At 42.1% G+C, this 142,623-nt stretch overlaps 8 protein-coding genes across 16 annotated transcripts in view; 2 read left to right on the top strand and 6 right to left on the bottom strand.

Moving 5' to 3' along the window:
• Window positions 1–28,050, bottom strand: part of zgc:110158 (uncharacterized protein LOC553590 homolog) — a 44,285-nt gene extending 16,235 nt beyond the window's left edge. For both annotated transcript variants that reach the window (XM_061696038.1, XM_061696039.1), the window contains exons 1-5: window positions 27,752–28,050; window positions 17,755–17,827; window positions 14,970–15,031; window positions 10,276–10,360; window positions 466–555 (exon numbers count right to left, since the gene is read on the bottom strand). In XM_061696038.1, the coding sequence (XP_061552022.1) occupies window positions 466–555; window positions 10,276–10,360; window positions 14,970–15,031; window positions 17,755–17,827; window positions 27,752–27,807 (366 nt within the window). In that variant the 5' untranslated portion in view covers window positions 27,808–28,050. The remainder of the gene's footprint in view (window positions 1–465; window positions 556–10,275; window positions 10,361–14,969; window positions 15,032–17,754; window positions 17,828–27,751) is intronic.
• An 11,307-nt stretch (window positions 28,051–39,357) lies between these two features.
• Window positions 39,358–59,865, bottom strand: keap1a (kelch-like ECH-associated protein 1a). Its single transcript, XM_061695900.1, has 12 exons — window positions 59,626–59,865; window positions 53,042–53,536; window positions 52,150–52,349; window positions 51,192–51,348; window positions 50,153–50,245; window positions 49,014–49,160; window positions 48,749–48,855; window positions 47,691–47,820; window positions 47,390–47,586; window positions 46,461–46,666; window positions 44,759–44,935; window positions 39,358–43,483 (listed from the first exon to the last, which is right to left on the bottom strand). Exons 2-12 carry the CDS (start codon window positions 53,252–53,254, stop codon window positions 43,305–43,307), a joined length of 1,806 nt encoding a protein of 601 aa, XP_061551884.1. The 5' UTR covers window positions 53,255–53,536; window positions 59,626–59,865; the 3' UTR covers window positions 39,358–43,304.
• Window positions 59,866–65,525: 5,660 nt separating this feature from the next.
• Window positions 65,526–80,122, top strand: crlf1a (cytokine receptor-like factor 1a). 3 transcript variants are annotated; one of them, XM_061696129.1, is made up of 10 exons: window positions 65,526–65,811; window positions 65,919–65,972; window positions 68,301–68,579; window positions 70,634–70,763; window positions 71,416–71,585; window positions 76,504–76,661; window positions 77,121–77,195; window positions 77,861–77,954; window positions 78,076–78,260; window positions 78,346–80,122. In XM_061696129.1, the coding sequence occupies exons 1-10, from the start codon at window positions 65,739–65,741 to the stop codon at window positions 78,367–78,369; spliced, it is 1,242 nt and encodes a 413-aa protein (XP_061552113.1). In that variant the 5' UTR covers window positions 65,526–65,738; the 3' UTR covers window positions 78,370–80,122. The 3 variants fall into 3 exon arrangements, with proteins under 3 accessions (XP_061552113.1, XP_061552114.1, XP_061552115.1); XM_061696130.1 differs by having other exon boundaries at window positions 78,076–78,264; XM_061696131.1 differs by lacking the exon at window positions 65,919–65,972 and having other exon boundaries at window positions 65,527–65,811.
• Window positions 80,123–80,160: 38 nt separating this feature from the next.
• odf3l2a (outer dense fiber of sperm tails 3-like 2a) lies at window positions 80,161–82,683 on the top strand (the record flags this gene model as incomplete). Its single annotated transcript, XM_061696907.1, has 5 exons — window positions 80,161–80,342; window positions 81,664–81,767; window positions 81,971–82,093; window positions 82,160–82,236; window positions 82,300–82,683. Coding segments are annotated over 5 exons (870 nt in total), but the record flags the coding sequence as incomplete, so codon positions are not given.
• A 518-nt stretch (window positions 82,684–83,201) lies between these two features.
• ebi3 (Epstein-Barr virus induced 3) lies at window positions 83,202–88,366 on the bottom strand. Its single transcript, XM_061697242.1, has 6 exons — window positions 87,713–88,366; window positions 86,546–86,660; window positions 86,341–86,425; window positions 85,655–85,775; window positions 84,533–84,696; window positions 83,202–83,579 (listed from the first exon to the last, which is right to left on the bottom strand). The coding sequence occupies exons 1-6, from the start codon at window positions 87,798–87,800 to the stop codon at window positions 83,421–83,423; spliced, it is 732 nt and encodes a 243-aa protein (XP_061553226.1). The 5' UTR covers window positions 87,801–88,366; the 3' UTR covers window positions 83,202–83,420.
• A 76-nt stretch (window positions 88,367–88,442) lies between these two features.
• LOC133413195 (rab GTPase-activating protein 1-like) lies at window positions 88,443–93,429 on the bottom strand. Its single transcript, XM_061697240.1, has 8 exons — window positions 93,138–93,429; window positions 92,228–92,317; window positions 92,035–92,145; window positions 91,676–91,780; window positions 91,297–91,380; window positions 91,154–91,225; window positions 90,331–90,615; window positions 88,443–89,218 (listed from the first exon to the last, which is right to left on the bottom strand). Exons 1-8 carry the CDS (start codon window positions 93,246–93,248, stop codon window positions 89,027–89,029), a joined length of 1,050 nt encoding a protein of 349 aa, XP_061553224.1. The 5' UTR covers window positions 93,249–93,429; the 3' UTR covers window positions 88,443–89,026.
• Window positions 93,430–94,529: 1,100 nt separating this feature from the next.
• Window positions 94,530–102,525, bottom strand: LOC133412894 (protein FAM163A-like). Of its 2 annotated transcripts, XM_061696639.1 has the most exons (4): window positions 102,432–102,525; window positions 101,808–102,142; window positions 96,581–96,695; window positions 94,530–96,360 (listed from the first exon to the last, which is right to left on the bottom strand). In XM_061696639.1, exons 3-4 carry the CDS (start codon window positions 96,671–96,673, stop codon window positions 96,037–96,039), a joined length of 417 nt encoding a protein of 138 aa, XP_061552623.1. In that variant the 5' UTR covers window positions 96,674–96,695; window positions 101,808–102,142; window positions 102,432–102,525; the 3' UTR covers window positions 94,530–96,036. The 2 variants fall into 2 exon arrangements, with proteins under 2 accessions (XP_061552623.1, XP_061552624.1); XM_061696640.1 differs by lacking the exons at window positions 101,808–102,142; window positions 102,432–102,525 and having other exon boundaries at window positions 96,581–96,961.
• A 1,000-nt stretch (window positions 102,526–103,525) lies between these two features.
• Window positions 103,526–130,961, bottom strand: LOC133412504 (nardilysin-like). 5 transcript variants are annotated; one of them, XM_061695788.1, is made up of 31 exons: window positions 130,279–130,961; window positions 128,423–128,657; window positions 127,699–127,780; window positions 126,079–126,232; window positions 124,952–125,025; window positions 124,790–124,885; window positions 124,599–124,721; window positions 122,687–122,744; window positions 122,125–122,198; window positions 121,905–121,974; window positions 121,346–121,423; window positions 118,737–118,857; window positions 118,347–118,405; window positions 117,076–117,130; window positions 116,906–117,010; window positions 113,109–113,232; window positions 112,740–112,826; window positions 110,207–110,326; window positions 110,032–110,083; window positions 109,809–109,959; window positions 108,624–108,751; window positions 108,383–108,545; window positions 108,219–108,250; window positions 107,949–108,087; window positions 107,633–107,680; window positions 107,269–107,321; window positions 107,060–107,143; window positions 105,982–106,072; window positions 105,746–105,862; window positions 104,785–104,874; window positions 103,526–103,827 (listed from the first exon to the last, which is right to left on the bottom strand). In XM_061695788.1, the coding sequence occupies exons 1-31, from the start codon at window positions 130,443–130,445 to the stop codon at window positions 103,624–103,626; spliced, it is 3,234 nt and encodes a 1,077-aa protein (XP_061551772.1). In that variant the 5' UTR covers window positions 130,446–130,961; the 3' UTR covers window positions 103,526–103,623. The 5 variants fall into 5 exon arrangements, 4 of the variants coding, with proteins under 4 accessions (XP_061551772.1, XP_061551771.1, XP_061551773.1 ...); XM_061695787.1 differs by having other exon boundaries at window positions 124,790–125,025; XM_061695789.1 differs by lacking the exons at window positions 127,699–127,780; window positions 130,279–130,961 and having other exon boundaries at window positions 124,790–125,025; window positions 128,423–128,513.
• Window positions 130,962–142,623: the final 11,662 nt, after the last annotated feature.

Here is a 142,623-nt window from a genome sequence, read left to right as displayed (position 1 = left end):
ATATATATATATAATAAAAAAGTAACATCATGAGAAACAGGTTTTTACTATTTTATGGGAAGAAAGTCACAATGTTCCAAGAATATTTGTAATAGTACGACAAAATTGTATTCTTAAGACAAAAATTCTGCAATGCTATGAGAATAGCCTTATTACGGGTACAATGTTTTAATATTTTGAGAATACTCAATGGTTTCAAAACAATTTAAGAATCACATAGATTGAAAATATATATATATATATTTTTTTAAAAGAACAGTCATATTATTACAACTTTACTGAAAACTGACAACTTTTCTCTTGCAACACTACAACTTGATTCTTTCTCATCAGTGTAGCTCTAAATGTCCCATTAATTAAGAAAGTCACATTCAAGGTATGAGTGAGGCTACAAAGAGGCGGGACTTGACAAAGAGATGATTGATCGAAAGATTTGATTGATAGATTGCTTGTGGGTTTTCATACCTGGAAAAAGCCCGGAGGCATGGGACCGCCTGGCATGGTGTCGTTGGGGGGCATGTTGCCCATCACCGGGCTGGGCGCTGCTGCCGCGCTCTGGAAAAACAAACAAAAACAAAGCCAAACCATTCATTGTGACTTTTTACATCAGGAACGTCAAGGGTGCAATGGCTGCCAATTTGCTGCGGGTGGCAGCGTCTCCCTCCTTGGCCCAGCTTCCTCTCAACATATTAAGTGTAATGGTTAATTCAAAGTGTCTCGTATTACCGCCTTTAAAGCCTAACCTGAAGATGGCAGAATATAAGGTTATCATCTCTTGAACACATTAGGACAAAAGTGTTCAAGGAGAAATCTCGAGGTTTAATAATAATTAAAAATTTTTTTTTTTTAATTATCTACCTGGCACGTGTCCCTTCGCTTGCAATATTTACAGTCACTTATAACCATGGCTTAGTTGGAGTTTATTGCTCAGGACGATTTGTTTGGGAAGAAAATGTAATTTTTTGTTTTGTTTTGTTTAGTTACCAACTTAACGACATTTCTAAATCCTCTAGCGGGAAAGGAGAAAAAAAAAAAAAAAAAAAAAAAAAAAAAAGAGGCAGCGACTTTAATTCCTGCTAAGGAACAGACAACATGAGAGGAATAATTTTTGCATTGTTTTGTGTATGACGAGAGAGAAGCCTGGTGCAAGGCAATCGCAGAGTCCACCATGCTAAAAATTTCCAAAGACATGGTGCCCATTTACACCTTGCCCCAGCAGTGATTTATCCTCATGGTGGAAACCTTTGACCAGAGGTGGGCGCTTCCAAACTGCCAATATTTTGTATGTTTTTTTTTTTTAAAGTATCATGTTTACATACATACATGTTATGACAAAAAGTTTTTTTTTTCATTATCTATCTATAAATAAACAAATATTTATATCTTTTACTTCAGGTCAATGTTTACGCCAGTGCAAAAATGAGTGAGGAGATTCTGACTGGTGTGCTCGGTGGCAAACTTTGCTGCGAAAGTCACCCCAATGGGACTTTCAACAAAAGGAAGGTAATTTGCATAAAGTGCAGCGCTGAACTCTCCTTTGGTCGAAGCACAACAAGCCTAAAATACCACCTCAAAGCAAAATGTGGTATTGTGTGTGGTATATTTGGCGCCTGTGTCAAGTCAAGTTTATTTGTATAGCCCTTATTAATCACAAAAGGGTCTCAGAGGGCTTCACAGGCCCACAGTTGGAAATGATTCACAACAGCCCCTAATCTAAACCTTCCCATCAAGTAAAAAAAAAACTCAAAACTCCGTTAGGGAAAAAAGAAACCTGTGATTAATCAAAATTCAAAAGTGTGATGAAATCAGACAAAACATTTTTTTATCAATTGTCAGCCGTAGTTCAGATATCCGTTGCTTAAAGGGTACCAACACCGCCACATTCAGTAGATTCTAATTGGTAGCCCGTGTGCCTATGGAGTTTCCGATTGTATGTTAGCATTAAGGTAGCGGAGGCTATGTGGTTGCTTTTAAATACACACCGTGTAATTCTCTTTGTTGCAAATATACACTTATCTCATCTTATCTTTTATCTTTAGTTCGACAGCTAAAAGTGGCAATAAACAGCTCGGAGCCTCTTTTGTTTTGTTTTTTGAAGAATAATTACTATTTGCCTGCCAAACCGCTGCTTGTTGTGGAGTTGAGTCACCTGCCACCATACAACGCTCGTATCTCAACTTGTCGGATCACTTGTATCTCAAGGCACTACTGTATCGCACAGCTCTACTTTCCAAACTCCGACCCCGAGTCAACTAATTCAGTTGGAGTCTATTCATTATGCATTGGTTTATTTTGGCTCATTGAACCAGGCGGGCTGAGCAAATGTGCCAACTGGGATTTAAACAAATCAAACAATTACACGCATTACATTAGTTACACAGTAATATGATCTCGGTTGCAGCTGGCACCGTCCAATGCAAACACATCGGACACGCATGCAATATGCAGTGTTTAAGGGAGTCACCAATCTATCCACTTTCTACTGTACTGCCCTTTTCCTGTTCAGGCAGGGTCACGGGGAGCCGAAGCCAATCCCAGGTGACCCCGGGCAAAGGATTAACTAGACCCCGGACTGGTCAGTAGTCAAGCATAGGGCACAGATAGAAATAGGAAACAATCAACACACTCATGCAGTGGGGAACTGAAGCCAAGCTGCCTGCACCGAAATCAGAAGAGTGAACCTCTAAACCATCAGTGATCATTTTATAATCTAATATATCGCAGAAATCTGCAGTATATAGCTATTACTTTTTTGTTTGTTTGTTTTTTAAACAATTAATCTGTGTACTTTAACGTCCTTGCATGTGTGAAAGGAAAGCCGCAGATACACTTTTCAATTTATTGAACATTGGGAGAACAGAAAAACACAACAAGCAACACACTCACAAAGGAGCTGCTGTTAGCTAACAACTCACGCTCCGGACACTCGCACGCACTCTCCAATGTCACATGCCACCCTACCAGGTCACACAGACACTGAAATATATACACTATTTTCTCTACATTTTATGCTTGCAATTTGTGTGTGTGTGTTTGTGTGTTCAAAGATGGTTTTAAGAAGTTGCAATGTGTTTAAAGTGTGTGGGAGCGGAACAAATGTATTAAAACAAAAAACATTCATACAATCTCTTATTTGGTGTATTTTTAACCTATATCATAGGGCTGGGCGATGAATCGAAATGTAATTGTGATTTCCATTTTGGCTTCTCACAATCATAAAAACATAATCGAAGAAAAACGTCTGGACACATTACAAAGCGCACAGGCAAATAAATGGCACTTACAATTGCTGTCTGGCTCTTTTACAGGATCTCTGTGTAAAACAGCCTTGCCTGACACTTGATTTTTGACAAACACATTTAAAAGCACAAAAAAAGTGTCACGGTCAAAACTTTTTGCTCATCACATTAGCACAACAAACTCGTTTTCCATTTCCTTTTGTCGGGCAAACAATACAGACCCAAATAAAGTGGAAATCTCGGGGTGGGGTGGAAGGGTAGGCGGGGAGCCAAATGATTCAGCCCCGGAGTTAAATATGATATAACCGTATTCTTGTCCGCACACATATACACTCATGTTGGAAGCGCTTACATAAGCTTGCCGGAACAAACACGCACAAACACACACACGGAGACACACAAAGAGTTGCATCACAAGCTTATAAAGTGCTGCCTTTCAGTAGTGCGGCAGACGGATGGAGGGTTTTGTGTGTGTGTGTGTCGGGGGGTGGGGTGGTTAAGACCCTGGGGAAGGGACAGTGGGCCGGTCAGTGACTTACTAACACACACGCTTCACATCCACGACAACAGACGCACTTCCAATTATTTGCCAGCACTCCAATATACATCCACAAGGAAGAAAAGAGAGGAACGAATAAGAAAATCACGCACACACCAAAACACACCTCCCCCATCTTTATGCTAATTCTCCGAGCAGGCCACAGAGTCCCTGGGGAGGCAGCAGGGTCGACTGCCTCTTTCCCTCCACCCTCATCCCTCCATTCTTTTGCCCCCCCCCACCCACCCCAGTCCAGCACATATTCTTCCAAGTGTGTGTGCCCCTAAAACCCGACTATTCCGTCCCTATCGCATAACCCCCCACTGAGTAAGGGGCGTCAGAAGCTTGCAGAAGCTGTTGCCATGGAGACAGGTCCTATCTGCACTCTGTCCCCCTGGCATCCCCCGCTCCAGGAAGGAGAAAGAACAAGAAGATGCAGAAGAGAGAGAGAGAGAGAGTTCAGATAAACACGCAAGGAGGCTGGAGAAGAGGAGGAATAGGAGTAGGAATACATTTGTCCACCATCAATCTTGTTGCACGTTACTGATACAGACTATTAATAACATCTATTAGTTCTTGTTCCAAAGTGGATTTAGCGAGAGTCTTTATTAAAACCATCTAGCCCCACAGCACTTTGGTAGCGACACCCACATTGTTGCCTATATCTACTGTTGCATTGCAAACATACGAAGAGAAGGGGGGGGGGGGGGGGGGAAACAACAACGTGCAGAGAGGAGGTTAGCTCCTTGAATGGGCTCCATCTGACAAGAAAGTACATGTGATCAAGTTCTGTCGTCAAAAAGGTCGGGGGGGAAAAAAATTATAATAAAAAAAATAAATAAATAAATAAAATGATACAACTGTCCAGGGGCCCTGAGCATTTGGGGGTGAGGGGGTTGTCCGGCACAGGGTAACCCTACCCACCCACCCCCTGTTGACAATACATTAATATAAATATCAAATCGTCCCGTGTGTTGGACGTGTGCCTTCAAGGGGCGTGGCCTAGTGTGTGACATCCGGAGGTGGAGTCTGGTTGGCCAGTTAGTCTGCGTGTCTGTGCATGACTTTGTGAGTGTGCCTACTGCAGCTCTTTGCAAGTGTTCTCATTTTGTATCTTTGTGTTTGACTCTAAAGTGCAATTCAATAAACGGCTGAAAGCGCATCGGCGACTGTGGCCCTCCTTGCCCACACGTGCTGGCATTAGAGTACTTACGTTTCACTTCACTCGAGCGGCGGTGTATCAGAAGTTGCTTGTACCTCAAATTTTGGCTTGCAACACAAAGCAAAATAAATAAATAAATAAATATATTTTGAAAAATCTGCAAGTGACACAAAAAAAACTCTTAAGTTAAGGTACCACTGTATTTCCAGTTGGGGAATTGTTTTTCAAATTTGAACAACTTGGAAGTCAACCAGCACCTGTATCATAAATCACAAAATACAATACCAATAAGCAGATATAATTTACTAAATATTTGTAGTAGCAAGGAATTGCCAGACTGAAAGAGAATGTGCATAGGGCAACGTTGACTTGAAACCAGAAAGCAGCTTTTTAAACAAAAAATTTCATTGAAGCACATGAAAAATTCAGTAAAAACCCAAGGGACACACAAAAGAGGGGAAAAAAAAAAAAAAAACCTGGAAATATTTACACTACTGTGAGTGTAAACTATATTTTAATGGCCTGCTTCCGTAGAGCTACGCTGGCATGTTATTGAGTATATTTCATATCTGCATCAGCATCCACTGGCTAAATGGGCAAATCAAAGAGTGTTTCACATTGTATGATGATTCCTGTCAGCCTCTTAAAAATTGTAAAGCCATATCAGCACTGGTCCACTTGATTGGGCTACACGAGCAATAGATTAACAGCCAAACAGCTCAATTAATTTGCACTGGACCCAACTCTTTACGCTATATTTCTCTCTAGTTAACACTTGCTAATGAGAAGGAAAAAAAATATTTAAATGATTAGGCCTAAATGATGTGCACATTATTATATTACATGATCAAATAGACTTTGCTCTCACACTGTCACACTCTCACAAAGTCACACTGAGCTATGGGGCTTTGTGATGACTTTAATGAAAAGTACAGTGAAACCGTCCTGATGCTGGTACAAGTCCAAGCTTGAGCAAAAAAATAAATAAAAATACACACACACACACACACTATACTTCCAAAATTCAAAGTCTGCATGAGAGTGTCTGTAAAACAAAATAAAATCTTAAAAAACTAAACTATATATTATCAAACGTGAGGGATAAAACTTCGAGCAAGGCTTGATAATAACACTCCTCTTTGTGGTGTGTTGAATTTGAAAGACATTTTTAATTTTACTTTCCATGGACTTTAACCCTCACTAAAAACTCATACGTGAATGTGACTTAAGCAGTTCACAGTCATCTTACTTGGAGGTAGTCTTGCCTGCAGGGCTATAAGGAGGTGATTTTTTATTTTTTTTTTTTTTTTTTCCCCCTTTTGCTGTGCGGGAAGCAGGTTTTGATCATCTGGCCCCTGGCAAACAACTGCAGACACATGACATAAAGCATACAACCTTTTAAGTCGACCGTAAACATTGCGAGCAGGGCTTTAAGCATCTGCGGGCGGGCGACCCAGAGTATTTCCAGGGCATCTTCAAAACTTTTTACACGGCAATGTCTTCTGCGGCTCCCCTGTAAAGACGCCATGTTGGCTTGGGCTGGATTCACACTTCATGGTTTTTGCACTCCAGTGGCACACTTTAGATATGCGTCACGATGGCGTAATGAGAAAGAAAACACACAGAAACGGAATCAGCCCAATTCCAAATGTGGATAAAAATCCGATACGTATCAGACACAGTATGTGTTGATGCGAGTGCAGCATAAACATACAGATCGGATATACTTCATCAATCCCATCTTGAAAAACACCAATCAGTGGCGCATACACACCCACACCAGTGTCTTCCAAAACAACTGGAATAATACCAGGGTTGTTCCTGCATATAAAATTAGGAGGCTCCCACCTACGCACACTGTTTTTGCTTTTTCCACAGCAAGAAGGAAAATACCTTCTTTTTAGTCTATTTATATTTGAATTTTTATTAGCACCATCTATGTTTCATGTTGCACCATCAGACCGAGAAAAAAATCCTAGATGTGAATGTAAGTTTCACGGACAATGGCAATAAACTGATTCTGATTCTGATTTCTGGCAGTTGGGGGATCTAAAATCGGACATTGTGGAAACCGTTCAGACGTCGGATTTCAAAATAGTGACTTTCTAAAAGCGATAATTAAAAACTTCAGATTTCAAAACGATTTGTGAAGACAAATATCCAAAGGTCAGATCTCGAAACGTCAAAATTCACATCACTTGATTTCTAAGTCATATTGGAAAAAGTCCAATTTCCAAAAGTTGGATATCTAAAAGATTTCGAAACATCAGATTTGAACAAGTTATAATTCATGTGCTGATGAGATTAAGTCATTTGTCTGAAAGTAGTAAGCCTCATGAAATGGAGTTGACCTTTTAAGGCGAGGGTTCAGGACAGGTCATGGAGGCAAAAACGAGCGTATTCAGTTGAGAAGAAGTAACGTTATATCAACGCAAGGCTGAAGTCGCGGTGATTTCAGATGCATCTGCACAAGCTGGTTGTTTCGTGTATTCCGTGAACGTCATTTCGGATATGTGTCACTTGAAAGTAGACAGTCAAAAAATATATATGTAAAATAAAAATGTCATGTACGCGTTGAATTAAAAGTGCACACTTGGAAATGTAGTTTAAATCCAACCGCGGGAAGCTAACGACACAACATACAGCACAGCATGGACACAGGCTGGAGTATTTTCCTTCCCAAGTGCAGGACCTACTGGATGGATCAATTGTGCTCAACACATTATTGACCTGTGCCTGATACCATTCACAGGGATAAAAACGGACACAAACATGAGCTGGAAGGAGGACGTATAAATATGTGATAGTGTGTGTGCAGGCGGGCGTTTGTGTGTCCCCGCCTGGAGAGGCTACTAATCTACATTCTGCTTCACACTGATATGTACCTCATCACCGTCTCCTTGACCCCCTGTCCTTATTGCACGTGCGCACACGCACACACGCAGAGAGAAAGAGAGCGAGAGAGAGAGAGAGAGAGAGAGAGAGGGGAAGGGTGATAGCTAGCTAGCTATGTAGGTAGATGGAAGAGGGTATTGTGGTATAGAGAAAAAGGGAAGCAAAAAGAGCTGACTGCAGTGATCCAGCTAATTTAGCAGCCCAGTCAAAACACGGCCATTGCGCTCAACAGGGTGCGGGGGACGCTACGGCGGACAGACAGAAAGCCCAGCTGCTCCTCAAAACTGGCACGAGGTTTGGGTGCTGAAAGCAGATGGGCGCGCACACACACGCACACACACACACACACACACACGTACAGTAGACACACACGATGACGGAGCGAATACACGCCGTAGACACAACATACACTCAGCTAGCACTCCGCAGAGGCCAAGAAAAAGACTGGGATAAGAAGCGTGCGGCTAAATAAAAAAAAAAAAAAAAAAAAAAAATCTTTTTATATATATTTGCTACTGTGTGGAGGAGGTGGAATGCAGAAGCAGACATTTCTTCACTTTGTCGGCTCACTTTTTCACAAAGAAAACTTGAAGCCACTCTTGGATATTACAAATTCATTTCTTGTTGACAATTTTGACAAGCAATTGCTGTCTTTCCCATTCGTCCCATTAAGTTACCGGATGCGTCGTCCAATTTAGACAAACAAATGCCGATTTTTACCAATCAGCAAGGACTGGTAATGCAATTATTAGTGATGCGCCGAAATGAAATAGGGTAGAAGGTTAACAGCTGAGCCCATTTTAAACCTAGAAGTCTATTTTTCAAACTCAGTTGCAAACCAAAACAGCAGCGCTGAATCATGCAAACAGTCTCTCGGCTGAGCTAAAGTCTTTCCAAGGGGAGCCTATCCAAGTGTGAACGCCGCCTACGACCTTTTGAATTCAAATGAATGAAGAGTCAAGGACTCACTGGAAGTCGTGTGGAATCAAAAGGATTAGATGCATCGCAAAGAGCAGACCTCCACCAGGACCGACGCATCTGTTGTTTAACAGACCTACCCCCACACAAACTGTAATTACCACAAACAGGAAAAAAACAACGAGTATCAATAAACTACTGTTGAAGATAGTAGAGATAAAAGAACCCGAAAGGCCTTCATCTCATCATCTGGATAACGCCTCATAAACACCAAACACCCCCCTAAAACCTTGCCCTAACTCTTGTATAGATAAGACAAAGAAACAAAAATATTTCCTTTTCTTGCTGAGTGGTCCACCAGCAGAAAGGACCTGCGCTGGAAGAGGTGCCTCAGGGGTCCGGAGCCAAAATTAAACCAGGCCTGTCTCCTTGGCTTCGTCACTTTTAGATGAAGACAGTGAGCGACCATGTCAGACAGTCACGCACGTACACGGGTTAACTGGCACCGGGGGTATGAGCCCCCCCGCCCTATACAGGCTGCGTGCCAAAGATGCCCTGAGTCATTAAATTATACATGCACACACACGCACAATACCACACAACAACACAGTATCTCACAGAAACAAACGCACACAATAACATATCCCAGATGCACAGAAACGATCACTCACAATTATACAGACACACATGCACACACATAATAGCACACACAAAACAAATACTTTCACCAACACACAATTACATATAGTAACCGCACGCACAAAATCACACAACCACACCTATCCGCACACGCACACAAATCCCTGGTTTAGCGTCAACCCAGTGCCGGGATTACTGGATTAGAACTCTATTCCATTATCTCCCCACACTATAACGCAAAGATGCCGGCACGCACGCACGCATGCGCGCGCACACGCACACACACACACACACACACACACACACTTGACCAGAGGGTATCCATCATAACACGTGACGTTTACACAGCAGACGATACGGTTACAGTGGCTTTTTCACGCTTCCAAATCATAACAAGACGTCGTCTCGGGGCACTTTTTGTACACAACGCTGCACCTCTGCGGGTTCTTGTATTTCTGCCACACTCTCACTGGTTAGTTCATATCGCGACTTACAGTATGTCAAGTCGCTGCTTCTGCATTGTTTCTACCATGTTTGTAGTGTGTGGCATCACTTGGATGCTAGAGAGGTTCATCACTGAGGTTCTTGAGTGATAATATACAGCACATGGGAAGCTCTTTAAAGTGGAGTTTCTCCAAGGTAAAAAAAAAAAAAAAGTTCAACATCATCTAATTTAAACCTTGAACCTTGGGGTATTTTGATGAAAGCATGCCACAGTCAGTATAACGACACCTGGGAATGGTTTTAAACTGTCAAAAGAAATGCATAAGATGGCTCCTTTAACTGTTAGTCCGTTTTGGAAAGACACTGGACCGAGCATAGGTCAAGGCGAGAACATGGTGCAGAAAAAAGTTGAAATTGCAGACTGAGAGCATGTTACTTACATAGTCATGGAAGGCCTTGGCCTCACTGGAGTGCTCGCACGTCTCCCGTCGGTCTGGAGCGGCACAATACAAGTCCCAGAATACGCTGTAAAGCAAGGAGAGGGGAATGTTTAAGTCCCTGTTAAGTGATAACAAATAGCTCTTCTAAATTTGACACCAACCCTCCCAAATTCGAATGATTAAAAAAAAGACAAGTATATAAACCGAGGCTTCAAAATCCTGAAAAAATAAAGCCACTGTCAACGCTCCAGAATGCTGTGCGTGGGCATGTCGAAAGCAAAGTGCAGAGTTTTTGTCGCTGAAATGCACTGGCATGGTCAGTGAATGGGGCGCTCGATCATTGCAAACAGCCTCCCAAAGTATCCACACTCTCTCGCATTCTTGCCCGGTTCCTCTAACTGGCCATCCATTTCTTCCACTTCCATAATAATTTTACTTTACAAAAACATACAATAATGAAATCATTGAATAGAAATAAAAATAATTCAACAGTTTTTGTCACGCTGCATCAAATGAATGCTACTCCTGTTGGTGTATCCTCCTTGGCCACCTGGGGGCAGTTTAAGAAAGACAGATGGATATATTGTTCATTGAGACATCTCTTAACCCCCGTACAGTGAACCCTTGTACAGTGAGGGTTCACTGTACAAGCAAATGGCTAGCAGCTATTCATAAACAGACACACTCGCTATCAATGCAGTGCTGTTAAAACAGCCTCTTCCGCACTTGAGAGCCAATGCAAGGGGTGACACTATGCCCCCGCAATCATCCTCTCACGCACTGTAAATACACTTGCGTACATGAACACCTTGCTGACAACTGCGCCACATACGTGAACTTGTGCCAGAGTGACAAGACAGGGAACTTAATGCGCAAATGGCCTGCGACATGCACAAAAAGCACGTCGATACAAACTTCGAGGAGAGTCTATTTGGGAAGCTAAACGTGGGAAATTGCCCACGTTACAAACCCAGTGGGACACAATCCGGCTAAATGTCTAAGAGGTCCTAATTGAATCAGTCTGCGTATCGACTGGGGATGAGAGCACTAGAAACCGGGTGGAACACCGACACGATTAAACACAGAGCCGATCAGACGCACCGTCACCCACCCACCATGCTAATTGCAGACGGCTGATGACCAAACTGCGTGAACTGATGGATGTTTTGATCCGAAAAAGTCAACTAATTATCCAACTTAGCCCTTTTCTGCCACAAGGTCAGAGTGCACGGAGGGTGCCACGCTGTCATGCATATCAATGCTCAAGGATGCAAATAAACAGCTTCGGTCACAGGAGCTAAACAGGTAGCAAGACCAAAAACACGGCTGCAAGAACGGGCCCTAATATCCCTTTTTTATGGCGAATACTTGGAATATTCATCAAACTTTAACGGCGTGCCCCGACCACATTAGATGGAGTAGACACAAAAATAAATAAATAAATAAATGAAAAAATCCAATTTAGCATCACCCATTTGTCTAGGATACCCAATTGTGATTAGGGGTAATTAAGGCAAAATCCCTAGTAGGAGTTTGTCAAAGTAAGAACACTGGAATTCGCCCAACGTGACCACTTCAGACCAAAATGGTTGACTTTCTGCTCAATTTCTGTTATTGTGTCAATCGTGAAACTGGTGTGCTGGGCTGATATATATATATATATTTTTTTAACTTTCCAAAGATCCTGAGAATGATTACGCTTAGGCGCCATGCTTTTCTCACATTACATGGCGTGTTCAAAGAAGCTAAGCAATTTAGCGTCAGCCATGTGTCTGTATCGGATACCTGCTGCCGATTGGGTCTCACTTGTGTGAATCCCCTCACATAAGTTGGAGCCCTGGACTTTGTTTGCTTCAAACCAAAAAGGCAGACTTCCGGTTAAAATCTTTAGTATGGGTCCTTGAGATTTTTTCATGCAGCCCGTGATGAAAGACATGTACACCCAATTTTGTATGGCTCTGTCAAACTGGTGTCCGAGGCTAATTTGATCTAACTTTAAGTTATGACTACTATTTTAACTCAACTGAACCTGTATGAATATGAGGTAGCAGATGCTATTCAATTTCACCATTAATTTTCAGTTGGAAATTGTTGGGTGTTTTGGCAGGAACTAAAAGTCAGAAATACAACTTGTGGCGTAATGCTGACGGGTAGTTTGATAAGTTATCTGTGGGGGTATGTTCAGTGCTGTGGGCTGTAGTAAGAGTCCGGAAAGTCTCAGAAATAATTGAAAAGGTAAAAAAAAATAAGAAAAATAATCAAGATTGTTGACTGATCCACAAGCACGCCCATCACAAGGAAAGTTTAATAAAAAATAAAAATAAATAAAAAAAAGTCTTTGCACAAAAGCACTAATAAACAGTAAGACATGCCTTTATTACATGTCAGATGGATTGCTGTAATGCACTTCATTTTGATTTTGGAGTCGGCCAGTACTCCCTTAAACATCTCCAGCTGGCTCAAAATGCTGTTGCTCGCCTCCTAACTGGAGGACGTAAGAGGGACCACATACCTCCAGTCTTGGCCTCCCTCCACTGGCTGCCTGTGCATTTTAGAGTTAACTTGGGTTAACTTGTGGGAAAAATAAATAGGATGTCACGGTCTATCTATAAAACAATCCTAAAATCTGGATTGTTTGGTTTTATAGATAGACCGTGACATCCCATTTATTTTCCCCACAAGTTAACCCAGGGTCTAACCTTTCTGAATTATTATTCTGTCCATCCTCTTACTAGCTATTAAAAACACGTCCTTGGATTTTCATATTGCTGATGGTGCTCTGCCAGCCCCAGCATTCATTCTTATGACTCAGCAGAATCACCCCCGAGGTGAAAAGTTATAGTACCTTAATCCCCCCGCCCCAAACACAATTTTAAGGCTATGCACAGTCTATAATTTTACATAACAAATTTACCAAGGAACTGTCCTTGACTAACACAGCCAATTAACACTAAATCCATTTTTTTTTTTTTTTTTGCAATTATTGTACTATTTACCTCTGTATGCATGCACACAAACACACACGCGTAGAGAGAGTAGGGATTTCATTTTTATATAAATATTAATTTTCATTAATTATCATTTTATGTACCAACCTATGGGGTAAATAAAAAGCGAAATATATATACACAATTATTCAATATACTTTTTGCTAGTTGAACATACAGCGGGACACACTCACCCATTTAATACATTTATTTAAATGAATTATTTTTATTCTAAAGGGGGAAAATGCTTGTAATATATAAACAAGAAAAATTGTGTAAAACATTTCCCCACCATTTTTCCAATACTTACGAACACTAAGTCATAAATATATTTTTTTTATCCCAAAAAATGATAAATATTTTCTGTACATAACAGAATGGTTAAAAGTTCTGACTGGTTCCTATAGCATTGGTTGGGCAAAAAGATCGTTAAACCGAAATGTGCCTTAAACTGTCAATAAAGGGAATTTTAGCATTCATCTCCAATTGCATTGACTCAACAGTCCGAGCTAATATATGCGCGTGTAAAACAGCTTCACTTTTAATTGAGCGAGCTAATTTATTGCGGTCCTCGGGGTCCGGTTCAGACTCTCGCTCTGGGCTGCGTCCAAGTCTCGGCGGTGTCGTCGCGCAAGTCGGCATAGGTGTGCTCAGATCAGGCTCATCTTAATTCCATTCGGAACAATCATCTTAAGGTCAAGAGTTTAGTAATATCTACAGTGGTGGCTGTAAGCAGTGACCGGTCTTTTCTATCCCCTTAGCATGTGACCCATATGCTTTAAATAACATATAGTAGAGAAAATACATCTGATGAGTCGGGAAACATGCTTATGACGTCTATTGCCCCTAACTAAAATAAACAAAACGGCAGATTTTTTTGTTTTAAAAACAAAAACCCCGCGGTCATACCTTAGCCGCAGTCAGGGGCAGACATGACAGTGGCGAGGGGTTGGGGGCGCGCGGGGGGGGGGGGGGGGGGTGGGGGGCAGAAACAGCGGCCGGCTGGCACAAAAGGAGACTGGAATGCAACGGGATAATCTGCTAAGAATCCTTCTGCTGCGTGAACAAAAGGAGAAAAGTGTGTGTGGGGGGGCCACACAAAAGGGTGAGGAGGGGGAAGGGGAGGCCATCCATTCTCCCAACCATCTGGATCCATTGTTTCAGGAACCGGGAGGTAAAAGAAAGATGCAATACTGGAGGAGGGGAGAGGACGGAGAGCGAAGCTGGGTGGGTGGGGGTTTGATATGGGAGGGTGGAGGGGGGTCACACCCTCAGTGAGACTCTGCGGCACCCCCCCCGGCGACCAACAGCGTTGATTTTACATCATAAATCACAAGGGAACGTGCGCTGTTTTAGTCCAACGAGCATGGCTGAAGTGTACTTCTGTCACTATTTAAAACAACTAAATAAGACTGCTGAGCACGTTCACATCTGCAGAGTATACGTAGCACAATGCAGTATCCTGAATTAACAGCTCCGGAACCAACTGAATCTGGATTTAACGGACAAAATCTGCCGAAATGGAAGTGTCTGGCTGGAACTCAAAACGTCCGTGTGCAGCAAGTAAAGTCTAATGGTTGCACAATTGGCTGCTTTTGTTAACTGGCACGCTATAGAATAGCGATGGCGTTAGCGAAAGCTAATGGATATCCAAATAAATGAAATAGAGTGAAAGCGCTACAGTTGAGTGAAAATCGTGATACTCACCACCACCACGAATGGAGAAATCCAGGGGGCTCCCCTAATGTGATGTTCTTCTCCCATCGAATCTATGAAAGGAAGAAGAAAGACTCACAGTTCATAACGAGAGGGTTACGTCTCATAGGTCAGAAGTGAAGGACCAATTGGGTAAGACAGACCCCCAAAGTGGCACCGTTCTGTTCGGCTTAAATTTGGTGATAGCTACGCAATTAGCAAGAAGTTGAGAAACATCCAAGCCAATGGCATGGAAACAGGAGTTCAGAACAATCTAATCAAGCTTCTCCAATCCCGTTTCATTGATCGAGCCACAACACACAATGCGACCGTTCTCTATGGACCAGTCAATGGTCCATCACTAACTTACATTAACACAGTAACACAGCAGAATCAGTAAATACTGTTATGAGAAACACGTACAAAATACAAAATGGTAATATGGCAGTAATTGAGCATGCGACTGTGTGACGCCATTTTTTTTTTACACCACTGCGCAAACTTTAGTTCAATGCGCTGGCAGCGTAACCTCAAAACCTCATATGTCGGTGATAGTGATGCACCGAATTTTCTGCCACTGAAAATTCTCCGCTGAAATGTGCATTTTCAGTTTTTGTCCGAAAGACTTTTGTTGCCGAAACAAAACGGCCGAAAGAGTTGTGATAAGGCAAGCAAAAACCGCAGCCAATGCGCAATTCTCTGGATGAAGCTCAGAGGGGCCACCAACGAGGTGGCACGCTCGGTGGGCATCTCAGTCTCAGTTTAGCGGCTACAATGGTCAAAATATGTCATAATTAGGGTTGGGCGTTAATGAAACGATGAAGATACATATCTCAAAATAACATTTCCTTGATAAGCATTTGAGACGTCGTCAAAAGACTTCAATAGATTGCATTCGTCCATGTTTTCTCAGACAATATTAATAATGAGAGTTGCTTCACGTTGAACAAATCATGTAAACACGTTTGAAAATAAAGGGATTCAAGAGGATGATTAAATTAATGAGGGTCCATTAATTACTAACTTCCTGGGTGTAAATCGGTATTGGCAAACTTGTAAACTTTTGCATGGTCAGATTATAAATGTTTATAAATATATAAATTTTATTTGTCTGACATAGCTGTATAATGTTCCATGTCATGTTCAACTTTTGACAAAAATAAATATTTAAATCAAAAGGTGAAGAGTAACAGGGAACATTTTTCAGATTAAAAAAAAAAGTTATTTGTTTTATATTGTAAGATATATCTATATCAACTGATATGAAAAAAATATATATAGTGATACGGCTGGGCGATATGGGAAAAAAATCCTATCTGTGCATTGTTGGAATGGCTGTGCTGAACAAAATAATATTTTGTAATTGATGTATTCCTTCAAGCTTTAATATTAATTTATGCAATGCCTTGCTTTTATGCAGTCAGTACACACAGTCCTTGCCATAAATGTAAGTTTACTAAATATTGGCCAAATAATTTATTTTACTAGTCAGTCCCTTCATAAACCAAGGGTGCCCTGTATTCGTAACAAAACATGTTTTTGGGTGAAGTATTGTAAAATGTATTTGCAGGGTTATTCAGTCAGTCAAAATGCATGCTCTGTAGGGTTTAAGTCAGTTTACGACAGAGTTCCGTTCCAACGGTTGTGAGTGGCGTAACCCCAATTCCGAGACACTCACAAGCCAAGGACCTCCCTGTACACCAGTGGTTTATTTCTCCAGAGAATTTCAATTCAATTCACTTTCAAGATTTGTGCAATGGCTGATTGATTTTTCCATCTTCTCTCAGCTTCAAAATTGCTTGTTTTTCACCCATAGACAGCTCTCGTGTTTCAAAGTAGTATAAATGTAGTTCTCAGGCAAAACCCAAATGGCAAGACGATATATTTGGTACTGTGCAGTGGGAAAGGGGCAAAAGGTTACTTTTACTCCCTACTTCCACTGCTGGTACCACAAAAAAAAAATGCTGCCAAAACATGGTAAGGTGTGGATTGATTTCTGAATACTTTTTCATTCAGAGAACAAAACTTCGGAACTCTCTCGCTTTGTAATTTTCCCGTCTCTAGCCATCTGACTCCCAGAAGTTACTCAGGCTTTGTTTCGCCGAGCTAAATTGCTAACACGAATCGAGAGGCCCGCATCAGGTGTTGCAGAGTTGAGATCGCACACGGGGTACACAACAGCAAAGCACGCCGTGTAACTTTATCGTGTGTCCTCATAAAAAATGTACGCCACACCTCGCCCGCCACCGCTCATGCAATTGTCATGAGGACATCAGTGACAACATCCAATATCTGAGAGGACCGCCAGGATGTTTTACATTCAATTCCGTTTTATATTAGGGACGTGCCTTGGATTAAATTTAGGTGTTAGCACGTCTGCCTCCCATTCGAGTGTTCCTGGGTTCAAATCTCAGCTTGCGTGGGTTTTCTACTGGCACTCCAGCTTCCTCCCACATTCTATAAACATGCAGGTTAGGTGCACTGAACACACTCAATCATTGTGAGTGCATGTTTGTCAATTTGCGGCGACCAGTCCAGGGTGTACCCCACCTCTTGCCCAAAGTCAGTGGTTAGCCTCTGCTCACCCATTACGGGAATGAGGACACACACTATTGAAAATAGATGGAAGAATGGATTGTTTCGGGGAATTACGCTGGGATGACTTGACAAGATTTTGTAGTGTGTCTCAATGCTCCTCCCTCCTCCTGGTCATCATGGTAACAAAAACTGCATTGGCCCCACAGTATAATGAATAATGTCTCCTTTAAGGTCTACGGTCTAAGTCGACAAGCCTTACCTCAGACAGGAAGGTCTGTGCTGACTTCTGTGCTCCCACGTGTAGTAGGTACTCGTACACATACAACGCCAACCTGAAATGCAAAAAGTGAAAGAAACATGGTTAATGACAAAATGATTTCATCCGCAGCAGTTTACAACCAAGAGATAAGATGCGATGGCGGTCTTAAAAAGCGAGAAGAGTTCCACAGAACGCTTGTCAACACTGAACAAAGCGTAACACTTGCACAAAGAAACAGTCTGACTTGTCTGCGATTGAAATTTAGCACCGGGTGATTGTGACTCTTTAATGGATAAACATTCAAACGAAAACAATTACTGGCTTTTACTGGCTCTTGTAGTGCACGTCGTGACGGGTTTGTCAAATCAAGACAAACCGTTTTTACAGTTCATTGCTTTAGGTTAAATGTCTTTTCTTCAGTAGTTCAAAAGGTACTAAAACTTAAAAGCTGCTGGTAGTAAGTTATGTTGCCATTTTAAAGTTAAAAGTAGTTTTTTAGCATGAAGCTTTCGATTTTTTTTTTTTTTTTTGCTCGCAAGTGTCATGGAAATTTGGGCAAATTGTTCTGGAAGTGAATTTCTCTTGGACTCCTCATTTTCTGTTTACTGTTTCTGCGAAGAATTTTCATTTTGGTGCATCACAAATATAAACAATGTTTATTGGGATTGTTTTTAGTTTTTGACACATGGATCCCCCATCCCTGCATCCAACTGACCCAGGAGCATCATTGCTGTTCCTGAGAAACAACCGTAACCACATGGCTAATCAGCTAATAGTCAACTGATGCTAGCAGTGAACACAATAATGGAGGTCACTAACTACAGTCAGCGAAGTAAACGTGGCATTTACACTTTAAAAAAGCGGGTGAACACTTAGCCCAGTCGATTAACAGACACCGGAATCGTGCTGAGGAGTGAGGGAAAAACCCCTATTGACCCGACATTGTGCTCCCTGACTCCCTCGCTTAGTCATGTTTAATAGGCCGTTAATGGACCATCAATCGAGCGGCGGCGTGGATATGACTGTGCGCCCAGGGTAGAAAGACCTCTAGATGGGACAACCCCGTCCTAATGAGAGGGAGGTAAGCAACCCGTTGTCAGTCATCGGTCGGTCGATGAAACGCGATCTTGAGATAATCTGTATGCTGTGCGTTGTTTTTATGTTGTTTGATCCTATTGAAGTTTACAACCCAGGATTTGTAAGATGCTGCTAAGCTTACTAGCCCCTTTCGTCCGGCCTGGGAAAGCTGACTTTTTCCCCCCCCTTTTGGAGTTCAGTGTTGCTGCTCTGTCCAAAAAGGGAATGTGGCTGCAAAGTCAACGCGTCAATAGACGGCCTTTGGAGATACACTAACACCACCCTCTCTCCCACTAAGTAATAAAGTGGTGCCTTCACTTCAGAGTTTAATTTGTTCCAAGACCATACAACTCAAAACACTCATCTCAAATCATCTTCGCGCATTGAAATGATTTTAAATCAGATGCCTTTCATTCATTCCAGTCCAACCACAAAGAAAACAAATAAATAAAAATCAAAAAAATCTAACATAATGTAACTTTTTTTTTTTATTATTATTATTTTTTTTTTTTTAAATGCAAGTATCATAGTATTTGTAGGAAATGCTAGTTTGTAACAGTCTTCAATTCTCCCTTCAAGCAAGCACTTGTCCTGCTTTTAAAAATAATTTTCCACTATCTGCTGCCTGTTGTGAAGTTCACTGACACCATTTAAGACGTGTAATCCAAACATTTCGTTTGCAACTAAAGACAAAAAAAAAAACCCCAAAAAACAGCAGAACAACCACTTGAATATTGAAAAGCACAAATCGAGTCACTCGGTAGTCAAGGTACCACTGTAGTAAATGTTGCACCCCCAAGAAATATATATTTTTTAATTGCCTACGGTATATTTATATCAATTGTTTAAACCATAAATACACCACAAACTATGATTTCAAAACGGTCTAATAAAATTAAATAAATATAATAAAATATTTGATTGAGAAAATAATGTACATGAAGTGTGCCTATATGTGCACACGTGGCCTTAATTTCCACTAACAACACAGCTAAAGTTCCTTCCTAACATAGAAAGATCATCTCGCAGTCTTAATGCATCATTTCATCATTTGCTTGAACCAAAAACTGTAATAACTTCGGAGGAGTGAGTTTATCAGCAAATAGCTGGGGATAGGTTCCAGGGGTGGGGGGGGACGAAAATGTGTTGATTCGTGAACACTGTGGTGAACCGCTAATATGTGGCGGGATTACTGCAGTATCTGTGAAGGGACAGCGCCTGCACGTAAGGGGATTCGATGACGCCAGGTCTGGGGTGTGAAGTTTAACACCTGACGCTCACTTCTAACGCTCTGTTGCAGTGAAATTGTCACTTTTTCAAAACGGTTTGAAAAATGTTTGCCCAAAATTTCATCAGAGAGCCCTTTCCTTACCAGAACCAGACTATCAGATTATGTTGTCAGCCCCTTTTACACCGCTTAAAGAAAGCCGTCATTTCCCCATTTCGGTGCCGTTTGTACAGAGGAGCTTTGGGAAATGTTGGAGACAAAGTAGACGGTAATTTTCCGGCATCAAAGTTAGTATCAGCTTAAACAAAGGCAGGGTGCCCAGGACAGGTATCCAAAGTTGAAAACCAGGTACCTGTTTCTTCCACCCAGTTGTGTTAAAAGCAACTGTCGCTGCCCTAAAAATATTTTGTACATCACACCATACTTGATGCCAGTTAATTATCTGATTAAGAGGATGCTACGTGTCTGTGTGAAAATGCTTAGGGCCCAGGCGAAAAAAATGATGCCCTTTAACATCTCGGATGCAGTAATTTCTTTGGGAACTTTGTGTAAAAGTGCCTTGTGAACCAATGTGTCTGAGAAGTTAAATACGGTTTAACTGAATTATTGGAATCTACACAAAAAAAATAAAAAAATAACAAAAATAAAAAAAAAAGGTGAATTGAGTTTCGGCGAACTTTCGCGAAGACCCCAGATCAAACTCAAATTGTCTTGAATGCTCGCTCAAAGTGTTGTGAAGCCAATGCGAGCATGAGGCAGGTCATGGAAATCGGGGGGGAGGCTCGTTTGAAACAGCAGCAACCGTTTTGGTATGCAGGGTTTGCCAAACAGACCAGTTTCACGCCAGCACCTTAGCATAAAGAACTAACGTGAGCCGTCGATCAAGTCTGTCACCTACCTACTTTGTCTGGGAAACAATTTGACGATTATTTATAAATTAGCCTTTGTTAACAATATTTCTGGTGTACTCCATCTCGTTGGTATCGGATATATGGTGTTTAGTTTAGGCCTGCCAAAAACTGCGCAATGCAGTCGAACCTGATTGGGGGGAAAAAGGAAAAAAAAAAAAAAAAGACAGTTGTAGACTCACATTGAGCAATTGGATATATGGACGTCCTGAACAGCAAGCCTGCATAGGTGTTTAATGCTGCACATACAGTATATTATATTTTATCCCATTTATTAAACCACAAAATGATAGAGTAATAGTTAAGGAACAAACAAGCAGGTTTCTACAGAAAGAGGATGTGGGTGAGAATAAAAGCGAGAATGTGGATCTTTTAAAAAGAGGCTCTTTGGCTCATTCCCATTCATTTCAATGTACCCGTCACGGTACGTATTGGCCACAAGATTCGCTTTTTTATCCACAGGTACTTTATAAATTATAAATATTTTAAGTATTGTTGTAAAACAGAATATATGTATACTTCATAATGTATTTATGCGGCCGTTCTGCGCCTCGTTCGCTTAAAACCCCGGAATGTATTTTTAGTGTGTGCCTCGACTAACCACATGGCTGCGAAAAGGGAAGCGCTAGTTTACAAAAGCACAGTCAGTGCGGCCAATTTAATGATTTGTTCGCCATATCTAGTGACTTTTCCTCTCGCGACTGGTCTTCAAAAAAAGGGACTAGTGAGTTTAATTCCTACTAAGAAACAGACGGGGTGAGTGTAATCATTTTGACATTGTTTTGCGCTTGACAAGGATGAAAGGCAATCACGGAACCAATCGAGCAACATTTATATGCTGCAAAAAGCAGTGATTTAGCCACATTATGAAAACTATTATATATATATATATATATTTTTTTTTTTTTTAACTTTTGACCCAAGGTATGCGCTTCCAAACTGCAACTATCAAAGCGCCAAGGTCACCTTGCTTCACAGCTACACACAAAAAAGAGCGACTCTTCAATCCATGCAGTTTGACAGCTCATTTTATGATGTTAAATTGTTGAACATTTAAAATGTCTTTTTTAAGGATGGTGTTTATATGTATGTTTTGACCAAAGATACATTTTTCCAAGAGGAAGACCTTGAAAGTATTTCCACATCTAAGAAGAAGAAGAAAAAAGTATTTATATCAATTCTATGGAAGTTGATAAAGCAATGCTTGGGCAAAAAAATTGCTGGAGAAAAACTTTGTAAGTTTATTTGGTAGAAGAAATTAAACAAATCCCTGAATGATCCTATAAACAAAGGAGAAAATAATGAAAATGATTTCTCGGCCAGCCCTACTTAAAACCACGTAACAAATAAAAGTTGGCTGTAAACGGGATCAGCCTGAGGTTACGGCGCAAGCAACCGCACACAGAAAAAACAAGTTGTATTGTCTTCAGTTCACCACAACAGACAAGACGCGACGCGTGAGCAGTGATGATTAATGTAAAGGTTGAGCTCGTCCCACTTTGATGACAATCACCGCCAATGAGTCATCCACTCTGGCCTCCAGCGCTGATCATAATTTACGCTGAAATGCTATTTTGGCAGGCTGTTTCTCATGGACGGATGAATTAAAAGTCCTCCTGTTCAAGAAACACTAAAGTGCCTGCCTGTCTGCGTTAAAGGCGACCTAACATGTTTTTCCCACCATGACGCAAGCCTCCCATGTTAGACGGGTTCTCCAGGATGTCTCAGAAGCTTGCCAAAAAGTAGTACAGTTGAGTTTTGCTTTAGGAGCCTTTACAACTTCATAATCATATTCAGTGAACCATCGCAATAGCTACAGTAAATAGTGGAAGAGTAAAAACTTGCAAAAAGAAGCTGGCCTAAAAATGTTTACAACCGCCTGTACTCATAAATATACCCCAAACTATGACCCCAAAAGAATTAGATATAATTACATAACCCTTTAAGATAACCAACTTATGGATGATTCAATTTTGAAAATAACTTCCTGGAAGTGCAACAAAACCGGCGTGTACGTCGCCACTTTGCAAACCATAAAAATAGCAATCGTCAAGCAATAACGAGACGTCCGTCATTTGGTAACTTAAGCGTTTTATTAGGGTTTGAACCGATTAGTCAAGTTTAACGATTAAAGCTTGAAGTTGCCCAATTGCTAACTACGTGTTTTTTGCATCTCATCCTTCAATCGGACATTTACCGGTCTGCTACCACTGCTGGACGATAATGCTCTGTGGAGCAGCAAAATATCCGGCCAACAAGGCGACACAGGCTTCATACGTCCGGACTAGTCCAAGGGCATAAAAACGAGCTGGTGCTGGATGTGAACGGCGGTTAACCTCGCTAGCATCTGCTACTCGGATCACCGCTCATCTTAAAAGATTCATAACATCGGTACCTCGGGACTGGCGACGAGGAAAGAGGGCGGGTAAAAAGAAAAATGGCTTGATCGATTAAAGTGGATAAAACTCAAAAGATCTGGGGTAAAAAGCAATATTGTGTTGATTTCATCGGTACGTGGTGGCCTGAACGGTGCCTTACTCGCCCACGGCCATCGGGCCACCCTTAATGAACGGAGCGTGTACTTTAGTAGTTCAACCCCTACTTTTTAGTAGCCACTGAGCAAAGGAGAAACATACATATGCAGCGAAGACTCTCTGTACTCTCCGTTACAACCCAGGCTAAACTTAGCTCCTCCCCAACCTTCAAATATGTTTGAACAATTGAGATTCTTAACTTTAACATACTTTCAGGGCATCAATTACAACTTTCCAATTAGCCATGGCTGGCGTCGTGTGGCATCGTAGCTTTACAGAAAGAGCCTAAAAATATGCAGATATTCCAAGAAATAGGTGAAATTTCCCCCCAAAATATTTTTTTCCACAGAAAAAAAAATGTGAACGGGTTAATTTGTGAACAGCAATCGAATAGGTGGTGGCGTTCACTATACAGTGCCAAACTGAACCCAACTGATCTTGCGTCAACAACACAAACAACAGTGGTGCCTTGAGATACAAGAGACCCGACTGTGAGATAAGAGTCGTCATTCGACTGGTTTTTCTGCTTTGACTTGAGATATGAGCTCTGTATGGTGGCAGTGAACTTAATTCAACTCACTTCACAATAAGCAGCACTTTGGCAAATAGTAAACAATTCTTAAAAAAAGAAGTTTCGAGCAGTTGTAGCATACTGCTCCCAGTTGAAGTTCACTGTTAAACTAACCATCAAACTCGGAGAATTACACAGTTTATTTAAAACAAGCACATAGTTTAGCCTTTTGTCCGCTAGCTTAATGGTAAGGCTAAAACACAAACGGTGTAGCAACACATTTAAAGATTCAATAAAGCAGTACTCAGTTATATATTCTTTATCCTCTGCAAGGAGCTGAGCCGTCTACTGTAATGGACGTAATGTAATCCATGTACAGTATATTTGTTTGTCTATCTTATACTGCCTCCAGGTGGCCAAGGCAGGCAGCAGAACAATGGCCATTCAACGGATGCCATGTGTGACAAAAACTGTTTAATTCTATTTCATTATGTCATTACTGTATTTTTTTCTGAATAACAATATTACCAATAGCTATTGTTCTCATTTTTTTTTTTTTATATTTTTTTTGTCGGCTACTTGGGGAGGCTGGAACAGATTAATGGCATTTCCATGGATTTCATGTGGGAAAGAAGATTTGACATATGAGTGCTTGAGTTGCGAGCGTGGTCACAAAATTAATTAAAACTTGTATCTTAAGGCACCACTGTTGGTGATTTTAACACAAATAAGCATACAGCAGTAGACAAATTTGGAAGTTATAAAAAAAGAAAAATTATAATAATAAAACAAATAAATTAAAGGCTACAACTGCTGTACTGTTGACAAGCTCTCACACTCACTCACACAGTCTCTCACACACATACTTGACCACACGGCCGCAGGAATCCAACCACTTTCCTTAGAGCTCCTAGCAATTTGTAGGTCACAAAGCTCCCAGTGACCGCTGGTGTAGAGTGTAAGACGCTGTCACTCGCAGGTCACTACTGTTTTGGGACACACACACACACACACACACACACACAAAGAGCCCAGGAAGTGCTTACCTGTGCACTTTGCTGCATTTACAACCACACACAAACGCCTCCCCTCATCACTCCTGGGAGGATTTAAACTACAGCAAAGCTACTATTTATAAAAAAAACAAAAAAAACCAAAAAAAAAACGCTTCATTCATGTTTACGTGGCGGATGAGAGTCCTTCCATGAAATGTTTGTGTACCGCGTGCATGTGTGTTTGCGTCTACCTGCCCTGTTGCATTATTCAAGTTTAATGGAAGCTCGAGGAGAGGAAAGAAGTTAAGAAGTTCGGGGTGAAGGAAATAGAAACTTATCATACGGGGTGAAGGTGGCGAGTTTAAACTGTAACATAGGAAATCAGAGGGGCATGTTTACAAACAGTCACTGGTGGGAACACAGAAATACATTGAACGCATCAGTCGGCACGAGATGAGACCAATGAAAGGAGACAACATCGCAGTGCAAAAAGACACCTTTTTATCCAATAAGAGACAGCGGGCAGCAAGAAAACGAGCCACCACGGCAAAGCAGAGACTGTTGAGTGTCATACTGCAGGAACAGGGCAAGCTAACGTGAGTGTGTGGGTTTGTTTTTGTTTTTTCGAGACACATTTTTCCTCCAACAAGAGATTGCAGAAGGCAAGAAGTCTGTCGGAGACTGCGGAGAATAATTATGCAGCAACAAGGCAAGCTAAACGTTAGCTTGTAGGTTTATTTTTCTCATTTCGGGACACATTTTTATCCAACAGGCAGCTACGGGCAACAAGAACAACAGTCCGCCGTGGCAAAGGATAGACTGCGGCGAATAATACCGCAGCAACAAGTCAAGCTAACATCTGTGCATGGTCTTATTTTTTTTAAACATATTTTTATCCAAGAGGACACTGAGGGCAGCGAGAAAACAAGTTGCCGTTGCCAAGCGGAGACTGTGGGGCATAATACTGCAGCAAATAGGCACTGGTTTGTAGCAGCTTTGCACACGTGGGACCCCGGCTTACCAGGTACTAGAAATAGTACTTGCTTCTACCAATGGAAATGGGTCAATAGCGATTAGAGTTACGTCGAGCAGGAGGTACCATGTTTTTACAATCAGAACCTGGTAAAACGGGAAACCTTTTTTTTTTTTTTTTTTTTCCACAGTCCCATCTGTTTGTGATGTTTGGCACGCAGTGAGTGGCGATGGAGACCGCTAAGTTAGTTTCTGGTTAGCTCCCGTAAAGGTGCAAAATCTCTCCTTGACTGCCACACGGCGGGCGAGGAAGCGTCTTGACAATAGCGACCTCCTTCTTTAAACATGGGTGAGGCCGCCCCGCCGCCGTATCTCGCTCCGCTCGGCTGAGAGAAGATGCTCGGGTCTGTGTCAATAATTCAACACGGGGAGAAGAAGCGGGAGAGGCGAAAGAGGGCCGGGAAACAGGAGGCGGGCGATGGAAGCGGACTTCGATAGCGTGCCAATACGGTAGTACCCCCCAAACGCTTTAGAACCTGGTCAAATCTGGAAAAAATATATTTAAATTCCATCCAAATTTTGAATGTGGAACAGTCATATCGTAGCGTAAAGAGAGTTGTGCTATTCTAGTTTGCACTTGCCGCACAGCTGAGAGACCATGCTGAGTTAGTTACAGTCTTGTGCGTGCCAAGTTTGAGCACTTACTGCATGGCTGTGAGACCATGCTGAGTTAGTTATGGTCTTGGGCATACCACCTTAAATTTCAGCATGATTATATAAAAAAAAAAAAAAAAAAAAAAAAAAAAAAAAAAAAATCGTCTCAAAGCGAGGATGAAGTTTTAGCACTTGCTGCACTGCTTTCACATTAGTGATTGGTTTACGGCGCAACTTGTTTTTGGACCTCTGACAGACACTAATGTTACTAAAACAGTTTACACAGTTAATAACATTCTTATGGTTGCACCCGGTAATCTATAACGAAGCATCTCAAATATGACAGGAAACTAGCTTTGCTCAGAAAGTCCAGATTGTGGAGCCAAGCCAAACTGGTTTAGTATGCATGTGTCGGTGATTTAAAGATCACTACGGTTCAACTTTTTAAACCCAAATCTGTTTCCCTGCACACGTTAGAAGCCAGCCCCGTTGAACAAACGGCTCCTGACAAAGAAACCGCCAGACGCTATCCCTCGTACCCACGCGAACCCGCCTGTCCCCCCGCCGATGTCTCTCTTAAACGCTCCGGCTCCGTTCGGCACCACCAAAACCGGCACTTCCACGCCAGTTTTGACGGGGAACGACGAAGTTTTAGGGTGGCGCACAAACGAAAGGGATGGGTGGGGGGGGGGGGGGGGGGGGGGGGGACTGGCTGCTGCTGCGGCATCCGACCAGCGGGCACCCGTGCTCGGCTACGGTGTGGCCACGCGAGCCGGTGAGCGTCTGGAGCAAACAAAAGCCAGCAAACAGCTGTATGTCTATTTTTACTGAGGGGTGGGTGGTGGGGCACACACAAAGCCTCGCAGCCGGGGTTGCTTCCAAGGCATTGTTCACCCCCCACTCACCACCGCCGCCGCCTTGGTTAGCACGTACCCACATGCCAAGCGTGGGTCAACTTAAAGAAGACAAACCGGCTGTAGCGGGTTAGCCGAACCATGCTAAAATGGCTCATGAATAGCCACACTTTAAAAAGTCAATGACAGTAGTTAGCAAGTTGAGCCAATGCTAGGCTACCCCCCACCACCACACACACACACAAGTAGTGATAATTGACTTACTTTTCTCTGGCTTGGCTGTCGGAGGGGACCACGGCTCCCTTACCCTTGCCGTACATCTTGGAAGCTGCTCGGCTTACACTTTTACGATTTTTATCCCACTCCTCGACACCTGTCAAAGAAAGCGAGCAGGAAAAGCTACTATCTCCATAGCTACCCGGTTCGTGTTGTCTCTCCCTCTCTCTCCACCTCTCTCTCTCTCTCTGGTTTTCCTTCTTTTTTTTCACATCCCCAACATTGCCCACAAATCAGGCAGGGTTTCAGTCCAGGCAGGGTGGGCGACTTGAAACCGTCCGCCGGTGGTGGAGTTTGCTGCTTTTTTTTTTTTTTTTTTTTTTTTTCAATCGCTCTTCCAAGATTAGGCTCACGCCCCCCCCTGTTGTAGGAAGGTGGGGGGCTTCTTAAAGGCGCAGCGTCTCATTTGCTCTTGTTTTTTTCCCTCCCCCACCCCTCTGCTCAAGTTCAAGTTGCCAAATTGCTCAAGTTTTCTCCATGACAGTGTGTTGTTGTAGTTTACACCACACACACAGTTGTTCAACTCTTCAATTCAATTTTTCCAGTTCAATTCACGGTGGGCGACTGGTGAGAGCGTCTGCCTCACAGTTCTGAGGACCGGGGTTCAAATCCCGGCCCCGCCTGTGTGGAATTTGTATGTTTTCCCTGTGCCTGCGTGGGTTTTCTCCGGGCACTCCGGTTTCCTCCCACATCCCAAAAACATGCATGGTAGGTTAATTGAAGACTCTAAATTGCCCATAGGTGTGAATGTGTGTGCGAATGGTTGTTTGTTTTTGTGTGCCCCGCGATTGGCTGGCGACCAGTTCAGGGTGTACTCCGCCTCCTGCCCGAAGATAGCTGGGATAGGCTCCAGCACCCCCGCGACCCTTGCGAGGAGAAGCGGCTCCGAGAATGGATGGATGGAATTTTATTTATATGATGCCAAATCAGAACAGAAATTGTCCCTTTACACATGGAGTAAGTCTAAAACAACACTCCTCACTTACTAAAAGACCGACTGAACCCCATATGAGCAAGTACTAGGCGAAAAACTGATTCAAACAGTTGGGTTAGAGTACAGGGTCACCATCGTGGTGCTCGTGGGCCCCCTAAGGCCCACATGAGTAGCCCGCGAGCCTGTTGTAAAAATTGCTCACCGGTGATGGGACATTGTCATTTTGTGATCATTTGAAAATGTAAACACTGGTAGATATGTTGTAGAAATCAAGTGGTACTTATTGATATGTTTCTGTTTCTGAATTATTGGGAGAAATCATTAGCATGATCGGTGTCACGAACATGCAGTACTCCTACTGTCTAGCAGTTCAACTCGTAACTGCGCTAAGGTGGAGAACGACCAACAAATCAGGAGGGTGACGGTGCAGAGGGTGATGGTACGTGAAACATGGAAAGACGTGCAGCTGTGAGACCATGCAAAGTTAGTTATGGTCTTGCCAAACAAGCTGAAGCTTTAGGACTTGCTGCACAGCTGTGAGTACGCCCAGTTAGCTATGATCGTTTGCATACCAACTTCAGCTTTCGCATTTTTTTTCTTTTTTCTATGGCTGTGAGACCATGTTGTGTGCAAACCTGCTGCACGGCCGTGAGACCACGCTCAGTTAGTTACACTCTTGTGCAGATCACCTTCAGTCTTAGCAGTAGATCGATCCAAACAAAGTACAGGCACGCGTTTATTCAGAGTTTTTGTGATCTCATACTACAAAAACACCGAGCAGTCTTGTATAACGCTCACATTTTTCCCCCAGGTATGCTGCTGCCATGTGGAAGTCGCATGTGTGTCCTGCCTCTTTAAGACTGTGCTGAGGCTGCGCTGCCTAGTGCGTGTGTGCGTGCGCGGGAGCGCTTTATTTTCGTTCACGTGTGACCGCGAGCATCTTTTGACAAGTCGGTGCAACAAGACCCGACGATGAAAATAGTTCTCTCTTGTTCTCCGTCTGTGAGAGCGCGCTGAGTGAGTTACGGTCTTGCGCATCCAAAATGAAGCTTCCGCACTCGCTGCACGGCTGTGAGACCATGCTGATTTTGCTATGGTCTTGCACGTACCACCTCACATGCGCTTACAACCTTCAACGTTAGCGCTTGTTCTCTGTCTGTGAGACCGCGCTGAGTGAGTTACGGTCTTGCGTGTAGCAAATGAAGCTTCTGCACTTGCCGCACGGCTGTGAGACCGTGCTGAGTGAGTTATTGTTTTGAAGCTTTAACACTTGCCGCGCGACTATAAAGACCATGTCGAGGGAGCTACGGTGAGGTACAGACCGTTTGTTTTAAGCTTTGGCGCTTGCCGTACAGCTGTGAGACCGTGCTGAGGCTCAGTCACGACACTTAGTCGCTTGCACAACAACGTAAAAGCAGCCACTGACTATCAGTATCTCCTCCTCGCAAGCAGCTGTATTGATCCCAGCTCGTGGCTTTGGAGCTTCACTTGCGCTTCCTCGGTGTTATCAAACACGCAGAAGCCGATAAGCTTGTCGGTCGCCATCAGTCCTCTTCTGTCCGTCCGACTTTTCCAATTAGCCGCGCAGCGGGTCGAGAAGCGATTCCCTAGTCGAACAAATGTCCTTGTCTGATGCAGTTGTTTGCACGTTTATTACCAACTTACCATCGTGTATAAATGCTTTGAATAGCTAACCTTTCACCCAGTTCTTCTCGGGGAGCTAAATCAGTCCCATTTTGCTGAAGGAGCTTTTTCGCATGTTGCCGAGACCAGGAACGGTGCTGGCTTGAACGGCGCCCTGTGGGACGCCCCAAGGTGGCGTCCACCCCGGGACTATCGTCGGCATCCATTGCAGCCTGGTCATCCCGGAAGGGGGATTTCTCCATCTGTGGTCCCTTGTCAAATTTTCTTGCACCCCAAAAAAAAATAATAATATTGTTACATTTTGTTTTCTTGCTTGGTTGGAGGATTGAGACGAGGGGATGTCGTCCATCTTTGTGAATTGTGGCCCCGTGAAGCCCTTTGAGACTCTTTAAGGGCTATACAAATAAACTTGAGTATTATTTCACAAGGGCCCTCAAAGACACCGTACAACGCGAAGATAACAGTTAAACAATATATATAATAATAGTCATGGTAATCATAATAATAATAATAATATGGTAATAATTTAGAAAATGTATAAAAGGAGCAAAGCTAATAATAATGAAGAAGAAGAAGAAGAAGAAATTGTCCCCAGGAAATAAAATTAGTATGATGACAAAACAAAGCTTCATTTCTCTTCAGCAATTTAAAAAAGTAACCATAATACAGTAAAATAAATGTAAATAAATAATAAACTGAGCAACATTTAATTTCCCTACAGGGATTCCAATGACGATAACTCACTCGCATGTGCACGTCGGATCGACTGCGGAAGCTATTCCATGAATGTGCTTATTTTGTAACAATATGGTTGTGAGCATGCATAGTGACGCCGCTCATCCCAATTCTTGCTCTCTTCCTCCTCCTCCCTCGCCTCTCCCTCCGGTACCATCTCTCCATCTTCTTCCTTCTCCTCCACATCATCTTCCTCTCCTCTGACCCACTTTCCCCCCTCGCCTTCAACTGTATCCCCCGCTCTTCCTCCTCTGATATTTCACCCCCCGTGCACATACTTCTTGTCTTTTTGCACCATTCTTACTTTCTTATCTTACTCAACTTCACCCCCCCCCCCTCCCTCTGTCTCCCCATCCTCTGCCATTTTCATCTTGCTCTCCTCCTCTCCCTCAGCCACTCAGGACAGACATTCATCAGCACGGCCGCGACGATAGATGCTGCTCGCCGCGGCTCCAGCAGCCAGTTAAGCCTCAGATGATGCCTTATGCATACAGATATCACTTGGCGACAAAGCTTGTGTGCGTGTGTGCTGGAAAATATACCCACGCATGGCCCAAAAGTGGTACTATTTGGAGTTCAACCAGAAATCTCCGGGAAATATGTACTTCAAAAGCGCATCAAAACTATTCCCTGCAAATCCTGCAAGTCTTCGGTTCAACTCCACAAGTGCGCGTGTGTGTGTTGCCATAGAAGGGTACCAGCTGCGGCGCGGCACGGCCCTGAGACCGTGCCGAGTCCACGACGGTCGTGCGTTCACTTCCTTAATCTTTAGCGCTTGCTGCCTATCTACGAGACACGCTATGTGTAAATGTCGATGAAAATCACACGCGTGTACGCTTTTGCATGCAGATTTTTTTCCCGCACGTTTATTCCAAGGGGAGTTAGGTTAATTGGGGCAGCCAAAGGGGTGGGCGTGTCTCACCCCCTTTTATGATGGCCTTATTTACACGGCAAAGCTGTAATTACCCTAACGAAGCAAAGGGGCGCTCTCTCTCACACACACACTAACAGGTTGGAGCGCAATCACGCCAAAACTGTATTTTTCATCACTCATGGATGCCTCTCATCAGGCTTTCATCCATTCATGTCTAAATGAACGTCTCTTCCTTTTTGCCTGCCAATCAGCCGTCTTGTTGGAATGTCTCCATTAGAGCTCAGTGGCTTCTCAAAAGAGTTCTCGACAATCGCCAGGCTCCCTCTATGCTTTAATTTAAAAAAAAAAAAAAAAAACCTTACCTTCGAGAGTTACATCCAAATACAACCCCAATTCCAATGAAGCTGGAACGCTGTGTTAAACAGAAATAAAAAAACAGAATACAATGATTTGCAAATCATGTTCAACCTATATTTAATTGAATAAACAACAATGACAAGATATTTCATGTTCAAACTGATAAACTTGATTGTTTTTAGCAAATAATCATTCACTTAGAATTTGATGGCTGCAACCCGTTCCAAAAAAGCTGGGACAGGGTCATGTTTACCGCTGTGTTACATCACCTTTTCTTTTAACAACATTCAATAAACGTTTGGGAAGTGAGGACACTAATTGTTGAAGCTTTGGAGGTGGAATCCTTCCCCAGTCTCGCTCGACGTACAGCTTCAACTGTTCAACAGTCCGGGGTCTCTTTAACACGACGTCCTAAGGCGGCAACACCGGTGGCCGACTGGTTAGAGCGTCAGCCTCACAGTTCTGAGGAACCGGGTTCAATCCCCGGTCCCGGCTGTGTGGAGTTTGCATGTTCTCCCCGTGCCTGCGTGGGTTTTCTCCGGGCCCTCCGGTTTCCTCCCACATCCCAAAAACAACAGCTCTAAATTGCTCGTAGGTGTGACTGTGAGTGCGAATGGTTGTTTGTTTGTTTGTATGTGCCCTGCGATGGGCTGGCAAACCAATTGTTTTCTTTATGGCAAGTATGAGCGGATATATGTAAACGAACACGGCTATTGTCATCTTTGGTGGTTCTGCCTTCTTCACGGTCTCCTGCTGCCGTGGGGTTCTGCCATTTATCCGAGCCGGAAGGAAGTGCATTCACCCGTTTCGCCGGAACGCGTTAGTTGGCTGCGCATATACTGAACTGTGAACTGTTGAGTTCACCGCCACCAAACAGGGCTCAAGTTTGCGCTCACAAGTCAGAGCCCCCCAAAAAAAACAACAACAACAAAAAAACTATGCCCTTTATTTCAAGAAAAATGTCAAACCATCCTGGTTAGTAAATCACACCCCCTACCCCATTGCCCCAAAATCCAGCAAATCCCTCCCACCTCTCCACAACTGGGCTCTGAGCGCTTTACCTGCAGTAAATAATACACTGCCTTCCAGTGATATAGTGCATGCACCCGGCTTAAAGGAGGATCCGTGGCAGATTTACACTATCATCAATACCAGTCATCATTTGGACTGCATTTACTCGTAGCTCACGGTTCATATTGTTAGGGAGGAGTTAGCTGACGTTTTCTGGCTAAGAAACAATTCCCGTTGTCAGAGAGTAGCACGGTCCTCTGAATCGGAACGAGAGAAGTTGGTTGTCGTGTGTTGGCATCGCTTCTGCCTCGAGAGAAAATGGATTTCGGCACTGATACAAGTCATCTTGGCTAGAAACAAACAAACAAACATTAAAAAAAAAAAAAAAAAAAAAAATGGAAGGATTTAAATAAGTAGAATAAAATATAAACTACACATGAATGAATCAAATCTGATAAATGAAAAAAAAACAATGAGGAATAAAAAAAATAGAATGAACATAAAAAAATAAAAAGTAGAATGAATATGAATAAAACAATAGAATAATTAAGTTGAAAATAAACAACTGGATTAACTAAACAAAAGAACTATGAAATACATAATGTAAATGAATAAGCGAAATACAAATGAATAAGTTGAACAAACTAAATACAAAAAAAATTACAAAATTCAAATGAAAAAAAAAAGCCTTTTGACTTTTGTCCGAAGTTTTACAGGGCTAAGCTCCAGCTCCCTGTGGCACTGAAGAGGAAACGTGGGGAAAAAGGAAAAAATTGGATGGATGGAAAATAAACGGTTACATAAAACGAAGACGAAGATGTATTGAATCCTGCATTGATCCGCCGGCTCGGTCAGCCATTCAAACACGATATGAAAATGGAGTCGGTTTCAAATGTTCGGACCACACGCACGTTTTGGTGCAGACTCTTGACAGGTTTGCTGTTGCTGAAGCAGTCCCGACAAAGACTCTTTGATTTGCGCGCTTGCGACACAAACGTCTGTCCACTCCCACGTCAAATTGGATCCAGACCTTCCGTCGTCTCCGCGTTTGAAAAAAAAGGGGTACAAGACCTTGTTGAGCCTCACACCGAGTGAGTTTCATGAGTTTGGCTACGTTCGCACTGCAGGACATGACGCCCAATTGGGATGTTTTTGTTGTTGTTTTTTGGGGGGTCAAATCCGATCTTTTTATCTAGTTGTTCACATTACAAAAACAAATGCAACTTCTGACTGGTTCTCCTCATCAGCTCTAAAAAGGTTTTTCAGAATTGTGTAATTGTACTGTTCACACTGACATGGGGGAAAAAAATGACATACATGACACATTGGGCAAACAAATCGGAATGAACCTGCAGTGCGAACGTAGCCTTTAAATCGGTTTGTCAGTTCTAGAGTTTGTGAGTGAGTGAGTTTTAAATTTGAGTGGGTGGGTTTGTGAGAGACTGGATTTGCGAGATTTGTAATTTGTGAGAACATTTGAATAAGGTTGTGAGTGAGTTGGTACAAAACACGTGAATTCATGATTTAAAAAAAAAAAAAAAAAAAAAACACGCAACCACATACACGAAAGAACGCAGACAAAAACACACACTCACGCAAATATGAAAACATAGCCCCCCCCCCCCACACACACATACTGTGGTGGACCTCCCATAGGAGTTGTTAACTTGCTGACAGAGGCACACACTGTGTGTGTGTGTGTGTGTGTGTAGTTGGGGGTTAGCATGTTTTTGTGTGCCGACTCCACACATGATCTCCATTAAGAGGCTGCATGGCGGGAGAACACCCACACATTTTTGTTCACACACACGCGTTTTTATGTTCACAAAAACACACAGACATGAACATGCAGGTATATATACATACACACACACACACACACAAATACAGGGGAAAAAACATGGGAATATTATATATCATTTTTAAGGAAGGCATATGAAAAACAAGACGAGCTTTTGCAGCTCTTTTTCAAATGTAACGAAAATTGTAACCATGGAAATTCCCACAAGCAACCCTAATAACATTCTCTCCAAAGCATTACAATTCCATCCATTTTGGAATTAAATGACGTAATGTCGTTACACTTAATTAGTTGCTCCCAACACTGCCGCCAAGCCATATAAATAGAGTACATCAAGCATGAAATATCGTGTTTTCCAATTTATCATTTCTAATGTGCCCGTGGATGAAAAAGCAACGCTTGTGGCCGAAATGTCAGCTCGCCAAACATGCCGAGCTGGGCCCGTTCAAATTAATGGGAGCCGGCAAAACTCTTTTGAAATATCCACACACGAGCAACCCGCTTCTTCCTTAACTATTAATCTATCTTCTTACGCTTTCATATACAATATCTTGTATGTCCAACATCAGAAGTTCGTTGTTCAGGGCCTCCATATACCCATATCGCTCAATGTGCGGGGGGGTTAGTGGGCAACTCTCATTTTGACGCGAACGAGTTCGAACGCGTTGCGCAGTGCGCGGTAGGCCTTGAGAACCAAAACCAGAAAGTTTTTGGCCTAGTGGAGGCGTACCGGTGATTCAAACCCAGAATTTCTGAACTGCAAGGCAGACACGTTCGCCACGATTTCACCGTGCTGCCCCAGACCGCAAATTTTGTATTTTAACCATCTAAAAATTATTTGAAACTCTTTTTTTAAAAAGACATTTTAATAGAGTAACTGTGAATTTGTGGATACGACGTTGCCGGTTCCCCCCCCAATTGTAAATGTACTATTTCCTTATTCTGGCGGAGGGAGGGCGAACCTCTGACTTCAACAGCTGCTTCATGACCCAAAAAACTGTCAGTCTTTCCCTGGAATAAATTGTGGAATGTACCATTCTCGGGTACACACAGGGAGGAGCCCGAGGGCGCGTGCTCTCCTTGTTTCCTGCTTTGGCGTACACCGACGCTCAACCGACTCGCTCCCACGAATACATATCGACATTTTAACTAGAGTTGTGTCAAACACGAGTGGGATTAACGCGTGGGAAGGGCGTGGAGAACCAACATTTAACGGGCGGCCACCCCTCGCCATTTCGAGTGGGCCAATAGTAGAATCAATTCGCGAAAAGGGGAGCTTGAAACGGTCCAGCTCGCCGCTTTTTTTGTTTTTTTCCCCCTCTTGCTGGAAGAGGAGGAGCAGAGGCGAACACAAGGCACAGAGAGCGGCCGGCCGTAGTGCACGCCGGCCGGGCGGCTTCTCCTCCCGGGCGGCCTCTCCTCCCGGTCCGGTCTCGGGAGTCACAAGCAGTGTTGCGGAATAAGTCATTTTAATTACAACATGTATGTAATTGTAATCCATTACATTGCTGGGATTACAGTTGCTTTTGGAAATTTGAATTACGTTTGAAAAATAGCCGTAAAAACTCAAGATGTTCTATTTGTTTTAACATCACTTCCTCCTTCTAAAACTGATGGTTGTGATTTGCTCTCTCTGGTCATGTGGCATTCTGCGGTAGTCTCCAACATGACATATTTTTCCAATTCTGACCTCGATGCGCCACCTTGTGGTGCAATCTATCAGTTTGACAGATTTTTTATTTTTTTTAAAGGTTGGACTCAAGTTAAACTTTTGAAGACATAAAAGAACAGTAGTCCTCATTTACTTATGTGTAGAAATGTTCTCGCTCTAAATTGAGCATGTACACAAAAATCACCGTCAGATTCATGACACGTGCGTACCGGCCAATTTTCTTTGCACCAACGTGCGTATGTTAGTGGATCAGAATTCATTTTATATCAGTGGCTCGTGCCCAGGACCATTTTTTCTTTTGATTATTCACACATTCGCAAAACAATTAATTGCCCAAAACCTTTTTCATGTTGTCATTTGCTGAGGTTTGGGTGTAACATTTGGAGGGTAAATAAATCAATTGTGAAATAATGTCGCAACATAAAATGTATTTGCAGCACTTCACTTAGTTCCTAATATCGTTTTAGTATTTTTGAAATGAATTTATTCCATTTTGGAATAAGGCTGCAACATACAAATATTTTCACAGCATTTTATTTTGCTCCGCGCTTTTTTAAATTGTACGGTTTTTTTTTAATACATTTGCAAACATTTGCCAAAAACCTTTTTCATGTTGCCGTTATGGGGTGTTGTGTGTAGAATTTTGAGGGAGAAAATGAATTTATACCATTTTGGAATCAGGCTGTAACACAAAATGCATTCACAACACTTTAGTGAGTTCCACATTTCATTTAATATCTTTAATAAATGTGCAAATATCTCCCCAAAACCGTTTTTAATATCGTCATTGTGATGCACTGTAGGCCTACGTACAATTTTGAGGGAAAACAATGAATTCCTTCAAATTTGGAATAGCATGCCTGTATGATTGTAACAAAATAAAATGTGTGGGATTGAAGTGCTGTGAATATTTTTGTCCACACGTCATTTATTATTTTCAATACATTTGCAAACATTTCACAAATACTTTTGCATGTTGTCATTATAATGTGTTGTGTGTCGAATGTAGCGAGAAACATATTTTGGACCGAGGCTGTAACAAGTGCACCAGGAAAGTATTCACAGTATTCCCTTTTACTTTTAATATTGAATAAATGTGTAAAGATGCACCCAGAACTTTTTCAAGTGCTCATTGTGGGATGTTTTGTGAAGAATTGAAAGGGGACATTTTTATTTGATCCATTTAGGAATAAAGCTGTAACAGAAAAAAAAATGCGGGAGGAAAAAAAAATAAAGACGTGTTATGATTACTTTACGGATGTACTGAAAAGTCATTCACACAATTCGTCACAGGAACTCTTGCGTAATGACAGCTGAGAAGTAGTTACAGTAGTGCGTCATTGTTCATACAGGCTATTTTGGTGGGGGGTGGAACAGATTAAGGGCATTTTTATTCATTTCAATTATTCATTTCAATGGGGAAAGATGATTTGCGGTACGATGAGTGTTTTAGGTTACAAACGTGGTCATGGAACAAACTGAACTTGTATCTCAAGCCACCGATGCAGTTGTACAGAGAAGACGGCAAGACGCAGTCGCCACTTCTAAAAGGAACCAAACAGCCGTCATTGGATTTGTGAAAGGTATTTTCTCACAGGTATTTATAAAATGTAGGAGATTGAATTAACAAAACACAATGGCTAGCCCGCTATCCATTTCAACGTCAAAATTAATCCGAGCAACGAAAAAGTCAATTCATTAGTTACTCAATCATATCGCAATCCCTCGGTCACGTTAACTACGTCGGAATTTCCATCACGTCGATTTTTGAATGCATTTTCCTGTCGAAAAGTAAATTTCGGACCGACATTCTGTCCCCCTTCCAAGCAATTTACCTCATGTAACATTCTTTTCGACTGACACGACACATTTCATTGCTCTGCCTTGTTTTCTGGTCGTGCCAGATGTTTTTGCCACCCGGAAGTATGCGTGCCGTGATGGGGAAAAGGTCTACAAATGATAGGAACAAGGCTCTAAAGAGGTGGAAGGGAAGGGTGGGGGGCGGCTTTAACTGTACGTCTGTGCGTGTGACCTTGGCGAGTGATGACCTCATCAACATGGCCGCCTTGCAAAGCTAATCTGTTACATTGTGAAGGATGCCAACCGCCACGGAGCCGTCCCGTGAAGGTGACATTGCTGCGGTGGTGCGGAAACACAACCGCAGCCCCCCCCCCACACACACACACAAAAATAAAGCCCACCCTCACCCTACAAGGCTCACATAAACACATCGATACTGGAAAACACTTTCAATGATTTTAATACATACGATTTACTTTTTGAATACACTTTTCCTGAGAGGAAAAGTGTTTATATATATATATATATACATACATACACTACTGCATCTAACAATGACTTCATTTTTTTCGATTAATCATTTTAAAATTTCTATCCTTTTATTCAAATTTCAGACAAGACAGTGCAGAAACATATCGATTACGATTCAGTTACCGCTTTGGTCCGTAAAATGTCGGAAAACAGGCAAACATTTGCATTCATGTTTTTCGAAGTTAATGAAGATGTTTGCAAATGTCTTGTTTTGATAAAAAAAAAAAAAAAAAAAAAAAGATAATCAATGCTTTGTTATGACGTTACTATGAAAATATTTACTGCTTTATTGTCCATCCATTTCCTTTACCGCTTATCCTCACGAGGGTCGCGGGGGGTGCTGGAGCCAATCCCAGCTATCTTCAGGCGGGAGGCGGGGTACACCCTGAACCGGTCGCCAGCCAATCGCAGGGCACATAGAAACAAACAACCATTCGCATTCATCTTCACACCTACGGGCAATTTAGAGTGTTCAATCAACCTACCGCCATGTTTTTGGGATGTGGGAAGAAACCGGAGTGCCCGGAGAAACTTGTAAACTTCACACAGGCGGGGCCGGGATTTGAACCCCGGTCCCCAGAACTGTGAGGCGGCTGTGCTGACCAGTCGCCCACCGTGCCGGCTGCTTTATTGTCATAATAAATATAATTTTTAAAATGTATTCTTGAGATACTGAAATTCAGAGGATTTGGATAATTTTAAGTGAAACAAGGTTTTTAAACGATTAATGAATCACCAACACTCGCTACTGAATAATGTGTCAATTAGCTGTCGATACATCGTTGCATCTCAGTTACTTTTTCTTTTTTTTAACATTAAGAAGGGAACCAGTGTTGCCAAAAAAGAAAAGTGTGATGATAACCAGACACAGAGTGGTTCCTCGAGATACGAGTGACCCGACTTGAGGGTATTTTTCGAGCGAGGAGGTAGCGTTTTTTGTTTGTTTTGCTTTGACTTGCAAACGCTCGAGATACAAGCGCTGTGTGGCGGCACTGAACTCAACTCACTCCACAAACATAAAACAAAGGGAATTACAGGTTGCGCATTTAAGACAGAAAATCTCCGCTGAGCTTAATGCAAACAAACAATCCAAAACGCCATAGACGTGCGAGCAAACAGCATACATGCAGCAATGTTATAATGCTTTAAGCAACGGATATTTGAGCACAAACGGTGCATCAGCAGCTTACAGTCACTTATAGTAGTGGTGGAACTCTTCTTTGTTTGTGTCTGCTTGACTGTATTACACTGCCCACTGGTGGATAAGCCGTACACACCAGAAGGAGCTGCAATGAATTAATCATGATACTCAAATTGTTAATTTTTTTTTACATTCCATTTAATTATGTTATTACAATAGGCTTTTATCAAGTACAATATATAGTACTTTTTTTATTTTTAAAAATGCAATTTTTGTTTTGTGCCAGCATGGTCACGGAAGAATGTAAACTTGTATCGCAAGGCATCACTGTACTTGCTTTTTCTTTGGTTATTTAATTTTAAGATGGGTACAAGTGAAATCAGAGGAAAAGGTGAAAGTGTGACGATAACCATACAACATTATCAATTTCTTTTTATTAGATATTTTTTTAAAACAGAAAAACAGGATAAATAAAAATAATAATAATAATAAGACTTGTGCCTCAGCTGTTCCGTCGTCATTATCCACTAAAGTTGTATGACGAAAAACTGCCGATTTCTGGGCCTCTTGCACCATCTAGTGGTTGTTTGGGTGCAGTCACAACACTGGCTGAGTTAATTATGGGAAACCTTTTTGTGTTTATTTTCGCAAGAAAAACAATGTAGGAGGACAGTGAAATATTAAGTGAACACACTCATTTAAAGAGAGCAATGACGACATATAATTCAATAGTATAATTAATGGATAGCTCAGGGCCCAACCTAATGTGGAGAATATGAGAATGTGAGAATATATATTTAAAAAAAAAAATAATCATCATCATTTTGTGGAGATAATACTTGGGAGTTGCTTTACATTTGAGCCTTTGCTAGCTTTTTCATTTTAGTTGTCAAATTATTTTAAAAGTGCAACTTCCCCATTTAAAAAAGATGGATTCATCCACCAAAGATTTCATCTGTTTTTTTGTTCACTCAATACTAAAGCAACCTTTATCTTTTTGTTTTTCCTCTTTTCATTTTGGCATTCAGTAGTTTAGTTTGACAGGTCATCAAAAGGTTGCATTCCTTCATCAGTGGCTAATGTGCATTAAGTGGAGTAGCATTTGAATGATTCAGAATTAAATATTTGGGGAAAATATGATATAGTAAATAACTGTAGGTAGCAAGAGAAACATAATACACATTTGTGGTTCATCCAAGCACCAGCCTTGGATGAACTTAGGTTTCACATTTCTTCATAATAAATAAAAAGCAGTCGCTGTTGTTATAACATTAAATTCTTAACGTATATTCATGTTCTCATTGCCCTTTAATATGTAGTATTTTACAGAAAATGTGATTCATTTAGATTCATTCATCAATCATGGAATTCTTTCAGGCTCATCTTTATCATATACTATTTTAAGTGCAACTGACTTTGAACATTTAGAAATGCACTGCAAGCAATGCGGACACTCAAGAGTGAATTCAATGCAAATCAAGCTCGTTGCGTGCTCCACACAAAAAAACAGCTTAACGAGTCTCTCGGTCTAAAAGAAAGAGAGCCTTAACCGTTTGGGCTCGTGTGGATGATTCAGTTGTGGACAAAGCGTTCCACTGCAAACGTACCTTTACGAAGCCTCTTTGTCCTATTCTGTACTTGCTAGCGACATTTGCTTACATCAGAGTTGTGATCATCGGTAGCTGGGTGTGTCGCTGTAACGCTCCGGGCAAGAACGCCGATTTCAAACTATTTCCCACGGATCCTCTTGACTCATTTCATTAATTGTTTACATGAATTTCAGTTTACCGATTTTCCTTTCCGTAAAGTTGAAACATACTAATTTCAAATGAAAAGTTAATAGGAATGGTTTAATATAATTACTGTATATTGAATGTGAATCCTTACCCGATTTTTATTTATTTTTTTCGGGGGGACCCCGAGAGGCCACGGCGCCCTAAGCATTTGCTAATCTCGCCCTATGGGCGAGCCGGCCCCGGTATAGATTACAGTGGTGTCTTGAGATACGAGTGCAGAGACTTGCGACACGGTCCGTCGCTTGACCAACTTGTTTGTCTTGAGATACAAACTAAATACGAACCCCCGCCGCCAGCACACTTCACAACATCCACTATCAATTCATATTGTCTTACTGGCAGTAGAAGGACAATACCAATTGGTGGCAGTAATGCGCCCATGGGCTGGTTTGCAAAGTGCCAATTGACCCCACAGAAGACGAACAACGCGAAGGACAATCCATTCGGTACAGCTGTTTTTGGTGTATTGGCTTGTGATTTTCCGTGTTTGTGGGTTATGTGGAGAGCCAATGTTATTACTGTGTTTTTATACAGTACAATAACGTTGAGTACAATGTTTCTTTGAGAGGACTGGAACAGAGTAATTGCATTTCCATTCATATCTTAGCCTTTCGTCCGCTAGATTAATGCTAATGCTAACACATGATGGGAAACGTATAACCCTTTAAGTACTGATATTTAAACACAAACGATGCAGCAACACATTTACACATTCACCATCACGGAACACAGTCATATATTCTTTATCCTCTACGAGGAGCTGAGACATCTAGACTGTACAGATATACAATATTTCCGTCTGACCATCTTTTACTGCCCCTTGGTGGCCAAGGCACAATGGTCATTCAATTGATGCAAAGTGTGACTATAACTATAACTATAATTATTGTATTTAATTGTGTCATTAATGTATGTTTTATATGCTACAATGTTATGGAGTGCTGTTTTTGTTCTCAAAAAAATGTTTGTTCTTTTTTCTGGGGGGGGAGGTAGGATGAAATGGATTAATAGCATTTTCATTAATTTCAATGGAGAAAAATATTTTGCGATGAGTGTGGTCATGGAACAAATTAAACTCGCATCTCAAGGCATATCTGGAGTTGTTGTAGCACATTGTTAGTCGTGAGTTCACGGTTAGAAAAAAAAAAAAAAAAAAAGAATTAAAAAAAAGTGTCCACCTGCAATAATCCACATTACGTTTGTCTGAGGCGTCCATTTACAAAAGTGTCCGTCAGTGGTCGTCCGTCAGCCGCCGTCGTCGTCATCGTCCTCCTCTGGAGGCAGGTTGGCTGGACACGGTTCCATGGTGACGGCCACACCCATGCCGCTACGCCCCAGCAACATGTCGCTTTTGTACGTCCACTCATTCCTCTCCGGGCAGTAGCATTCCACAGTGGACACGAAATCATGCTGGTTGAAGCCTCCTGGACGCCGACAACAAATGCACAGATGGAGAAAAGCACAACGTTCCTTCTGGATTCTGGACAGATCAAGGTTTAAGGTGTGGGTTTATGTTTAGCGGGGTCTAACAGAATTTCTTTTCCAGACAATCTAGTCAGAAAACAACTTGTTCCATTCATGCATGGTTGTTAAATTCTGGCGGGCCAAGCACAGTGTTAGGGGGCACTGGCCCCCCCTTACCCTCACCTGGAACCACCACTGGGATGTGGAGGCGGAATTTCAACTTAGATGTGCAACAGTCTCACTAAAGACGCGCCAGTTCTAAAAAAAGGCTGGCTTTCACAATCAAACGCACACAACGGTAGCATTGAACATCTCTGGAGTAAACAAGATTGTGTCTGCTGTAATGTCTGTCTTTGCGGATCTGATCAATGACGTGGATCGCCGAATTCTGACATTACAGCCGATCACAAAATTTGCATATAATACTCAATATCGTCCGATTTGATCAAGCCAAACAGATCATTAAGTCTTGTTGTAACACGTGCAGAATGTGGCTTGGCATTGTCTTGCTGAAATAAGAAGGGACGTCCCTGAAAAAGACGTTGCTTGGATGGCAGCATATGTTGCTCCAAAATCTGGATATACCTTTCAGGATTAATGGTGCCTTCACAGATGTGCATGTTACCCATGCCATGGGCACTAACACACCATCATACCATCCCGGATGCTGGCTTTAAATTTTTTGCACTGATAATAATGATCCTTTTTCTCTTCAGCTCGGACACGACATCCGTGGTTTCCCAAAACAATTTGAATCGAGACCACACTTTGCGTCAGTCGATCTCAGATGAGCTTGGGCCCAGAGACGTTTCTGGGTGTTGTTGATACATTGCATTTGCTGTGCATGGTAGAGTTTTAACTTGCATTTGTAGATGTAGCGATGAACTGTGTTAACTTACAATGTCTTATTCACTTGAATATAGGTTGAACAAGATTTGCAAATCATTGCAAACATCCCAACTTCATCAGAATTTGGGTTTGTACATGCATATATATAAGAATATATAATTGCTGAGTATAAGTTTACTTACACTGATGAATTGGTTTTAGAGTGTTAATTTTCTGTATGCGGCAGCCCTTGCAACAAAAAGTGTGGACACCCCTGGTTTAGACTAATATTATAGGCAATTCTAAACATTTCAAAGGGGGTGTTTACCATTCGCAATTTACCGCAATTCGTGGTGGCCTGTGAATAGCGAGGGTTCACTGTAGTCATTGTGTGTGTGTAAGCTGACCTAGCACAAAAATGCACCCCTGGTGCACAGCCACGCCGTGCGTGCTCCGGCAGCACTGCATGGACGTCCGGGCCTCCCACGTGTTCCGGGCTATGTTGTAGCGCTCCACCGTGGCCAGCTGGTTGAATCCGTCGTAGCCACCGATGGCGTACAGGTGAGCGTTGACGCACACGAGGCCTGCCCACACATAATCATCGTTAACCATTTCATTGCGTGTGAAAAGACAATCATAACAGTGGTTTAGCTTGTCATAATTAAATGCAAATGTATTCTACGCTTCTCAAAAGTTAAATACAACTGAACCGTGCTTGCCAAGTAAAAATTTTACTGTACTAGAGTTAAAAAAAAAAAAAAAAAAATTGTAATTTGTGTTTCACTTTGTGATTCTTTCTTGTACCAATAGAGAGAGTCCACATACCACTAGTGGTAATCGTACCACACCTTGAGAACCAGTGTCATAGGACAAGTCTGAAGACGACATCAACTATGGGAGAGTAAGCTACATCCATACAACAGGGCAACTCATGACACTGGTGTGGAAACAGGAGTTCAGAACATGCAGACAACAATATTTGGAGAGTTCAAACGCAAAAGATGCCAAGCGCAATGCACATTTTGATGCAGTTACAGTCATCTCCGTTTAAGTCATCTCAAACTTGTCACGTACATCCTTAAACATGGCTGCGCCTGTTAGCTTGCTGCTAAAATAGCTTGGATTGTGCTTGAAAATGAGTGTCAAACAAGCTAAATGCATGAAACAGTCCAAGAGAGATGATGTCATAAAACTCCTCAGTGAAGTTGGTACATAAAACCTAACATTTCAGTGTAGGTTTCTAGTTATGTGAAAATTTTGGACTAAGTCTGTTTTTTGAACTTATTTTCTTGGAGTTGTCTGGTGTTGTGATGAAATGACATAGACCTCTTTGAAAGACTTTTTTCAACAAGTTAAATGTAAAATTAAATTAATTTCATTCAATTCACAAAAAAAATGGAGAAGACTAGTTTTGCATTTGAATTAATTTGAATAGAAAAAAAAATCCTTTGGAGGCGGTTTTACACTGCATACGACACTGGTGTGGAAAGCAGATGAAAATATCAGATTCAAATTTCTTTGTTTCAGGATTTTAACCCATTCGCTGCCATTGACGGCTTTAGAAGACAAAGATCCATGTTAACTGGGAAGGTTGGCATTGAATGAGTTAATAAAGAAATATAGGACTGTTGTATAAAAACAACTCATAAGAACGTAAAGAAAAACGTTGTACAATGTAGAATTACTGTACATACTATATATTGTTGGGACCCTCTCTGTTATACATGGAAACAAAATTTGTGCTCAGGCCAAAGCCAAGTCTCATAAACAAATATTGCTTTGGTGCCATCTTGTGGTGTCTTTGGGCCAAGCAACCATGTTGATATGAGGGTAGCAGCTTCATTTAGTCAGGCCATAGACTCGTAAATAGCAGGGGAAAACATACCATTTTTCTTTTTGCCTGACACTTCACACATTGAAACTACGGTGGTAGTGAAGAATTCTGTTTTCTCAGTGGCTCTGCTTTGGTCAAAGTGACATATAAGGGTTTATTTAGTAGTGGTGCCACTGGCGATCGCTTGAGCTTTTGCCACCCAGAGGTACGTGAGACATCATGCTCCAAAGGTCCATTTAGAAAATGTACTCAAAACCTCCCTCTTTGGGGCTCACCCAGTCCGCTGCGTGCAGTGCTCATGGGCGCCAGCGGGTGCCAGGTGTTGGTGTCCGGCTGGTATTTCTCGGCCGTGTTGGATCGGCTCTGCCCGACCAGACCGCCCACTACGTACAGCGCCCCCCCACAGGCCGCCACCCCGGCCCCCAGGCGGGCTACCGGCATGGGGCACACGAAGGACCAACGATTGGTCTCGGGGTCCCACCTGCAAAATCAAAGAAATGCTTCATTACTTTCCATTTGGGCAATATGAAATGGATTACATTAAAATGATGTCAAACAAACAAAATAATCCCTCCGTCATAGGGCCATAATCCATTTGTTATTACAAGCAAATATCTCGCCGAGTCCTCCTTGGAGGGACACACGCTTAACGTCTTGTTTTCGACTAAAGTGGACTTTGCTCACGCGCATTTCATCCGGATCCATGATAATCCCAGCGCCTTTAGAAAATGAGCGGTGGTGACGGTCTGGAGGAGAGGGAACCAATCCCGTCTGATGTCGAGTTTAAAGGCGGGAGAATTATATACATGCAGACTCACATTCACACCTATGGGCAATTTTAGAGTTCAATTAAATACCACTCTATAATATGATACTTTATAAACACATACTGTAACGGCATAAATGTACGAGACAAGAAATACGTGAACGGCCCCAGCGATGTGAAAGACTCATTGGCAGTTACAGTGTAGAAAACAAAAAAGCAGTTATTAGGTTGAGGGGCCACTTACTTTTTCCACACAGGGCCAGGTAAATAAAATCATTAAAAAAAATAGATTTTTGGTTTACTTGGGTTATCTTTGTCTGATATTTGTATGATGATCAAACAATAGTGGGGAAACTGGAAAAAAGGAGAAGGGAGCAAACACTCGATGGCACTGTACATACAGGTACTCAATTTTCCGTACATCCATACGTCACTCACCGCTCCACAGTGTTGTGCAGCGTGGAGTCCTGCGAGCCCCCCACGGCGTAGATGCAGCCGTCCACCACGCCCACCCCCACCCGGTTGCGGGGCGCGTTGAGGGGTGCGCGCTGGCTCCACTGGTTGGTCATAGGGTTGTAGCAGCATAACGCGCTGGAGTCGGTGATGCACTCCAGCGACAGGTTCCTGCCGCCCACCTGTAAGGCCCAAAACAGACATCACGACGAAGACCCCGTCTTAAAATAAATAAATAAATAAACGCCGGGGGCGGGTGAGTGTGTTCGAGCGGCTGCGGGCATACGGTGTAGAGCAGGCCGAAGAGCGTGCAAGCCCCAAGGCCGCTGCTGGGAGCCGGCATGTCGGCCAGTTTGAGCCACACTTTCCGGACGGGGTCGTAAGCCTCCATGGTGGCCAGGGAATGCTGCCTGTATCTGGAAAAAAACAACAAGAAGCCTATTGATCTTGAAGACAAGAACAAAGGATGTGTAATTTCTGTTTTTTTGTTGTTTTTTTTAGGACAAAAAAATTTGGAGATTAATGTTTCCAAGCAGTTTTTAAAACACCTAACTGACAGATGTTTTTTTTTTTTTCTCCATGCTTTTATCTCAAGTAGACTTGACTATTGTAAAGGTCTTCTGACTGGACTCCCTAAAAAGAGCATTAAACAGCCACAGCTCATTCAGAATGCTGCCGCTCGGGTTCTGACCAGAACAAAGAGGTCAAAGCATATTACTCCAATTCTAAATGCTTTACACTGGCTTGCAGTTAGCTTTAGAATAAATCACTAAACTCGGGTCAAATAGTGGAGCACAGAGTCCAAAGCAAACGTGGTAAAGCAGCATTTAGCTATTATGCTGCACACAAATGGAATACGTTGCTAACAGAAGTGACGTCAGCCCCAAGCGTGCATGATTTTAAGTGCAGGTTAAAAACGATAATTTTTTCCCATGCTTTTTAGAGCATTTCCACTTTTAAATTATATTTCTTGCACTGTATGCCGTTTTAATTGTATTTTTCCCCTCTATGTTTTAAATGTTTATAAGCTGTTTGTTTTCTTTGTTTTTAAATGCTTTTAAATCATGTAAAGCACATCGAGTTACCTTGTGTATGAAATGCGCTAAATAAATAAATTTGCTTTGCTTCACAAAAACAGCCTTTTTTTGTTGTTGTTTGTAGATTAAAAAATTAATGTTAAAAAAAATAGACTAAACTTTGTAGATTAATGCTCCCAACCAGGTTTTACATCACCTTACTGAAAAGTATAAACACAATTCAGGGGGAGTTAAACCAAAGAGACAAAAATATGTTGCTACATGCTTTTAAACAGCGACACAGAACTAATGTAGCATAGATAAATACCCGCCGGCCACATAGATGAGTTGTGTTCCACGTATGGGTGCTGGAGGAACCTTCCTCAGCGCCATATCCTGGAAGATTTTCGACAGGAAGTCCTTACAAGCGTTGGCCTGCAGGACAGAAGAAAAAAAACAGAAGCAAAGTGTGTGGGAAATGTTCAAAGAGCATGTGACTGGGAGCATGTCCCTTGTTTTTATTTTGAGCATGACAGAGTCTCCCACGTGACTGCGTTTAGCTAGGAAAGGCCAAACTTCGGCTAAGGAAGTACCTTGCTGAGGATGGGGCAGGACAGAAGCTGATTTTTGAGGAACTTGGGCGGAAGGGCGTAAATGTGGACCGCGTTCAGGAGGGCATGAAGGTACTGGGCTCGATTCTCCATGTCCCAGCGCACCCAGTCTGTACATGCCTTGTAAACCTGCAAAGGAAATGAATGCTTTGTAATGTTATCGAAATGTTTCATAATGCCGAATTTACATTAGAACCGTGGGTCTGACTGAGGTTTTTAGCAGAATCCAACATAAGTACATTTGATTCCAGCAGGCCATTCAACCTTCATTTTGTTCATATTTCAAATTCAACTTGTCAATTAATTACATTCAGGAGCTGAAACTTCACTATTATAACCTATTGGTACAGACAATGTTTTAAGTTAAACGTGGTTACTTTCTATAAAGTGTAAAAATACGCTATACGAGTAACTGTTGTTTATAGTAAAACTTACAATCATGAAATGTTAAGAGTTGTCTATTACAATGATTAAAATTAATTATCTGTATAATTGGTTAATTAAAAAAATGTTTATATGTTGAATTAATTGTTATATTTTCTATCAGTGCACTTATGTTTTGTTTGACAGATTTGTATAGTTGTTTTACTTTTTTCCACAATTGTTAATATACATTAAATAAGGAATTCATATTTTTATTTTAAATAATTGGGTTACATATTTTGAAGTAATTAGTTGATATTTCACATTGTTAACATATTTTTTGTAATTGTTCATATATTTTAAATACGTTAATTGGATTGTATATTTTGTCTAAAATTGTTTAAATAACTGTTTAATATAGTTTGAATAATTGGTGTATATATATTTTGCTAATTGGCTCATTTGATACTTTATTTTTGTTTTGTCATGTATAAACTGATACATATATTTATAATTATTTCAATGAATTAATTGATATTTAGAATTGTTATTTCAATGAATTAATTAGTATGAGTGATAAGTGCACACTACAGTAGTACCTTAGTAAAAGTGTACATACATACACACACGCACACAAAGATACGCCATCTCACGCAGGCTTTAAATATATTACGTACCTTGGAACTTCAGGTCCAATTCTGAGTCACTCCAATAGCAAAGTATTGACTTAAGTAGAGCGTTAATGAGCAAAAACACACCTCAGACTCGCACAGCACCTTGATGCTGTCCTGACTGATGAGTTCCAGCAGCTGGCAGTGAGAAAGACTGAAGAATTCGTCTTCTTTCGTCACCTGGGCATCACCACCGCCACAAGACATGTAGGGGGAAATGAAGGGCTGGGCAATGAATTGGCTTTATCGATTATTTCCGACTTTATTGCTCAGGACGATTATTTAGAAATGTTTTTCCACTGCTTCTGATTTTTTTTTTTTTTTTTTTTTAGCGACTTCCGTGGTTTAAAGCACATCCCCCGCTGATGTACACTGCTTACACTAACAACATGGCTGTCAACAGTGATGAACTACTTTACAAACGCAGAGTCACTGTTGCCAACTTAGCGACTTTAATTCTCCCTCAGGAACAGACATTTTCACATTGTTTTACATATGAAAAGAAGGAGCCCGGTGGAAGACAATCACGCAGTCGGTGTGCAACACATACTGACAGCGCATACTTTATGACAATACTCACCGGCATATATTCTTTACGCGCTGCAAAAAACAAACAATATCCTGCATCTTAGTTATGACAGTCGCCTTTGTTTTTTATCATACAATCTGCGTGTATTACACTGAATGTATGCATTCAACTGCCCCTTGATGCCCAAACCACGCACACCAGAAGGAGCAGTACAATATCTATTGAAATAAAGCAAAACATTTTGCAAAAACTATTTAGTTCTATCTGATTATGTTATTACTACACGTTTAATGCAGTACAATACTATTGATTGTGATGTTAGTGATTTTCATCTAACATACATTGACATTAAAAAACATAGTTGGTGTGCTTGAAACCAATTAATTACACTTCCGTTCATTTCAACGGGAAAAGTAGATTTAAGACACGAGCGATTTTAATTACGAACTTGGCCCCAAAAGGAATTAGAACCGTACCGCTATACAACTTAACTCAGCTACATGCGTGATCGCGGAACCAATTAAAACCCTAAAGTCAAAGTAGGGATGTATTTGACATGTTGATGGTGCAGCAGAAAGCGTGGTGTGTATGGGTCACCTCACTGAAGTGCGTGTTGATGTACTCGCGGCCACACTGGTACAGGTCGGCGCATCCGAGCTCCTCGGCGAAGCGAGTGATGCCGATGACGTTGGACGACTCCAGGTGCTTGGTGAGGAAGTCGCAGCACGCCTTGGCCACGTCCTCCATCTGAAACCTGACACAAGGCATGCAGGAATAGTTGACTACATTAAACCAACTGCCGTGAAGAAATTCCCTAAAGCACGCCACTTTGAATGCATCAGTCGGACAATGGTGGGGAGTGAGCGTTTCTTGTATTTACGTGTCAAATACTATCCAAGAGGAGACTGCGGATAGAGAGAAAAAGCGCTGCCGCTACGTGAATACTGTTGCAAACATTAGCATGTTTTTATTTTTATATTTCTTGCCACAGAAGCATCAGAAGATCACGTGGCGATGTCAATTCTGCTTGGGCAATGGGAGACCAGCATTTTTTAAAATAATATTTACAACACATTTTCTTTACATACTCAAACAAATATAATTCAGAAAGCTATGTTCGCGAGGACATCTTTGAACAAAATGGAATTTCTAAAAACTTAGCAATTTTTTTATTTTTTTAAATTTTTTAATAACGTCACAAAATCAAAAATTAACTTGTACTATATTCTTCAATAATCATTTAACGTTGAAGAAAAGTCACAAAAGTAAAACAAACAAACAAAAAAAATCTTATAATGTTCCCTTCGACAATCACTTAATGCTGAAATGTTATTTCCTGAAAACTATATTAGCAAAGATTCACAAAAAATATTTTAGGTTTTTTCTTTTATTAATTTTTGAATAATAAAAAAAAAAAAAAAAGAAAGAAAATTGCGCTTCGACAACAGTCGAACACTGTACTGTTGAACTATATTGGGGAAAAAAAATTTAATTTCCGAAAATTATCCTCGCAATATATATATATATATTTTTTTTAATGAGATTTTTGTTTTACCTCATGGCAGCCAAGAGTACGTGCAGCACACACTTCTCGCCCACGATGATGTGCGACGTGTAAGCGAAGTCAATGAGCCTCCCCAGCACTTGGGGGCAGACATCGCGCAGGGTGACCTCGGAGGCCTGGCACTCCTTGAAACTGCTGGTGAACATGGCCCGGAAGTAGGGGCTGCACGAGGCCAGCACCATCTTGTGCACCTGACACAGGGGAAAAAGATAACAACATTTTTTAAATAATGTCCCAGAAAAAGGTCTTAATATATTCTGAGAAAAAATACTGAATTTCCGAGAACTACACTATAAGCAACAATATGTCACAAATACGAAATTAGGAAAAAAAAAAAATAGATCTTAAATGCGGCTCAATGATCTAGAATACTGAACTTCAAAAAGACAAACGTTAGCAATGACATTTTTGAAATGTTTCACTAAAGTTAAAAAATTGCAATGTACCTTTGAGAAGACAAAAAAAGTCTGCATGTGAACGCGGTTAATGTAGAACTCGAAATGTTGACTTTTCGAAAACTATGCTCGCATCTGAATTTCCAAAAACTATAATGCTAGCAGTCGAATTTCCAAAACTATAATGTTGAGTGGTTAAATTTCCTAAAACAAAAATGTTAAAAATTTAAACTATTATAGTAGCACTTGAATTAATGAGAACTAGAACGTTTACCAGTTGAATATCCAGAAAGTAAATGTTAGCAGTTAAATTTTCCAAACCTATGTTAGCAGTGGAATTTCCCAAAACTATAATGCTGCAATATTTTTGTGAATAAAGCTCAACAATTTAGGGTTGAAATGTTGACTTTCTGAAACCTACGTTAGCATTTCAATTTCTGAAAACTCCCCTAGTGTCCCATTGGGCTTGCTGTAGTCCCCTTGCTCACCTTAAAGTCTATGGTCCTGTCCTTGTTGGTGACGCGGAGCACCAGATCGCACAGCATCTCCTGCCTCCTGAACTCATCCATGATCTTCAGCGCCTTGGAGGCGTGACTCTCCACCATGTAGTCCAGGTAGCCCGAGCCGTGCATGGAGGGCACGGCGATGGCCGAGAAGTTCGAGCCTCGCGTGGGCGGCTTCTTCCTCAACGAGCAATGCATTGCGGGACTTCAGTTCACTGAATTTATCCCATAAGTCTTTGCTGATGTCCGAAAGCTGCCTCCATTGTTCCCCGTCGACACAAGTTAAAATCCATTGATGCCAGGCTGACGGTGATTTCCTCTTCTCGCTCCAACATGGCTGACAGAAGGAAACCCCAGACCGACCGGTCAAACTACAGATAGTCCAGAATCTGACCCAATCAGACGCGCCCGGCGTTGGTTGTTAGTGACCACTCAGGAGACGTTTTCCCAATTTGGAATCCTCTTTTTGCCGTGGTAATCCTGCAGTCAGAGTCAAGTCAGTATTCATGCGACGTGAACATGATACAGTGCCATGAAAAGGTATTTGCCCCCTTCTCAAATTCTTATATTTTTACATAGTTTCCCCACTTTTATGTTTAACATCATCAAAGAAATGTAAATATCAGACAAATATAAGCCGAGTGCATTGCTGATTTCTTCATTTAGTAATTTTACAAAAAAATATATATATTTTTGGGGGAGAAAAAGAAAAAAATGTCATTCCCCCCAAAAAGCTGTATTCCACCACCCCCCCCCCCCCCCCCAAATAAAATGTAAAAATCTTTTTATGAGAACATTTTGACTTTTGAGAATAAAGGAGTATTTTAAAATGGCTTCTTCGTCAACGGGATATGCCCTGCGGAATTGCGTTTATTGATGACGACGGTGAAAGCGACGCAGCGGGTTTGGCATTGGAGGCAAACTAGCCGCCTCCAAGGACGCCGATGCTGGCAGATTAATGCGAAAAGCCATTTCAAACCCCTCTCCCCCCAGTCACTCACTTTTCTCCCCCCCTTCCCTCTGGGAAATGCCACAGCACATTTAAGTCTAGATTAGAACCACGAGGCTTAAAAATAACTTCGACCACCAAGCTGGTTTCTCGAAGCAAAGTTGTATTATTCAAGGGGAAATTTTTTTTACATTTTTGTAGGAAGAACAACGTTGCATTTATTTGAGTCTAAGTGATATCTATTCGAGAAAGAGTTGTTGTTTTTCTTTTTTTAAATGAGAAATACTGGTACGTTTTATTTTTTTCCTGGAAAAAATCACTATAGTTATTTGAACATTTAAGTCAATTTTTTTTCAGGGAATAAAGTCTTATTAGCTTAAAAACTAAAGTTGTATTTGGCAGTAAAAAATTTTTAACCTTGTTAAATTGCATTTTGGGAGAACTCAAGTTGTGTTTTTGGAGAAATTACTTCTTTGGTTATCATTTTCTTGTTGATTTTTGTAATTTCCTCAACGGTATTTCAAACTTCCATCACATCCTCGAAACAAGACGTAAAAGCCATCCCGAGTGGCAGAACATCCAACTCTGACTCAAACCTGTTAGACCAACTGTTTGAAGGTTAAAAACAATAATGTCACTTTGACAAAGCCGACACAAAGGTCCGCATACTTAAAGCACACGGAATCCATTCAATTGTTGTCGCTAATTAAAATAGTTTGACAGCTACATGAAGCAAAAGAAAACCTGTAAATGAGTTAATACAATGTACAGGTATGTGGTTTAACTTAGCATTATTAAGCAGGAATAAAAACAAATCACCACTGACATATTATTAATATTCACTGACTCATATTTTGAAATCTTGGTGTTGTTTTTAGGTTTAATTTATTGATTGATTGATATGATCTGTTTTGTTGGTGATCCTATTTCTTTCCAAGAATAAAAGTACAAATAATTTGGTCAAGATTGAAGTTGACATTTTGAAAGTCTGGTCCAGGCTGTCGCGCCAAGGAGAAAATCTACCTTCCCCATGCGTCGCTTACTACACCTCCAAAGCAAATCAATGGAGCTTTTTAGCTGCCGGTCACGTGCTTTTATCGGGGGAGAAGAAGGAAAAAAAAAAAAAAAAAAAAAAAAAAACTTTCCACGTGTTCAACTCTTCCAACTCGTGATTCGAACTGCCAGCTTCTACAAAAAGCTTTGCAGTGCACGCGTTGCACAATCAAATCTGTTCAGCCAGCAGTTCGGTCGGCCTCTGTAACGCGCCGTCATATGTCATATGACCTCCAGAGATTGGGCGGGAAATTGCGGCCAGACTTCTCCACACTGACAAAGAGGGGGAAAACATTGTACAGGAATTCAGTAGTAAAACCGCAGTAGTCAACTAAGTGAGAGTTTCGCATCAATGAACAGTCTTTTATTTCATAAAGTCACAGCGTTACTCTATAAAGTCAAAATTATTTTTCGAGAGTAAAGCGGTATTTTTTCTTTTCAGAATATAATTATGTTTTTCAGAAAATATGCTCAAATATTTTCAGGACATACTTTCATAGTCTTATATTAAACTGTATTGTAACAAGTAGTATTCCCAAAATACGACTAAATTTATGTGTTTTTTTGACGAGTTGCACTTTTACCATATGAATTTTTTTTTTTTTTTTTAAATAAAGTTAGATTTGTGCGAGAATAAAGCTCTATTATTGAGAAATAACATCTTTGAAAAATCAAAAGTCATAATAAAATTGAGATTAAGATACTCTTATGAGAATAGTCTTTTTTACTAGCATAAAATCATGTGTACGAAAGTCATTCGCCCCCCCTCCCCCCCAAGAATAAAGTTCTACTTTTTTGACAACAACACTATTTTTCCCATAATATAGCATTATTTTTCAAAGAATATAGTCATACTATTATAACTTTATTTATTATTTTTGTAATTACACTTAAATATTTTCTTAGGATAAAGTTTTGGTTTTACTATATGAAGTCAGACTCTTAGCAGAATACAGTCATTCTTTTTAGAATAAAGTTGTATTTTGACTAAAGTAAAAAAAATATATATATATATACTACTTATTTCACAATACAATAGTAAAAGATTAAAGTTCCATTTCTTTTGTAATACTCATTTTGAAACAATTTAAAAACCCTACTAGAACAGCTGAACTTTATTTGGGGTTAATCAGAGGCAATTTAAATGGTGGGAGATGTTCTGATTCTCGTTTACCATGCCGTCGAATGTGAGGTATAAGTGGGTGTGCACACTTCTGCAACCAAATCATCTCAGATGTTCATTTTTATTTCCTCTCTCAAAAAGAACCACCCCCCCCAAAAAAATTTGTTCTACAGGTCAAAGGTCACATAAGGTTGAAAATTCTTTTGATATAACATAAACCTGGCATTTGAATGGGAGGTTGGAAGACTTTTTGTAGCCACTGTCGCAATAATGAAGAGCATGTCAAAAATTATGATCAAGCGTTTGTACCAATTTCGGTTTCGGAATGAGAGTGTTTGGCTAAATAAGACTCAAGAGGTCGAGCTGGCAGTTAAGATAAAGGTTGTACTACTACTGTTTGACAAGGGGGTTAACCATTGAGAGACTTTTTTTGTTTGAACTTTGTCCATTAAGAAAAAAAAAAAAAAAAAAAGAAGCAGCAGCTAAGCCAGGATGAGCATTTTCGTTTTTGCAGTGTTACGTAACAAGCTTTTCTGCCGTGTCATTGCTGCGCTGCAATTAAAAGACAGACAAAAAAATACATGGAAAGCAATGAGACTCGTGTTCAACTACAAAGTCGCCAACATAAGGCACTCAAAGGTCCATTGTTGGTAAAATGTACAGTCTTGGATTTGTTTGAGAGAGAAAAAATAATAAAAAAGAAATTCCCATTTTCGAAAAGAAATTGCCGATATTCAGAGGAAAAAGTCAATCTTGAAAATTAAGAAATAAATGATAGAGAAGAGTCATATTAAAGACCCTGTAGAGGGTAAAAAAAAATGTTTAAAAAAGTACCGTATTTTCACGACCATAAGGTGCATTGTATTAAAAGGCGCAGTCTCAGTTACGGGGTCTATTTCTGTATTTAACACATACATAAGGCGCACCGTATTATTGGGGGCAGGCATGGCAAAACATACGCTAGCTTAAAACAAGCGCTAGCATGCGTGCGCGCTAAAACAATGTTTTTGAAAAGGAAGCGGGAGCAAAACTGAGTTCGGTTGTACTTTATTGAAGTATTTAACAATGTACTCACATTCTTTTTTGACCAATCCTCATCCACAAATCCATCACAGTCCTCACGTTCTGTATCCAAAATGAACAGCTGGGCAAGTTCTCAATCAAACACGCCAGGTTCGAGTCAGTCTCGTTGCCGTGCGGCTCCTCAGAAATGACAGCCGGCTTTCACGAAAGCTCGAACATCAGTGCAAGCAGACACGTGAGCCCAAGCATCCACAATCCATTCACAAATTGGGGCGTAACTCGCCCGGCGCTGCCTCCGAGTCTTAGTAAAGCTGTGTTCGCCATCTTGTCATCCATCGCTCCCACGCCGCACGCACCTTCACTTTGAACGCCCTGTTTACACTGATGTCCAGCGGTTGGAGTTCATTCATCCATTGCTCGAGTTGGTCTTCCAACTCAGGCCACCTCGCCTTGTTTTTCTTTTTTTTTTCCCCCCACGGAAACTCGGCTTCATCTTCTTGACTTGGCGAAGCTCGTTTTCCCGCTTCCTCCACTTGCGAACCATGGATTCATTCGTTGATCTTGAATTCTCGATTCCCATCTTCCTCCGCGTAACTGAGAGCTTGCAGTTTAAACTGTGCTTCGTAATGCATGCTGTCCTCCGCCACGTCTGCTTTTCCTCTGTATAAGCAGCGTGTCGGCAGGAAATGCTCCGTCGCTCAGTCAAGCGGAGCGCTCGTCACAACAACAACATTTAGAGATTTGTGCAGACATAAGGTACGCCGCATTATAAGGCGCCCTGTCCATTTTGGAGAAAATCTAAGACTTTTAAGTGCGCCTGATGGTCGCGAAAATACGGTAAATTTGACACACCGCAGAGTATTGTTAACAAGCCTGCCAAATTTGAATGAATAAGAAAAGAAAATTGTCAAGTATATTCAATTCAAATCTATTTTATTCATACGGCGCCAAAGTTGTCTCAGGGCACATCAGACATGGAGCAGGTCACTCATTAAATCAGGGAAATGAATTTACAGGGTCTTTGAAGGGCTAACACAAATAAACTTGACCACCACCTTGTACTCCAGGGGCACAATTACGTTATGTGCAAGTTTTTATATTCAGATGCTCTATCGCTGAAATTTTTTTTTTTTTTTAAATAAATAAATAAAAGTGACGTGACCGACGACATGTTTACATGGCATTCAAGAATAAATATTTCTAAATTGTCAAAATTTACTCTCAATTATTGGTGTATTTCCACTTCGTACTGAACCGGTAACGGTGCATTTAGATCAATATCGATTCAAATCGAACTGCAACCCAAAGAATCGAAATGGAATCGAATACGGCTGACATTTTTTCTTTTATAAAAATTATTAGTCTGCCCATCACAAACACGAGAAGAGACCACCCACTGTTATCAAATGCTTTAATGCCGACTCTTATATAACCACATTTGAATAGCTATCGGTTAATATAAAAAGAAAAGGGAAAAAAAAGAAGAGGCCAAAAAAAAAAGAAAAGAAAAATATATATATCGGTTAAGCACTGTAGCTGAGATAAACCGCTGGTTGTATTACCTGTTGATTTATTTTCATGCGTTGGGGGCGGACTATTTGTTGTGAAGATAAGAACACTGAGGACACCTATTGGCAGAGGCGAGGTGTAAAAATTTGTTTTATGGCATTATTAATAGTTATTATCAGGAGTCATTCAACAAAAAGGCGTGCGGGAAAAAAAAAAAAAAAAAGTTTCATTTTATGGGAATAAAGATTGTACCTTTAATCTCGCAGGGGGAGGAATTGACTTGAATCCAAGTAAGTGTGGCATTAGTCATCGTTATAAGGGGTTATTAAAACCCTTATAAATGACAAATACTGTTTGTTGCACAGATAAGGATAATCGATTATACTCGATCTGGCCCAAACAAGGTGTAAAAATGTGTTCTATGGCATTATTAATAGTTTTTAATCAAGATATTTAAAGGTTTATTAAACCAAAACGTTATACATGATGTGTGTGTGATTTATTTCTTCTGTACAGGACATTTGCGGACAGGATTTGTCCCAGGAGGTGTAAAAATGTTTTCTGACCTCATTAATAGTTGTTATCAGGAGTTAATAAACGAAAAACCTTTTTTTTTTTTTTTTTTTTTTTTGCACAAACTAGAATATTGAGGACACTACATGCCCAATAATGACTTTTATGGTATTACTACTTAAAAGTCCATTCGTGTCAGCTGCACCCGTGTGACGTCACTGATCCGACACTTTTTGGAGGGGAAACGACCAAGAAACAACAAAACTAAGCTAAGCTAACCAGTCGTGAAGTGTCACACACGCACATGTTAACGACATACCAACGTAAACGTGCTAAAAAAAAAATAAATAAAAAGTGTGTCCCCGGCCCCTCTCCCCAAAAAAAGCGAAAATAACTCACCTCGATCAACCTCCCCTCGAACATCTGCTCGCCTCTTTACCCGACGACGAAAAAGTCCTCAAAAAGACTCGCTAGTGTAAATATCTTTTCGGCTGTTCCCGTTGTGTGTGTTACAAAAATAGAAAAAGGATTTAAAACGCGTTTCGCATGAGTGCGGAGGTGCTCCACCGAAGAGGAAGAAGAGGGCCGAGACAGGAGGAGTTGTGACAGTCAGTAAGGCGGGGAGGGATTCCAGCGCCATGACTGTGCAAATATCACCAAGACGCGCGCGCGCGCGCGCAACTCGGCGTACGCACGCAACGCGCGCGCACGCAACGCGCGCGCACGCCCACAGTAAATTCCCAAGGAACATTCCTCAAAGTGAAAGTAAGCATCTGTTTCGTAAGTGTCCAATTGCTGGAAAGTTAAAAAAACATAAAATAAAAAAAAATGTTAATCCTGATTTTACGAGAAAAAAAAAAAATATTATTTTTTTTCCAAGGAGATTTTGTTTGTTGGTTTTCTGGAGTAAAGTTGCATTATTATTATTATTATTTATTTGTTTTATTTTTTTTAATTAATTTTTTTTAACCAAGAAAATAAATCTGAACCTAATGACACTTTTTTAAATACTAAAATCAGAATCTTATGAAAATAGATGTTAACGTTATAGCACAATTAAGTCTTTTAAAAAAAATACAATATATACAATGTGGTTGTTAACAATTGTGTTTTTTCTTTGCGTCTGTCAAAGGCAATTAATTTATTAGGCTAACGATTTGCGTTTTTTTTTTTTTTCTTTTTTTACACTAAAGATGTAATGCCATAAGAATAAAGTTGCATTAAAAATAGTCTAGTTGAAATCTAATGAGATTTGTATGCTTTGGAGACTAAATTTCTATTTTTTTTAGGGGGAGAATAATGTTAAATCAGATTTTTTTTTGCTCACAACTGTTAATACTTTTAGGGGTAAAAATGTTTTTTTTTTTGCCATCAAAAAATGTCACATAAGGAAAAAACGGAAAATCTTAGACTAAGTGGATTTATACATTCATTAAATGAATTTTTTTCCCCATTTTAAAAAATTTAACCGCAAAAGTGTGTTTCCTCCCACTTTTCCATCAGCTTTGATTGATTTGATGCCATGACTAATTGTCTCATCTTACCTGGAATTGTTCAACAGTTGAATACCTCAGAACGTGTCTCACATGCAGTGATTCATTCTATTCGTACTGAAATGTGAAGGCAGTAAAACAACACACGTGTGTCATTTACCAAAAGGAAACCATTTGAAGAGGGGGGAAAAAAAGAATGAAAGAAATCGAAAAGTTCACCTGCATAAGGTGCACCGAGTACGCGATTGATGACTGAAGAGTGGGTTGTGCTGCCCTCTCTTGTTGAAATGCTGTCATTACATTGGCATTATTTTTTCCATTTTTTGTTTTTTTTTTCTCTTTTCGTTTGTAAAGTTACAATCAAGTTCCAGACAACTTTGCTCCTATGATCATTGGGACACACAAACTCCTCCAACGTGGTATGGTGACGGCTCAGGGAGGGTGGGTCTCATTTCTTTCTTAAAATCAATTTGTAATAGTGCGAAAATTTAGACATTTCTTTTGGGAATGTAAGTGTGATATCATGCCCAAAAAATAAAATAAAATAAAATAAAATAAAAAGTGGTGAGCTTGAAGCCTCGGTCCTGTGTGTGCTTGACGACGCTAATGGCCGACAGTCCACATGGGAGGAAACAGGAGAAAGAAAGAGGGAGAGTGAGTGAAAACGTTGATGTACATCTGTCATGCATTATTGCGGCGAATGCCAGCGTTTGCTATCCTGGGCTTTACAAAGTATGTGTGAGCGAGGGGGCTCCTGAAATCACTCATTCCTCCTCTTCCGCTTCTCTGCTTCTGTCAGATCCACACACACACACACACACGCAATCGTGGCTATTGCTTGTGGCAATGTAACAAGGCACCAATGTTCTCTTCAAACAAACTCTTCCCACCAATCAGGCTGAGATCAGCAGAGGCCTTGCGGCCAGCTGCCAGGAAGCCAAACCATCCCTCGCTTGATTGCCCCCCACCCTTCGGACCCCCACGAATCTGTCTGTTTGTCTGTCTGTCTTTTCTTACTTTCTTCGTGCTGCCGCTGCAGGCTCCTTGAGTCTCTTGATGAAACAAAGGCAGCATTCATCATAAACACTACGCAAGACATGAAACTGCTCGGCGGCGTCCAGGAGGCCCAGCGGCCTGTAAACACGCAATCGTCGTCAATACAGCGCACCGTCAAAACGTCCTAAATATTACAACAGTGAGCTCGTATTCTTTCAAACTAAGTTCTTCATTAACTTGCATGGAAAAGTTGAGTTGCATCAATATGAGATCAAAGTTGCAAGAGAGTAGAGTTGTAATATCTCGAGAGACAAAATAGGTTATAAAGTTCAGAAAATGAGGGCATAATGTTTTATTTTTGGGGGGAATAAAGTTGTAACTACATTGAATAAGGTTTTGTGTTTTTTTTTTTTCATGAAGTTGCAAGCCGGAAAGGACCCACCCGCCGGCGACCGCGACAGAATGAATGGAAGAACATTGAGCAGATTCCAACACAGTGTGCGCTAGTTTAGCCGGCCAGCTAGCAAACTAGAAAGGACGCAGCTGGGCCCAGCCAGCGAGGATTTGGATTTACGCCATCGAAAAAGGTGTTCTGCCTTCCGTAACGATACGGCGATGGATCCTGGTTACAGGAAGTCATTTGTAAAAAAAAATCTCTGTTAAGAAAGACTATATTAGTGCTGTACTGAGGAGCACAGACCGTTTTTATGTACAGCACTGTAGATCTGTCTGTCGTATACTGCCCCCAGGTGGCCAAGGTGGGCACAACAGAAGGAGCCACACAATGCCTATTGAATTGATGCAAACAGCGATAAAAACTGTTACATTTTTTTTGTTTCGATTAAATTGTCATTGTTTTTTTTTTTTTTATTATATAAAGAACAATATTATAAAGTGCAATTTTCTTGTATCTCAATGCACCACTACAGTCAGATAACAAAAAAAAAAGTGGTACTGTATGCATGTATGATGTATTCTTTGCACACACGCGTACCTCGTGCGATGAACGCTCAAGACGCGTGGCGAACGTTCACACCATCGCCCGGAGATGTCGGCAAATCTCGCGAGACTCGGCGAGCATTTCAAGCGACATATTGTGATCGAAGGACTTTTTGTTTGCATATAAAAAGTTGAAAAAAATGTTAATTAAAATTAAACAACCAAGTCAATCTTTAGTGAAGCCACTGAGAACTAACGACAGTACGCTCGTTCCATTTTTTTTTTTTTTTTGCCATTTTGTAGGAGAGTGATTTTAAAGTTTTATGGCTGCAATAAAATCTGGGGTTTTTATATCCTGTGGATTTATATGGCAATGATTACTTCTGGATACTTTTTACAGGAATTGTGGTTTTCCTCTGATTTTGGTATTTTACCAAATGTAATGTGTGTAATACTGTATATATATATATAATAAAAAAAAAAAAAAAAACTCAAAATCATAACATAGTGATTGCACATTTATCCGTGACTGAGGTGCTGTTATCTTGATTTCCATTGGTTGGATCCCGGTCAGCATCATCCAAGTTGCATGAAAAAGCATACAAACAAACGAAAGCAAATCAATTTGACAAAAAAACAGACGGTATGTCTCCAAATTATTATTATTTTGTCCTTTTTAAAAATCTAAAATCTGAAAAAAAAAGATTTGAAAAATATCAAAATTAAAATAAAGTTGGTCATAGTTTGATGGATAACAGAAATATATGACATGAAATTAAAATATTTGTGTTCTAATTGTTCTTCCAGCCCAAACAAAAGCATGAATCTCCAATTTGTTATGGTTACAAATATTTTAAGAGTCAAACACTTTGTCACCTGAAAAATAATAATAATTTTTTGGGGGGACAAACTCTCCCAAATATAAAAAAAGTAGTGTTAATTAGATTGTAATATTATGAGAAAAAGTTGTAAAGTTCACAAAATGAGGTCATGTTTTATTTTTGGAGAGTAAAGTTGTAATATCATGGATGAGCTTATTCCTCGGTTAAGTTTATTATCATTTTTTGAAACTAAATTGATCATTTTTCGTGAAGGGTTGATATTTTCGCATAAGCTGTCAAATGCTGATGACGTCTGTCTCCAAAACCTCCGCCGAATCGAGCTTTTGCTGATTCCCATTTCCGGCGGAGCCCTCCCGACAGACTTTGCTAGAACGCCTGCTCTGGGAGTTCGGTGTTTTCATCAGCGGCGGTAACAGCGGAACTTCCGCTCTTTTGGTTTGTTAAGAACAGATCCCGTTTCGAGAAACTTGCCGCGGATCGCGTTGTGTAACGTCCACGTCGGAGCAACTGGCACGGGCAAGGGAATGTTGAACACTGCAAAGCCGAAACTGTCAAACGGCGATGGCCTCACGTCTGTCTGAGTGATACCTGAAACCAAATACCAAACACCCTGTATTTTCATTAGACTACAAATACAGGAATCCATTCACGGCCTTCGACTTTTTTTTTTTTTTTGTGTCCAGTTTTGGCCATCGTAAAATAACCGGTGTCTTGTTCAATTTAATTTAGAAACCGAGAGACATTCCGGACATTTCCTCCCAAAACTGATTAAGAAGAACATTGCAATTCCATTGTGGACCGGCCAGGTCACATTCTGCTCTTCCCGGGCTTCCAGTCAAGATGCGTTTCCAGGGAACAAAAAAATAAAAATAAAAATGTTGTGGGAGGGCCTCTTTCGGGCACAGCTCGGGAGAAACTTTTGGGAATTTGTTGGAACGGGACTTCCCCCTCACAGTCAGATGAAGAAACAATCCTTCGAGACTTGTTTTGCGGGAACACCTGAGCGGGGCACACCAACGTGTGACTAATGTTTGACTAACAAGTTAACGCTGGCTTGTGTCTTGTGAGTCACGTGGCGTTCCGGGTACAGCGAGGGGCCTCCAATGCAGCGAGACCTTTGGCTGACCCGCCTTCCAGAAGGGACTCTCTTGTTCGTTCCCGCTTCGGTCCTCTTGTCGCCGTCCAGGAAGTGCGGAAGGAATTTCATGATGAACGCACTGTGTCATTACTATCCCGTCAGTGCCCGTCTGCGGTTTTGGCGTGTTTTTCTAAATCTTTTGACCGGTTGCGTGACTATTCAAAAGTTTTAGAACATGCCTATTTTCGTTTTGTTTGTTTAGTTCAGTTTAAATCGCACTAATCTTAGCTTGTACGATTGGACTTGAAATATTTGACTTTTGTTTATAAAAAAATAAATAAATAAATAAATAATTTAAAAAAAATGACAACAAAATAATTGGTGTGTTCTCAAACTTTTGACTGGCAGCGCTGCAGTTCCAACGTTTTAGAAGCCGTTTTGTTTCTTTAAAATTTAAAGTCATGTAGTTCAAGTGCAATGAATAGCCACACAGTTATTACAGTTGTCAGCTATATTCAACTTGGGGATACTACATAAAAAAATAAAAATACAAAAAATAAACAAGAATCATGTCTATTTTTTTTTAGAATAAATGCATAATTTCACATTATTCAGAATAAAATTCAAGGACTTATTGTTTTATATAAACACACATATATTTCTGCTACATACTTTTCACTGTTCACAGTATTCATGATGAGGTGCGAAAAATCTCATAATTGCACGTAGGAGTCCCTAATATTATGACTGACTGACACAGGTTCCTGGCAAAGTGACTGAGGGTTTTTTTTTTTTTTTTTTTTTTCTCCCCCTTTTCGGTGGAACTTGAGTGTGTTTCGGGTGGGAATGTTTGAGGTGAAAGTGGTGATGATGACGAGGAGGAGGAGGAGGAGGAGGAGGAGGAGGAGGGGGGAAAGGAGACAAGACGAGGAGGAGGAGGGGCTTCAAAGTATGAACTTGTGTATGATTTAAGCTGCAGGAGGAGGAAGAAGTCACAAGTCAAGAAGACGTCGAGCGGACGAGGTACAGAGTGACTCGGACGCCCTTGGGAAATTTTTTTATTTTATTTTTTTTTAAAGTGCACTCTCTGTGCGCAAAGCGAAGGCCACCATCAGGGAAAAAAAAAAAAAAAAAAGACAAAGAAAAGGAGGCACGAAAGAGGTCATGGAAACGTGCTCGCGGATTCTCCTGCTGCTCCTGCTGCTGCACTCCGCTGCCGTCTTGTCCTTGTCCACACGTAAGTCAAGTCACACATGCGCAAACGTTTTTTTTTTTGTTTTTTTTAAACTACGAAATGTCTTTAAAAAAGTGCCGTTTTGTTTTGTTTTTTTTTGTCACTGCAAGGTAATGCTGACCTTCATGTGTCAAAAGAAAACGTCTTCAAAGCAGATTCAGAAGGTTTGGCACCCCTTGTATCTTTTTGGGACCTTTAAATACATTCAAGTCTTCCTGAAATAATCCCATGAGAGACCGAGTACAGAGGCTTCTCACAATGCTGACTCCCCTAAATCGAAATCCCATACACCGATTTGGGGTGCAGAGGGGCTCGTTGTTGGGGGTGGGTGGCACCCCCAAAATATTGTCCTAGTTTTTCCCTCATTAGGCACCGTGATCTCGATCAATTATTATTTTTTCCCCCCTTCAAACTTCACGTCATCTTCCGCGGATTTTGAAAAAACAATAAAATAAAAATAACAAGCCTATTTTGACAATGTGCAGTAGAAAGTCCAGATATCTGTTTTGAAATGTCAGGAATAAAAGTACATAAATAATCAGTAGTGTATACACAAGTGGATTTTTCTACTGTAAAATATGTGCCTTGGCCTGTAGTGAGAAACAATGAAGTACTGTATAAATACTAGGTTACTGGACTCAAGTGGATTTTCAAGTATCACTGTACTGAATACATGATTATTTCATCCCCCCCCCCCCCCCCCCATGAGTTGATTTTTACTCCGTGCATTTGAAAACAGATATCTGTACTCCCTGCACCTTACTTTGTCAAAATAGCTTCGTGACCTTTTTCGACCTCCCCGGATGACATGATGTGACGCACATTTCACAGTCGGCACTTTTGTACTTCAAGTATTTAAACTCTCAGCGTATTTTTATGAGTATTATTATTATTTTTTTTTACACAAGCATTTGTATGTTTACTTTGGTACATTGTGTGGGCACTGTTGCCCACTTTCTGGCCTCGACTAGATAGAGATTGGGAAACACTACACGAGATCCCTAAAAGCACAATAAGTAAGTTTAAAAAGTCTACACACCCCTGTTCACATGCCATGTTATTTTTGACAAAACATGAGACCAAGAGAATTCATTTTAAAACTTTTTCCAACATTAATGTGGCCTGTAACTTGTACAGCTCAATTCAATAAAATAAAATAAAAATCCTTTGGCGAGAGGAAAAAAATAAACTGAGATAATGTGGGTGCACAAGTGTGCACACCCTCTTTGAGTGGGAATGTGGCTGTGTTCTAGAAAGTTAAAAAAAAGTCAGGAAAAGCCTACTAAAACATCAGAACTTTATTTTAAGTTATACAGAGGTACTGTAAATGACCACACGTGTGTGCCGACTTCAGTTATCATGAGTTAAATTTGTGAGTGCTTATTTCTGAACACAGCCACACCCCCAGTTACAAGAGGGTGTGCCCACTTGTGCAAACATAATTTTCTCGGTTGCTTATTTTTATTTCCTCTCTCCAAAGGATTCCTTCCCCCCTCCAATTGAGTTTTACAGGTTATAGGTCACATTGATAGTGGAACAAGTTTTCTTGGCATCACTTATTTTATATTACAAAAACCTGACATTTGAATAGGGGTGTGTAGACTTTTTATAGTCACTGTAACTGCACACAGGCCTCATGAATTGGATCCAATAAGGACACCCAGCAAATACTGCCCGTGTGAAATGAATAAGCAGAGCTACCGTACGGCTGACTTTCAACAAGTCTGCAGCCCATAATTCCTTTAACACATGGAGGTGGGGGGGGGGGGGGGGGGGGGGGGGGGGGGGGGGTCAAAACAGTGACACCATTAGCTCAAATCTCGGAGAATGTTCACGACACTAACGTAACTAAATCAACGTGTGTGTTTCTTGGCTTAAGTGGCTGGATGAGATTTTTTGTTCTGTTTTGTTTTGTTTTTATGGGCAGCAGCACGAAGGCTTTGAAGGCCGCTAAGCAAAGACGACGGGAACACAATAGGCCCCCCGTCATCAAACGCTTCCTGTTGTTTATGACAAGGGCTAATTGCTCGTTACTGTCAAATGCACGGCCCGTGATGAATGATTGTAACCTTTTCGGCGCTCGACTAAGGGGGAAGCTTTTTTTTTCATAATTTTTTTGTTAGATGAGATCAACTGAAGCGCAATTATCTTTTGGCGTGGCTCGGGTTCTCTGCAAATTTTCAATTTTTTATGTGTCCTGTCGACCTTGACTTCAAGAGAAAAATCGGAGTCGGAAAAAGTGTCCTTTTCCAACCAGTTCTGACGTCTGAATTGTTCCAAAAACAAAACAGTTTGGGTGCAGTGGAATACATTTCCGTCCATATTTGTTTCGTTGTTATGTGTATAAACAGTAGTAGTGTGTGTGTTTTATATGAAAAAAAAAACATTTAAAAGAAACTGTGCAATGAAACAGCAGCTAATGATGCTAACCGTTAGCATGTCAATTGCAGCGCTGTTCCAGTCACTAACCTCCCGCGATTTTATCCCGGCAGATGTGGCATTGGTCTACCCCCAGGATCCCGTCCTCCGTGTGGGCTCCGACCTGACGGCCAGCTGCTGGGCGCACCCGGACGGCGGCGTCCACGCCGGCTCGCTGTACTGGACGCTTAACGGCCAGAGGCTGCCGGCCTCCACGTACCGAACGCTGAGCCCCACCAACCTCAGCGTGACGCTCAGCGGTCTTAACGCCTCGCGACAGACGTCCGGCGACAATCTGGTGTGCCACAACCACAAGGGACACATCCTGGCCGGCTCCTGCATCTACGTCGGAAGTACGTTTCTCCGCAGGCTTTGAAGAAAAAAACAGTACAAGGACGCAGGCTGCACGGTGATACAGTGGTTAGCATGTCTGCCTCACAGTTCTGAAGTTCGGGATTTAAATCTCGGCGCGAGCCTTCCTGTGTGGAGTTTGCATGTTCTCCACGTGCTTGGGTACCTCCTCCCACATTCCGACAAGATGCATGTTAGCTTCATCGGATACTCTGAATTGTCCATAGGTGTGAGTGTGAATACTTGAATGTCTGTATGTGCACTGAGATTGATTGGCAACCAATCCAGAGCTCCTCTTGCCCAAAGCTAGCTGGGACAGGCTCCAGCTCACCCGCAACCCTAGTATGGGTGAGCGGGGCATAAAATGGCTGGATGGACTGTTGGGGGGTGCACGGGGGCTGTGACGTACTCCCTTAAAATCTTGTCTTTAACAGGTAAAATGCATTCTCTGTTGGGTTTAGGTCTGGAGATTGAGTTGGCCTTTCTAAAATGTTCCAATCTGATTCTCACTTCTGAGGTTCCGGGGGTTGAATCCAAATTCATCCAAATTCCCACCCTCCATTCCAAAAACATACACGTTACGTTCACCGAAGACTTTAAATTGTCCATAGCTGTGAACGTGAGTTGTTAGTGCTTGTTTATCTTTATGGGTCCTGGAATTGACTGGCAACCAGTCCAGGGTGCACCCCACCACCCCACCTCTCACCCAAAGCTCGCTGGGATTGGCTCCAGCTCACCCGTGACCCTAATGAGGATAAGCGCTGCAGAAAACGGATGGATGGAAGTTGAGGACGCGAGCGAGAGGAGTGTAAAGGAAGTGGGAATACGAGGGAGAAAGAGGGAGGAATAAGTGGGTACTTGTTTTCTTTTTTAAGTGTCCCCCACACACTCATGGCCGTAATTTAAGTTTTAGTAAGAGGGCCTCGGCCAGCGTGCGTGTCGCTTTGAGTGCCTGTGTGGTCCATTACTCGCGCGATCACTCACGGGGCATCACGCTGACACTTTATACACACGCACGCACGCACGCACGGTGGTCATACGTGCAGTAAACACTTTTTACGGCGCTCCTGTCAATACGAGGGAAAACCAAGCCTTAAATTCCTCCTCCGCTCAAAAATGTGCTTTTGCCTCCTCCGTTGGCTCTTTGACCGCCATTGTGCAAAGTGATGTTAAACTGCTTTGACACCCAGAAGCCCCCCCCCCCCCGCCCCCTCCCAATTCATTTAAATTGACTGTATGAATTATTTCCAGTGGCTCTGTCTTTGTTTCTATTGTGGAAGGTGGCGGCTATGATAAATAACTGCGGAGATCGCGTTAAACATGACAGGTACGTCGTGTGTGATTTGTATTGATTCTGTGGATTATTTCTATTTGTTTGGTTGCTTTCTATTGCTCAAGATGGAGCTTCTGATGAATAACTGGCAAGAGGAGCGACTGCATGTAATACATGACGCCTACATTGCGCATAACCAAGTGCACTGTGGACTTTTTTTTTATTGACTGGATTATTTCTATTGTGCAAGGAGGGCAGCTATCATTAATAATTGCAGATTGTTTTTATTTATGCATACATGTATTTATCTAACCTTTATTTATTCAGTCGCCACTAGCCCGCTAGCTTCACCCTAACAAGCTAGCTAAATTATCATCGGTGTTATGGTAATTATAAACCTATAAGCAACTGCTGTTCTCTCTGTGGGAGCAATAAATATTACTCTGTCTCTTACGCTTTTTTTTTTTTTTTGCCGTCCTTATCTCCCCCAAAAAACGCATTCGAAGTAATGCCGAAAATGATGCGACACTCCCGCACGCGGCATGGCTGGAATCCTCTGCGTGCGGCGACCGTGTTCGGAACCTTGTGTTCTCAGAGATGTGGTGGGGGGGAATGTTGGCAGGGCTTTAGAATCAGATTACGCCCGCGTGCGCACACACACAGGCATGCTCACCAAATACAGTAAAAAAAAAAAAAAAAAAAACCTCCCACCAAAGTAATAGCGTCCACGGGACCTCACTTACCTCTTATTTTTCTTTCCTCTCCTTGCATGTGTTCCCACAGTGCCTCCGGAGAAGCCTCTCAATTTGACGTGCTGGTCGCGGAACACCAAAGACCTGACGTGCAGCTGGGCACCGGGAGGGAAGGGGGAGACCAGCATTAGCACCCAGTACTTGCTCAAGTACAAGCTTAGGTGTGTGCACCATGTCTGTCTGTATATCTATCTATGTCGAGGCCAAAAGCTTCCTGCCGGTGCCATAAGAATAAAGAAAAACTTTGAACCAAAAGACTTTCCGATGGCAAGTCAACCGCATTTAAAAGCCTCAAACAAAGCGCTAAATCACAGGTGTCAAACTCAAGGCCCGGGGGCCAGATCCGGCCCGCCACATCATTTTATGTGGCCCGCGAAAGCACATCATGTGTGTCAACTTCCACGATTCTTGCTCAAATCTGTTCCAAATTTTTGTATAATATTCATATGTAATAAATAGTAATGAACTATCGTAAGCATGTTTTGCCTCCAAACCCCTTTTACAGTTACAATAGTTGAACAAACCATTATCCTTGACTTCTGATTTCAAAACTAGTTATCCGTCAATTTGTTGTCTATGTGTAATCATTTCATGACGCGATTAAACATTGATATGGTTTTACAATCATAATGGTCGTCCGAGGAAAACCGTATCTACAATGTGGCCCGCGACAAAAATGAGTTTGACGGCCCTGCTCTAAAGTTAATGTGTGGCACGGCGGGCCGGGGTACATTTCTCGATTTGCGGCGAGTGTAAATAAGGCCCTCGTAAAAAGCCGTTCGACTCATATTGCTGTTGCCGCGTGCCCTGCAGGTGGTACGGCAAGGAGAAGGAGTGCGACGACTACATTCACGCTCAGGCGTACTCGTGCAGCATCACCCGCGACCTGCACCTCTTCACCCCTTACGAGATCTGGGTGGAGGCGTCCAACCAGCTGGGCCGCGCCGCTTCCGACGTCATCGCGCTGGACATTCTAGACGTGGGTGAGTGCAAACGCAAAGACGACCTCCGTGTTTGGGGCGTTGGCCGTGCCCAAGGCTGGAAATGGTGGACAATGGCTTCAATGATCCAAAAGCATGTGAACCTACCCCCACATGCCCTAAAAACAAATGTTTGATGCTGCAAACATTTGACACCTTGCGTGAAAATATCATTTAAAAAAAAAAAAAAAAAGACTTTTACGAAAGCTTTTATACACAGGGGATATTAAAACATTTCAACTCTTCAAATGGCAGGTTTTGGGATGTATGAAAATGAGACCAGGATACATCATTTCAAAACATTTTCCACCATTAACGTGACCCACAATATAAGCTGTAAAATTGATTAAAAATAAGAATAATAATAATAATTTCAAGAGGGAAGTAGAAATACTAAAGTGTGCGCACCTAACACAGCCTGTGGCTGCGTTCAAAATTAACCAATCACATTTAAAGTGCCTCTGATTCACCCCAAATGGAGCTCAGTTGTGTTTTAAAACCTTTTTTTTTTAAGTTATAGGTTGCATTAATGGTGGAATAATTTCTCTCAGTGTAATTGTTGTTGTTTTTTTTTTACATCACAAAAACCTTGCATTTGATCAGGGAATTACAAACCAATAGCCAAGCATTATTATTATTATTATTATTATTATTTATTTTATTTTTTTTGAAGAAAAATCCAATTTGAAAAAGTGAAAAGCACAAAAGGAGGCACTGTCAAAAGGTTGTGGTCAAATAATTTCAATTGGACCAGCATTATTCACCGGGAAATTGGGTAATTTGGTGAAATGTGCCATTTTGCAATCGTAGAATGACGTGTAGCATCTGGAACCGCAGAAAGATTCCCCGGGTTTTCCAGCATGTTGTATGCATTATACGATTAAAACGATCCACGTTTTATTTGTCTTGTGTCGCATGTGTGGTTTACAATGGTGCGGTTGAGCGTCAGCTAATCTACGCTAACGTGCTTTCAAACCCATTTTCTTGCTCAACTCACCGAATGTAAGACGATCTGGTGATACATTTGTTACCAAATTGAAGTTTATGATAAATAACCAGATGGAACTTTAACCATGGAGGACATAAGCAGTTCATTTTCACGTTGAGTTTAAGCTAATCCACGCTAGCGTGTGGCTAACCCGTTTGGGACCACGTTTGTTGTTGAATTGACTGAAAGTAAGCTAATATAAGGATACATTTTTATACCATATTGAAGTTTATTTTTAAATAACCAGATAACCAGGGAGGATTTAAGTGGTTAGCTTTGTGTTGCTCAGTAGCTAATCTACGCTAGCAAGCGGCAAACTCGATTGAGACCCAGCAGTTGGAGAACATTATTAAACGTATTCAGAATCTTATTTTGTGCATTTTATCGATAAGACCAGGAAGAAGTAGGTCGTTAATTTAGCTTACATTAGCGTAAGCATTGGAAAAAAAACGTTTGTTGCTAGAAAATAGTCATATTCTAACCTAATGCGTTTCTTCCACCCTTTTTGTACGATTTTCTACTAAATTTGCAAAAGGAGCCTGTTGACCAAAGAGGACAATTTGTGGAAAAAGTTCGGCTCTTTGAAAGTGCAGCCCGCACGGGGAGTTTCACTTAGCAAAATGAAACTTAGGGGCCATGTCCATCATGAGCAGGCCCACAAAAAAAGTCTCAAGAAGCCACGCCTGGAAAGACGTCCGCCATTTTGGTTTGAAGTGGTGATTTTTGGCTCAAGTGGCTCACTTGCACCCAACTGGATTGAAAACAAATTAAATAAAATCCAGCCCCCCCCCCAAAAATCAGTTTAACGTAGCAACATGAAACTAGATGCGTCGAGGAAGAATAACAGTGGACTACATTCCTCTTTTTAATCCGGGATTCTTGAAGTGCTTAAACTCTTTCAGGCTTTCATCGGGGGCCTCGAAAGCGGATAGGAAGCGAGCGATGTTTCCTTTTAAAGCATTGTCCCGCACACTGCCGGCTGGCTCGATTTAGCGAATTCTTCAAGAAAACCACTATCTCGGGTTGAAAACAAGCGTCCATCATTCCGTAATCCCTTTGCACATACCTGTTTACACCTCACCCTGAGGCGAGGGTGGCGTCCCGGCGAGCGCACAGAAAACGGGCAACGCTTACCCCCCCCCCCCCCTGACGCATTTGGATGTTTGTGTGTTTTGTTTCCTTCGGGTTGCCCCAGACGCTGCTTTGGCTTCCTGTCAAAACACGCACAATTGCATCGCAGCCGTGAGTCACGCGTGTCCACGGGCGAGGCGGGAACACCTTGTCGCAGATCCACGCGTTCCACAGTTTTCCAAATGGAACGCAATAAATCTGATTTGAATAAATCTGTGCTACAGCATCCCTGGATATTATTGATTTAATAAAAAGTGGTAAAAGTAATTCACTAGTTCATTAATTTAGTCCAACTAACCATTTCATTTAACGGCACTTTTTATTGCCTGATTTCAAAATATCACTTCATTACGGAATTGACAGTTTGTCCAACCCCTAAAAGATCATTTAAGTAATAAAATCTGTGCTACTGCTTTCCTGGACATTATTTATTTGAATTCATGTTAAAAATAATGAATTTATTAAAATGAATTTAAATGTAATTAATTAAAATTTATTTCGGCATTTAAATGCAGAGAATTTCCCGGAGCTATTTTATTCCCCAACATCGTACAGTGTGTGCATACAGGAACATTTGAGTTTTTGTCATCGCGCATAGACGCAGCATGGCGGGGAAGTTTGGCGAATCGACATGAAACAAAAAACGCTATTAGTGCAGGATAGGGACCGAGCCGTGCCGCGTATAGCGAAAATCTGCGAATAATTGACGCCCCCTAAGAGGCATTTGTGACTAGCAGCCACCAGGTGGCGGCTAAGCACTTAAAAAGGAGTCCGGTATTGTTTTATTTACGGCGGTCTTTAAAACAGACAAAGAATAATCAGCAAAGCATCAACCCGAAGAACCGATACGCTAGCCACCGTGTTGTGTAGCTCAATTATTCAAGATAAAACAGACACTTTCGCATGAGGCTCGTCGGTAGGGTTAGCTAGCGTACGGGCCGAAGTAACACGCTAGCACAAACTGATGTGACATCACACACCGGCAAACAAATATGCGCACTAGCACTTAACACAAACAAGTGAATATTGGAGGGTAGGTTTCCAAAAAATAAATAATCAACAAATAGTCCAAAACCCTGAACAAGCACTATGCCGTAACTTTCTACTCGCACAAAGTCAAATACAGGAGGCGGCAATTGTCTACATTGGGTTTGTTTTCGGGCATTTCACTTTATTTGAGTTCCCACTTGCATAATATGTTTTGCTTTCCTTAACGCAAGCCATTCCTACTCAAATATTTTGTGTCAACTTCCATTAAGACGTTTTCATTGCCCCCCACTCATCTGGAGCTCGTAGTGTTTGTTTAACGGTTAGAGCTGACAAGACCAGCAACGAGGACAACATTGACGCGATTACATGAAAAATACCAAATAACGGTTTCTGGCCACTTTTGCTTGACAAAAAAAAACAAAACCAAAACCATTAAAGTGTGGAAAACAGTGTTTTGCATATAGAGACATCAGGCCCAGCACTCGGAATTGACTTGATTTCTCCGGCCGCCAACATAAACGTTGCAGCGAGAGAGAAGCTATTATCGTTCTGGTTTGATCGGGACCATCTGTGCCCCGACAGCAGAACATCAGCACCTTCTTGTAGGGAAGACGTCAATGTGTTAATTACCGTAATACACACGCACAAACAACCGCGTCGGCTACATTCTTTCGTAATGACTTTTATTCGGAAACGCGTTTGAGGTTCGGCGATGGAAACAGTGGCTCAAATTTCGAGATTGGAAAAATTTGTCGTAGCGAACATTGCGATGTTCTTGTCTGTTTGTTTTGAATGGCTAATAAGACCACAAGCGGACGCTTATTATTTTCTTTGGCGGTGACCAAAACGATGCGAAAAAGACGTGTGAATATTAAATAGAAGGTCCAAGCAGATGCTATGCTCTGTGTTTGACTTTAAAAAAAAAAAATATCATATGCCATTATTTTCTTTATTTTCTTAATGCAAAGTCTTCCATTTGAATTACAGTAAATTAGAAATTTTGACCCTCACCCCCCAAAAAAGAAGCCATTTTACAAGAAAATAATTTACAATTTCAGAAAACAAAAATCCAAATTTCTACCAAAAAACAAAAAACAAAATCCAGTTTGATGAGAATAAAATAACTTTGAATGTGCAACTTTCAGAGAATCTTTCTTTGGTGCAATTGTCTGTCATTAATTGTGCAATTTCCGGAGAACATTTTTGCAAACTTTTGGGAGAGGAAAAATAAAAAAATAAATTTTAATGTCGGGGGGGAAAAACAAAGAAATAAAACAATTGTGCACTAAGACCGTAGTAATTTTACGAGGACACTTTTTTTCCACAACTAGCAAAACATTGTTTTCTGTGAATAATTGTGCAATGTTTATAATTTTCCAGAGAAAGAAATCACAATTTTAATGAGAAATAAAAATCATAATTTTATAAGACAATAAATTTAAGACAAAGGTAACTTTTTTCAAAACTAACTAGCAAGTTTGAGAAAAAAATGTGCAATTTATGAATAAAAATTGCAAATTTCTGAGTTTATTTTTTGCAGTTTTCTGAGAATAATTGTGCAATTGTATGAGAAAATATTTGCCCCCTCCCAAAAAAAAATACAAAAATAAAAACACAGAGGAAGAACAATATGAGAAATGATTAAATCTTCACAAGCATAAAGTGGTCTTAAGAGTATTTGTTTTGATCATTGTACTATTTGTAAGACGTTACAAATGGTTTTGGACATTTTCAATGGAGTTCATTCGGCTAATTGTGAGCGTTTCACCCGAAAATGTTGACGTCCTCGTTCTGGTGGTCTTCCTCCCTCAGTGACCACGGACCCTCCGTCGGGGGTGACGGTGAGTCGCGTAGGGCAGCTGGAGGACCAGCTGAGCGTCCGCTGGGAGGCCCCGCCGGGGCTCAAGGACTTCCTGTTCCAGGCCAAGTACCAGATCCGCTACAGGCTGGAGGACAGCCAAGACTGGAAGGTAAAGAAAGCGCAGGGGCGGAAAGTGGCCATTATCGTGCCGGATGCCAAATCGCCGCAACACTAACATTCTTAGACTCGTGTGCTCAAAGGTCTCAAGAGGTCATGCCCAAATTGATCCATTGCTACCAAATGTCATATCTAGGAATTATTCAATAGGCCTGGCAACATGTGTGTCAGAATATGTTTGCACGCCCTTGAGCACGTGTGTGTGTGTGTGTGTGCGTGTGTGTGTATTGGTGGCTAATGGACAGCAGATCGCTTTGAAAAGTTTCCATAAACACGCTGATCATTGCGGTGTTCGAACATATTTGGGGTGGGAAGCCCGATTGAAGCTTTCCGCGTTTGATTTGCCTTCAGTGCCGGTTATTAATAAGAGTGTTTGTTCTCCACTGACCTTCTCCCTGTTTTGTTTTGTTTTTGTTTTGGGGGGCGGGGTGGGGGGGTGTTCACTTTCCAGGTGATGGATGACGTGGGCAATCAGACTTCTTGCAGGCTGGCGGGACTCAGACCTGGAACTGTGTATTTTGTGCAGGTGGGTGGTGTTTTTAAACTCGGATTATTATTACAGCGGCGCCTTGAAGATACGACAACTTTCCCGATAAGCAGCACTTTGGCAAATAGCGGACTATTAAAAACAAAACCCAAAAGAGGCGACGAGCTGTTTAATGTCACTTGGAGTCGGAATTTACTGTCGAACTCAACATAAAACGATGCTAATTGTATTTCAAACGAAAACATAGATGTGGATTTAGTCTGCTAGCTTAATGCTAACATGTAATGGGAAACACATTTAATCAGTCTCGGCACAATCTGTCTTGTACTGCCCCCGTGTGGCCAAGGTGAGGAGGAGCACGATGGCCATTTAATTGACGCAAAGTGTGACCAAAAAAGGTTCTTTTTAGAATACATTTCATTATGTCATTATTGTATGTTTTTTAAAAAAAAAACGTAATTACAATAATGTAGGACTTTTTCCTCATTAAAAATTCCATTACAACATTTTTTTGGTTGGTTTTAGACGGCTGGAAAGGATTCGTGGCATTTCCATTCATTTCAACGGCAAAAGATGATTTGATATCCGATCGATTTCACTTTCACCGAGCGTGCTCTTACGACGAATTAAACTCGTATCTCAAAGGCACCACTGTCGTATTATTATGATGAGTTTATTCTAACAGTGACTTTGCCGACCGCCAGGTCCGATGTAACCCGGTGGGCATCTACGGTTCCCGCAAAGCTGGAATCTGGAGCGAGTGGAGTCATCCCACTGCTGCGTCCACACCGCACAGTGGTGCGCACGCACGCAATTTCATCACTAACAATGTTATCCTTTTTTTTTTTTTAAACTGACACTCTCTAGTTCTTATCATCATCTTATATCTGTCATTGTGTTTTTCTTTTTTGCCGCGCAGAGCGGACGGCGTCAGGCTCGTGCGACCCGAAGTCGAGCGGCGACTCCAACTCGACGCTGCGGCGCGAGCTGAAGCAGTTCTTCGGCTGGGCGCGCAAACACGCGTACGGCTGCAGCAGCATGTCCATGAAGCACTACGACCAGTGGCGGGTGCTCATGCAGAAGTCGCACAAAGCACGCAACCAGGTAGGTAAGCATCGCCTCCACCCGCACACGCGCACACACACACAGTGGAGCGTAATGAGTAACAGACTGCGTCTTGTTCATTTAGGTTCTCCAAGGGGATAAGTCGTAGCACATGCCCAGTGGAAAAACAACACAGAGCGATCGGAATGACAAGCGGAGGATGCTCGTAAAACATGTGGAAAGACTGCTTTTTCTTGTTGTTGTTTTTCTTGCGGCCAGACGACATCGGGAGATGTTGCATTTTCGTCCCCCGCCCTGACAAGAAGGCCATCGGGGCACTTTGGAAACGCACCACAAAACATTACAGCACAGTCAATCCCCGCATATTCTTAGTTTTGCATTTGCATATTCGCAGATTTTGAATGGTATCAAGCGTAAGTACGATCGCGAAACAATTTTGCTTTCACTTCAAAGTCCCCACACCTTCCCTTTTAAAAATGGCTTACAGTTGATTTCATTTATTTCAAAAGGCACCAGAGGTGTACATGTCCATGCACTTGGTGCAAAGACTCTCCACTATCAACCCATGCTAAACGTAGCTACCTACAAAACCTCTCTCTCGCTCTCTCTCTCTCTCTGTTGTGACGTCACTTCAACATACTTCCTTGACACCAAAATGACTGTGCAGAACGAGCGCAACAACCACGAATGGTTGAGGTTTTCTGCCAATAGGTTCCTCAATTAAAAATTGAAAATAGGGGAACAGTGAACCTTGAATCTGCACGGGATCACGTACACTGCATGGTCCGAGTGCCTAATTTGGATCGAAAGCCATTTTTGGAAAATGTATTTATTTTTTGGGGGCTGTCTATTCCATTTACGTTTCAAGTGACGCATATCCAAAAGAAATGTTTTTTTTTTTTTTTTTTTTTTTTTTTTTTTTTTTTTACGAATGGAACATGTGAGACAAACCAAAGACACAAATTGAATGCAAGTACCTCCGCAAGCATCAGCAGCATTGTAATAAACTTGAACCGTGCAGCGTAAATCCAGCCCCTCACGTTCACGCGGTATTTCTAACGTGTGTTATAAAGTGGCAGAAGTATTTTTTGTTGTCGTTTTGTTTAAGCCAGACGTCTCTCGCCTCGCCGCCTTTATTTTTGTACTGAATCACAGCAGCATATTTAAGAGTGTGTAAAGTGATGTTGATTTCTTATTTCTAAGTTATGTTTTAGCTAGTGAATAAATATTAATGACTGACTGAATCTGGCGTTGACCGATTTGTGAGAAAAGAAGTGTGTTTTGCGCATACTTGATCAAATCTCAAAATGAGGTTGTTTGAAAAATAAATGTAACATTAAAGCAAAATCAGACTTATTGTTTATATTAATTCAATAATAATTGTGAAAAGCAAAAGCACAGCCAAATGAATAAAAATGCATATATACACACAAGAGACAAAATTAAAATAAAAACAACTCAACCTCTTTTGATAGGCACTTCCCGTTGAAGTTCACTGTCAAACTAAACATAAAAGAAAGAATTGCTTGTGTATTTAAAACGACACAGCTTAGCCTTTAGTCCGCTATGTTAATGCTAAAATATAATGGCAATTGCCATAGGCGCAGGCTAACTCGCGTCCGCGTTGCTATGGTATAAGCCTTGAAACAACGGAGATGTGAACATAAATGCTGCAGCAGCACATTTCGACAGACAATAGAACAGTACTATTATACTAAGCGAATAACTACCAATATTAGTGCCGTACTGAGGAGCTAGGACGTCTCCACGTACGGTATTTCCATCTGTCTGTCCGATGCTACCTCTAGGTGGCCAAGGCAGGCATACCAGAAGGAGCAGCCCAATAGCCATTTAATTGATGAAATATAACAAAAAGTTAAATTCTATTTATGGCATTAGTGTTTATTTTTTTATAAAGTATAATATTATACAGTGCTAATTAACGGACTTGGAGGTGGACAATAGCTTAGGTCGAGTCATAGCTACGCTCGTGAATAATTCATCAAGGGGGCGACTGGCGGCTACTGAAAGGAAAGGACGAGTCCCGAAAGAGAAGGAGAAGAAGTCACCGGAGGAGGTGGCGAAGAGACGGCCCGTAATCTCTGCTAAAGAAAGAGGTCAGTCCATGATAGATATGCAGTGGTGCCTTGAGATACGAGTTTTTTTTTTTTTTTTAAATATGTCATTCGCCTTTGCCTTAAGAAAGTTCGCTTAGATTAATGCGAACTAAAAAGGCAAAACACTGTCGGCATGCTAATGGTTAGCATCGATGGTCGCGGTTTTAGAAGCAACGGACATTTGAACACGAACGGTGCAGCAATACATGTGGACAGACAATATCGCAATACTCACAGTCATATAGTCTTTATCCTCTGCGTAGAACGTCCAATATTGGTGCTGTACTGATGAGCTGAGAGGATTTGAGACGTCTCAATGAATAGTGTACAAAGACAACATACAACATACAAAAAAAAATAATAATAATCAAGATACAAAGTAACAAAGAAGCACTAGGAAACAAAACAATCAACACCATAGCAAACATGAGAACACTAGACGCGACTTGCAGCTACATTGGTCCGACAAAGACTGAAAGGAAGCAGGGAACTAAATACAAGCAAAGTGACAAGACAACAAGGCACACCTGGACAGACACGAGTGGCTGCAGGGAGCTGATTGGTTGACACAAGGCAGAGGGCTGACGACAACGGGCGGAGACGAAAACCCAAACGAGCAGACAAGACACAGGAAAACTTGACAAAAATATGAAACACACTAAAGCCAATTAAAACCAAGTCAAGAAAAACAGACCATGACAGCATATGCGTCTTTTTATCTTACACTGCCCCCAGGTGGCCAAGGATGGCACAATGGCCATTGAGTTGATGTCGCGTGACAAAAACTCTTTAATTCTTTTTAATTCTATTTAATTAATTCTATGTCATTACTGTATGTATTTTTTAAATATTTGTCTTCATTAAAATACACATTACAGCGATGTTTGTGGTCTTTTTTTTTGGGGGGGGGGGGGAAGGAGGCTGGAACGGATGGATGTCATTTCCATTGCTTTTAAACCGGAAAAGTTTATTCGAGATATGAGTGCGGAGAGCTGAGCGTGTGGTCACGGAATGAATTCAACTCGTATCTCAAGGTAGCGCTGTACACTACTCGCCAAAATGGACCAATACATTTCCTGGTTCAATTCGAATCGGTACGCAAACAGTCCTCTTGGTTTTTGAATCGATCGCAACTGGACTGTTCTGGTTGTCTTAGAAGACTTTTCCACTCTCGTCCGAGCCGGCTTCATCAGTTCATGCGACAACTGACTAGCTTGAGTCGGTGTGGAGAAAAAGCGGGGGAAAAACCCGATCGGCCCAATATCCCGACAACTTTTTTTTGGTGAGTCGGGAATCGTACGTTAAACAGTCATCATCTTGATCAGCCCGGGACGCTACGCTCTGCCGCCGACGGTGGGCTACGTCGACCACGATGTCACCGAGCCCGGCGGCTCCGCTTACTCCTTCCGCACCCGAATGAGCAGCACCAGTGAGTTCCGATAAAACGTAACATCGCGTACAGTTTCCGAAAAGTGTCCGGTTACCTTAGCATTCTGAACATGAGGTGCATTTCCCAAAAGAATCACGTCACTGAATCTATGATCATTTGATACATTTTCAAGAGGTTAAATGTCACTCTTAACGTCCAAAATACGTCAAATGTTCATTTCCGATGATAATTTTTATTCGCAGTGATCTCTGTAGACTCCAGCCCAGGACCGAGATACCACGTCGGCGCTAACGTGACGCGCTTTGGCCGAGCGGCGATGCCCTCTTACACCATGTTGGGCCGAGGGAAGCGCATTGGTAGCAAAGGTCAACAGCTATGAAAAATTCAGCAAGTACATCAATAAGGTAATTTTTTCAATTTTTTTGTCATAGGTGACAAGTTCCAGACACCAGGACCGGGGACCTACAAGCCACAACATGCAAACGCCACACAGGCGGGGCCGGGATTTGCTAACCAGTCGGACGCCGTGCCGCCTGCTTGACGGATTTTGTCACCAAATTTGAAGCACTAGACAGATGGAAAACGCTCATTTGTGAAACATATTTGCCTTAATGTTAACAGCTACACGCTCCCCAAGCTGCTGGGCAATCAGGTCCCCGACAAGGCGTCCGGTGTCAGCTACAGCATGTCGGCCCGCCGCCCGTCCGTGGACTTGGCCCAGAGCCCCGGGCCCTGCGGGTACAACAGCACCCGCCCGGACGTCTACCTGCGACGCCAGCCCTCCTTGTCCATGCGGAGCCGGACCGAAAGGCCCACCTACCCCTCAGCCACCCCGGGCCCCGGTGCCTATCGCCCGGAGCGTTCGGGGGCGCACCTCCGCAGGGCACCGTCCTTCACGATGGGGGTCCGCCACTCGGAGTTTGTCACGCCGCTTGTGCTGGACTTCGCCCGCTGAGCGGCCAATTGTCTTAGAAAGAACAACACTATATGGCAAAAGTATTGGGCTACCTCGAGCTTGGTTGTTTTAACGACTCAACAAGTTAAGTCAAAACTGGTGTGACTATATGTGTGTGTGTGTGTGTGTGTGTGTGTGTGTGTGTGTGTGTGTGTGTGTGTGTGTGTGTAACCAACACCTCTGCGATCAGACTCAATAGGTCGTCTGGCTCCTGATTCAGATTAGCCGTGGGAGAAATCATTTGTCTCGGGGTTCTCATTCTTTTTCCACGATGCATGGCGAACGTTTACATTGAATATCAAATAAAAATGTAATTATTATTACTTTTGAAAAAAAAAAAGCTGTTTATTGTTGTGATTTAGAGAAAAATCAGAGCACGTTTTATGACCAATTTATGCAGAAATCCAGTTCATTCCAAAGTTTAATTTATTTATGTCATTACCATATGTTTTTAAAAAGTACAATATTGTGAAGTGCTATTTTTCCTCATTGAAATACATAAAACATTTTTGGTTGTTTTATTTTTTTTATTTTTGTGTGTGGGGGGGCTGGAACAGATGAATGGCATTCCCCTTCACTTCCAAGGGGAAAAGATGATTTGAGATATGAGTGTTTTAAATTACTAACATGATAAATAAATAAATGAAACTCAGGGTACTCAATATATCTCAGGGCACCACCTGTTTTGCAATAAATAGCAAAATTAATCAACAGAATCTTGACCACGACCCGTTGACTCATGACATTTTGTTTGTGGGTAAAGTGATGGTGACGGGCGAGCTCCAGAGACTACACTGGCCCAGACCCAGCAGGTCCTTCGCGCACACCTGAAACGCGTACTTCCTTCCTGGGCTCAGACCCTTCAGCTCCACGCTGGTGCTCTCCAACGGTCCCAGCTGCAGGAACAACGAGACCGCAATCAGCGAGGGAACAGCCAGGAACCGTGACACTTTATTTTTGTGCTTGCGGTGGTTGCCATGTCTCACACTGGAAGATGTTTCTTATAATTTAACCCTCTCGTGGGAAAATATTAGAAAGAAAATATGAGACACAGCTCTCAGGATGCTATCATTGCTAATGATGTTTTAAAAACAATATTAATTTCATTAACGATGAGAATTTTAAAATGCTGTTGCTGGGGATTTTTAAAAAATGGTTGCTCTTAAATTTGTTAGTTTTCTATGTTATTATTATATTTTTATTTTATAATTGTATATATATATATTTTCTTTTTATTATATATTTTATTACATATTTCTGCAACATTTGTATTTCAACAACTGTCAAAACGTTTACTCTATTTTACTTGCTATTTTTCTATTTGTACAATTACGTATTATTCATTCATTTATGTATTTATTTATTATCAATTCATGTATTATTATTAAAATTATTATTTTAGTTTAGTTTATATTTTTTTCATATTTTCTGTTATTCAGTGAAAGTACAGAACACAAATGTAATAAGAATAGAATAATACACCATAGCATAAAGAAATACATTAAAAAAATATATTATAATTGTTTACCTAAAATATGTTAGGCAAGCATAATTATCTTATTTCAATGTGTTTTCTAAATATTGTATTCTTCTTTTAGTTTCATATTACTTATAATATAATTATAATGGTTTTATTCATCAATGTGAATCAGTGTACTGCAACAGCTGCAGCTTTCTTCTGATTGGCTGGGAGAAATCCTGTGGTTCTCGTCTCTCATAAGCAACCCAAAAAAGCAGGCATCAACTACAAAGATGTTACAATGATTGACACAATGATGATAATGATCAGTACTATATAAAATAATAATAATAATAATAATAATAATAATAATGTGGACTTTGAACGTACACTGACAGACTTGGCTTGACCCTTGTGGTCCCAGTTGTACAGGATCTGGTACTTGAGGGGCGCCACGTCCAGGTGAGTCCACGTCGGCGGGGGCGACCACTCCATCAACACGTTCCTGGCACGGCGGGGGGACACCTTGACGTCCACCGGGGGGTCGGGTTTCACTGCAAAAAGAAAAGGAAAAGAAAAAAAGGACACAATGAACAGTTATGAAATATCGCTAAAGAAATATCACCGTTTGTTTTATTGATTGGGTATAATTTAGTTTATAATGTGTTTTTATTGAGAGCTACGGAAAAAAAAGTAATTTTGTTTGTGCATCCTGATTTCATGCATTTATTTCATGGACATTTTGTGTCTGGTGTGCACAGCTTGGCCAGCAGGGTGCAGTATAACACATACTACATGTAGACATACATGTAGCAATCCGATTCAGAATCAGAATAGATCAGAATTTTGACACATTGTGTATTATTTCCTAATTTGCATTCTGCATCAAGGGGTCCCACACAGGGTCCCATTCAAGCTAGCACCGCCACAGGCTACAGCTGCATGCGTTCCAAGAAATTGTACCGATGTTTTCTCAGCAGTCTATTCCCTTCATTTCGTAGCCTTTCTCTTGGCTTCACTTCACGGATGTTAATTTTTATTATTTATTTTTTTTGCTCAATCAGATTTCAGCTTCTATGTGTTGCCATGTCAATCTAATCTGCCCGCGGCCTTCGAAATCGGGAATCCTCGCTCATGCAACTTCAACTAGATCATCCATAGTTGCTTTGACCAATCAGATTTCAAATTCCCCGCAGGTTCAGAGCGCTTGGCCTCAATGACATCAGCATTTGTCTGTCCCCCGATTGGTCGGTCGGAGAAAAACTTGTCGCCGCCCACTTGGACTAACAAAACACATCTGCAGCGTTCTGAACACATTCATACGTTTATTAATCAGCATCTCTGCGGATTAGGATGTATTTCATTTACATTTGTTTGTGTTTTTGTCCAGTTATTCAACAATATAGATTATGAACTGCCCCGGATGAAGTCCCCAAAGAAGGCCCAGGGACCAAAACCACGGCCCACCACTCTTAAAAATCCCCAATGTCACTTTATAACGTTAGCACGTACCGATGTCCTCCAGCATGAAGCTGCTGAGGTGAGAGCTGCTGCTTCCCGTAGACGACAAGGTGGTCACGTTGAGGATGTAATCGGTCAGCAGCTTCAAGTCGGGCAGGTGGCAGTGCCAAAGCTGTCAAAAAAAAAGAAAAAGAAAAAATACAAATACAAAGAAAAAATACATTCTTACAATGTGTGGTTTATTTGACATCTCTTGTTTCTTTTTTTAATTTCTTTCAAAATACAGCTATGAAATAGTTATTTGGAAAAAAAACCTGTTCCATTTATAGCACATTTTCTGTGCTGAATGTGTCATTGAAGGATTTTAAACATAATAAAATGTAAACTTTTTTTTGCAAGTATTTAATGCTCTTCTTTTTTTCAGTCTTTTAAAAAATATATTTTAGAATTGTACTTGCATACTAAACCTTCAAATTATTCAAATTTCCTGATTTAAGTTAGTAGAGTACTGTAGCACTGTAAAGATTATGATGAAGTATGCGTACATGTCCGCATACAATTTTACATTCTTCAAAGTCTGAAGTTCATATTTACATACTCACATGTTTTATAATAATAAGAAGAATATTGTTATTATTATTATGCAGCATTTCCCCCTATCTTATGACGCACGTGCGGTTGGCAGTTTTTGGGGAATTTTGATTGATAGATTGATGAAAGTGAATTAAAGTTGGTACCCGCACTGATGATGATGATGATGAGGATGAGGATGAGGACGAGGTGAGATGACACCTCTTGCTGATTGACAGCTGGCGTCTCTCACTGATATGCACACACACAAAAATAACAACAACACACTTTTACACAGGAATACTTTCTGTACGTGCAAACTTTTTTTTTTTTTTTAAATTTGGAGTTGTTATTGTTCGGACATGATTGTACCTGTAGGAAGCGATGTAGCGCAGAGGTTGGGAGTGTTGGGGTTCGAGCCAGGAGCAGAAGGTGACGTTGGGATAATTTGCACACCAGCAATGCACGTTGGGATTGACCGGAGGCTCTAACGGAAGAAAAATTCTATTTCATATGTTTGGAGGCAAAGAATGGATCTTTTATATAACGATCTTGATTTTTCTGGCAAGTGGTCGGCACATGTGACTCACAATTCGGAGGTCCGACGGTCGGCGGATCGAATTCATCGAAAGCTATTTTTCAGGTTAGAAAATGATTTGCCAACTCAAAAAAAAATACAAAATACTGTGCACCATAACAATTGTTTGACTGTAACTTATTTTTGTAATTTTTTTCAAATTAAAGAACAATGCAAAAATCTAACTTATTATTCCAATAATATTTTTAATTGGCGTTTGTTGAAACAAACTAACAAAAACAATTCTGTTTTCCGGTTAATGTTTTAAATTTTATATATTTATTTTTTGCTGTGCTTTGTTCATAAAAAATACATCATTTCCTTTTCCCCCCCTGAAAATAATTAATAATTAAATAATTTCGAGTTTAAAACAACAAAAATTTAGTTTTTTGGTTTTGCCAAATCTTTTTTTGCACTTAAAACAACAACATGCTCTCTCTTTCCGATAAATGTTTTTGTTCGGAAAACAAAAAAAAAAATACTTTTTTTTCTGTTAGAAAAAAAGAATACATGAGAATTCTTTGTTAGTTTTTTTTTTTTTTTTTTTTTTGCTCAAACAAAAACAAATATTGATCTTATCCTTTTCTGTTAAAGCAAATAAAATGTGTTTATTTTGGTTTGAAAAAGAGTATTCATTTTTTCAACAATAACTTTTTTGGGGAAATTTTTTTTTTCTGTTTGAGACACTTTTTGTGTTTGTTTTTGTTAATAAATCAAGATAAATTACTTTTCTTTCATTTCCCCCCCCCCCACAAAAGTGGCATCACTGAAGTGATTTTAATATTTTTTGGGCAGCATTTTATTATACTTTTCCATTTCATTGTCATAAGATACACACAGAAAACTATTTCCACTATATCCAGTCACTTGGGTTTAGTCCATTTCAAAGCCCAATATTGCGTTTAAATGACATTTGTGATGAATTAAAGCGCCGGAAGAAAGGAAGTAGACGTGCTACTCACCGGCTGATGTCCCGGCATCCGACATCAGGTCAGCGGTTTCGCTCGCCACGAACAACGCGAGGAGAATCCAGTAACGCGCATTCGTCATGGTGGTGGAAATACTCGCCGACTCGGATAAAAAGATGCGTCCAAGCCGCCGTTCGAGGGTTTTATCAAGCGGCGGTGAAAGCGAAAGAGGAACCGAAGACGTCTCACAGGAAAACCCTGGTCGAGAAACAACCGCCACTTTTCTGACGTCTTCGGGAAAGTTTGAAGAGTCACATGTGATTAAAACAAAATAATAATTATAATCACATACAGTACGTTCATCTCATAGAAAAAGTCATTATATACATTAACCACACGCTCAAGCACAGCGCACATTCGGATCAGGACGCATTTGTCGGATTTCCGATTTTTCCCAATTCACCACAAAATTATGTATCATCGTTTTCCAATAAGATTTCTCTTCTGTTTAGAAAATGTACAAAAATAATTTCCCAAAACGTGCAGATTTTTGTTGTTTAAAAATCAACAAAATGTTTTGGATTTGTTTTATCTCAATTGTCTCTTTTTTGAGATTTTTGAAAACAAAAGTTTTGTTTTTCGTTCTTTTTCCAATAAGTGGATTTTGTAAAAACCTTTTGTTGTAAAAACAACAAAAAATGCTTTTGTTTGTTTTTCCCGAAATACAATCTTTTTTTGTCGCAAGGTTATCAGTGACAAAAAGGCAAAGAAAGAAAATCACAGAGACGATACTATCATTTATTGTTTGTTCTTTCTTTAGAAAAACAAAATTTTTTTTTGTGCTTTTCACAATTGTTTTTTTCCCTCAAAAATCTCCCCAAAAATGATTTGTTTCCTGATTTTGTCTGAAAATGTATACATTTTCTTCCCAAGATTTCCTGTTTTTTGTTTCAAAAATTACTTACCCGTTAAGATTTTTTTGTTAGGTTTTTTGGTGCTAAAAACCAATGAACGCAAACGATTGTTCAAAACAAGCCCAAGTTTTTTTTTTTTTTTTAGCTCAACAAAGTTTTAGTTTTTGTTGTTTTTGACTTTTCCTAGCTTTTTATGTGAAAAAAAAGTTCATTCATTTTACCGGAAACAACAAAAACTATTTAGTTTTACTATTACCATTTAAGTGTATAACTTCTTTTTGACACATGACACAAAAATATGAAAATAAAATTCAAAATCCAACGAAGGAAAAAGCTCCCGTTCAAGTTCCGGGGGTCAGCCTTAATCGCAGAAGCTTCGCCTTCTCCAGAGCGCCCTCTAGTGTCCAGAGTGAGCCATAATTGCGCCGCAGTCGCCGGCGAGCGTGAGCGTGCGTCACACATTTTCTCGGTTGTCTTTGTGCGGCCACGACAGCTTCCATCCCGACAGGGAGGCTCCGTGCGGGCCGCGGCCCCAAGTCGGGCCTCCGTCGGTGGACGTGCGCAGTGAGGTGAAGGCCTTGCTGATCCAGTTGTTCTTGGCGTCCTGGAGGTCGTTGGCCAGGATGCCCCTCTCGTGCTCCAGCTCCTGCGACAACGCAACATGATGTGAATGACGGTAGACCGCCGGAACGTAACATATATTCCATTGTGACTCACATAAAAACAAGCTCCTTGTACGACTTTGTTTTTGTTGTCCACATTTTTTTTTTACTTCATTCTCATATGATTCAGGTTTTGCTGTCTTAAAATGACATTATTGTCGTAAATTTCCAAATTTTGTTGTAACAATATGACATTTTCCTCCTCACATTATAATGTGTCCCAACATTGACGTTTATTTCTTGTAACATGACAACCTTTTTAAAATTATTTGTCCTCTGTGATTGAGGAATAGTGATTTACACTATTCCTCACACTCACAGTCCTGCAATGTAGTCAGCAAAATGCATTATGGGTACCCAGAATTCATTACGGTAATGTTTTAAACTACACTCCTGTGGTTATAGAAAATAGCGCTAAACGTTGCTCTTTACTTTCACTTTACTTTCATTTGGTCCTGTCGATATTGTTATGCGGGTGTGCAAAAGCTATTTGTCAGGCAAAGGTTAGTATTTGTGAACTTATTTCTTAAAACTCTGACTGTGGTTTGTGTTTCACTTTCCGGACATGTCATAAAAACTTTGGTGACTTGCCAAGTGTATGAGTCGTAAGGTTTCTCTCTCTGCTAAGAGCACGACGCCAGTTGACTTTGTGTGACTCATTGCTGCCGCATTTAACTTATTTGACCTTTAGAGCGGACTAAAATGTCAAGTTTGTCGTAACATTCTGGATTTGTCTCGTAATATTTACATTTTGTTATAACTTCAGATTTGTCTCGCAACATTTTGAGTTTTTCGTACGATTCAGAATTTTTCTTGGAATATCGTGAATTTTTCTCATAACGTTTCAGGTTTGCTGTAACATTCCAAATTTGTTGGAACATTTACATTTTTTTTCTTGTAAAATTTCAAGTTAGTCGTACAATTCCGAATTTGTCTCACGACATTGTTTGTTTTCCTTTTTCTTGAATTTTTTTTTTTTTTTTTAAAAGGACTATATTGTCAATTTATACTTGCTTTTTTGTCGTAGTATTACAATTAGATTTACTATTAATTTGCAGATTTTTTTTTTTACAGACAATACAGCATCATAGCGCACCTGGATTTTGCAGTTGGCCTCCACCACCTGTAGTTTAGTCTGGGCCAGCTCTTTCTCCAGTTGCCTGATCTGAGTCTTGACGGAAGCCTTCTCCTGGTTCTCCCGCCTCAGTTGCGCCTCGGTGGGGCCCAAGCGCTGCTGTTCCCATTCCGGCACCACCCCTACGCTGCCATTACGTGGCGGCGGAAGCGAAGGCGCCGCGTGAGACGTGCGAGCTGATGATTCTCCGTCGTCTTCGGATTGCGCTACGTGATGACAACAACGCGGGCAGGCCTTCACGACGCTCTGGAACGGACAAAACGTCAAAAGTCGGAGAAGTAAAACAAAGAAGTCAGAATTACGAGAATATAGTCAAACTGTGACTGTAAGTGTTGTTGTCGTAATAGTATGGATTTTTTTCTCGTAAAACTATGACTTTATTATCATGATAAAAAAGACATTTCTTGAAAAATAGCGACTTCATTTTCATAACATTTCTCCTTACAGTACAACTTTATTTTTGTCACATTGAGCCTTTTTTTTCATAACTGTCTGACACTATTATCAAATATTTACGACTCTATTGTTGTACCATGACAACGGCTCCCTTTAACATTACAAGCTTATTGTCAAAACAGTCCGGCCTTTTTGTTATATTCGTTGATATTTTTATCTCGTAGCATGACATATTTTATTCCTCGCATCATAAGAAGTTATTTCTTGTAAGATTCGGACATTGTTGTAACATTCTGACTTCTCACTGAAAATATGACATTGCAGTGAGTTTTTTCTCACGATTTTTTTCCTTCACGCTAGCTTTGTCCGGTAAATGCTGAAGTTTTACCTTGAGCGAGCGGACCTCCTCCACGTGCGCGTCCTGCTGCCTCTCCAGACGAGTCGTCAGCTGAGAGCAGATCTGAACGGACGGCGAGAACCTCAACGTCACGTGACCAATGACATCATCAACACGCGCCTCCTGCACCGCACCTGTTTGTAGTCCGCGATGATGCCTGACGACCGCTTGAGCTCCTGCTCGGCCCTCTCCAGCTCCCGCCGTAACACTTCCTTCAACTTTTAATAGAAAATTATGTTAGCCGTAGCTGTTGTCGATAGCATGCCCGTATATGGCAGGGTGTGCAAAGTCCCCAAAGTAGCCTAATGTACATTTTTTTTTTTTATTGACCCGCTGCATATTCTATCGTACACGGCCGGCATCAAATCCTATGATGGTGAAAGACAGTACACTATTATTACATTACACAAGTTACATGATATGAGGCATTTTTACATTTAAAAAAAAAATAAGAAGCACATCACTATGCGGCCCCTAAAGTTGGGCCATCCCCGATATAAGGCGTGCACCCACCATGGCCGCCTCCTCCTCCTTCCCTCGCTTCTCCTCCTCGGTGGCCTGCAGTTGACGTCGGGTCAGCAAAAGGTCGCCGGTGAGCACCTCCACGCTGTCCTCCGCCTGGCAACACCACCACGACGTCGGGCACGTTTTAGCACCCTTTTACTACTCTTTGTCAAAAAATGTACACCCACTAACAAACGCCTATAAGATCGAAATGCAACAATAATTCAAAATGCGACGCCGGAGTATAAAAGACACGTAAGAGTGAAAGACACAACAATTCTATTAAAAAAAAAAAAAAAAAGTCATGCTACAAACATATAAGCTAGCCAAAACGATCGGCAACTAAAGAACCTAAAACGAGATCCTACTTTATCCAGGGCGTTCCTGAGGGCCACTTTGCTGGTGATGAGCCTGTGGGCCAGGTTGTCGTTCTCCTGCTCCAGACGGAGGCTGGCCTGCTGAAGACGGCGGTTCTCAATCTGCGCGGGGGGGTCAGTTAGAGTTGGCACGGAAACACCGACGTGGGGACATACAAGCGGAGATATTTTGTGGCTTACCCACCTGGCATTTGTTGAGGGGGTCTTCCTCCTCCTGGTCGTCCATCAGTTGAAGGCGGCTTTCTCTCAGTTTGGCTTTCTTCGTCGGGACCTCCTGAGGGAGCAACAGTCGACAATTTTGAGGGCACGCCTCCCCTTTGACATCCAGACAGAGTTGATGCGCCTCCCCCCCCCCAAACAAAAAAACAATGTTGGTGCACCCTCTCCCCTCGGTCTCACAATCCAAAAAGGGAAAAAAAAACAGCGACAAAATGTAGGCGGACAATATGACAGTACTCATCGTCACATGTTCTTTATCCTCTACATAGAATGACTAATATTAGTGCCGTACTGATGATCTCAGAGGAGTCGAGTTGTCTCAATGAACAGTAAATCTGTGTCCTATACTGCCCCCAGGTGGCCGAGGCGGGTACGCAAGAAATCGCAACTGATGCAGTGTGACAAAAACGGTTTAATTCTTTTTAATTGTATTTAATTATGTGCATGTTTTTATGAAGTCTAATATTATGGAGTGCTATTTTTCCTCATTAAAATACACATTAGAATAATTTTTGTTGGTCTTTGGGGAAGGTCGGCGAACGGGTAAAGATGATTTGAGTGTGAACGTTGAAAAACAAACACTTCTTAAAGTGTTGACCTCTGAAGTTAAATAGAACCGAACTGTTCGGAGATCGTTGTTCTTCACGACAAAAGTATGTGTTTTTTTTTCTTCCTCCTAACCTTCTTGTCCAGCCTGTTTAATTGAATTATTACAATATGTGGCGTCGGACCAGTAAAACAAAAAAATAATAATAATCGAGCCGCAAATGGTCCTTGGTGCGGACTTTGGACAACCCGGCTTTAAATTCTATATGATACACCAAATTCCATATGACTCTATGATGCATGCAGGACAGGGAATTCCTGTGTCTTACCGGGAAGTGGGGTCCCGTTTCAGCCACTAGGCAGGCCAGGATCTCCTCCTCGCTCATTTGCTCCACCATCTGAGCGTCGCAGGACAAGGTGACCGACACCTCCTGCATCATTTTGACCTCAAACAACAACCCCCCCCCCCCCCCCCCCCGCCCACACACACACACACACACACACACACACAAAACAAACAAACAAATAAATAAAGTGAAGGAACTAGGATGAAACCCCCAGGGCAAAATCCAAATCCAGAAAGTGAAGCAAATACTGCGAGGAGCGCTGCTCGGGATTCGGATGAAGTGGCCAGGTGCTAACAGGTTCCACCGGGTTTATAAATGACACGTGGGAATGTGACAAGCGACAAGGACACACCCCCACCCCCACCCCCACCCCCCTTTGTCCTCTTGTTCTTCGTCTTCTCTTCGCTCATTTCCTTCTGGCACAGAATCCGACAGAACCTGCAGGACGCCTCGGCCAGGAAAACCTTCGCACAATAACATCAGCATGAAGATGATGAGGACGACAGTAATCGGCCTCAGGCCGTCGAGGGGACTTCAATATGATAATCACGTCCCGGCCCGGCAAACGGGTCGAGCAGGTAAAGCGAAAGAAAATACCAAAACATTAATTGGGAACACGCCCTTTTGAAATGTTTTCATTTTTACGGAATGTTTTGTTAGAGCACATTCGCGTTCTCTTTTGGTTGCATTTTTATTTCAAATTCAGAAATACAATTGAGCGGTTTGACTTGATCAAAAAATACTGTCACTAATTAAAGGCGAGAATATTTTTTTCTTCTTCTGAGAGACAATTATGACCTGTTGATGGATAACTACTGCCAATAATTCAAATACAGTGGAACCCCGATTTATCGGACCCCGATTAAACAGACTTCGGATTTAGCAGACAGAAAATAGTGTCCAGTCGGAAGCCAAACGCACCCCTTTCATGCACCAGTGAAGTAAGTTTGGATAAACATTAAAACTTTTCAAATAGTTTCAAGCTTTTTTATATTTATTTACAGTAATTGTGTACGGCACTGGGTATTTTTAGGCCAAAAATAAGTACAAAACCATCATTTTGTACTGTACTTGTGTTTTAGGGCCATAACAAAATTGCTTCAATTTAACGGACAATCTGATTTAATGGACAAGCCCTCCCCCCTATCAGACCGTTAAATCGAGGTCAGTTCAATTGATTGATTTTCAAAAGGAAATTCAGTGCCGATATTGATCAAATTATATGAAAATGACCCATTTAAACTCACCAGCCACAACGTCAGGTACAGCCCCGTCATCTAATGACAACTAATTAAACAATACGAGCAGAACAATAAACAGTCATCATTTTTTAAATCGGCATTTAATGACATTTGCAATGGCAGGACTGTTGCTGTTACTCTTGTATCGGACGTCATTCAAGGGTGCCGGTGTGCCTAATAACGCGTCCGCTATCTTTTAAAGTCCCAGGCCGACCGTCTCTCACTAAAACGCACGGAATTGGACACGGCAACAGTCACACGTCAAAAATATAGATATATAGCTGTAGATCCAGGCATGTACGGTACTCGTGGCGTAACACTACACTCTCTATACTGTCTAATGTGTATACAGTATACAGTAAAATATCATCAAAAACAGTATGACATCATTGTGTCTGTAAACAGGAAGTAGTCCAAAACACAAACGTGCACGGCACGGAAGCGTCACAGCGTGCGCTTCTTCCTCTTCTTCCTCTTCTTCTCCTTCTTTTTGTTTTTTTAAGGGGAGAAAAAGTCCCTTTTGTGGTTTTCTCCTTCTTTTATTCTCAGAAAAAAAGTCAGGCCTCATGTTCAGTTTCGCGTGTGTGCGTGCACGCGTTCGTTGTGAACTTTTTTAACTATGAAACACGGTATTGAAATACAAATTAGGCCAATAGTAATAATCATGTGCAAAGTAATAATACACAATACGTTGTAGGCTAGAGGGCAGTTTCTTATTGTACTTTATTTTCTGTTATTCATTTGTATTACGACCCCTCCCCATTTAAACAATGGTTTAAAATTGCTTTAGTTTAGTTTGTATAATAGTTTTAATAATACAATAACCCTTCAAAAGCTTCAATAGAAAATTGAAATATGCCAAACGTTTTTTAGCCGCAAAATAATCCTATTAAAGAAAGGTATTAAACTAGCTGTAATTTTTTTTCAGAATTAAACTATGGAACACAGCATTTAAATGTGATTTATTGTTGTACTACTACTACTACTACTACTAATAATAATAATGAATAGTTTTGACTAAGTTAAAGCCCTCTAAAAGTGAATTTAGTTTCCATAACAACAATTAAATGGTATGAAGTAAAGCAAAATGTGTTTTTTTTTTTTTTTTTTCCCACTTTCTTGGGAGATTATGTGAATTGTTTTGAATATGGTAAAGCCTTCAAAAAGGCAATTTAGATGTTGGAATAAGAATAAAAAAGAAGTAGTAAGAAATAAAGCAATTTGAATAGGGTGCTTAAAAATGTATGGGGGGGGGAGGGGGGTCACGTTCTTGGGAGCACTATACGTTGTTAATAGATTTGAATATGTTAAAGCCTTCAAAATGCAATTTAAATGTCGGAATATAGAATGAAAAACAAAACAAGAAATAAAGCAATTTGAGAAGTGTGCTAAAAAATTGTTTTGTTTTGTTTGTTTTTCACTTTCTAGCGCTAAATGATGATACGAGCTTTGAATATGTTGCAGGCTTCAAAAAGGCAATTTAGATGTTAGAATAAGAATAAGTTTGATTGGAGTCCTAAAAACAGTTTGGTGCTAGCGGGATCTTGACAGTGTTTCAGTCCAGGATGCGTCCCCAAAGAATCCAAACCCACGTCCGTATGCAGTATGTTCATGTGGGCTGGGTTTGAGAAGTTCAAAGGTCACACCTGAGTGCTGTAGGGCCTGGGCGGCGGGGCCGGGGACACGTATCCCAAAGGTAGCGGCTTCTCGTAGTACGTGCGGAAGCCCAGACGCTCGCCCCCGTTGAGCATTTGGGGCTCGGCGCGGCGGGCGTACGGCGAGCAGGCGCGGCACGGGGCGGCGACGGCGCCCAGCTGGTCCAAAGAAACGGGCGCGACGGCGGCGCCGTCGTTGGCCAACGCGTCGCACGTGTCGCACGGGAAGTGGGAGAGCGGGTCGGGAAGCGTGTCCGAGAGCGGGGCGGACGGCGCCGCCTCGGAGTCATTCTTCTTACAGCAGTAGTACTGCCAGGAGCACACAGGAGGTTCAGCGAATTACTAACGAATGAACTTATTTTTTATTGATATACTTACTGCAAGTTCATTTTGGGCATTTTTCACAAAAATTACACATTTTATTTTTGTAGCCTTCTCCTCTTCATTTTAGGGCTTTTTTTCAGGGTAAAATACATGATATATATATATATATATATATATATATATATAGCTTCAGCCGAGGTTCTACCTGTAGTCGACAGTAACAGAGGACTGCAACAATGCACAGCAGTATGACTCCGGCAAGAATTCCTCCTGCTATCACGATCGTTCCCGCTGACATTCGACCAAATCTCCATCAAACCCTGTGCGCCACACAAGAACAACGACAAGTATTTACAACATAAAAATATATGTTCGGAAGGGAGCAGATGGCTAACAATGTAACTTTAAAGGGTGACACATTACGCATTTTTGTCCGCCACGCTTCTGTCAAAATACACCAAGGACAAAGAATTAAAGACATCTTTATTTCGTGTGTCACTAGAGGGAGTGGTACATGAAAATAAAAAATGGCATACAAATACTTATTTTTTTCAAAATCCAGAACATTCTCAAAGAACAGTTCGTACAATGTATTCAGTTCGTACAATGTATTTGCATTTCATCTTTCAGAACGGTTTGTTTGTACAAATGTGTTTCAAGAGGAATTAAACCCAAGCATTTTTTAAAGCAAGAATACTTTTATGTGCCAAGAATACCTTTATGTGCTTGTCAAGACGATAGGGACCGGCCCGGTCCGTGGATAGCGAAAATAAATAAATGATTGAATAAGCGGGCATAAATTGCAAATAAGTGTTGTTGGGATCGGTTCTCTCTCCCCCCCTCAAAAAGCAAAAACAAATAAAAATAAATACACAGACATATACATATATATATATGTGTGTGTGTGTGGTTGTATTTATATAGAAAAGAAAGTACATTTGCGAGTATTCTGGGGTCCACTGTACTCTTCTCAATATTGCATTTGTGGAATAAGAATTAAACAGAATAATGAATAACCAGGCGGCACGGTGGATTGAATGGTTAGCGCATCTGCCTCACAGTTCTGACGACCGGGGTTCGAATCCCGGCCCCGCCTGTGTGGAGTTTGCATGTCGCCTGGGTGGGTTTTCTCCGGGCACACTGGTTTTCTCCCACATCCCAAAAACATGCGTGGTACGTTAATTGAAGACTCTAAATTTCCCGTAAGTGTGAATGTGTGCACGAATGGTTGTTTGTCTCTATGTGCCCTGCGATTGGCCGGTGACCAATTCGGGCTGAACACCGCCTCTCGCCGGAAAATAGCTGGGATAGGCTCCAGCACGCCCGTGACCCTTGCGAGGGTAAAGCGGTGCAGACAATGGATGGATGAATAACCATCAGGATGGTGCCACGTTGGGCATAATCATTATCAGCTGCAGATCGGAAGTGACATTGGCGCGTTAGCTACTAGCAGGACGCTCCGTTGAATTGTCTCGGCTGACGCATTGCAGATAACGACGGATTTTGCAGGTGCGATACTATTGGTCCATCCTCACGTCGGCTGTTATTTTTTCGCACGATCAAACGTTTGAACGTTTTGTGTTTGATGAAGGGTGAGGCCTACCGTGTTGCTGTATTTCAATGTGGATCATTATGGTGGTATTTGGAGAGCTAAATAAGTTTGAAAGGTGGCAGTTGGTGTAAAAAGTTTGAAAACCACTGATGTAAGGAGTAGGAAACAAAAAGAAGTACCTGAGTGTAGCTCCTCCATTACATCAGTGTAATAAATTCTAAAGAGGCCAGTCCACGCTAACGTGGTTAAAAGCGATAGCGAGCCTCCTCCTCCTCCTCCTCTTCTTCTTCTTCTTCTTCTTCTTCTCCTCGTGTGGCAGGATAAGCGCTCACAAGTTGATGCAGTAATTATGAAGCCACTGTGACATATTCCGCCAACACTAAACGGACTCGAATCAAAAAAGCTGCTCTGAATAACAATCACAGCACAAGAAACAACAGCGTGTACGGCGGATATAGAAAAAAAAGAAAAGTCTACACACCCTTGTTCAAATGGCAGGTTTCTGCAATGTAGAAAAGAAAAGACACCAAGATCAATTGTTTCAAAAGGTTTTTCCCCCCCCACCATTAATGTGACCTTTAACCTGTGCAACTCAATTCCCAAAAAAATAAAAAATCTCTTCGAGAGGCCAAGTCAAAAAATAAATAAATAAACGACTTTTGACAGTCTGCCTGACCATTTTCCTCTAATTTCTTTCAATTTTAGAAGGACGTTCGTTTCTTGGTAATGTCACGGTGGTGCCATCTTTTCTTCACTTGATGATGATTGTCTTCACCCTGTTCCAAGGTATATTTAATGCCTCGGAAATTCTTTGATACAATTCTCTTGACTGATTCCTCCGATGCTGTGGAAGCTCTCTGTGCAACGCGGCTTTGTGCTGTAAGATGTGACGACAGAAATGTCACGAAAAGCCTCCTGGAACAGCTGAACTTCATTGAGGCATGTGTACATTTTTTATCTCCAATCGACATGGCGAGTTGGTTCACTAACTAGCTTGAGTTAGTCCAAACTAGATGTCTCATTGATGATGCTTATTTTGCTTCCGGTGATGAAATTCTCCAGTGTGCCGAATGTAGATGATGTCACGGTGTCGGAATTGTGGATGTGAAGAGATTTCATGCTCCTTTTTCTGCCCGACTATTTTTAGCCTGGCCCTCCACGGAGGTGTCGTCGTTTTTTTCATTTGCTTCCTCGGCAGGAAACAAACATGCACGCACACGCACGCACGCATACGACGAAACAATATGGACATAAGAACGGAATAGATATTTGATGTGGATGCTGTGAGGCACGCAGGCCTGCTTTTGTTTTTGCACGGGTACACAGTGGCGGCGTAGCGGCTTGTCTTTATCGTCTGGTTGCCAGGCAACCAGTTGAGCAGCAGAAAAGCACTTGCAGGGGTTCAGCTAAGCTAAGGGTGCCCCAAAGGCACAAAAGTCAGAAAAATATGTCATATAGATTTAATTAATAGTAAGGCTAGGTAGCTAACAAACTTGGTGTCTATTTTTTTACATACTAAGGATAAGGATAGTTAGCTAACACACTAGTCATCTAATTGTGGCCAACTAACTAACTAACTGGGTAACGTATTCTGGTAAAAATTAGCTATTCGATTGTAACTAATGTTAGTGAGTTAACAAACTTGCCATCGACTTTTAAAGCTGTGTAACCAACAAATTAGCCACCTGATTTTAAAGCTGGGTAGCTAACAAACTAGCCATCGAGTTTGAACTGAGAAAGCTATGTAGCTAGCAAATTGGTCTTCCGGTACGAACCAAGGCGAGGTGGCTAACAAAGTAGTTAGCATCGACTTTTAACCAATAAAGACATTGAACTGACAAATAAGCCATTTAGTTTTAACTAACTAAAGCTAGTAAGCTAACAAACTTCCCATCTAGTTCAACTAACTACAGTTAATAAGCTAAAACAAAACAAAACAAACCCTTGCCATTTAGCTAACAAACCAGCTAACTATTTATAAAACTTGGTAGCTACAAACTAACCATATACATTTATTTCAGATGTTTTTTTTTCTGGGTAAAATTTGTTTTTATGTGCTTGCGTTGGTTTTGTCGTATTAAAGACGTTTCTCCGCTTTGAATCAAATTCTCCACTTCGCATCTCTCTGCTTCTAAATAAAATACGATCAATTGAAAAATGTAACATTTATACCGTACATATTCTTAGTCTACGGCGAGCGAGAGGCTCTCTCCATTCTTAAATCACGATAGGAAGACGACAAGCAGGAAATCACGGCTGCCTGCTTTGCAATTTTTAATTTTAAAGCCCCGCGGGCCTCAATTATTCCCGCCGACAATATTTTTCCATCAGGGGGCCGATTTAGACAGACGACAAAGAAGAAGAAACATTGGTGAAATTGTGGCTGCAGTAAAAGTGTGGCGGATTTTAAAAAGTAGCTGAAAATGAGGGCAGCTCTCCGGATGAGCGGTCAGCACACCTGCCTCGCAGCTCTGATGCTCCGGGTTCGAATTTCAGGCTTTGCCGTGTGGACTTTGCATGTTGTTACCGTGTTTGCGTGGGTTTTCTTCGGCTCAATATTCTTTTAATGGTAAATTAATAATTCATTCTACTTAAGTTGTAACATGCAGATTTCAATGATGATTTAATACAATCACTTTTTAAAAATCTATGTCAAAATATATTTGTATTCGTATTTTAAATCTGATTAATTAGAGTAAAAGAAAAAGAAAAAAAGAAGTTAAAATATGTATATACAATAGTTGGTTTTAATAATGAATTAACCCATGTATATAAATGTATATGTAAAATTGGGTATTTTTTAAAAGAAAGTAATTCATCTGGTATATGCACAACCTATTTCCGCATTCAGCAAAACTGGTCTGAGCGTTTCATCCCGGTTCGGGTGCGCGGCGAAGGGCGTCGTGTCACTTCAAATGTATACAACGCCTATTTCAAACCACAGAGCCACCAAAGATTACAATATTCAATGTTTAGGCTTTGTTAGCGTTATATCATATTTGTATAAATAAATGATACACATGCCACCTTGCATTTTTCTCTGATGACACCAGCCGTAAAAAAAGAAAACATTTGAGCAAGTTCGGTTTCAAACAATCATGTCAGCAAACTGTAGGCAGGCTGGTTAGCGTAGCATACACCGGAAGTCAGCTAGCCCGTTTTCCAGGTTTGGTCACGTGACATTCCGCATAGAGCAGATTCTTATTGTATTGCTTATATTCAATTTAATGACAATCAATTAGCAATTATTTAATAAGGAAAACGTGCATTTAAAATGGTCAATTTGTCCATTGTTTAATTCAATGTACCAATTATTGAATGAAACGAATGAATACAAAAAAACTAGCAAAAAGGATTTTAATTAACTAATTATAGTGGGAAAACAGCTAAATAATGCAAACAAATACACAGGAGTCTTGAGAATGTAAACACTCAGTGTACCAGATTAAAGAACAGAGCGTAATTAACGCCTTAGCCCTTCCATGTGCCTGGTACTCTCTGCACTTGAGTAAAAATAATTTTAAAAAAAAACAAACAAAAAAAAAAACTCCCCTGGCAACTATATGAGAAAACAAACTTATTTTAGAATCGTATTTTGTTCAATTTGTAAATTTTTCAAATGTATGTACTTTAAACACTTTTATCATAATCTACTTACCGACATTATTTGTAATCATACATTTCCTCAACTGAAAAAAAATACAAATAAAAATCTAGATTCTAGTTTTACTTTGAAATAAAAATGAAATACGGCGCACATTAGAGAGATGCAAACGTAAAGATGGCTGGATGGTGAAATGTGCGCATTGAAATGAAGTTGTGCGCAGATGTGACATCATCATTATTCCGCAGCGCAACCGGATGCGCAAACACTTCTTACCTTTTCACGCAAAATCTATGCAACCTGTTTCTTCGCGCAAAGCCTCGCCTCACACGAACCGGAACCATCACGTCACCGTCCGCCCGCACGACATCATCTCCCTCCCCGCTGCTTCAGTGACAAGAGTCGGCGAGGGCCTGTGGAAAACCTCGGGGTGTCCTCCTCCGTGACCTGCGGGAGACGAGGCGGCGGCGGGCCGGCTGAGAGTCGCTCCTTCTCGGCATGGCTGCGCCTCGCGCCCCGCTCCCTGGTGGTGGGGCTGGTATTACTGGTGGACGCTTGGTCATTGACTCCCGGCGGTCCCGGCGGGGCGGGGCGGGGCGAGCAAGAAACAGCTGGAATACAAGGGAGAAGCTCAGCAGGAGGGGGGTTTCTTTAAAGCAGTCAGCAGCTCCGTGGTCAACATTTAAATCATTCAAATCGCTGATAACACAAAAGATTAAGACAAACGACAAAACATGGAGAGATCACCAAATTTGATAAGCGTGATCTGCTGGTTCTGAATTAATGATAACATGAATGTAGTTTAATAAACATGAAATATGTAAAGTTAATATTTCATATAAACAAAAGTTAAATCTATTTTTGGGGTTCAAACAGAAAACAAACAACAAAAATACGCACATTTTCTTCGTGGGGGCAGCAGTTGAAGCAGGGAAGACCTGACTTCCCTCTCACCAGCCCTTCCAGGGGGATCCCGAGGTATTCCCAGGTCAGCTTGAAGACGTAGTCTCTCTAGCGTGTTCTGGGTCGTCCCCGGGCGTCCTCCCGGTGGGACGTGCCCGGACACCTCGCCAGGGAGGCGTCTGGGGAGAATCCTAACCAGCCGCCCGATCCACCGTGTCTGGCTCCTCTTGATGCAGAGGAGTCGGACTCTGAGCCCCTCCCGGATGACCGAGCTTCTCCCCCTATTTTTTTGGCCGACAAGTGAAATTGAAATGAGCCTGACCTGATCAGATCTCAGAAAAAATGAGTACAAATCCAAAATGTGTGTGTGTCTTGCTGCATGCTCAGGTTTTGTAAGTCTGCTGCTTTAATTGCTGGATGCACAACAGCAACGATCCCACAAAGTCACAAATCATAAACACATCCTGCAGCCGTTAATTCTTACCGGTACTCCGGTTGGGCCACTCGGCCAGCTGGTATGTGCGCTGCAGCCCCTTGGCGTGCGCGTGGCCAATCGGCTTTTCGACGTTGTACCGGCTATCCTAAAGTCGTCTTGTATTTGTTGAATAGTCATCTGTAATTATGTTTTGTTAAAATATGGCTTAGCGGCACGGTGGCCGACTGGTCAGAGCGTCAGCCTCACAGTTCTGAGGACCCGGGTTCAATCCCCGGTCCCGCCTGTGTGGAGTTTGCATGTTCCACCCGTGCCTGTGTGGGTTTTCTCCGGTTTCCTCCCACATCCCAAAGAACATGCATTAATTGGAGACTCTAAATTGCCCGTAGGCATGACTGTGACTGCGAATGGTTGTTTGTTTCTATGTGCCCTGCGATTGGCTGGCAACCAGTTCAGGGTGTACCCCGCCTCCTGCCCGATGACAGCTGGGATAGGCTCCAGCACGCCCGCGACCCTACTGACGAGAAGCGGCTCAGAAAATGGATGGATAAAATATGGCTTTGTGTATTGGAAATGACATAGGAACGAGGCTATTTTTAAAGCAACAACCCCCTTGAGCAAACGTCAAGCGCAGGTTTCAATGTGAAAAAGTGATTCTTTTATTAAGTCGCACTACTTCACTCATCACACATTGAAGTATTCGTTCGCACGCTGCATTCCACAGCAAAAAGCAGTTCAGCTCGCTAGTAACCACTGCTAGGGGAAGAAGGGCAGCTCTCGAATGAACGCGTTGATGTCCATGATGGGCGTGGCGGCCGCCATCTTGGGCGAGGGCGCCAGGATGGTGAGCCTGGACACTTCGCCGTAAGCAGAGCCGCCGGACCCCTCGCCTCGGGCGGGGAGTCCCCCCCCCTGGTCGTCGTTTTGCCCGTCGCCCTCCTCGGCGCCGAAGCCCACCACCTGTCCGGAGGAAGGGAGAGCGGTCAGAGCTGCGCGATTGCAATGACAATATTTACCCATGAGTGTTGGAATGACGAAAACAGTTTTGGGTAGTCGACTAGAAAATGTGATGAAAGTCCAGTCAAAGTCGATTAATTGATGACGTCAATGATACTTTTTCAAAACAGTACAACTGTCACTTTTTTTTCCCACCAACACAAACCACAAAGCTTTAGGAAATTTAGCTTTATGCTATCATACAATGCAAAACGCCATTCACATGCTAACGGTTAGCATCTATCGTCGCGGTTTTAGAAGCAACGGATATTTAAACAAACGATGGCGCAACACATATAGACAGATAGTATAACAATACTCACAGGCATATATTTTTTCCACCATAAAGTATTGTATTAGAGAGGGCTATTTTTCCTCATAAAAAAAAAACACATTCCGAAAAAAATGTGCCTTTGCTTGTGGCGAACGGGAGCGACGTCATGCACGTTGTGATCGCAACATCTGTGATCGACCGGCGGATCGACTGATTATGTTGAAACACTATTCAAAAGCAATGTCTGATTTTCATTGGTTAATTGTCATTACATTTTGATTTATTATTACTTTTGTCAGATTCACGTTATTTCTGTTACCACTTTGGGCTTTTCTTTATTTCTATTTTCTTAACAGAGGGGTACCAACAATTTTGTCCACGTGTGTATATTGAGGACTGACAATAAATGCTACCATACCATACCATGTATATCTTTTATTTCTGTGGAGGTTAATGAAAGTTTTTACCAGAAAAAAGGTTGTTTGTTATCAGGATTTTCTTTTTCCATAAGCAAAGGGGGGAAATTGAATAAAATCAGTCATCAGATTCTTTTGAGAAAAAAAAAATAAAAAATCCGAGATTTTATATGAACGCCATATTGCCCAGCCGTAGTGAGCGGGTGGGTGGAAAGCGGGAAAGTGGCTTACGTGCACGCTGAGTTTGCGGCTGTTGGGTCCTCGGTGATCGAAGAACCAGGAGAGCAGCTCCCCGCGCCTCATCTGCTTCAAGGCCTTGGTCTGAAGACAGGGAAAAGAATCGGCTGTGAATAACGGGCTATTTAGAGAGAGAAAAATGACTCAATTTGATGAGGACTTACGGAAAAAAATAATAATAATAATAATCCGATTCATCGAGATGAATCGGATTTTTTTTTCTTTTCATTCGTGTAACAATATTTGCCCTAAAAAGCAACATGGTTTAATTTAAATGGATTTTACTGGACGACTGATAGTTGACACAGACAGGAATACTGTAAACTCCGGAAAAATACATTTAATTGCTTTTTCAATACAAAAGAGTGGAAAAACTAATAGAGAATAGCACTGGCCAAAATTAAGCATAACTAAAATCAAAGTGACATTTTAAGACAGTTAAAAAAAACAAAACAGTTTTGCCTTTCAATAGTTTCTGCATGGCAGAGGATTGAAGTGCTTCGGTGGTATGAAAACTCCTTTTTGCACAATTTCCACAAAACCACGCTTATACAGGCTTCCGTTGAGTAGATTTTCTATGTTTGTAGTTTTTTTAATATATGAAATTTGCCTCCCATCAGTCTTCGCAACACTGTTCCACCTAATTCCTCCATTTTGGTAGCCGAGCTCTGACGTGTGCGTCAGCTTAATCGGTGTAACCAAGAAATTGTGCACTGACAAATGCGTTAATTAAAAAAAAATTATAATTCATTTGTTTGTAATGAATTAATCACAATTAAAGTCCTACCCCGAGTAATTTTCTGTTTTAAGTTGTAATATGTTGATGAAAAAAGTGCAGTACTGTCGGAGAAAATGAAAAAGGTGCTTTATCTTCTGGATCTAGTGCGCCATTGCAAAACAATCCATGAAAAAGTGTGTGTCAGAGTGTGTGCGCGTGTGTGTGCGCGTGAGACACCTCTCTGTTGAGCCGGTCAAACATGTATTGCTGTGTGACCACCTCGGTCCAGTTTCTGTCCACCTCGTCGCCCAGGTGAGTGTCGTCACACTCCTTCAGCTTCACCAGAGTGCTCACCTACAAGCACGCACACACACACAAGGACACACGAGGATGATCAAACACTGTTTCATGCAATGACTAATAGCTTTCAGCAACGTGGTGGGTCGGAATCCTATTGTAACACACACACACACCTGAGTGTTGAAGGCCTCCTCGCTCAGCGCGTCGAGCGTCTCTCCAAACGAAACGAGAAACTCTTCAATTTTTAACTCCGTCAGCTCTGTACTGAGAGCACATTGTTCACAATTCACGTTAATTATCTTTTTTTTTTTTTTCTCCCCCCCCCCCCCCCCCAACTTGACAAGGTTCACTTTTGCCTCTTTGGATTTGGCCCGAGTCCAATTGGCAATCATGCAAAGAATCCATTTCAAGTCAAACTGAGGATACGATTGCAATGTTTGTAGGAAAGTGCCAAGTAGCATTTGATAGGTGGAATTTAATTTTAATTTTTTAAATTCACATCAGTCACATTATCATAAATACAAGGGAACCGGTTCCACTGGCCGCCATCCATGCCCACCTGACCATGGAACACCTGGGCAGCCAATTGTCCCATTACCTTTGGTCCCTTAAAAATTGATATTTATGGACCTGGCTGTATATTTTGAGACATTTTTAATTTTACTAGTTGCAATAGAATGAGAAAAAGTTGGAATTTTACATGATAAGGTGGTAATATTTGGAGACAAACTTTTTGGATATTAGTGATTTTATTCTGTAGTTTGGGGGGAGGGGGGGGGAGTAACAGTTTAAGGAAAAAAACATTTTATGAGAATGAATTTGTAGGGTAAGAAAAAAAAAATCCCTATTTTAAAATAAGTCAAAATTTTGCTATATTTTGAGAAAAAAAAGTTTTGTTTTATGAGAATAAATAATTTTTTACAAAGATTAAGTTGTTAAAAAAAAATTTTTTCAAGCTATATTGTTACATTTTGAGATTTAAAAAAAAAAAAAAATCCATAATGAGAGGGAACAAAAATAGACTTTTTCGAGATGTTATAACATCATTTCGTGTATTTTATGTCTAAAATGGTCTTGTTTGCCATGTCAACATATTTTAATCCATTTTCCGAGATAAGGCGGTAACATAGCAAGAATTTTTTTTTTTTTTTTTTTTTGCGAATCAAGCCTTTATTGACATATACACATAGCCGCCTGGCAAAAGTTGCCATTTGACTGTGGAGAAAGGCTCCCGAGGATTTCCCGACTCACTTGAACTTGGACGCCTGCGTCTGCACGGTGACGGAGAAACCCAGAATGCCCGAAGTGTTTCTGCAGGCGGGGTAGACGTGGTACCTTCGCGGCGACCGAAAAGACGACGACAACAACAAGAAGAAAGAAAGTAAGCCTGACGACGAACGACGCTTCGAATTCACGCAGTGGCGCGAGGTTTGCGGGAATGACCAAGTTGAGGGACGCACCCCAGCGTCTCTTTGGTGCGAAGGAAATCAAAACAAGGCTGCTCCATAAGCATCTGCGGGGAAAAATAAAAAATAACAAATATGAAGCATGAATACTGCCGTAACCCTGAATTTGGTACAGTATTGAGAATATATTTTAAAAAAATATATATATTTTAAGGTTGCTTGTTCCGGTAGTTTTTTTTTGAAAAACGGGAATGTTACACTATTGACAAGAAATGATACTCGTTGAAAATCTATACAATAAAAAAAAAAGATCTTAACAATCACAGTATGAGTCAAGACATGCTTCAACGGCAGTAAAATGGAACAAGGCCCGAGTGTTAAACAAGCACAATAATTATGAAAAATAAATATGACTCACCACTAAGACTTCCACCAGCGTGTGCTCCCTCAAGTCTTTGGATCCAGTCTATCACATTCAAACAGATTATTATTATTACTTCAAGTAATTAAACAAGCTGTTCTTTTTGACTATCGCACTATCGGGCATCTTTAACCCATGGATCGGCACCTCGCCCGTCTGAGCGACGCTTTGGAAACGATCGGGCGAGAGGCGCCCCTCACTCCGGCTCCCGTCCGCCCCGAGCGTAACAATAAACTCGCAAGGTGTCACTGCACAGTCAAAATAATAAATCATTGCAGAGAACATTAACATCGTATCAGCCATTTTTGTCTACCTGGTAGTAGACTGTGACCTCGGAGTTGGCGTCTCCCTTGTTCAGAGATTTGACTTTACAGATGTGATGCTGCCTCGGCAGCTCCACCACTCGGAACATCACCGGCACCTCCGCCGGCAGCTTGGAGAACTGCAGCTTGCTGTGGAGGAGGAGGAGGACGAGGAGGACTGATCAAAGTATGGATGCGTTCAGGAGGAAGCAGAGAGGCGGATGATGGGATTGCTCAAGTGAGGCTAACGCAAATGGCAGCGAGTGTGGCGGTTCACTCACTCGGTCACATATTGCAGGAAGCCTCCAGACTCCTGCGGAGAAAACACAACGGCGGATTACCAACGCCAGACTTAAAACTGATACTGGAGAAGCACAGGACTTTGATGTGGAGAGTCAGTTGAGAACGCCATTGGCATCGGAGGTGTGCCACGCGCCGCACTCACGTGGCTGCTGAAGTTGCCCTGCACCAGGCCCTCGGCGTACAGCTCGGCCTTGAACCCGCGGACGAAATCCGTCAGCTCGTCGCCGGTGAGGCCGGCCACGAGCGCCTGGTACTTGTCCACCATGGACCAGCGGCCGTGCTCCAAGATCAACAAGCGCACTTCCCTGAAAACAGGAGGATATGCTAGTGAAACATTCCGGCCGCCAGAGGGCGCCAAAGGACTGAGCGTGTCAGGCACTGACTTGTTGAGCTTGGCTGGCTTGATGAGGACGTTGAAGTAGGTTTTCTTCAGCTGCTCTGAGAACATGCTGAAGACGTCCGGAGGGGCCTTGAAGTCAGCCAGGTGGTCGACGATCAGGCGGAACAGCAGCTGCGTGAGGTGAGCGGGCCCGGGCGTGCCAGGTCAATTGTGGCACACACACTCATTGGATAGCTAATGAACAGCGTTGGCATGTGACGAGTTGATGTAATTCAATTATAAAATGTATGGGATTGTAATCCATTACATTAATCAATGGGAGAAAATGTGTAATCCAATTACAGTTGCTTCGGGAAATTTCCGAGATTTATCGATTTTGTTTTTTGTTCAATTTTAGTTACATTTGAAAAATAGCCACAAAAGCTCAGAAATATATTTTTCACTTGCTCCTTCTAAAGCTGGTGCCATTCCACTGTAGTCTCATCCCCCCCCCCCCCCCCCCCCCCCCCCACAAATATGCCCTCAAAGCGCCACCTTGTGGTGCAACCTATTACTTTGTATGAGATTCTGAAAAGGTTCGACTCATAGTTATACTTTTGAACACATAAGAGAACAGAAGACTTTTGAATAATTTCATCTTAATAATTTTGTACATTTTGATGGAACATCATCATTTATCAGGGTGAAGTGACATTGTCTAAATTATGTACATTTGTCATTATGTCAACATGGTATGGTGTTTTTTCACAAGCTGTATAATGCAACAAACACATTGTTCTATCTCTATTTACATTTCATCATGTTTTGTTATCAGTTTCTTATTTGTGCAAAGAACAGATTTTTCGTGAGCTGCGCTTTTAATCCACTTTTGAGAGGAAAACATCCGACGGTCCTGCTGAAGAATTAATTCAAAATTAAGAAAAACAATCCAAATGGAATCAAATGTAATTAGCTATATTACTTTGACAAAGTAATTGAAATAGTTAACGCTATCATTGCATTTTCATCAGGGTAACTTGCAATTGCAACCAATTTCATTTCCGAAGTCATCTTCCTAACACTGCGACAATAAATTAGAAAGCAACTAAAGCTAGGTCGAGCAGTGATTTCCCAACCACTGTGCCGTGAGAGCTCATCAGACGTGCCGCAGGAAATGATCTCGTTTCGGGGTCGTCAATTTATTGGTGTACGACGGGTCGCGAACTGAGCCGGCCGTCTTGTCACTCACGGGCAGTTTGTCGTCAAATCCGTTGACCTTGATCACCAGCCCGTGCTCGCCCGCCACCAATTTATACTCCAGCTGGGCCACCTCGGCCTCGTAGGCGGGCTCGGCCAGATTGTGGCCCAGGATGTTGACCAGCAGGTCGAGCAGCACCACACTGCAATGCGAGGGAAGCAACGCATGCAAACAAAGGGAAAGGCAGGTGACTGTGAAGACGGCTTGCGCTTACTTCTTAGCAGACTGCTGGATTACAGGAGAGATGAGGTGAAATCTGATGTAGGCTGCGGAAGGAGATAATAATGATCGTTATAATAATAACAATAAACAACTCCCCTCCCCCTCATAGAGGATGCATGGATTTTCGGCAAGCGGCCATCCCTAGTTAGAGTGCCTACTAAACACACCTTTGAGAGTTTTGAATTTGTTGTTCTTCTTGTACCACAGGCAGCCTCTGTCGCTGTTGGTGACGCGCACGGGGAATTCTGTGTCGGGGCAGTCGGAAGGCTTCAGGGTGAAGTTAGTGGCTTGGAGGGGGGGACAAATATCAAGTTTGAACAACAAAATCACAGCGTCTCCATTTGGCACATTGCTTGAAATAACATTTACACAATTGTCTTGTGCATACCACCCTAAGATTTAGAAATTACAATGATCTTTTGAACAATCACCTCTCTCTGTGGCCCATCTAAAGCCTCTAATTGAATTTTAATTATTATTTCAAAACTTGGCATGGCGGGCTAGGAAAGTGGAGCGACAGGAGGCATGATCGAATACTCTGTCAATCATTTGCACACGCCCACCGCGCACAGGGAGGCTCGAGGGGACACACGCAGGCTCTCGCATTATAGTTTCTTGGCCGGATTATTTAACTCCAGCTAGCACCGGAAGTTAAAAAGAAGGAATTGGCTCACTACTTCAACTCAAGGGTCGAGATATATAACAGTGGTGTGCGTGTCCTGTACGTGGACGGCTGCATGGCTGAGCTCGGAAAACCAACGCGTGCATCGCGTCACCGTTCTCACCGAGCTGTCGGGTAAGTTGATCACCTCTCTTATTTTTTCTTTTAATTTGATTGTACCGTACATAAAAAATTTTTTTTTTTAAAAACCCGGGGCGCACTCAAAGGCGGGCCGCAGGCAAGCGCGACATAGCGCTCCTTTTCCTCCAGGCCAATTCCGGCGCTTGCGGCCGATCGAGATGCACTCTGAGGCAGCCAGGCGAGCGTGACGAACACCGTCTCTTCCTGGTTGCATTTGGCTGTCCAAGGTTAGTGAGCTGGGGGCATTTCTTTGAGCACAGACACAGCTTGCAGTTTGAAAACCGCATATTGTCCCTTGTAAGCCCATGCTGCATTTAGACATTTGATTTGTTTCTAAAGAATAAGAGTTCCGAGTTTGTGTAATACAGAACGGGAAGAAAACAAAAGTGTCATTTAAGAGAGAGGAGGCCACTATATGATTTCATGATATGGCAAAGGATGTTCATTTCTTTGTGGCACCGGTTGTTGTTTTTAGTTTCGTTAAAAAAAAATAAAAAAAGCAGAAGGCTAATTTACTGTGATGCCTTTTTGCATATGTAAATTGAGCTTGTTTCACAGAAGAAAAAAAACAGTTTTGCTGTTAAAAAAAAAAAAGAAGTTGAAAGACAGAAACATAATTATGCTGGAATTATATCGGCGATAACAGAGAGGGCATGAATACTAATATGCTCCCCGTGCGATTAGTGCGGCGGGCCCAGCCTGAATTGGGGCTTAGAAACATAAAGGATAACTTCACCAATTAAAGCCGCAGCATTAACACCTCTATTAGAGCCCTGATTATTAACCAGGGAATGTTAGAATGACAGACGGAACGCTACGGTTCACCCAGTTACTTGCTGCACTAGAAATGGAAGTTTCTTCAGAAAATACCCTTGCTTAAATGTTTAGAATTCAGCATTTGTCGCCCAAAATGGATGGCGAACGTTCGTGCCGTTGCGAATCTCCCCCAAAAGCGTTTTTTTTGTTGTTCTTTCATGCAGCATAGTTGAACATTGTGTCATTAGAAGATGGGAACATTGCGGTCATAAAGGGATGATGGAGGTGGGCAGCGCCGATGCTCAGGCTTCACTGCGGGGACTAAATGTTGGTAATAACTGGCCATGGTGCAGCTGGAGATTAGCCCGCTATTACCAGGCGGGATGAAGGGATTGATTCATTGTGTCGTACCATTTGCGACCGGGCGAGCAGAAAGCTGCAGAATGTTCCAAAATGGTGCACATGGAACAAACCAACCTTTTCCTTTCAGGTCTAAAACACATGCAGCAGTGTCACTCCTGTCGAGAGACCTCCAATTGCAACATAAAACTACAATTGGAACACCAAAACACTGATTTACTAAATCTACACCATAAATGTAGAGATGTTGTGGTCTTCCCTCAAAAATGAGTGTTTGCTTTATAAATCCGATCCATTCCTCTTTTACATGGTTTAGTCACAGACTTTCTTTCATTCTCGCGGGAATGAAATTGCCTTAAAACCTACAAAACAGTGAACTTCAGCACCCCTAAACCTCTGATCCTAGAATCACCCCTGAGCATGTCAATGATGTTTTGCACTGTTTGTTAGCATTAAGCTAAGCAGCCTTGCCTAAGACAACGCTGTGGTTGTTGTAAATACACAACGTATAATTCTCTTTGTTTTACGTGTGACGAATTGTTCACTATTTGCCGAACTGCTGCTCACTGTGACGTGAGTTGAATGGAGTTCCCAGAGTTCACGACACCGCGCTCGCATCCGAAGTTTGCGTTGCGGAAGTCAAAACGGAAAATGGATCTCGGGAAGCACGTCGGTCGCGTCACTTCCATCTCAAGGCATCAGTTCAATTCAAACACAGTTTTCCTTTGAATGCGCAACGCTGCTAATGAAAGTGAGCATTTTGAGTGCGGTCAGTCGCCCACCGATGAACCTGTTCTCGGCAGGAAGGAGAAGGTCGCTGCTCAGCTCCAAATTTCCCAACCAGCGCTCCGTCCACTCCGGCTGGATATCTGTGAGCGGGGAAACCACAAATCTCAGGCACATTTCGCTTGTGTCTAAATGAAACAAAAACGTCATCTACTTGCATCACAGGAGGCCAGTTTGGTACATTTTTCGAAAGGAAGATGACACTTGTGCGTGTGGGGCTTTTTTGTTTGTAATCACGATGAAATGTCATTGAAGCGACAGAGATAAATGGCTTGAGTGCTTTACGGTGGGGTGAATGTTGCTGCAGGGGAAGAGGAAAAGACAGTGTATTCGTGTGTGTTGCGCGACCACACACTCTCACTCACCTTCCACGCTGTATTGTGTTCCAAACCACTTCTCCCTGAGGGGACAGCGGCCTTCGTGTTCTGGTGACAACAGCATCAGGTTGGCTTTCTCGGGGGTGAGCAGGGACAGCGCTGCACCAATCACCTGCACACGCACGCAGGCAACACATTTCCTTCCGTCAGCGTCCGAATGTGTTTCTTTATGCGGGAACAATCTCACAGGGGAAGGGGGGTGGGGGGAGCGTGCATTTCACTTTCCACACAAAGTAATCTGCGGCGCAAAAGCAGACAAAGAAATGAGTGACAGAATAAAGCGCATGGGTTGGGGGGTGGGGGCGACAATTAACCAATGACTTCATCAAATAAATGAAAGACTTAAAATGCACAGTATTATTTGCAGCGGATAGGGACCAGGCTCTGCCGCGATAACGGAAAACATGAAAATGTCTCAAATTGGCTATATTAATAGTTTAAAGTGTAAATGTAGCACTAACTATGACCCCAAAACATTTTCGTATGATTTCAAAGTCATCTAAAAACATCGAACCCTTAAAAATACATGACTTTTGAGATGATTTAATTTCAACTCAATCTCATGCATGCATAAAGGGTGAAGACTCTCCGTAACTTCCTAGGCTAAACTTAGCTCCCCCGGACATATACTGAAATAAATGGAAATGCCTTTTTTTTGTTCAAGAAAATAACACTCCATAATATTGTACTTTATAAAAAAAAAAAAATACAGTAAGAACATAATTAAATAGAATATGAAGAACAGACAGAGAAACACTAACAGTTATATTACTTTTTTTTGTTGTTGTTGCAGATGACAAAGAAAATACACCTGGAAGTACACCGTTAGTGTATATATAGCTGTTCCTTCGACGGCGATTGCGGTTTTCCACCTCCGAAGCACTCAAAGCGCTTTAACGCTGTCTCCTGATTGGCAGCATCAGGAGCAACTGGGGGTTTGGTAGCTTGCTCAAGGACACTTCGGCAGGCTCACAGAGACTCAGGATCAACAACAATCGGCTTGGGAGACGACCTCTCTACCACCTGAGGCATGCCGCCCCATTCTCGAAGGGTTATAAAACCAAGACACCAATGCTATTTGTTAGCCCATCTATGGCGTTTTGCATTTTTCTTGTTGCCATTAATCAGTAATTATTTTTTGCCCACAGGTCAAAGCAAAAAAGCGACGGCTCATATTTTGAAAAAAAATTATAAGTCAGATCACTCGTATCTAAAGGCAACACTGTGTAAAATTGTACAATTATTATATAACATTTGAATTGCATTAAATCAATCTGTTAGCCAATTATTTAATGAGATAAATGAATAAATCATTTTTTTTAAAAAAAGGACAAATCAATGCAACAAATACAACAAAAGTGATTTGAAACACTTTCCATACTCACTTTTTACACTGTTTTTTAAAATGTTTTCATTTATCCTCTGCGTTTAATGCAGCCCTATGGGGGGCACAAGCCAGTGCAAACTGTAGGCCGGTCCCAAGCCCGGATAAATGCAGAGGGTCGCGTCAGGAAGGGCATCCGGCTTAAAACTTTGCCAAACAAATATGAGCGTTCATCCAAAGAATTCCATACCGGGATCGGTCTGGCCCGGGTTAACAACATCCGCCACCGGTGGAAATTCAGCTACTGTGGGTCGAAGTCGAAGAACAAGAGGTGGAAAGCGGGTTCTTCGGGAGAAAGAGAAGAGGAAAGCACAGAGCCTAGAACTGAATGTGGGGACTTTGAATGTTGGGACTATGACAGGAGTTGGTTGACATGATGATTAGGAGAAAGGTTGATATATTGTGTGTCCAGGAGACCAGGTGGAAAGGCAGTAAGGCGAGACGTTTAGGGGTAGGGTTGAAATTATTTGACCATGGTGTAGATGGGAAGAGAAATGGAGTCGGGGTTATTTTAAAAGAAGAGTTGGCTAAGAATATCTCGGAGGTGAAAAGAGTAGCAGATCGAGCGATGAAGCTGAAACTTGAAATTGAGGGTCTTATGTATAATGTGATTAGTGGCTACGCCCCACAGGTAGGATGTGACCTAGAGGTGAAAGAGAAATTCTGGACTAAGTAGTTCTGAGCATCCCAGACAGAGAGAGAGTCGTGATTGGTGCAGATTGTAATGGACATGTTGGTGAAGGAAACAGGGGTGATGAAGAAGTGATGGGTAAGTACGGCATCCAGGAAAGGGACTTGGAGGGACAGGTGGTGGTAGACTTTGCAAAAAGGATGCAAATGGCTGGAGTGAACACTTTTTTCCAGAAGAGGCAGGAACATAGGGTGAGCTACAAGAGCGGCGGTAGAAGCACGCAGGCGCAGATGACATCGTCTTGTGCAGACGATGTCATCTGAAGGAGCTTACCGACTGTAAGGTAAGTGGTAGGGGAGAGTGTGGCTAGACAGTATAGGATGGTGGCGTGTAAGATGACTCTGGCGGTGGGGAGGAAGTTTAGGAAGACAAAGGCAGAGCAGAGAACCATGTGGTGGAAGCTGACACAGGACGAGTATTGTGTAGCTTTTCGGGAAGAGGTGAGACAGGCTCTCGGTGGACGGGAGGAGCTTCCAGAAGATTTGACCACTGCAGCCAAGGTGATCAGAGAGGCAGGAAGGAGAGTACTTGGTGTATCTTCTGGCAGGAAAGGAGAGAAGGAGAGTTGGTGGTGGAACCTCACAGTACAGGAAATCATACAAGGAAAAAGGTTACCTAAGAAGAAGTGGGACACTGAGAGGACCGAGGAGACGCGAAAGGAATACATTGAGATGCGACATAGGGCAAAGGCCAAACAAGAGGCATATGATGACATGTATGCCAGGTTGGACACTAAAGAAGGAGAAAAGGATCCATACAGGTTGGCCAGACAGAGGGATAGAAATGGGAAGGATGTGCAGCAGGTTAGGGGGATTAAGGATAGAGATGGAAATATGTCGACTGGTGCCAGTAGGGTACTACATAGATGGAGGACTTTAAATACTTGAGGTCAACCGTCCAGAGCAATGGTGAGTGTGGTCAGGAAGTGAAGAAACGGGTCCAAGCAGGTTGGAACGGGAGGAGGAAGGTGTCCGGTGTGTTATGTGACAGAAGAGTCTCTGCTAGGATGAAGGGCAAAGTTTAGAAAACAGTGGTGAGGCCAGCCATGATGCACGGATTAGAGACAGTGGCACTGAAGAGACGACAGGAAGCAGAGCTGGAGGTGGCGGAAATGAAGATGTTGAGGTTCGCTCTCGGAGTGACCGGGTTGGATAAAATTAGAAATGAGCTCATCAGAGGGACAGCCGAGGTTCGATGTTTTGGAGACAAAGTTAGAGAGAGCAGACTTCGATGGTTTGGACACGTCCAGAGGAGAAATAGTGAGTTTATTGGTAGAACGATGATGAGGATGGAGCTGCCAGGCAAGAGAGCGAGAGGAAGACCGAAGAGAAGGTTGATGGATGTCGTGAGGGAAGACATGAGGGCAGTTGGTGTTCCAGAGGAGGATGCAGGAGATAGGCTAACATGGACAAGGATGACGCGCTGTGGCGACCCCTAAAGGGACGAGCCCGAAGAAAAAGAAGAAGAATTTCTTCTGTACATTTGTTCTGTTGTTGTTGCTTCATTATTATCATGATTAATTATTATTATTATTATTATTATATTACAGGACTCTTAATAATGTAAATGCTCTGTGGGCCGGATTAAAGAAAGGAGCGGGCTATACTTTGCCCGCTCCGAAAATAGAAAACAAAGTATGTTTCCTACATTTCAGCAGCATCTAAAAAAAAGCAAAAAAAAAAAGTCTAAAATGATTGCAGAGCTGGCCACCTCGCGACTGAAGTCAAACATCAACTGGTCCCCTGTCAGCAAGTCCTCCTTGGGGAACAGCTGCATGTTTTCACAGATATCCTCCACGTACTCTATAGGGTCGCTCTGAAAGAGGAGAAGACAGAATGATGCAGCGCAGGCGGCGCCGGCGGAATGACGCGGGTTCCTACCTCCTCCTGATAGCGAAACTCGTTGGCCTCGATTTTCTGAATCTCTTCGTATATCCTGAGCGTGTGATGACAAAGATATTTAGAGGAGCAAAACGAGTCCAAACGTTACTTTTACACTCAACGGTCTGGCTCTGTGGCAAACTGTGAAAAACACGTGGCATTGAACGCACCAGGAAAAAAGAAAAGTACACTATATGTAGAGTATTCATCTTACATTTTTAACAGCAGTGGCGGGTTGATTTTTTTTCTCTCCTCCTCCTCGCCCCTTGTGGCCTGCAACTGTGTGACTGACGACCCCAATGTCGTCGTGCCGGACATCTGGCGGCGACTCTAACTACTTGCTACTCACGCGTGGGGCATGACGACAGACACCCCGAAGCCCAAATAACACAAATTACACTTCAGGAAAGATGTATCTTTTCCAGTTGCGGCCATAGTTTGATGGCTAACTGCATGCCATACTGGTAGAATTGGGCCAAGTTATTATGAATAATAATTATTATGAATAAGGAAGTGGCCATTCTGCCGAATGGCCACTACATGGAGCAAGGCCGCTTGACGTTTCTATAGTGGGGGTGGGCCGCCTCATGTTGTTGTTTGGTGACATCAGCGCGACCCTGATGTAGCCCCACCCAAAAACTCCAGACAACTGAGATTGTGAATAGCGGTTTAAAGCTATATCGCAACAATTCAGGACTATACTGTTCTCAGTCTTTGCATGCTTTCAACACCTTTCTTCAAACGTATTTAATGTATTGAGAAACAAAACACAACGATGACTTCTGTGGGACTTTAACGCTGATGTTAAATGGTATATATGTTGCAGTACTATGACCCTTTAAGCAATAGACTGAACACAAACAGTGCAGCAACACATGTACTGTAGACAGACAACATATCATGTCCAGCATGTCCATTCAATTGATGCAGTGTGACAAAAACTGTTTTTTGTTTGAGATACAGTAGCTGGAAAGAGAGAGTGTTTTCAGTCACGAGCGTGGTCACGGAACTAATTCAACTCTCAGGGCACCACAGTATTTCCTATGTTAAAAACTTATGCAGCAAAGACCCCGCTATCGAGTATCAGCAAAAGTATCCGGTAGTAGAAATACATTTCGGTATCGTACCACTGTGGTTGGCACCACAACCGCAGGGTATCGAAAAGCACGGGTTTTGGCACCCGTGTGCAACTCTTGTGTACTGCGCTTGGTGGAAACGTGTGTGTGTGTGTGTGTGAGTGTGTGTGTGTGTGTGTGTGCTCATGTTCGTGCCTTTTCTGAGGTCCAAGTAACTGCAGCATCTTGAGGTACTGGAATACCAGGTGGGTGACCTGCAGAAATTGAAATAAAAATGCACATATTATTTAATTACATTTTTTAATTTGAGTGGGCACATTTAAACAGCGTCCAGGAGACCGTGGCAACATTTCAAGAGCAGTTAAGACAGTCCGAAAAAAAAAAAAAAAAAAAAAAAAAAAAAACACGGTCCCTTTTGCTGGACGGCTCCCCGGTTAGCCAGCGTTGCCGTGGGAACCACTCGCGCTCCACTCTTCCCAGAAATGACCCGTTGTTGCATCTATCACCGAGGCAAATACGCAAGCTGGGCTGGTTGTCTATTGTACATGGGACCAAAATAGAAGAGGCGGGGTGCAGGAAGTTCACCTGGTAGAAGTTCTGAAAACCTTTGTCTGTGAGCGTGATGGAGATGGAGAAGATGGAGTAGGTGGTGTTCTGATCGAAGCCGGTTTCGCTGTTGCCTCCGACTAGAGCGAGAGCCCAGCACCTGTAATTGTACACATCGGGCATCGGTTAACAATAATCCCCCCCCGCCGACTCTCCGTTCCCCAGTTATCCGCTGAAAAACGACACAAGAAGCGGCAAAAGCCCGGTCTAAATAGGAATTGGTGTCAAAGAGGTACATTATGCTGAAATGATAGATCTCGACTGAAAGACAAGCCTTATACTGTATGTCGGGAGGAGCTGAGTTTAGCCTGGGTTGTGAGTGGAAGCTACGGGGAGTCTTGGCCACATGCGCAAGTACAACCCCAATTCCAATGAAGTTGGGACGTTGGGTTAAACAGAAATAAAAACAGAGTACAATGATTTGCAAATCATGTTCAACCTATATTTAATTGAATACACGACAAAGACAAGATATTTCATGTTCAAACTGATAAACTTTATTGTTTTTAGCAAATAATCATTTACTTAGTATTATATGGCTGCAACCCGTTCCAAAAAAGCTGGGACAGGGTCATGTTTACCACTGTGTTACATCACCTTTTCTTTTAACAACATTACAATTTTGGGAACTGAGGACACTAACTGTTGAAGCTTTGTAGGTGGAATTCTTTCCCATTCTTGCTCGATGTCCAGCTTCAGCTGTTCAACTGTCCAGGGTCTCCGTTGTCGTATTTTACGCTTCATAATGCGTCACACATTTTCAATGGGAGACAGGTCTGGACTACGGGCAGGCCAGTCTAGTACCCACACTCTTTTACTACGAAGCCACGCTGTTGTAACACGTGCAGAATGTGGTTTGGCATTGTCTTGATGAAATAAGCAGGGGCATCCATGAAAAAGACATCGCTTGGATGGCAGCATATGTTTCTCCAAAACCTGTATGTACCTTTCAGCATTAATGGTGCCTTCACAGATGTGTAAGTTACCCATGCTATTGGCACTAACACAGCCCCATACCATCACAGATGCTGGCTTTTGAACTTTGCGTCCATAACAGTTCGGATGGTTCTTTTCCTCTTCGGCCCGGAGGACACGATGGCCACAATTTCCAAAAACAATTTGAAATGCGGACTCGTCGGACCACAGAACATGTTTCCACTTTGCATCAGTCCATCTTAGATGAGCTCGGGCCCAGAGAAGCCGGCGGTGTTTCTGGGTGTTGTTGATAAATGGCTTTTGCTTTGCATAGTAGAGTTTCAAGTTGCACTTACGGATGTCGCGCCGAACTGTATTTACTGACATTGGTTTTCTGAAGTGTTCCTGAGCCCATGTGGTGATATCTTGTACACATTGATATCAGTTTTTGATGCAGTGCCGCCTGAGGGATCGAAGGTCACAGGCAATCAATGTTGGTTTTTGGCCTTGCCGCTTACATGCAGTGATTGCTCCAGATTCTCTGAACCTTTTGATGATATTATGGACCGTAGATGATGAAATCCCTAAATTCCTTGCAATTGTACGTTGAGGAACATTGTCCTTAAACTGTTGGACTATTTTCTCACGCACTTGTTCACAAAGCGGTGAACCTCGCCCCGCCTTTGCTTGTGAATGCTCCTTTTCTACCCAATCATGGCACCCACCTGTTCCCAATGAGCCCGTTCACCTGTGGCATGTTCCAAACACGTGTTTGATGAGCATTCCTCAACTTTCTCAGTCTTTTTTGCCACCTGTCCCAGCTTTTCTGGAACGTGTTGCAGGCATAAAATTCCAAGTCAATGATTATTTTGCTAAAAAGTTTATCAGTTTGAACATTAAATGTGTTGTCTTTGTAGTGTATTCAATTAAATATAGGTTGAACGTGATTTGCAAATCATTGTATTCTATTTTTATTTAGGTTTAACACAACGTTCCAACTTCATTGGTAATTGAGGTTGTACAAGCACAGACCCGGGAGAAGCAGAGAGGTTACGATGGTACTTCCGTGTCTTCGTCTCTCCAGTTTGCAACCGCAGTGTACTTATAGTACCTGACGGGTTTAACCAAGCTAATCTATAGTCCATTTCTTCTTCCACCACATTAAAAGAAGGTTCCCTGTTATGGATATGACTGACCGACTGAAAACATGGAGGGAACATACCGTGTGAAAAGGAGACGAGGCTTTATTGCCTGCCGGGCCCAAATAAGCACTGAGAGGGCACTTTATGCCGCACCCCACTTAACACAGCGAACCACTCGACTGGCTTTGAGCGCTCTCCAAGTCGTCCGCTGTCGTCCTTCATCAAGCACGGGAAACAAAGCGTCAGGAACGTTCCACGCGAGCCGCCGAGTGGTGTCGACGTGAGGGAGGGCGTTTATTGGAGAACCGTTTTGTATTGTGAGATGACTGAGAGAGGTTTATTTTTTGGGGGGTGAATGGCTTGGCCACTTAGTCACAAGAGGCTGAGAAGCTCTTTTAAAAAAACAAAACAAAAAACAAAAAAAAAACTTAAAACCTGTGTGTGTGTCCCAGTAATTTGAAGGCTTTTAAATTATTATTTTTTATTATTTGGAGGGCTCTCACATGAGAAAAGCAAAGAGAAACTACTCACTTCCTCCGGAGCACCGACAGGATGCTTCCTGGGCCTTCGTGGCCAATCAGCCACGATATGTACTGAAGAGGCTTCACCCTGCAAAGGAAAAACGTTGTGAGGACCAAAAACAAAACAACGGAGGTGTGCATTTGTGCATTTCATTCTATGGACATAACCCTCCTGTTATATTTGGTTCTGTGCTTCACCAAAAATGTTCATGTGTTTAACCATAAAAAAAGATGTTTCCTGTGTGGATCAATATAATATATAAAACTAGCACTGAACAATATTGCACCATATAAAAACAGGATGACACAAAGGAAGTTGAATAGTACTTCTACTACAGGTACATCTCAATTAGAATATGGCAGAAACATTCATTTATTTCAGCACTCATACATTATACATTTATTTCACAAGGAAGACTAAGGAGATTAGCAATTACGTTTCAAATACACACAAAAAAAAAACATTCCATGAACACGTGTAATAATCTGTTTATTATGTATAATGAGTAATAATTTGTCAATCCGCTATTTTCTTTTATTTATTTTTATTTTATTTATTTTGAGGGTACCTGTAGTGTTTCGCTTGAGGGGGAAGCGCCCAGGTGATATTCAATGCATGCACCTTCCGAACGGGGACGACTGCAGGCACCAAAAAAAAAAAAAAAAAAAGAAAACAGTACAGGATTGACCTTCAACTACTCCACTATGACAACATCAAACAACTATTTAGCCTCAGCAGTCACATTTTGAGGGTCCCAACCCCAAATATTGATGGATATGGTAGTGTACCTCTGTATAGTTTGTTGAAAAAGGGCGTGTCAAAGGGATCAAGCATGTCGGAAAAGTCCGGCTTGGGAAGGCCACTGCGAGTATGAACACACAACATCAAAATTAACAGTACACAAAGAACAAAAGCATATCCAGTGGAAACTCGGGTTAGGAATTGAATTGAAACGTTCAGAAACCAAGGTAACCTTTCCCATTGAAATGAATGGAAATGCAATTAATCTGTTCCAGGTGCAGAACAACGTCATATTTACCTTATTGTGAATGCTCTGTGGTTAAAAATAAATAGTGTGCATTATATAGAAATAGCTGAAAACACAATTGATTATGATGAAATAAATACCAATGCGTTTGCTAGCAAATCACTGTGCGGCGTCGTAGCCTTTTCGGTTAGGGTAACGTTTACGTTCACTGTGGTTACTGCTCGCCCTAAATGCCCACCAACTCCCACAATGCAGCACAGCTTTTGTGTTGCATTGTGGGATGCGGCAGACATTTTAGGCTAAGTCAACTAAAATGGTTGTGCATGTAGAGTGGAAGACGAGCCTTTATGGGCAACACTTACTTGTTGGGCACCTTGCTGAAGATCTCTCGCACCCACTTCTCCAACGTGTCCAGTTTCTCTGCAGGCACAAAATTACAAGTGTGCCAGTCAGTCAGTCACCACAGTAACTGCAACTTGACAATCTGAATCAGGAACATCCTTCATGTTACTACATCCAGGCGTGTATTTGCTTGGTGTTAGTACGCTAATGTTTTCAGCTCTTCTGTCATATTGTGATGATTTTTTTTTTTTTTTTTTTTTTGCTCGTGGAAAGCGACACATGGGAGGTGATTTGGGCATTTTCTGTGTGGATTTCTGACATGATCCGCAAAGAAAGGCAACTGACTGACTCTGTGAAAGCTCTCAAAATTGTGTTTTTGAGGCCAAACTGAGAGAAAAAAGTTTTTGCTTCATACAAGCAGCGGGATGAGACAAGTTTTGAGAATAAAATTAATCGGATCATTTTTACCCATAGCAAATAACGCAAATGTTCAAACTGTGGTCATTGCAAAACCCTTATCAACTGTACAGGGGATGTGAGGTGGACGATTATGCCCTTAAAATAAAATCTCAGACAATTTTCACAAAAATCTGACTTCCGATTTTAAGCATTTTTCCATTTTGCTGATAGAAACAGCAAATGCCAATGACCCAAAAAGTTTTTTTCTTTTTGCTTTGGTTTTCCCTTCTGAGATTTGCTTTATTTCTCCTGATACCAGCCAAGCTTTGAAACAGTTTTTCACCAACATCAACTTCCACGGATATATAGATATATTTTTTTATACTTTACAGATAAGAAGAAAATAAGTGTTTCCTCTTTGAAAACGCCCCTTTGGCCAAAACATGCATGTAAACACGATTCCTAGTTAACATTTTAAGTGTTCAAAAATGATTTTCTCATGTAATGTTGTACAGATGGGGCAAGGTGACCTCGGCAAAATATTAGCGACTTGGAAGCACATACCTCAGGTCAAAAGTTGCCATTATGGATAAATTAGAGCTTTTGTAACTCCGTACGTCCTGTTTAAATGGGCGCCATGTCATTGGCAATCTTCAGCTTGATTGCCTTCCATCGGGCTCCTTTCTTGTCATAAGCAAAACAATGCGAAAATAAGTCTGCTTATGTTCTCTGTTTCTTAGCGGGAATTAACCTCGCGAGCAGATTTTTTTGATTTTTCTGTTTGCGGCAGGGCTCGAAAAGCGGGGGTTCACTGAATTATTATAATCAGTGCTAACGTATTATTGCTTTTGCCGTATCATATGTGTGCTGCTTTGGTCACAATAGGTCCCATTTCCTGTTCGGTGGTCATCAACGGACTTTCCTTCTTTGCCATCACTCTTCTGTGACGGAAAATCCCAAATATTGGCTGAAGTCTTCGAGATGAAGCAAGCCAATTCTGCAAAGACCATGTTTTAGGATTCACAATTTTAACCCCCCCCCCCCCCCCCCCCAAATGTCAACACGAGTCATCATCGGACTCCTGCTCAGCTGTTAATGAGCCGCCTGATATTTCCTGCGAGAACGCGCCAAGACCCGACGATGACATCACCGGGATGAAGTCGGCGACCCGAGGCGAGCTGCGAATAATTAGCCACGCTCGGCCGGTGACGGACGCGTGGAGCGGCTCCTCATTAGAGCTTTGCGGCTTCATTAAGAGTCAATTAATCAGCGGATTGCTCGTTAAAGAGTTCTGTCAATCTGCTCACCGGCAGGTTGTTGACCGACGATACACGTGGACCCCTGCGAGTTGGACTTTCATCATTAAAAATGTTTTAAATTTTTTTTTTTTTTAGAATTTGACCTGACCTTGTGAAGCTACAAAAACAAGATTTTCCACTAATTTAGATTCATCCATCTGTGTAGTAAAGTGAACCCCCACCTGTTTGCGGTTCGTCACTTGCAAATGCAGCTAAAAAGAGCAACGTTGCTCACCTTTGGACTGGACAGCCAGGGTCATGTAATGTGCAGAGTAGTGTTTCTTCCAGAAGGCTCGCAGTTGCTTGTAGACGCTGATCTTCTTCTGTTTGGGCTCTTGCTTCAGAGTCTGCGCGTTCCCTGGCAACCAGTCAAAATCAACAAATTGTGGTACGAGGAGAACGTGGCGAGCACACCCGCCTACTCACCCCAGCAGAACTTGGCCATGGGGTGTCCCGCTTTGGCCAGACTCCCAAACAGCATCTCCTTTCTGTGCGAGTCGGACGGCTTGGCCAGCTGGTACTCTGACGGGGCGGGAGAGGGCGATGACGGCGGTTTTCGAGATGGAATACGAACACGTGCGGACTCACCGCTGTCGACGGCCTCCACCTCCCTGTCTATGGCATCTCGGATCATCAGCGGGCAGATGAAGAACTGAGCCCACCTAAAACAGAGGACAAGAGATGTACACAGAGATTTGTTAAATTACCACATCGGAGCTCTCTCTTGCTAGCCGTTTAGACAGCGTCTACCAGGGTGTTGCCACAAAACCAAATCCAATTATGGCTACATTGCGTTCGTTTCATCCAATCCCCACATCCATGTTCGGGACTTACAAATGACTTCGGCACGAAAAAAATAAATAAATATAGACTCAATAGTAACCTTAGGCTGGTTTCCTGATGACAAATTGAGTTTTCAGCCAGATTTTGGCGAGCCCACATTTGCTTTGAAAACCTGTGCGCGCCTGCTGACGTGGTCTTGGTTGCTAAACAAATCAATGTAATTGGTCCGTCCCCACTTCATCTCTTATTTGTACGTAATATTAAACAATTTAAAGTGGTGAAAATAGCTTGAGAACAAATCTATTGTTGTCATTCTGAGGAAGCCTGTGGCGTTATTGTCGCTTGTATTGAAAGTCTGGGTAGTTTTTTTTTTCTTTTCTTTCGACAATGAGGAGTGAAAATAGTGAGATTAGATCCTATGTTACTGCCACAAAAAGTTTAAAAGTATGACGTTAGTTGAATCAAATCCCCCATCAACAAAATTCCTTCCATCAATTGAATGCACATGTCATCATGGCCCTTTGATCAATCCTGCAACCCGTAGGCAACCGCATAATGAAATCTGTGTTTGGCTATGTTGCATTAGCTTGATCAAATTCCACGTGATCCACAAACTTAACCAACCATTCGAATCCAAAAGTAACGCTGAAGTCCCTTTGTTAACTTTTGCTGTCTACCGCAAGCAGCAAACAAAGTTCGGTCAAGATAAACGGCGCAACAATTATGCGCGTCTGCTGCGTCGCTGTGGTTCCACAACATTTTTAATAAGGCCCAGCGCAACGTTGACGCATCCCGTTGATTCGGAAAAGGGAGGCAGCGGTGTCTTAATCGGGATCACTTCAACGGGTCTTCCCGTTTGGCCGCTTAAAATGTTATCCCCCTCAGCCATGCTGTTCCCGCACGCAACAAAAGCACCTCTGATCCGCTCTCACCTGTCGAGCGCCTCTTTGAAGCTTTTCCTTTGCACGTCAAACTGGAAGACGGTCCTCTCGCAGTCGGTGGAGGCGTTGTCGCTGCCGCCGCGCTTCTTGAGGAAGGCATCAAAGCCGTTTTCCGAGGGGTACTTCTCGCTGCCCATGAACACCACTGATGCGGCGTGGGAACAAAGCACATGAGCCACGATTCCAAAAATGTCAAAGACAAGCCTCCGGCTCGCCTCGACACTTTTTCTCTTTGCCAGCTTCTCTTTTGCGAATTTAACAGCCGGTCCGAACTCGCCACCTGAAAGCCGGCTCTAAATATGGCCGTAAACATCCGCCGACGGCTTTTACGGCGAGCGTGATTTCGGACCGGCCGTCAAAAGTCTTTCGACAGGCCCCCTCAGTGAATGAGACAAACGATTTCTCTTCGGAGGCATCGAGAGTAAACAGGAGGCGATTTACATCGTGTCTTGCATTGCAAGAGGGCTTGGAGATGTACTGGAAAACATTCAACTGAAGCTTAAAGCAGCTGTATGCTAACACAACACAAAAGGCCATTGACGGGTTAACAATTAGCATCGGTGTCGCTGTGCTAGAAACCTTTTAAGCAATGGATGTTTTAACCCAACCGGTGGCGCAACACATGCAGAGAGGCAATATAACAATACTCACAGGCATATATTATTCATCCTGGGTGAAAAAGGACTACTATTATTGCAGCTTTTTCTGTGAGTCATGATCAAACCTGTGTGTCGTATAACGCTTGCATGCATTCTACTGCCCACTGGTGGTCAAGGTGTGCACGCCAAAAAAGAGCAGCACAATGTCCAATGAAGTGAAGGGGGAGGAAAAAAATGTATTCTTTACATTCTATTCATGTCATTACTGTATGATTTTATAAAATACAATATTATAAAGTGCTATTTCTCATATTATAGAACACACTCCAACATTTTTTGTTTTTCATTCTTTCTTTTTTTGCAACAATGTGTAAATGTTTGACCCTAAAGGAAAAACATCAAAATCATGTTTATGTTACTGGAAAAGTGTTTTATTGTGGACCAGCCAGGACTGACAGCGTTGACGCTTACGATGCCGTTCAGAGTTGTGCAGTGTTTGTCATGCACTAAAATCAAAAAAATCCAAAAAATTGAAAAAAGCAATAAAGCCAGATGATGTACTAATTTCACCGATTCTCTATGTATTTCAGAAGAAACGCAATGTCGAAGTTTCACATAAAACCCAATGTTCTTTACCGCAGCTTTAAGAGTCACTTTTTTCTTGCAAACCTGTTTTGGAACGCAAGGTACCATTTACAGTATTGATGCACGGAATTTAAAAAGAAATCCAAGGAAAAAGGGGTCAAAGTGAGTAATTACACGAGTCAAGTAACTTCTGGAGGATCTTTAACATCGGTTACCCGTGCACCTTCTGTTCTTTGTTAATACGTTTTGATCCCGTCCAAGTTGGAGGTACAAACGTGGATGGAGGGTGTGACGCTCAAATTGAATTGGTGATGGGTGAGCATGTGAGAGGCTGCAGTGAATTAACCTTTGAGAGCTTGCCCACCGCACCCGCACCCGCACGCGCTATCCCTCCCATCAATTCACTGTAATTACTGTAATGACTTACTGTGTTCCAGAAAGTGGGCAAGGCCAGGGAGGTCAGTGGGATCACTGAAGCTGCCCACTCCGACACACAGAGCGGCTGCAGACTGACACACGCACACACAAAAACAGCGAGCATGACATTTGGCAATTTTAGCCATCAGAGAACATGACATTATGTGCGCGGTACTTTTGTGAAACTTGAATTTGGTGTTTCAGTTCTATTTGCAGAGTGGCAGGACTGAACGTGGCTATGAATAGCTTACTTTTCATGTTTTTTTGTTTAGTTTTTTAAATAGGGTGCGTGAGCGTGAGAGGAGGGGTCAGAGGTTGGATTTGCACCAATACCTCCAAACTGTGAGGCAGACGTGCTAACCAGTCGCCCACCGTGCCGCCAAGTACGATGCCTTCGTTGGCTTTAAATTGATTTCTTTTTTTAAGGGTGCATGCATGCAGGAGGGGGTGCTCTCCCCCTCCTGCATCAAATTTTTTTTTTTTTAGTTATAAAAGGATTTGTTTTTTCTTTTTAAGGGTGCGTGCGGAAGGGATGAGGTATGCGTCAACTCCGTCTGGTTGTCTTAGGGGGTGCGTGGCTTAAACAGTTTGGGGAAATGCTGTTGTATACCAGGGGATTCCCAAACTCCCAAAGTGCGGTGTTCCCACCACTGCCCCCGGGACTGCGCGATGTCACGTATCAAGTGCAACGGCGGTGTGACGCACTGACACCAAACGGACACCGTTGCGTGTACCTGCTTCTCGGCATTCTCTCTCTTCTTCTTCCACTCCCAATCATCGTCCTCGTCGCCGCCCTCATCCGACTCTTCCTCCATTTCATTGTCCTCCTCCTCCTCCTCCTCCTCGTCCTCGTCCTCCTCCTGCTCCTCCTCACCACCTTCCTCTTCCTCCTCTTCGTCTTCCGATACGGGCGGGCCGCTGTAGTCCGAGATGAGCAGAGCACGCAGCCCGTTGTCCAGCACAATGCACCTGCAGAGGGGAAAGACAGAAACTAATTAAGGCTCATTATATCCGTCCTCCACTCTTATAAAACACCACGCCTCAATTAGATCACCAGGTGCACGGTACACTTGAAGAAATAAATGCCTCACCTCAAATAACGCCTCCTTTTTAGCTCTGGAGGGGAAAAAATACAAGCGCTGGTGTCACTCGGTGGTTGTCGTCACCTTCATAATGACATCTAGAACCACCACGTCACGATAAACTTTTTAACCACAACATACAATTACCATCGACCTTTGAGCAGACGTGGCATCTGTAAAGCTGACATCTACAATTATTGTGGACGGTTATTTTATCATTGCCGTCCAGTGAATTTTATTTTTTAATTTATATTTTGCTTTTCAGCGCAGCCATATACCAATCGCTCAGTGTGCGGGGGTGAGTCGCCAACTGTCATTTTGTGTGCCGGTCCGGTCCGGTCCGATCGGGTTCGACCGCATCGTGCAGTGTGCAGCAGGCCTAACGTGCATCAGTGGGCGGACTTTGACAGCCAAGAAACATGACTACTTGGGCTGTAAATGCAACTTCCAGTGGCAATGCAAAAGTCATCCAGGTCCTGAAGGAACAAGCCAGCCCCAGAACATCACACCACAACCACCATGATCGGGTGTTGTATATTGTTCTTTATCTGAAATGTTGTGTAACATTTACGCAGCTGAATGAGACGCCAGTTCAACTTTGGTCTTGTCAGTGCATCGAATATTTTCCCAAAAGTCTTGGGAATCGTTCAGATGTTTTTGTTTTTTTTGCTGTGCTATTGGGGTGATTCTTTTTGGCCAGCCACTCTTCCATCTTGGATAATGGCTCTCACCATTGTTCGCTGGAGTCCTAAAACTTTAGAAATGCCTTTGTAACATTTTCTAGACTGATAGATGTCAATTACTTTTATTTCTCATCTGTTCTTGAATTTCTATGGCTCGTGGCATTTTGTTGCAGCTTTTTGAAACGTCATTTTGTCAGACAGGTTCTATTTGCGGCAGCACGGTGTACGACTGGTGAGACCGTCTGCCTCACAGTTCTGAGGACCGGGGTTCAATCCCCGCGGGGCCCCGCCTGTGTGGAGTTTGCATGTTCTCCCCGTGCCTGCGTGGGTTTTCTCCGGGCACTCCGGTTTCCTCCCACATCCCAAAAACGTGCACGGTAGGTTAATTGACAACTCTAAATTGCCCGTAGCTGTGAATGTGAGCGAGAATGGTTGTTTGTTTGTATGTGCCCTGCGATTGGCTGGCAACCAGTTCAGGGTGTACCCCGCTTCCTGCCCGATGATAGCTGGGATAGGCTCCGGCACGCCCGCGACCCGCGTGAGGAGAAGCGGCTCAGAAAAATGGATGGATGGATGGAGGGTTCTATTTGCATTAAGTGATTTCTTGATTGAACAGGTCTGGAGGGCAAATACTTTTTCACAGCACTGCAAAGAGTATAGGCAAGACAACCATTCAAGCTCATATTCACACTTTTGGACAGTGAACCTAAAGTGCATGTATTTTAGAACGTGGGAGGAAGCTCCGGGCCCAAGATTCGAAACCTAAACCCCAGAACTGTGAGGCAAACGCGCTAACCACTGGTTCTGTTTTCCAGTGTGTCTTACCTGTACTGTTTGAGATCACTTGGAGATTTCATGATGTCCTCGTCTCCTTGGTTGTCCTGTCCCGTGTCCCCCACATCAACCCGGCGCTCCTCTTCATCCCCAGCTGGGCCCCCCGTTTGCGAGCGCAACGCCGGCGGGGCGTTTCTGGATTTGCCGGGCTGGGGCATGGTAGGGACTTTTTGTTGTTGTTGTTGTTGTTGTTTTACGGTCACCGCCGTGGGCAGTCGAACGCGAGCGGCGGGCGTCGACAAGCGGACAGCTCGCTGTCGCCGGTAATGTCCTCCTGCTCGTCCACGCAGCGTGTCAGCCAGCAGGCAGCGATGATGGAGAGTGCGTGTGGCACAAGCGACGCAGAGGAGAAAAGGATGCAGAGGCCACACGCACACACACGTACACAAAACCAGACACGCAGGCAGCAGCCCACAATGCTTCTATTCACACATGCTCTCTGGTGCTTTCGCCTATTCAGCTGGATGTCAGCTAAAACAAAACAAAACACTAAAACATGTGACCCGGCGAATCTCTCGTTTACAAGCCGCACACAAACACAACACGCGAGGTCTTTTTAAAAACGCCAACGGAGACTGCGACGAACCCCTACACATTACACTACTCAAAGACGGAGAAATCAACTTCATTTATGTGAGGAGAAAACAAAACAAAAACATCAACGCAGCGTTAACTGGCTGTCACTTTGATAGTGTGAAATCAAAGAAGCGCTAACTGGTTTAATGTCAAAGATTAAAGCCCTAATTTGCTTCCTGTTTACTGTGGGGCCCCGCGCCAGCAAGTCACAAGCTGCGCTGTGATCGGCTTAGAGGTTTCGGGCAGTCACTGTCGCGCCGTATGATATGCGAAAATCTCCATGTGCGGGCTTTTCCGCACTGAAATAATGACGATCTCGTCTCAAATGACGTACTCAGTTTAACTGAATGCAAAGTGGATACATTCTGTTGTATGATGGCAACAGGTGGATACGCAGGTTTATCTTACTTTCTGCCCTCTAATGGAAGAACATGTTATTGTTCTGTCTGTCACTATACGTCGCTGGCATAGCTAGATGCACCAAAAATATTTTTGTAATTAAGGAGACTTTATGAGGCAGTGTCACCATTCAATTTGCTGACTTGTTCTCCCCATTTCCTCTCCGTAATTGTGCCTATAATTATGCTATGTCGATAACTATGCACAGTGGTGCCTTGAGATATGAGTGACTTAACATAAGTGTTTTTCGAGATACGAGCCGTTGTTTTTTTTTGTTGCTTGTGCTGGCGAGCATAGACTTGAGATGCGAGCGCTGCATGGTGGCGGCAAACTCAACACAACATGCTTTGCAGCCGTTTGGCAAGTAGTGCATAATTCACCAAAAAAGTTTTCAAGCGGTTTAATGCCACGTTTACTGTCAAACTAAACATAAAACAAAGAATTACATCTTGGGTATTTGTATTGTATTGGATCTTAATGCTGAGGCTAATTTGCACATATTAGGTGGTGATTAAGCCCTTTAAGAAATGGATTGAACACAAATGGTGCGGCAACGTGTAAACAGACAATATAAAAGTATTCACAGTCATATATTCTTTCGCATCTGCGTAGATTGACTAATATTAGTGAGAGATATCAATTATGCATTATTATAAATCACCATGAATGATAGGCGACAGACAAGTTGACTTACGACACCAACTATCTCCCACGATTGTTCTCGACACAGGTGAGGGGAGACCGTTGGGGTCCCTGGCTCCGCCCATGGGTATAGCAGCATCTATGAGAAGTGACTGTGGAGTTTTTGGTCCGGTGATAATATGACAGAGGAATGGTGGAAGAGTGTGCTGGTGAGCATTTTTAAGAACAAGGGTGATGTGCAGAGTTGTGGGAACTTCTTATTCAGTGCGCTACCTTAATGGGCAGGTCCTCCTACAGGTCTGACATCCTCCATCGCTCGCTCTCTTCTATCATCCTTTTCAGTTCTCCGTACCCTATGGTCGTCCTCCCCCGAGAGTTCCCAGCTCGCTCTTGTTTTTCCTCTTCCCAGTTTCCCTTCCAGCTTTCCTTCAATGACTGTGTACGTCTCCTTTTAATGTGTCCTCGCCACATTTGAGTTTTCAGCAGTTCTCATTCCACACCAGCTTCCTGCAGTACACTTTCATTTGTTCTCCTCATCTCCCATATCACTCTGAACATCCTTCTCCAAAGCCCCATTTCCAGTGCATCAATCATATCTTCTGTACTGTCCATGTCTCTGCTCCTTAAGGCACCAGACCAGACAAAGCTATTCATGAGTCTGATACTTAGCTCTTCGGACAGTCCTTTTGACGTGACCACCCTTCTGTTTCTTTCAACGCTAACATCTTTGTGGATTGTTCCATCTACTGATAATATGCATCCTAGATATTTCAAATTGCTCAACGTCTTCCAATCTGTCATTTTCTAAAGTCATGTTGAACGGTTCTCCTCACTTCCTTCTTATGCACGTTACCTTTGTTTTTTGTTGTTGTTTTTTTTAAGTTTTATCTTCATTCCAATTTCACTTGCTTCCTCATTAAGCTTGTGTAATATCCTGCTTTAGCGCTCGTTCTGTGTTGCTGACTCAGGCTTTATCGTCTGCAAAGCTCACAGATTTCACATAAATTCAATCCACTTTCATACCAGTATCAAGAGATCATAGAGTTCCTGATGAACATTTCTGCATACAATTTAAACAGTAATGGGGGAAAATGGCATATTTATCTAACTCCTCTTCCTATAGCATCTGTTTTTATTAAATCATCCAGTAGTCTTATGCACACTGTTTGGTTGCAGTTCAGGTTCTTTATAAGTCTTCTGTCTGTCTTTCTAATCTGCTCCTGGAGTATATGGTATCTGTAGCATGACTGTCCTTTTAACGCAAACAAAAGCCTTTTCGAAAACCTTTTGTAGGAACTACAGAGATTTAAGTGGATGAGTCGCACAATGAACTTATGGGAAAGAGTAGTGGAGGCTAGACTCAGGACAGAAGTGAGTATTTTTGAGCAACAGGATGCTTTCATTCCTAGGAAGAGTACCACAGGTGCATGCCTAAAGGGTGTTGACAGAAAAGTACAGAAAAGTTCAGAAGGAGCTACATTGTGTATTTGTAGATCAAGAGAAAGCTTATGGCAGGCTACTCAGAGAGGAACTGTAGTACTACATGGAGTCTGGAGAGGCAAGTAGTAATGTTAGAATAGTAAGAACGTGTATGAGGGCAGCAGAACAGTGGTGATGCGTGCTGCAGGTGTGACAGAGGCATTTAAGGCGGAGGTGGGACTGCATCAGGGATCAGCCCTGAGCCCCTTCCTGTTTGGAGTAGTGATGGATAGTCTGACAGATGAGGTTAGACTGGAATCCCCGTGAACCATAATGTTCGCAGATGATATTGTGATCTGCAGCGAAAGCAGGGAGCAGCTGTAGGAACTGTTCGAAAGATGGAGGCATGGATTGGAAAGGAGAGGAATGAAGATTAGCCGAAGTAAAACAGAATATATGTGCCTGAAGGAGAGGGGTGGAGGCAGAAGAGTGAGGCTACAGGGAGAAGAGATAGCAAGGGTGGCGGACTTGAAATACTTGGGGTCAACCGTCCAGAGCAATGGTGAGCGTGGTCAGGAGGTGAAGAAACGGCTCCAAGCAGGTTGGAAGGGGTGGTGGAAGGTGTCAGGTGTGTTATGTGACAGAAGAGTCTCTGCTAAGATGAAGGGCAAAGTTTATAAAACAGTGGTAAGGCCAGCCATGATGTACGGATTGGAAACGGTGGCACTGAAGAGACAACAGGAAGCAGAGCGGTAGGTGGCGGAAATGAAGATGTTGAGGTTCTCTCTAGGAGTCAGCAGGTTGGATAGGAATAGAAATGAGCTCATCACAGGGACAGCCGAGGATAAATGTTTTGGAGACAAAGTCAGAGAGAGCAACTTCGATGGTTTGGACGCGTCCAGAGGAGAGAGGGAGGGAGTATATTGGTATTGCCTGGCAAGAGAGCTCGAGGAAGACCAAAGAGAAGGTTGGAGTGGATGGAGTGAGGGAAGGAAGGAGTTAGTGTTAGAGAGGAGGATGCAGAAGATAGGCTTACATGGAAAAGGACGGCGTGCTGTGGCGACCCCTAACGGGACGAGCCCAAAGGAAAAGTTGAACAAGAGGCCCAATATGTTACTGAAGTCCCGCAATGTGAGGCATTCAAACTCCTCATTGTAAATTGGAAAATGTAAACATTCACACCACGGTCGGTCCCGGTTCTACATGATCATGAAGAGTCCTGGCGTTGACATTTGTCCAACGTCCTTCGACACCCTCCCCCCCCCTCCACAGCATTGGCATTTGAGCTTTCCTCTGTGCCAATATGTCGCCCCCTCCCCGAGTCTGTCTCTCTGTCTGTCTGGTGGTCTAAAGCCAATCACACGTGCCCCCGGGCCTCTATGTTGGAACGTGATGATAAACGCTGCAACCATGACAACTGACGACACACGCACACACAAACACACGCGACGTGCACACACCTCGGCATTGTTAATTCGCCATGTCCAGCTTTCACCAGCGCTTCCGATATAACACGTAAGCATCTGCACGGCTACAAAAAAAACAAAAAAAATAAATATATATATATATATATATATATATATATATATATATCCCTGAATAAACTTTTCACCAGTGAATACTAGGAATGCCCACCAACGCATTCTCCCAATCGTTTATGAAACAGTAAAGGATATTTCCTTTCAGAGTACTAACGTCATAAAACCTTTGTGAACTGTACAGGCACTCTTTTAAAGGGTCAAGTTACGGAAAAGCTACATTGTAATGTTTGTATATACCTTGTACACCTTTAGTTATTGCTCTATTTCTAAAAATGCGTCCAAAACCAACACACTTTTGTCTGCTCCAAGATAAGCAATATACTTGTTTTATTTGTAAATTAATGATATGTTGTTAGCTAATAGAAAGCTAAAGTCAAGTTTATGTGTATAGGCCTTAATCCCAAAAGAGCCTCAAAGGGCTTCGCAGACCCACAGCTGACAAATATTGACGACACTCCCTGATCTAAACCCCCAATTCGGACAAGGAAAAACTCAAATCCCCATTTGGGCAAAAGTAAGAAACCCGAGAAGAGAACGCAGATGGGGGAGGCTTCACCGTCCAGGATGGATGTCGACTGGGCAACATTTATCACATATTATGGTGCTGTGTTATGTTCATTAAGAGGCCATAAAAGTCCAGTTAAAAACAGATGAGGCGCCAAGGAAAGATTTCTCTTATAATCGCACCAAAAAATGAACATCTTTGTCTGTGTCACCCGTAACATAATGCTCTGCTGTTGTTAGCTTCTTAATGGCTAAAAGCTACGCGACTGTCCACATCGACATTTTGAATGTCTCAAAAACCGGACAGGTCGACCCTCGTCTGCTCCGAGCAATGCACTTTTGCCTCAAATGTCAGCCTTTTTTTTGGATGTTATTTTCCTGCCGACACATACGCTCCTTTAGCCGTCATCACGCAAGCATTTTCCGCTTGTGCGCAAAATTGAAGTTCACCTCGGGCAATTCGAGAGGGGGGGAGAGAAAAAAAATAAAATTAAAATAAAAAATGAAAAAAGGCAACATAAAATGCAGCCAGCTGAATCATTGTAAGGCGCCGTGAATTGCCCCCCCTCATCGGTCTTCGTCCGTAAGAGTCACTGGAAGTCCGACGCCGTCCCTGAACATTACGAAGAGGTTCCCATGGCAACTGATTTGAATTGTAATTGATACAGGACATGTGATTAATTAACTCACGCTTGTGTAAAGCGAGGGAGTTACAGTGTTCGGTGTGTGGCCGACCTTCAATGCCAGTGTGTGAATCACTACTTCAACGTGTGTGTGCACGTGTGTGTCCTTGCCCGCGGTGAGAGTGTGTGAATCAGAGGTGAGTCCTCTAGAGTGCCGCTCTCTGCTTTCATGTAATGACACAAGTACCTGGCACCCCCCACCCCGATCCCCAACCCACCATTAGACATGCTCCCGTCCACGTGTGTAGCTTTCCACCAACATATTGTAAAGCCCCAAATTCCCACTCTTCAGGTCCCCTATTGCTTTCTACACTATATTTCAGGCGTATATCAAACTCATTTATGTCACGGGCCAAATCGTAGTTATGGTTGGGTGGGCCGATATGACGGTGAACTAGGGACGGGTGAGCACTGATGCCAGATATCGGTATCGGGCCGATACCGGCCTTATTTCAAAGAATCGGGTACGCGTGGAGGCTGCCGATACCAGCAACCGATACTTTTCCGCTACACTGCAGTGGTTTGACACATCGGCGAATCATTATGCGCATCAGTAAGAAAGGTCTTTGTTCACAATTATCTGTCATTGTGTTACTTGAAATTTTCAAAAGCGCTATTGGTATCGGCACTCTGTATCGGTATTGGTGAGTACTCAAGAGTGAATACTGATATCGGTCTAAGAAAAAGTGGTATCGAAAATCCCTACTGTGAACCCAAGTAAATGTATGATCACCTGATATTGTTACATATACACAACAAATTGATGGATAACTAGTTTTGAAATCAGAGGCCAGTAAAAAAAAATGTTTGTTCAACTATTGTTACATTTATTTTAAAAGGGGTGATGTGTGTCGTATTTTTTTCTAAAAAATGCTTGCAATATCTCAACATTATTAAAAGAGAAGACAACGCGCAATTACGGCATTTTAGCAAGAGATGTTAAGTCGACGCACATGATTTTCTCTCGCGGGCCACATAAAAATGATGTCGTGGGCTAGCCCCCGGGCCATGAGTTTGACGCCTGTGCTATATTTGAACGCAGTGGAGCAACACGTGTAGACAGACAATATAACAATACTCAGACATATTCCTCATCCTTTGCCCATCACAACGTATGAGCCGCATCCCTCCGATTGGAAACAAGAGCAGCAGTGCGCACAGTACGGCGTGCCACTGAGGAGATTTTTGCCGACTTTCAGCATTGGCAGAAGGAGGACGAAGTGCGACACTGATCTTTTTTCTTTGTGGGTGCGCTTGCTTTCATCGTGTGAGAAGGGTCCCGTGGGGGGCATCTTGTGAACTAAAGCAAACTTAGACAGAGAGTTACAAAGAGGGACGGCCACTTCCTGATGAACGATCCACAGACGAGAAAAGGAGGGAGAGTGCGAAAGAAGGCGAACGCACCCGTTAACACGTTCACTGCCATTGACGGCTTTAGAAGTCAAATATCCATGTTGACTGGTAAGGCTGGCACGGAATGAGTTAAAATAGCTTCACATACTGTCTCGTTAATGGGTGGATATTTTGTAAAAATAAAAACTTTATTCTCGTAACATGTACAGTATTTTTTCCTCATAGAAATACAACTTAATTCTTGTAACTTACAATTACTTTCCTCATAAAATACAATTTAAATTAAAAACAAAAAACTTTACTGTTGTAGTGTCCAAGATTTTGCTTCATAAAAATCCATATTGATTCCCTTTTATCGCAAATAAATATATTCCCGTAACATTTTAGGATTTATCTCGTTACAATTTTATTCTCATAATATTATGTTACTCATATTTTCCGAGTAAAACCTCGTTCGTTGCGGGGGCTACGTTCCAGACCTACGGTGGCCCAGATAGGCCAGAACAGATGCAAACGCCCCAACACAAAACATTAGAAGCACAACACAGCGGGTCACAAGCTGGCCACTGAGCTGAAGTGAAATTGGATCATTTTAAATAATAATTCACGGCACAGTGGTTGGGAATCACTGAGCAATCTGACACAGCCTCGAGTGCGCTACAGCATTACCGTCCGTCGGCGAGCTTTACTGTATTTAAGCACGCCGGCATGCCGTTGATAAACGTGGCTAAATCTAATTTGTGTTCATGGCTGCACATGCATGCCAGTCAGGCAGCCAGCCAGGCAGCCGACCGGCCCGCCCGCCTCCTTCCGTCCTTCCATCTCGGGCCGGGGGCATTAAGTGGCCTTGTGGGGAAGCCGCGATACGGCCTAATGCACCTGAGAGCCCCTGAAATCTATAACCATCATCTACATCTTCCTGATATTACTGGAAGCGTCTCTGTTACGCCGTCTGATTGGAATCTCCGGGGAGAGCGTTCCCTCGCACCGCCGTGGGGCGAGAGAGAGAAAAAGGGGGAGGCAGATGCACCTCGCCCATTTCCTCAAGGTGATTCACCTTCACGGACACACCCCAAATCGATGTGAAATTGAACTGAAAATTGAACTTTGAGCACATTAATGTGGAAGACATGTCGTTATTAAATCTTTTCCTGAGGCTCGCCGCTATGCAAAAGGGGCCTCGGGGGGTAGAGGGCTGAAAAAAATACGACACGCCTCATTGCGTTGTCATAATTGTCCATGATGCCATAGCCTGGATATAATTTTATAGAATTCGAATGTGGCACGGTGGACGACTGATTAGTGCGTCTGCCTCACAGTTCTGAGGACCCGGGTTCAATCCCCGCGGGGCCCCGCCTGTGTGGAGTTTGCATGTCCTCCCCGTGCCTGTGTGGGTTTTTTCCGGGCACTCCGGTTTCCTCCCACATCCCAAAAACATGCATGAATTGGAGACTCTAAAATTGCCCGTAGGTGTGAATGCGAGTGCGAATGGTTGTTTGTTTGTATGTGCCCTGCGATTGGCTGGCAACCAGTTCAGGGTGTACCCCGCCTCCTGCCCGAAGATAGCTGGGATAGGCTCCAGCATGCCCGCCACCCTGGTGAGGAGTAGCGGCTCGGAAAATGGATGGATGGATTCAAATGTCATTATCAAATGATTTTCTGTCATTTGGAACTGATATTATTCACACTTTTTAATTACTAATACAACAATAACATGTCACATAAGTCTAAATCTGCCGCTATTGTCAGATAACAAAAATATTTTTGCATTGTACAGTAATTGGAGTGAATCATATCTACACTGAGCATGAAGCTGTAGAAATGAATCATATCATGATTGGAATTAATCGTGTTGTATTTGGAGTGATTTGTATGCTAATTGGAAGGAATCATGGTATTTGGAGTGAATTGTGTCACATTTGGACTGAATCGTTTTGTAGTTGCAGTGAATTAAATCATAATTGGACTAAATCGTATCATAAATGTATTTATTTTGAGTTAATTGTATCATTATTGGAGTGAATCATATTGCTTTTGGAGTTAATCGTATCGTAATTGGGCGAATCATATTGTAATTGGAGCCAACGTTTCAACATTGGAGTGAATCATTATATATTTGGAGTGAATCATGTCATAATTGGAATTAATAATATCATAATAGAAGTAAACGATGTGTTTGGAGTGAGTTGTATTGTAATTAGAGCGAATCGTATTGTATGTAAAGTGAATTGTGCCAGAATCCATTTTTTTTAAACTGGAGTGAATTGTATTGTATTTGGAGTGAATCGGGTCATGGTTAAAATGAATCGTATTGTAACGGGAGTAAATTGTGTTGTATTTGGAGTGCATCGTGTCATGTTATAATGAATCGTATTATAACTGGAATATATTTTGTTGCATTTGGAGTGAATCATGTTATAGTTAGAATGTATCGTATCATAATCGGAGTGAATCTAATTTTCCCACAAATGGCAAATGTATCAATGATATTATTGGCAGTGTCTCGGGTTTAGTATGTTGTAGGTTTCAGAGAAAATGGTAAACGTCAAACATAGAGTACTGAATTGATCGCTAAAGGTACAACAATTTCCTCTATTCCACCAAGGGGTGCAGTTTAGTTCGGTTCGCCACATTACGTACAGATCAGATTAGTTAATCAGACACTTCAAAACAGTGAGGATAAAAAGAGAACAGGTCGATAAATTGGGAACCTTTACAATGGAAATGCCAAAAAATGAACACCCAAGTGACCCTGAAAGGCACAACAACCTACTGTATTCCACCAGGCGTTACAGTGCAGTTCATTATTTCGGGATCTTGGGAACCATTTATGCCTGAACTGAGTTGAAGTGTTCTGCTTGGTGGAAACGGTGCTTTTCTATCTTCATGCAATTTACAATGTCAAGTTTTACCATACCATTGACAAGCCTGCGTCACTACAAAAAGTTACAACAATCGACTGTTTTTTTAACTATCATTGCCTTGGCTGGGTCCTGTGTAAAAGCCAAAGGCATATAAATGATGGCTATTTTGTTACAGATCTTTTCTGACAGCTCTCCTTTGCTGGATCTCTGTATAAAAGAGCATACAATTCGACATTTAGGGATATTATTTCATTTTGTATAGAACTGAACAACCGGCAGGCTAATCATTGTCTCTCCACGGTGCAGTTTGAAACGGACGGAAATAAGAGACGGAAATAAGAGTACCACTTTGGAACACTGACGAAAAAAAGTGTACGTCAGATTTTTTGGGGACCTTGACAAAAATTGATTAGCAAACTGAATCAAACTGTTCTGCTTGAAAATTGGATTTTCTACCTTTGTGCAGTTTACAGTGTCACCATATCATTGAGAAGCCTTTGAACCCCTAAAGATACAACAATCTACTTTTTTTCCTGTGATTGCCTTTACAGTTTTGTGTAAAAGGCAAAGGGTCATTACTGCCAGATTTGTGTGTGTGTGTGTGTGTGGGGGGGGGGGAATCGGTAAAAGAGATTAGGTGTTGGACATTTTGCGATACCACATTGGTCTCAACGCTTGGACCACTTCCGAGGCCGCAAAGGAAACCGGCATGTTCCCACGTTGACAGTGTCGAGGCGAACAAAGGGCACTAGCGGAGTGTAAAGAAATAACAATAAGAGCGTCCTTGATGACGAGCCAGAACGTGAAGAAGCCTGCTCGTCATGTGCGGGGAGTTAATTTGCGCTTTGCAGAATCTGTTGCCCCCTCTTACCTCCTCCTCCTCCCACCGTGACAGGTGTTTAGCTCCTCGTGCACGTCAAGGCTTCCATGTGATCTCCGCTCATAAAAGTCACATCGTTTTTAAAAAAAAAAAACTAATACAAATTTTATTGTATTTTATTATTATTACTTTTTTGCCTGATGTGCCGGTTTGCCAGCATGCACCCTGCAAAGCCAGATGGCGAGCGTCGCCATGGAAACGCGCACGGCAAGCCGTCGGCGCTTAACGGCACGGGGCTGAGATGCATAAACGAAAATGAGATGACACATTTTTGTTGGTAGAGCCCGACAGTTGTGGCTTTGGGGATTGTTTAGTTTTGTGTGTCGAAAGTTGATGTAACCGCAAACTTGGGTAGGAATGCTGCTTGTTTCTCCGCTCCTTTGGCGGTAGATTGTAGTGGTGCGTTTTTAATACATAATAATAAAACTAGCTTACACACACACACACATATATAAACATCACAAATAAATACGTTACTTTTCCCTGGAGGTATTTCAAAATATAATGATCTAAAAATGTGTGATCCACCAACATGAAAATACTTGACCAAAACCAACCAACAAACAAACAAACAAAAAATAAAATGAGAAAAACCTAAGGCCGAAAACCAAAACACTAGAAGAAATTATTATGCCAATTATTAGTAAAAATGTATGGCTATGACTGCAGAGCTGCCAACCTATAGAAATTCACTTCAAGAACATTCTCGTGGGACTATTTTTGCAGTATATTATGCAATAGGATGAAAATAATTCGTAATCATTACGCTACAGTAATCGTTAATATATTATGGCTTAAATATTTGTTATTTGAATGTATTTCTTAGGGTTTAGCTCTGTTGTTGTGCAAATCCAACTGTCCTGAAAAGTTAGCTCAGAAAGCGAGGGACGACCCACTTTCAAACTATTTGCATGATTAGCGTTCGCTCACGCAACGGAGCTAGCTAGTAGCTGCTAAAGCTAACGGAAACAAACCCCGAGAATACTTTCTATCTCGTCCGTGATCGACAAACTACTATCTTGTTACCTCCCGGCCTGTTCACGGAGTGAACACAAAAGCACAAGCGCTTCAACTGCCTACACGATCGCTCCGCGCCGTTGTTTTTACGTTACAGGAGCGGCACATAGACGTGGATCACTTTAAGGTAATACATGCCTCGCACTCAATAACGTGCTTCATCTTCTGGTGATTTCACACGGATATGCGTGTCTTCGTCGTAGCTTATCTACCTATCTTTTATACACGTTTTGCAGACTTTAGAAGTGCCCTTTTTTGGAAATATTTATGGCTCGCTAGTCGCTAGCATCGTCTCCTCCATGTTGCCGGAAGTCTTGCGGATTAGCAAAAAGTATAGAACACAAAATCGGTGATCCCCTTTTCTATATCGAGCATTAATAAAATATCGATCGACTCGAGCCTCTCGATATATCGCCCAGCACGAGTTAGGTCTAATCTGGACTGCTGGCAGGCCAGTC

This window comes from Phycodurus eques, chromosome 14 (genome assembly GCF_024500275.1).
Source record: "Phycodurus eques isolate BA_2022a chromosome 14, UOR_Pequ_1.1, whole genome shotgun sequence".
Classification (NCBI taxonomy): Eukaryota; Metazoa; Chordata; class Actinopteri; order Syngnathiformes; family Syngnathidae; genus Phycodurus; species Phycodurus eques.
This window is presented reverse-complemented; position numbering and strand designations above follow the sequence as displayed.

What these genes read in the sequence shown, in the direction of transcription:
- keap1a (XM_061695900.1), bottom strand. Translation starts at nt 53,254, where the DNA reads ATGCATTGCTCGTTGAGGAAGAAGCCGCCCACGCGAGGCTCGAACTTC. An exon ending in TCAACACGCACTTCAGTGAG is followed by an intron (nt 50,246 to 51,191) that starts GTGACCCATACA and finishes GGTGATGCCCAG; the next exon opens with GTGACGAAAGAAGACGAATT. An exon ending in CTGCACAACACTGTGGAGCG is followed by an intron (nt 46,667 to 47,389) that starts GTGAGTGACGTA and finishes TTGATTTTGCAG; the next exon opens with GTGGGACCCCGAGACCAATC.
- crlf1a (XM_061696129.1), top strand. Translation starts at nt 65,739, where the DNA reads ATGGAAACGTGCTCGCGGATTCTCCTGCTGCTCCTGCTGCTGCACTCC. An exon ending in TTGCTCAAGTACAAGCTTAG is followed by an intron (nt 70,764 to 71,415) that starts GTGTGTGCACCA and finishes CGTGCCCTGCAG; the next exon opens with GTGGTACGGCAAGGAGAAGG. An exon ending in AGGACAGCCAAGACTGGAAG is followed by an intron (nt 76,662 to 77,120) that starts GTAAAGAAAGCG and finishes TTCACTTTCCAG; the next exon opens with GTGATGGATGACGTGGGCAA.
- ebi3 (XM_061697242.1), bottom strand. Translation starts at nt 87,800, where the DNA reads ATGACGAATGCGCGTTACTGGATTCTCCTCGCGTTGTTCGTGGCGAGC. An exon ending in GGATGCCGGGACATCAGCCG is followed by an intron (nt 86,661 to 87,712) that starts GTGAGTAGCACG and finishes TTCTTCCGTTAG; the next exon opens with AGCCTCCGGTCAATCCCAAC. An exon ending in GTCAAGCCAAGTCTGTCAGT is followed by an intron (nt 83,580 to 84,532) that starts GTACGTTCAAAG and finishes TTGTTCCTGCAG; the next exon opens with CTGGGACCGTTGGAGAGCAC.
- LOC133413195 (XM_061697240.1), bottom strand. Translation starts at nt 93,248, where the DNA reads ATGATGCAGGAGGTGTCGGTCACCTTGTCCTGCGACGCTCAGATGGTG. An exon ending in AGGAGGTCCGCTCGCTCAAG is followed by an intron (nt 90,616 to 91,153) that starts GTAAAACTTCAG and finishes TGTCCGTTCCAG; the next exon opens with AGCGTCGTGAAGGCCTGCCC. An exon ending in AGGCCAACTGCAAAATCCAG is followed by an intron (nt 89,219 to 90,330) that starts GTGCGCTATGAT and finishes GCGTTGTCGCAG; the next exon opens with GAGCTGGAGCACGAGAGGGG.
- LOC133412894 (XM_061696639.1), bottom strand. Translation starts at nt 96,673, where the DNA reads ATGTCAGCGGGAACGATCGTGATAGCAGGAGGAATTCTTGCCGGAGTC. An exon ending in TCTGTTACTGTCGACTACAG is followed by an intron (nt 96,361 to 96,580) that starts GTAGAACCTCGG and finishes TGCTCCTGGCAG; the next exon opens with TACTACTGCTGTAAGAAGAA.
- LOC133412504 (XM_061695787.1), bottom strand. Translation starts at nt 130,445, where the DNA reads ATGCCCCAGCCCGGCAAATCCAGAAACGCCCCGCCGGCGTTGCGCTCG. An exon ending in TTACTTGGACCTCAGAAAAG is followed by an intron (nt 117,131 to 118,346) that starts GCACGAACATGA and finishes TCACACGCTCAG; the next exon opens with GATATACGAAGAGATTCAGA. An exon ending in CGCACCAAAGAGACGCTGGG is followed by an intron (nt 107,144 to 107,268) that starts GTGCGTCCCTCA and finishes GTCGCCGCGAAG; the next exon opens with GTACCACGTCTACCCCGCCT.